This window comes from Halichoerus grypus, chromosome 8 (genome assembly GCF_964656455.1).
Source record: "Halichoerus grypus chromosome 8, mHalGry1.hap1.1, whole genome shotgun sequence".
In the NCBI taxonomy this organism is placed as follows: Eukaryota; Metazoa; Chordata; class Mammalia; order Carnivora; family Phocidae; genus Halichoerus; species Halichoerus grypus.
In genome coordinates, this window is record NC_135719.1 from 63,321,718 (window position 1) to 63,433,628 (window position 111,911).

Below are 111,911 nucleotides of genomic sequence, written 5' to 3' on the forward strand. Positions count from 1 at the left end.
CCTATATTCAGTTCACTAATTTGTTCTTCAGGTATATTTATTCTATTATGTAACCCATTCACTAAATGCTTTGGACTTATTACTTCTCCTTAGTGTATTGTTTTCCTTTTATCTCTTTGGAAGTTATATACGCTTTTAACATTCTTTTAGTTGTTATTCTAGATTCTTGATTTATCAAATTTTAATGTCTCTATACATTGCAAAGAACTTTGTTGTCTTTTATATAGTCACTATTTTTATTTTCCTGCATATTTACTAATAGTCTTGCTCTTTATTCATTCTTGCATTTCTGACTTTCCATCTGGGATCATTTTTCCTTCAGTCTGCACAGCACTCATTGGTATTTTCTTACTAAAGAAGTAGGTCTAATACTAACTAGAACTGCTGATGATGAATTCTCTTGGTTTTTGTTTATCTGAAAATGTCTTTATTTCATCTTCATTTTTGAAGGATATTTTCACTGGGTATAGAAATCTAAGTTTGCTGTTATTTTCTAATTTTCCTTTCATTGCATTGATCATACTTCACTGTTTTGTGCTTTTTGTTATTTCTTCTCTTCCCAGTTTTATCAGATAAAATTGACATATAACATTACATTAATTTAAGGTGTACAACATAATTATTTGATACATATATATATTGCAAAATGATTACCACAATAACTTTAGTTAACATCTGTCACCTTGCTTAGTTACAATTTTTTTTGTGATGAGAATTTTAAGATCCACTCTCTTAGCAACTTTCAAATATACAATACAGTATTATTAACTATAGTCACTATGTACGTTAATCCCCAGAATTTAATCATCATATAACTGGAAATTTGTAAATTTTGACCACCTTCCTCCACGTTTAGTGTTTCTACAGAAGAGCCAACTGTCAATTTAATTGTTTTGCCTTTGAAGATTATCAGTCATTTTTCCTTTGGCTGCTTTTATACTGTTCTCTTTGTCTTTGATTTTCTACAGTTTCACTATGATGTTTCTAGATGTAGACTTCTAAAAAAATTATTGCAATTAGCTTTTTTCAGGTCTCTTGTATCTGTGCATTGACATCTTTCACCAGTTTTAGCAGAATATTAACCATTGTCTTTTCAAGTATTTCTTGTACTCTGTTTTCCCTCTCCTTTCCTTCCGAGACTCAAAAAAACCCACAAAAAACAAAACAAAAAACTATGTTAGACCTTCTCCTCTATATCTCTTACCCTAATTTTAATTTGCTCCCCCCCCCTTTTTTTTTGCCTTCCTACACTTTATTTTGGATATTCTTTTGCCCATTCTCCAAGGTTTTTATTCTCTCTTCAACTGTATGTAATCTATTATTAAAACTAATGTAGTGAGTTGAACAGTATCCTCCTAAAACTCAGGTACACATAGACTGCAGAATGTGACCTATTTGGAAGCAGAATGTAATTAATTAAAGATCTCAACATGAAAATATCCTGGATTTAGGATGGGCCCTAAATCTAATAACTGGGGTCTTTATAAGAGAATGGGGAAGGACATCTGGACACAGACACACAAATAAGAAGGCAATATGAAGACAGAGGCAGACATTGGAATTATGCTGCCACATGCCAAAGAATGCCAAGAGCCACCAAAGGCTAGGAGAAAGACAAAGAAGAATTTTCCCCTAAAGCCTATAGAAAAAGTGTGGCCTTGCTAATACTTTGATTTTGGACTTCTGGCTCCAGAACTATGAGAGAATAAATTTCTGTTGTAAGCTGCCAACTTTATGATAATTTGTTATAGCTGTTCTAGGAAAATAATACACCCATCCATTAAGTTATTCTCTAAGAAGAACTAGGAAGAAATATAGGGCTAGGTTCCTGTGAGCCAATTAAGTAACTGATCAATACATTATCTTGTTTTATGTGTATTTTGTTTAAAGACACCTTATTTATTCATATTAGTTCATTAGCATTGAACTCATGGCCAATAGCACTAATTCATGCCTGAACAATCCTTACCTAACATACATATTTCCTTGCAAGGCATATTACAGCCTTCTTGCACTTAGGAACACAAGAGAGTACTTCAGCACTGTGCTTCGGGATCATTTTAAATAGGGAAGTCACCATCCAAAAGCACCAAAAGACAAAAAACATGGGACTAAATACATCTCAAAAAGGACACGTTGTCAGGATGAGAGTTAAAACAAGAATGCAGAATATCACTTCATTTAAGCTCAGTTGGAAATGTGCATCTCATGACTCAAATTTTTCACCTCTCTATGCATGTGCGTGTCTAAGAATGACCGTGAAAGCTACAGATAAATTTTAGCAAGCAGGTGAATTCACAAATATGGATGGACTCTGCAAACAATGAGAATCAACTTTAGAACTAAATCCATGTATTCTTTAACCTTCCATTAGGGAACTCAAGGTAAGGAGGGATTTCATATAACTTCAAACGTGAAGCTACAGTACTATACAGGGTTTGAATATTAGTCATTGCAGATAACGGTCTAACATTCTCATCAAATTGACTAAACTTTCTGTGGTTCCTCATAGCCAACTGGTACCAGCAGCCTAAAGCTCCCACTGTAATGTGTCTTCCACATTATGCTGTTTAGACCCAAGTAAAAGGACATCTCTCATTCTTCCTCTGTTTGTTTTTCTCCCTTCCCTGGTAGGTTACTCCCTTACCTCTCCCTTCCCCCCTTTTTTATGCAGGGTCACCAGCTCTTCCTAGCATTCTGACTCTCCAGTGGTACAGACATGGGGCCTGCCATCCCCACCACCATTCTTGCTTGTCTGCTTATAATATGGGGAAAAAAGAAAAAAGCTGAGCAGAAAACCTGGCTTAAATTAAAGTGGAACACCTAATATCAGAATAGTCAAAAATGGAAACTAATCCAAACAGTTCAATCACTTTACTGTGAGTCTTCTACTTGTTTTTTTCTCCAGGTACTTATTGATAATGTATACTTCGTACTTGTGCTACGAGCAAAATCCCGCTAGTTTCATCTGTGTTGTTGACTCTGAATTAATATATTTAAGGGTTTGATATTTATAGTGCCACTATTCTGGGAAATCAGGCATAGAGGAATAGATTGCAAGATGGTTCTGTAAAATACAGAGAGGGTCAGATGAGACTTACAGGTTCACAATGACAGAAAGAAGAGAGATTTTTTTTGCTATTTTCTTTTGAATCTCTTTTACAGGAAGTCTTGTCCTCATTCATCCCAAACCATCCTTATAGGAGAGGGTTTAACAGACTCTGTCCTGTGAAGTGAAAGCAGGGAGTTCATGTTGGCCATGTGGTCTCTTTCTGTTAATCTGAACAAAGCAAGGCTTTTTCCTCATAAACTCTTCTCACACTACCCATATATAGGCTCACTATCCATAGAGCAGTTAAAAATGATCACTGTGTGGGTAGAGGAGCTACAAGTTTCTGCTTCATTTTATTTTGTATACTTACTGAAGACATTTGCAGAGAAGATCATAGCTATCTGCTTACCTGAGAAGGATTCTACCAAAAACTGGCATTTTGTCATGTCTTAGCTAAGACTCCTGCTTTTTGGAAGGTTTTTCCCTAAGCTTTAAGAAAGCTTATTCTTACCTGAATTTGGATTTTGTTTGCCATTCAGTTTGGGGACATTTAGGAGGGAGCTTGTGACTTCATTCTCTGGTTTACCCCCCATATACTCTCCCATATCAATTTCTTACCAAGAAATGTAAATTTTTCATTAGTTCAATGTCCATCTTTATATAAAAATGCAGACAAATTAGGTTATAGAAGTCATTTGGCTTTTCTGTCATGATAGTTAAGAGATTGGGTGTGGGTGCAGGATAAAAAGCAAAATACCCAGGCAATGTAGGGACAGGGAATCCATTCCCCTTATGATACAGCTACAGCCCTTAGAATCATTATTCTGACTCAATGAAGGAAAAGTGTTGAGCAAGGCAACCAGGATATATCCAGATGGACAACCAGGTTGAGACAACCAGATGGTGATCCCTATCACCAAGAAGTATGGCTGGAATCTGTGTCAGAAGAGCTTCTTCTGGACTGAACTACATTGGGTTGCCTCATTTTACTGAAAAAGCTGCAGGTCAGCCTCCCACGTTTAAAGGGTAATCATGGGAGTGCTTGGAGGTAATTCCTAATGGGAACTCCTCGTTCTCAACATGAATTAGGCTGTAAGCAATTGCTGTAATAGCATGGTTACGTGTACACATGCACACATGTACATTTATTTATCTTCATGTTTGTCTTTTATTTTGAAAGACAAATAATTTCAGATGACAATATTTTATCCCTTCTCCCTAAATTATACCTAGAGCATTGAAGCCTACTCTTAGTCTGGCAGCGTAAAGTTTTTTCAGTATGCATTTTCATATGGCTCAGGAAATTATTCAGCAAATACTGTATGTTCATTTAAAAATTAAACTCAGGGGTACATAGGGGTATGTGATGAAAAGCAAGAAGATCCTGACCTTAGATATAATTGCTATCAACAGATTATGTTCTGTCCTTCCAGAAATTATCTGTGCATATAAAGGCATATAATTTTTACATAAGTGGGGTCCCAATAATGTTCCACTTGCTTTGTTCCTAATATGTAATTTTAAGCTGATATATAAAAGGCACAGCAAGACAGTGTCCACCACGCTACAGTATGACATTTCGCAGCATTATATTATTTTCTTTTGTTCTTGACTGTGACATAAAGTGCCTGTAAAGTGACCTTTTGTTTTGGTATGTATGGCAGGAACACAGGAGTTTTACAATAAACAATATCTCACAATAATGACTCATTATTTGGAGAAAAAAAAATCGAGCAAATAAATATCTTGGGAAAATGTCATCATGCATCTGGTGGTCAGCAAACTCGGAGTGGGATTCCTGTCTAGTTCTACTGCATTCCATATTCAGTTTCACAAAGAACAGGATTGTGAGAAAACTCATTCTACCAGTGGGATGTTTGATGAAAATTTTTTTGACAGAGATACTCCCACCATTCTAAAGACCTATAAGCTGGTTAGATTTTTTTAAAAAAAGCTCCACAGAAAGCTTAATGTTTATTATTTTTAGCACTGTGAAGGTTTTCTCTTTTGGATATTAAGGGAAAACTTCCACCACTTAATTATTTTAATGCCTACTGTATGCCACACTATGCTGAATGCTTTGTATACATTATTACATTTAATCTGCACAGCAACCTATGAACCTCCAGGCTCCTTTCACTTGGCGAAACATAGGCACATGAAGGCTAAATAATGTGTTCAAAGTCACACCGCCTAGTGGGGAAGCTGAGATTTAGACCTAGGTCAGTCTGACTCCAGAGGCCAGAAGCTAACCTTTATACTACCTGACTTCTCCTCCTCTGCAACACCTCTCACTTCTCTTTCCACACATTGCCCTTGAACTATGAGTACACCCCAGTCAGCATATCCACAGTATTAGCTTAAACAGCATATTGCCTGTTTTACTTTTTATTTATTTCCTTTGAGTCTCCCTTCTGGAAAGTCCTATCCACATTCAACCCAGGCCACTCTAATAGAACGGGGTCAGCAGACATTGTCCATCAAAGTAAAGGCCAGGAGTTCCCCTTGGCCAGATGACCTCTTCATGTAAACCTGAACAAAGATGATAACCTCTACTTTGTATGCCACATATGCCCGTTTATGCACCACTGGTTTTTAGTGTGATATATATCCATGGAGTAGTGGAAAATGTATGTAACTTGGTACCCACAATAGGATGAAGAGAAATTCATCGCATATAGTCATGGATCCTCCCCTGGGCTTCAGCAATCTTGACATTACCCTCTCTCTTAACTGTCACACTCTGGACTCTCCCTCCTACCTACCAGTCTTTTCTCTCACAAACTCATATTTTGCACTCATTCTTTTTCTTCTTCATTTGCATCCTTGAATTACTGTTTCATAGATGAATACAGGTATGTACAAGTGGGTGTGGGTGAGTGAGAATACATATAGTTGAATGTCTGGGTGTATGTGTGTGGATGGGTAAACGGAGTATCTGTATGCCTAGTATACTCTTTGGTATGTGCGCTGGTATATGTTCAATAATAAAATAAATGGGAATAAAGATGCAAAATTCCTTTTCTATAAAAAAATGTGGTAGTAGAACTAGGGAATTCCACTCAGACTCTCTCCTACTGGCCAGCTAACCTCTCTACCTCTTAGTCAAGGCTTGCAATATCCCTTGTCTTGATTCTCACAGTATAGCTTCTAAATTAGTCCCCTAGACTTTTCTCTTTCTGTTCATCCTGGTAGCCAATATCAGATTTGTCTCCCTAAAACTCTCTACTCAAGAACCACATTGCTATGGACTGGATGGTGTCCCTTGCAAATTCACAAGGTGAAGTCCTAATCCCTAATGTTACTGTATTTGGAGATAGGACCTTTAAGGAGGTAATTAAAGTAAAATGAGATTATAAAGGTGGGGCCCTAATCCGATAGTACTGGTGTCCTAATAAGAAGAGGAAGAGAGACCTGACCTTTTTCTCTCCAGCCAGCACAGAGGAAAGGTTATGTGAGGCCATAGTAAGAAAATGGCTGCCTACAAGCCAGAAAGAGATTTCTCACCAAGAACCCAATTGGCCAGCACCTTGATATGGCACTTCTATCCTCCAGAAATATGAGAAAATAAATTTCTGTTGTTTAAGTCACCTAGTCTATGGTATTTAGTTATGGCAGCCCAAGCTGACTAATACACTAGGGTAAATCCCTATTTTTCTGACTCCAGTCTCCTTTACATACCCTACCAAATTCAATCCTACCATAATTACTCAGCCTCATCTCCAACCTCTCCCCATTTAGCATTCTCTGTACTAGTCAAATATGGTTCTTCAGTGTTCCCTGAACACCTCGGTCTTCCTCTCTTGCTCTCTCTCTGTCAAATAAATAAATAAAATCTTTAAAAAAAAAATACAGTCATGTCAGGGGCACCTGGCTGGCTCAGTTGGTAGAACACACAGCTCTTGGTCTCAGGGTCATGAGGTCAAGCCCCACACTGGGCATAGAGCTTACTTAAAAAAAATTTTTTTTAAAATAAGATAAAACCAGAGAATATCCATTTACAGTCCAATAAAATATATTTTTTAAAAAAATACAACCATGCCAACCAACCACAGCTCACCACCTCCACTGCGACCATCCTGGTTCAAATCCCCATTGTCTCCTGAGAGATTATTCCAGCAGCCTCCTAACTGATCTCCATGCTTTCAGTTTATCCCCAGTCTACTCCTAGCACACTGCCACAGTGATTCTGTTAAAGCACGTCCATTATCTTACTCCTCTGCTCAAAGCCATTCATTGGATTCCCATCTCACTCAGGGCAGAAGACACATTCTTAAAATGGTCTGCCAGGCCCTGCCCAGACTGTGCCCCCATTGCCTTTCTGACCTGATCACCTGTGTTCACTTCCTTGCTCACTTCACCCTAGCTGCACTGGTCTCTTTGCAGTTTCTCCAACTTGCCAGGCACATTCCTCCTCAGGCCACTGTGCTTGCTGTTTCCTGTGCCTGAAACACTCTTCCCTCTGGAAAGCCACACGACTGATGCCTTCCTCTCCTCAGCTCTTTTCTCATAGATACAGGTTCCTCCTGCCATCTGAGAATAGAGTGTTCCCGTGAAACTTCTCATAAGCTGAAATGGCATAATGTGAAGAGTATCCCCACTTCCCGAAACTTCGTTTTATGCCACTTTGTTTTCAAGAAAGACCATTAGTAAGGTAATGGCTCTTCTTTGTAAAAGCAAAAATTCTCTTTGGGGGGCACCTGGGTGCCTCAGTCGGTTGAGCATCTGCCTTCGGCTCAGGTCATGGTCCCAGGGTCCTGGGATCGAGCCCCACGTCAGGCTCCCTGCTCAGCGGGAAGCCTGCTTCTCCCTCTCCCCCGGCTCATGCTCTCTCTCTCTCTCAAGTGAATAAATAAAATCTTTTTTAAAAAATTCTCTTTGGATTTCTTTTGGTTAGTGAAAACAGGCACTAATGTAGGTTTTTTGTAAAAGCAAAGTGGTAGGATGCAAACTTTTGGAAAGTGGGGATACCTGTGTATACTCCCTTCTAAGATGTATGGTCCCTGACCACCCCATTTTATTTTATTTTTTTAAAGATTTTATTTATTTATATATAAAGAGAGAGAGAGCAGAGCATGAGCAAGGGTGGGGAGCAGAGGGAGAGAGAAGCAGACTCCCCACTGAGCATGGAGCCTGATGCAGGGCTCAATCCCAGGACCCCAGGATCATGACCTGAGCTGAAGTCAGACACTTAACCCACTGAACCACCCAGGCACCACCCTGACCACCCTATTTTAATTTGTACATATATACCCAACTCCCTATCCCACTTATTGTCATGTCCTCCCAGAATGTAAGTGCTCTAGAGTGTAGGAATTTTGTCTACTTTCTTCATTGCTATATATCCAGGAACTAGAAGAATGCCTGACACATAGTAAGTCCTCAACAGGAAAATAAATCCCAGAGCCTCTGCCTTCCTTTTCTTGTATGATTTGCTTTTTCTAGTTCATTATCCCAACTCAATTTGTTGAGTCCTCAATTATTCTCTAATATATATTTAGTGTTTTTTAAAGTTTTTATTTAAATTCCAGTTAGTTAACATACAGTATAATATTAGCTTCAGGCATACAATATAGGGATTCAACACTTTCATACAACACTGTGTGCTCATCACAAGTGCACTCCTTAATCCCCATCACCTATTTAACCCATCCTCCCACCCTCCTTCCCTCTAGTAACCATCAGTGTGTTCTCTATAGGTAAGAGTCTGTTTCTTGGTTTGTCTCTCTCTCTCTTTGTTTTCCCTTTGCCCATTTGTTTAAATTCCACATATGAGTGAGATCATATGGTATTTGTCTTTCTCTGACTTATTTCACTTAGCATTATACCCTCTAGATTCATCCATGTCATTGAAAATGGCAAGATTTCATTCTTTTTACTCATTCTTTATATATATATATATATATATCGTAGCTCTATTTTTCACTTTTTGAGGAAACTCCATATTATTTTCCAGCAAGGCTGCACCAGTTTGCATTCCCACCAACAGTGTAAGAGGATTCCCCTTTCTCCAATATCTGTTTAGTTTCATCTTCACAGCCAAGTTGTTTTTTGAGGGGAAAGACAACCTAGTATTTCTTTTTTATAATCCACAGAACCTAGCAGAGTGTTGGGCATGTACTCAGCATTTGCACATTATTGATGATTAGATTCTATCTAGAGTGAACCAGAGTCTTTCAAGGTGAGGCTGCCTATTGGACAACCATAAAAAAATTTGCAAAGTGGCCATGCAACTGGGAAAAAGGTATACTTCCTTCTTGAATACACAAATTCTTTATGCTAGAAATTTCCACAGTTCAGAAAAGCCAAGTAGAAAGTTCATTGTTTATTGAGAGCTTAAGGAAATATGGAGGCTACATGAGAATCTTCAGTAATTTCTAAAGTGTATCATGGGAGGGGGGCACCTGGGTGGCTCAGATGGTTAAGTGTCTGCCTTCGGCTCAGGTCATGATCCCAGGGTCCTGGGTTCGAGCCCCAAATCTGGCTCCTGGCTCAGCAGAGAGCCTGCTTCTCCCTCTCCCTCTGCCTCTCTCCCTGCTCATGCTCCCTCTCTCTCTCTCTCTCTCCATATCTCTGTGTCTCAAATGAATAAATAAAATATTTTAAAAAATAAAATAAAATAAAATGTATCATGCGGCAATACAAGTATGGTTATAACTTTTATAATACTACCCCCTCAAGTCACCAGCTAGATCTGCTGAGGAGAATATGGAAGAGCCAAATCTAGGGGCACATCTAAATGCTGAGAGATGGACTTTAAATCCTGGGGTGGAGTTTATAAGAGTCAATGCAGCCACTTTGGAAAACACTTTAGCAGTTTCTCAAAAAGTTAAACATAAAGCTACCATGTGACCCAACATTTCACTCCTAGGTATCTGGAGAAATGAAAACATATGCCCACATAAAGACTTGCACATGAATGCTCATAGCAGCATTATTCATAATAACCTCAAACTGGAAACAACCTAAATGTCCATTAGTTGATGAATAAATAAACATAATATGACATATTTACATAATAAAATACTGAATAATAAAAGGGAACAAACTGATGCATGCTACATGGATGAGCCTCCAAAACATTCTGCTTAATGAAAGAAGCTAGACATGAGAAACAACATCTTGTATAATCCTATTTACATGAAAAGTCCAGGAAAGGCAAATTTATAGAGACAAAAAGATTAGTGGATGCTTGGGGCAGAGGGTGGAAATGAGTATTAACTGTCATGGCATGAAGGATCTTATTGGATCTAAAACTGATTTTTGGTGATGACTGCGCCACTTGGTAAAGTTACTAAAAATCATTGAATCGTACACTTGCAATGAATAAATTTATATGTAAAATACACTTCAGTAAAGTTATTTTTAAAAAAGTTTATGTACCCTTTTTCTGATTATAAAAGGAATACAGGGGCGCCTGGATGGCTCAGTCTGTTAAGCATCTGACTTCAGTTCAGGTCATGATCTCAGGGTCCTGGGATGGAGCCTACATCGAGCCCCACATCAGTCTCCACACTCAGCAGGGAGTCTGCTTCTCCCTCTCCTTCTGCTCCTCCCCCCTCAAATAAATAAATAAAATCTTTTAAAAAGTAACAATAAAAGGATTACATTCTCATTTTACAAAGTACAAAAAAAGTATAGAAAAGAATCAGTAACATTTTGCTTATTTCCCTATGTGTGTTTTACATAATTGAGATTCTTTATATGTAATTTTAAATCCTGATTTTCAACCAGACATTATATTATAAGCATTAACCTCATCATTAAAGGCTTTTAATAAATATCAATATCAATAGCTGAGTAATATTTCTTTTTTTTTTTTTAAAGATTTTTTATTTATTTATTTGAGAGAGAGAGAATGAGAGAGAGCAAGCACATGAGAGGGGGGAGGGTCAGAGGGAGAAGCAGACTCCCTGCCGAGCAAGGAGCCCGATGCGGGACTCGATCTAGGGACTCCAGGATCATGACCTGAGCCGAAGGCAGTCGCTTAACCAACTGAGCCACCCAGGCGCCCAAGAGCTGAGTAATATTTCATCTCGGAGATATATCTTAATTCATTCAACTACCCTCCATTGCTGGATATTTCAGTTTTATAATAATATATGTGAAACATCTTTGTACCAGAAAAGAATCACTAAGGCTTATTTTTTAATCTACTTTATCTCTGGTTCTTAGTAGATCTTACAATTCTTGAATTTGGAAGCAATGACCTTTGAAACACAGGCTTCTTTACCTTTAGTTGATGAGAGAGCCCAGCTTAAGTGCAGATAATCAATCACTCATGATTTCAAAATAGGGTGTGGGTGGCAACAGCTGAAACTTATCAGCTGGGGAGCGGGCCAAGCAGTGCCAGGGGCTGGGACCGGCACCGGGAGGGTGAGGACTCCAGTGGAGCTAGAGATCAGGAGAAAGTCCAAGAACCCCGGCCAGGAGGCCAAGGCACTAAGCAGACACCTAGGTGTCAATGGGTTACCTGGAGTCAGGAGTAAGCTGGGGTCTGGAAGCCAACAGAGACCCAAAGAGAAAGAAGTCATCTTGGGGTGCCTGGCTGGCTCCATTGGCAGAACATGCGGTTCTTGATCTTGGGGTCGTGAGTTTGAGCCACATGTCAAGCATGGACCCTATTTAAAAAAGAAGAAGGAGAAGGAGGAGGAGGAGGAGAAGGAGAAGAAGAAGAAGAAGAAGAAGAAGAAGAAGAAGAAGAAAAGAAGAAGAAGAAGAAGAAGAAGAAAGAAGTCATCAGCTCTCCTGATTCCTGACAGAATTTAAGGTAGATTAAAACACACCACCAGCAATGGAAACCCAGAAGTAAGCCTGGCTCTAGGGCAAAGACTATTTGCTATCTGCTCTCTCACACTGGCCAAAAGTGTGTATGCCTCCGCACTGGAGCCTGTTAACCCTCTCACCTGTCCATCATACTGGCCAAAAGGGTGTATGCCTCCACACTGAAACCTGTTAACCCTCCCACCTGTCCAGGGGTAGAAGCAATAGAGTTTCAGGGTATTACTAATGCACCATCTTCGTTTGAAAAACATTATTTTAAATAAATAATTGTAAAACTAATAAAACATGGGAACTCATTTCAAATGCCATGTGGAATAAAGGTATTTACTTTCTCGTCCCTCATAGAAATTGACCATCAATGTTCTAAAATTCACTATGGTGATGGTTACACAAACTCTGTGAATATACCAAAAATCTACTGTACACTTAAATAGGTAAATTCTATGGCATGTTAATTATATCACAGTAAAGTCTGAAATTAAACAAAAAAAGAAAAGGAAGTTGATTATAGTGGGCTCCCTTTAACATCTAGAAGATGGAGCCCATGAACTTTTACCCATTTCGAAATCTCTACCTCGTGTGCTTCCCAATGCACGTAAGGTCTTGCCACTGAGCAGTAATCCCTCTGTGTCATTCCATTGCTTTATCCAGCCCTCAAAGGACCTGGGAGCCCCAACTTGGAGGAATGGTTGTTAAGAAAACTGTCATTTGCTCCTGGGGGGGTTAGCACAGAGCCACCAAAGGCTATGTGAAAACAGAAAAACAAGATATGGAATCCGAATACTATATCATTATAACGACATAGGAAAAACCTATGCAAAGAGAGAAGGTTGAGAAGAAATTAAAATGCTAACAGCAGTGTGAAAGGAAGGTGAGAGTAAAAGTGATCTTTCTCTGATGATCTGCTTTCTGTTTTCTTGCCTATCAGGAGATAATATTCTGTGTTTTTTAATGATGAATTACTCTGGGAAAGACAACACCACCTCTAGTTCTGTTTAAAGAACTTACTCTATGAGACCTGCTTTTTTTTTCTGTGACAAAAGGAGTCCAGGGAAATATGGAAACTCAGAGTTTTGAGTGAGGGCTAAAAGAGGAGAAAAGATGTAAAGAGGGAAGGGGGAGGAAAGAGCACACAAAGTCATCCTTTTTTGTTCTTATTTGGAGTTTTTTTTGTTTTAACCATATGCAAAAATAAAATCAACTTGAGATTATAAACTACATAGGACAACCTGGTTTCTCTTTTCTCATCTTGGCTTCTTCTACTTCAAAATATTTTCTTTGTGAAGATCCCAAATACTGGCTGCTAGTCTCTTCTTAAAGAGATATTCTGTACCAGGTCAGCTGGTATGAATTCAACTGTGTCTTATCTGTCAGGAGAACAGCAAAATAATACAAATGCAAATAATATAAACACAAATAAAAGCCTTTACCTGGACACCATAACTAACTTGATGTGAAGACTGGTGTCACCTTATGCTCCATCTTGTTGGCCATTTGATCCACACTGGGAAAGGTATGGTATGGTGCAAGGTTGTTTATTTGGTTCTCAGGCTGACAGGTAGTTTCAGGTCTACTTAAAAAGAACAGGTGATGGAATGGAAGGGGTCTAGAAAATTACCTAGTTGACCTGTTATTTCTCAAACGAGAAAACTAATGCTCAGAGAAACAATAACCTATCCAAGGGCAGGTCAGTAGCAGATCTGGGATCAGATGTCATATCTCCTACCTTGTGACCCAGTGCCAAGCCTCTCTAAAGAAGGCTTTACAGTACCCTGTCTTCATCTCCCCTTCATGATTCCTTTGAAACAAACCTGATCCGAATCTGGATTTCTCTTCCTAGGGCTGCCTGGATTCAGAGAAGAGCCAGTTTCAGGCCAGATCTGAGCACTTGGGGTTGGATGCTAAGTGCTGGGGGAGTCAGTGCTCAGGTGGATCTGGCTAGTTAAGTAGTCACTGGTTCACTCTTCATTTTAGTCTTCAGGGGACACCACCACCAATTCTCCGCAAAAGTAGCAAATACGAAATGCTAGGTGGTAAGCATAACACTAGATGTTCCAAGGATCCTTGTCAGGTTTATTAATATACACAGACTGTTTATTTCAAAGTCAGGGATGGGGAAGACCCTGGCAAACTCTCTGACAGCTTTGTGTCAGGGTGTGATCCAAAGAAGGAAGCATTAGTCCAGGGAAGACAAAGAGGGCCCGTGTGGTAGCTCGAAGTAGGGTGGCGATGTGCCTGAGGAAGACCAGAAAGGCTCCTGAGAGCCAGGCTGGAAGGTGTGGCCAGGAGTACACTAGCGGAAGAGCCTTCGAAAGAGAAGGTGGCTGGTGCATTAGGAGTCTCCTCGTTCTACTTCCTGTATTCATCAAGCTCAGAGCTGCTAAGTGTTCTACAGCCTCAGCGGTATGTTTTCCAGCACATTTGAAGCGTGTCTTACAGAACATAATCAAAATCAAATTCCAACAACAGCCACAACACAAAAACAAATGTTTTCGTTCTGAGAATCAGAAAGGTTGTATTATTCCACTGAAGAGTTTTGCAGATTCTTCCAATCTTTTGCTAAGGTGTAACTAAATATTCATAGATAACTGCTAAATTATGCATGTCTAAACAGAAATTGAAAATTGAAGAGTAATCGTTGAAAAGTATTTTTTTAAAGGGGGTACATGAAATCTCTACTGAAGGTAGAGTTCAAGGGATAAGAGAATATTTCTCTACTGGATTAAAAAAAAAAAAACAACGAAGAAACCTTAGAAATTACTTAAGCTAACCCCCTTATTTTATCTTATTTATTTTTTAGTAATCTCTACACTCAACATGGAGTTTGAACTCACAACTCGAGTCACACGTTCTTCCGACTGAGTCAGCCAGGCATGCTAGCCCACTTATTTAAAAAATGCTTTTTTAAAATAAGAAGATTTAGCCTAATCTATTCCTGCAAAAAGTATATTAGTATTGTTTGGTAAAACCCTAAAACATATTCTTCTCAACTTAAAGAAAGATGAAGGTCTAATATTAAAGCCATGATACAGCCTATTTAGAATTAAATGTGTGTCACTGGAAAATTGAATTTCTTTCATTATTCTGACTAACCAAAGTAGTGTTTATAAAGTTTCAAGAAATCATTTCTAATTCATGAGCTTAATCTGATTATTCAAAAATATTTCTGTACAGTATAACATCTGTCACTGTGTAAATTATATTATTAGAATGAAAAAATATGTTTCAGGTATTTTGAAACATGTATATGCAAATATATTTGACTATTTTATGTAATATTAAAAATAAAAGTTAAACACTTCTAATGGGTCCACATGAGAAATTTTAAAGACAGATTCAGTAATTTTATCTTTACCATCCTCTTTTGATTATTCATAAACTGGAAAGTAAAGACGACTTCTGCTTTTATAATTCTTAAATGTTTTCCAGTGTATTTGAAAGGCAGGAAGACATAAACTTGGGAGAGGCATCTAATGTCCTGGATCCCAGAATAAATATCTGGATATCCTCACAGAGTGAACTAATTGATGAGAGTAATCCAGTGAAATTTAACAGGGATTGATATAAAATCTTACATTTGAGTTAAAAAAAAAAAAGTTGTATCACTTGGAATTCTTAGCTTAGACAAGATAAGACTTAGGGAGGAGGAAATAGCTGTTTTCAAATAATTTAACACCTATTCAGAGAAAGAGGGATTGGCCTTGTTCCAAAAGTTAGAACTAGACCAGTGGGAGGTGACATGGGGGCTATGATGAAAAATAATTTATTTCAATTATAACTGAAGGCCAAGTAATGGCTGCCTCAAAATATTTTTGAGTAAGCAAACTCCTGAAAATGGTCTAAGGCTTATTGCTAACATATCACTAAAGTATAACAAACTAAAATCAAAGTATATAGTTAATCTGATAAAAGTCTTAGCCAAAAACCTGGCCAAGCATTTATAATCCTTTTTAAGGTTTTAAGCATTTCTTTTAATATTGAAAAAAATCTGATTTCTATTTATCCACAGTGCTTTGAACTTCAGGCTGTGTGTGGATTATTAAGTAAAAGCCTATATACAGGGAATGCCTGCTGGACTGCAAAAGAATATTTGTTTCACAGCAAAGCCATATTCAGTTTTCTGAATCTAAGAAACCCATGTAAGAAACCAATCAACCCAGAACAGCACATGACACGGTTTAAAATACTTTATACTAGGGATGGTATTTTTACTGCTGGAAAAACATAACCATGTACATTATCTGTTTGAATTCTTTAAAAACAATGCTTTCCCTCCTGAACATACAGGAAGGAAAAAGTACTACAGTTTTCCTAATACATCCATCCATCTATACATGTGTACATACCTACCTACCTACACACATACATAAATGAAAGAAAAGTAAATTAAAATAAAAGATATAAAGAAGTGAAGTTCTGGAGTCCTTCCATCTAGAGCAATCAGAGGTCATCACCACGTATTTGTATACTCAAAACAAGCAAACAGGATAGAAATTCTGTTGTATATTCAATTATTCTCTTTTTACTTAATGTGATATATATATAATGATTATATATCATTTTTTATACATACATAATGTTATATTCTGGTTAGGCCTTTGACATTTTGTAAAAAGAAAAATTCTTTCCAGTTGCTTTTGGTCTTTACCCTATGGTATTAGGGCATTCCTGACTTAATTCCCATGAGCCACCACTTCAAACAACAAAACCTTAAAGGCATGTGTCCATCCTACTTGAATGCATTGTTTAAAATCACAGACTGAGGATTTTGCAAATTCCTTAAAGTGGAATTTAAGAAAATCTTCAACATTTCATAAGTCATATCCTATTCAATGTCCTATTTTCAGCCTTTTTTTTTTCCCAGAGCAGACAAATTCCCGAGAGTTATGCGGCGTTCCAGAGCATCCTCCTTTTTATTTAATTATTTTGGAGGAAGAAAAGCTTTTTCACAGCACCCCCACAAAATCTGTTACACCAAGCACCACACAGTCACAGAGCATTGAGCCCAACACAATGCCTGTGATTGTAATTCTCCTCAGTTTCTTGTCTCCCCATTCTTCAGGCCTGCAGTTTGTACACGTTCTCTCTTCTGAGTGCGGGTTTAACACTAACATACCCAGGAACCACATATTTCGAAGTATGGGAGCATTGTTCCTTCAGCACCCAACTATGGAAGCAGAAGATTAAGTCTTCTCTAATCCCATACGAACTGGTTCTGTTGTGTGAGAAGAAATGAAAGGGCCATGGAGCCAGTAACTGCCAACTACTCTTTAGCCAAAGCCATCCATGTTGGTAACAAACTCTTCAGACACAACTGGCTTAAACCTAGCTACATTCATCCAATGACTTCATTTAGATACCCACCCAGGCACACCTGTGGTAAAAAACTTAATCCAGAAGGGACTGCTCCAAGTTAGACTTCGTGTGGGGGTTTACAGAAAATTGTTTTTTGTGTTTGTTTTTGTGGTTTTGGTGAAACACGCTTGAAATACGTTCCCCAGTTGTGCTACCATGGGCTCACGTTCCACCTCATTTCCAACTGCACCGCCATGACACAGAATGTTAGGCCTTGGACCGTCAGTTTGTCCCAGCGCTGACTGAGTGTGATCCCGTTGGTCAACCCGTCACATGTGTCTTGAAGTGAGGTGTCAGCCTCTCACGCAGGTCTGAGTGGCTGTGCTTCACCTGAATGAAAGGCCAGTTTCTCACAGATTCAGTGAATCGTGTTACTGACCATATCTCTTCACTGCCAGAAAGATCAGAAGCATGTTTGGGGCCCACCGCTAGCAAGTATGTAGAACTTGAAAGCATGTGCATTAACCTCATGGGTAGCTTGGTGGTTCTTTTTTTTTTTACTATATGTCTTTGTTACAACTCTATCATGGGTATTTTTTTTTTTTTTTTTTTTAATTATTTGACAGAGAGAGAGAGAAGGCACAAGCAGGGGGAGCAGCAAGCAGAGGGAGAGGGAGAAGCAGACTCCCTGCTGAGCAGGGAGCCTGACACGTGACTCTGTCCCAGGACCCCAGGATCATGACCCAAGCTGAAGGCAGACCCCCAACCGACTGAGCCACCCAGGCACCCCTATCATGGGTATTTTATGTTTTTGTCAGTTGCCTAAAATTCTTTCTGGAAGTATAAGTCAATAGATAATTTTAAATCGATTTGTCATTACATACAAAATAGTAAGAGTTCTGATTGATCTCAAAGAAGCATTCTTATTCATGGGCATTTATTTTAAAAATATATAGGCTGCTGCTTTCTGGGAGCTGACAATCTTTGAAAATCCATCATGAATGATCTCCCCCTGCTACCCCTTCTGTGTTTTTTTTGTAGAAGTAGGATTGTCGATAGAAAAGGCAATTGAGGGGCGCCTGGGTGGCTCAGTCGTTAAGCGTCTGCCTTCGGCTCAGGTCATGATCCCGGTGTCCTGGGATCGAGCCCCGCATCGGGCTCCCTGCTCCACGGGAAGCCTGCTTCTCCCTCTCCCGCTCCCCCTGCTTGTGTTCCCTCTCTCGCTGTGTCTCTCTCTGTCAAATAAATAAATAAAATCTTTAAAAAAAAAAAAAAAAGAAAAGGCAATTGAGAGAGTCTGCATTAAAAGAAAAAAGAACAGTAGACATACAAACTCAAATTCATTTAATTTATTTATAAATATAAACTGTGTATATTTAAAAGAATATACATGTTATTTTATTAAACTAGGATTCTATTATTCTGGGTGAATTGCTAGAATTCTTACTCAAGTTGATAGGAACTAGATGCTAAATAGACTTGACCCGCTATCTAGTAAATAAATTAAAAGTATTAAAATATCTTAAATGCACAGGGGAAAGTAGGCTATGTCCTATATACAAAGTAATCTCAAGTAATTTTCTCTTTTAATTGTCTGGACCTCCATTAATTGTCTGGACTTTTAGAATGTTATTTTGTTTGGTGAGTGGTTTAAGAGTTTAGATTTCCTTTTCGTTAGGAGGTGACTGAGATAATTTAGTGGACAAAGGGGAAGAGAAACCAGGCATTGCTATTTTGATGGTGAAGAGTTCATCAAAATCAGACATTTTTATAACAGAAAAGGAATGTTTTTGAAAGATAATTTACTACAAAAAATATCATTGAAGAGAATGTTTTGTAACCAGATGAATAGAATAGCATTATTGAATATCATCTATAATATTATTTAGAATCTATAAATACTGCCTTGCACGCAAATGTATCCTTAGCCCGTCCTTACTTACATTGATAAGTGGGCTGCAAATTAAATAAATAGGATGACAGTTAGGTGGAGAATAAAATCTCAAGGCGAATCTCAATCTCTCTCCACCTCAGACCCTAGCTCTCTGCTCCTACCTTCAACCTTCTTACTGGCCACCTAGGATGATGAGGCCTGACGGGTTTGAATTTAGAATGAATTAAATGTTGATTCTCACCAGCTGCTTTGGGACTTACTAAAATCTTCTAACTCTTTGGCATCTGGGCTTTATTGGGCAGATGTAGCAGAGCCCAGACTAGAATTTTACTAATCTCAGTGTTTGTTTTCTGTTATTATAACCGATTATTCTTCCGAAGGAAGCAAATCTTGATTTCCCACATTACTGTTCGTTGACAGATCTTGACTCTGGTTTTCTATGATTTCTCTGATCCAATTACTTTTGCTCTTTCCTTCACTTCTTGCTTAAAATCAAAAGCTTTAAATCATTGTGTAAATTGACGTTGTGCAATTTTTTTCCATTTCACAAAATAAATTCTGTTATCTTGTTATCTATTACAAAATTTGCTAAAGGTAAAACAAACATCTCAACAAAGTGCTTGAAAAGCAAAGCTCAGTCTCTTTCATGAATTTTAGTACAATCTAATTTTATTACCAACTATATTTCACTTAAAATCTCAACTGCTATTCCTTTCTCAAGAACCTCCAGCTGTTCTTTCATCTACAGACCCAGCGTTTACTTTTGATAAAAAGGCCACATTCTGTTGGCTCTAATTGCTTTGGCTCAACCCATTAGCTGCACTAACAATAGCCTGATTGTCAGTGAAATTAGCCTTTTATCTGTCACCCTCTCCCCTCCTCCACTTTCTAGCTAAGTATGATGGCAAAGACAGGTTCTGCTGACTTGAAACAAATTATTTCACCTCTTTGAGCCTCAGTTTTCTCCTTAGCAAAAAGAGCATGGTGACACACACATTTTGGGTTGTTGGGCAAAATGGGTCCAATTCCTCCTACAGAGTCAATGCTCAATAAATGTGAATTTCCTTGCTCTCCAGAAAGGAGCGCGTAGGAAACTACAAACACGTATTGGCACACAATGCATGTTTTAGAAGGTCACTCTTCCAAACAACTCCCAAAATTTTGAAGCAAAGAACTTAAGTCCAAATTGAAGCTTGGAAAAAAGTTTTAAATTTGTCCCCTCCTTTAAGGTTAACCTCAACTTAACATTCAAAGGATGATAAATTTATTCTTTTTTTTTTTTAAAGATTTTATTTACTTATTCATGAGAGACAGAGAGAGAGAGGCAGAGGGAGAAGCAGGCTTCCCGCGGAGCAGGAAGCCTGATGCGGGACTGGATCCCAGGACCCTGGGATCATGACCTGAGCCGAAGACAGATGCTTAACCATCTGAGCCACCCAGGCGCCCCGATAAATTTATTCTTAAAGCATTTTGCATTTCTCCTTTATAGTATTCATTGCGATTGTAATTAAATGCCTTGGGCCCTGGTTGCTTTGGAGCTCAGTCTTGAAGAGAGGAATTGTGCCTGTCTTGGCTACCTCTTTACCCCAGCGGTCACGTTGTAGGTGATCTCAATAAATATTTTAGGAGTCAATGAGTGAGCATCATAGTTTGTGTTCCTTGTTTTTTTTAAATTTTTTAAAGATTTTATTTATTTAGTTGCGAGAGAGAGAGCGCGCACGCGCGTGCATGAGTGGGAGGGAGAGGGAGAAGCAGACTCCCTGTCCACTAGGGGCTCCATCCCAGGACGCAGAGACCACGACCTGACCTGAGCTGAAGGCAGAGGCTTAACCGACGGAGCCACCCAGGAGCCCCAACAGCTTGTTACTTTTAAAGCAGTGCTTCTGAAAGGCTTTGGTGAATCCACTTTGAATCCACTTTTTTCTTTTTCTGAAGACCTATGATGAAATTATCACTAATGCTTTCTCCCCATTTCAGATTGTTCATCACTTGGCACTATCTCATTAAAAGAATCCGTTTTTTGGGCGCCTGGGTGGTTCCGTTGGTTAAGCGACTGCCCTTCGGCTCAGGTCATGATCCCGGGGTCCTGGAATCGAGCCCCACATCGGGCTCCCTGCTCAGCGGGGAGTCTGCTTCTCCCTCTGACCCTCCCCCATCTTGTGCTCTCTCTCTCTCACTCGCTCGCTCTCAAATAAATAAATAAAATCTTTTTTTAAAAAAAGAATACTTTAAAAAATAAAAAATATTAAAAGAATCCGTTTTTCACTGATATTCTGCTCTCTAAATAAACGCTTTAAGGGTTGGAGGAAATAGACTAAAAGGCAAAGGCTTCTATTTGAAGAAAGGCTATTGTAAAATCATTGTATTAGAGTAAGAATTTTTTGACATGTGAAAAATTGGCCCTTATATTTTTGTAGAGTAATGTTAGATTTTCACTGGTTACAATTTCATAAAAAATGCGCATGGATGGGGGAGGGAGGGAAAAAATGTGCACTAATATTTCCTCAGGACACTCAGTAAGTGTTCTTAAAATATTTTCCTAACAGAGCAAAAAACATATTTTAGATAAATTCCATTTAGCTTCTCTCTTATTCTAAGCATAAAATCTACGCTTGCTACACTATACTTGACACTTTCCATTCATTATTTAACTAAAAATTCATTAGAAAATCTATCTTAAAATCTACCGGTAGAAAAAAGGGAAGAATTTAATGAAGCTGGGGACAGAGAATAGAAAGAATGTATCATGGGTTGAATTCTTCAACTGCTTTTTTCCTGGAGGTGGGGGGGCCGAGGGGTGGGAGGCCTTTCTCTAAGAGTTACTGTGATAGGATCTTTTGACAAAAGCAGCTCTTTTTTATTGTTTTTCAGGCCCTTATGGCTTGGGAGGAGGACCTTAGGGATGGAACATACACAGACTAAGCACATGAGCTGGGACTTTTTATATTTCGAAGAAATTTCTGAAGATTCGTGAAACAGTTTGAAAAACACTCCTAAATCTGAATATGAGCAGTTCCCATCTTACCCCAGCCCTTAAAACAAGATTCTCTGGGGACACCTGGGTGGTTCAGTCGTTAAGCCTCTGCCTTCGGCTCAGATCACTCCCCCGGCTTGTGCTCCCTCTCTCACCTTGTCTCTCTGTGTCAAATAAATAAAATCTTAAAAACAAAACAAAACAAAACAAGGTTCTCTGTGTACTTAAGAATTACCTTGGAGTTTGTGAAGGATATACACTCAGCAGGTGTAGGGCTGAGCTTGAGGACAGCATATTCACCACAGGTTATGGGATTCTTATGAGGATGTTCAATAAAGTATGCTTCAAGAAACAGTATTTTAGGAGAGAAGTGGGGAACTGGGTTTCAAATGAGCTCTCCACTCTTCCCGTTTTTCCTTCCCCGTTTTCAATCAGTATCTCAGATTACCTTCCCAGACATTCTCCATCTGCTTTTCACCAGGATCAGCCTATCCAAGGAAGGACCATGAAAGGATGTTGTCCCCAAATCCCATGCGTGTCCTCACCTCTCAGTCCCATCCTGCACTTTCTTTTGTTGCCGACCCACTTGCTTATGACGGTCTCTGAATGGTTCTCTATCCCATTCATTCCTTTGTGTCCACAGGCTCACCATTAATATTTGTCCAGGTATTTTGTCCTGGATGTCTATGGACCCCAATAACTATCTAAGAGTGAGGTCACCACCGAAACCATATCCGTGGAGAACAATGATAGGAAATGAGGTATTGAGCTCAGAGAGGATTTAGATGTGATTTGATAGTTATCACTGAGGGGATGGATGTCTTGGGGAAGTTAGCTTAGACTCATTGTGTGGAGTTCTGCAAGTCTAAACTAGAAATACTGAGTAAAAGTCATACAAAAGTAGATGTGGGCTGCAGATAAAGAAAAACTTCCTAATAAAGTTGTAGCCGTGCAAAGCTATAAAAATCCAGCCGCTAAGAGTGTTCAAAGGGGGAATGGATAGGTAGTTTCCTACCAGGATTTGGTAAAGGAAAATATTCCATTAGTGAGGATCAGAATTCATTCATTTGTTCCTTTTCCATTTTTTAAAAAAGATTTTAAAAATTTACTTATTTTTGCAAGAGAGAGCGCGTGAGCGTGAGGAGGGGCAGAGGTTAGAAGCAGACTCCCTTCTGAGCAGGGAGCCCGATGCAGGACTCCATGCGGGACTCCATCCCAGGATCCCGGGATCATGACCTGAGCCAACGGCAGATGCTTAACCGACTGAGCCACCCCAGCACCCCGTTTGTTCCTTTTTCGATAAACTTTTATGGAGCACGCACCGTGGGAATGGCACCCCAAAAAGAGGTGATACAAAGAAAAATAAGACATGTTTTATGTTTGGAAGGAGCTCCGAGTCAGAGAATCGGACGTGTGAGCAGATGCACTGCAATATAGCAGACTGAGTGCGACAACACAAGAGTAGACATAGAGTTGCTGCACACAGGCGGGAGCCACTGCAGGCGCGGGAGGGAGCAGGCTTCAGAGATTCTGGCTCTCGCACTCTGAGGGCCCCAGTGGAGGAGTCACAGGCTTTCCCCAACCTGCAAGCCCTGCCCAATCCGCAGGTTTGGGAGCAAAATGTATATTGTAGTTGTTTTAAGCACTAAGTTTTAAGCTGATTTGTTACTAAGCAACAGATAACTAGAAAGAAGATGAAATGAATTAATATGTGTGTAAAGCGCCAGTTGCCTGGCACATACTAATTACTCAATAAATACCAGGTATAGGTCATTATGCTCTTATTACTTATCATTGGTATGGAAGCGATATTATTTAAAAGCATTCTATTTTATGTGTTCAGCTTTGTCATTCTGTTAACTCCCTGCTTACATTTCCTTCCTTTCCACATGCTTTTCCTCTTCTCCACTGCCTTCCCCCAATATCCATGCCCCTCATGGCCACACGGAGCATGACTGCAAGGAACTAAGTAGGTCACATTTGCTATAGGCTCATCCTCACTTGGACCACGACAGTACTCTCCTTTCTGGTCCAGTCACTTTTAGATTATCTCTTCTGATCCATTCTCCTATGCAGAAGCCAGAGAGATTTTTTTTTTCTCTTAAATTCCAATCTAATCATATCACTCTCCTATTTAAAATCTTTTGATGGCTTCCCACTGCTCTCAGGACACAGCTCCTAACCCTAGTCATGGCTTTAAGCCCTATATGGTCTGCCCCCCTCTCACCTCCTCAGTCTCATCTTCTTAGCTCACCATGCTCCAGCTAGTCTGACCTGCCTGTACCCACTCTCCTCTCTGCCTTGTGGTCCTGGAACATGCTATTCATTTTGGTCCTTAGGCCCTTTGAATAGCCTTTTGGTTGCATTAACTCCTCCCCGTCTTCAGGTATCACCTTAAGTTGTACTTTCTCAGGGAAGACTCTGTGCTCCATAGCATTTCTTAAACAGTAAATAAATGAAAGTTTGCATAATCATGTTTGTTTAATGTCTGCTTCCACAAAAGCAGGGATGATTTAATTTCTTCACAGCGGCATCTCCAACACCAAGCATATAGGAGGCATGAGTGTCAAACTGACTCACTTCATGGGATATGCTCAGGCACCTCATGTGTGTGGGGGGGGTGTACTTTTTTTAAAGAGCAGTTTTAGATTCAGCAAAATTGAGCTGGAAAGTACAGAGTGTTCCCATGTATCTTCTTTCCACACACATGATAGCCTCCCCAGCTATCAACATCCTGTACCACAGCGTACATTCGTTTACAATTGATGCGTCTACATGGATACATCATTATCACCCAAAGTCCATAGTTTTCATTAAGGTCATTCTTGGTGTTGTATACTCTATGGGTTTCCAGAAATATATAATGACATGCATCCATCATACACTACGCACTAGAGTAGTTTCACTGCCCTAAAAATCCTCTGTGCTCTGTCTACTCATCCCTTCATCCTCTCAAATCAGTGGCAACTGCTGATCATTTTCCTGTTTCCATAGCTTTGTCTTTTCCGGAATGTCATTATTCGTTGGAATCCTACAGTATGTCAATCTCCTAGTTTTAACTAACACTTATCTCCTCCTGGGACTTCATGGCAGCAAACTTTTTTCAATGCTAAAGATATCATCTTTGCCTTCAAAAAGTTCATCATTAACTAGTGTGGATTCAGAAGCATAGTAATAATAATAATAATAGCCACAAAGTGTGATAAGCATCATGATAGAGTACTTCAGCAAGGTAAAGTAGCTGTTCTTTGGCAAGGAATATAAAAGAGTAGGTTAATCAAGAAACCTTTCCTGAGGGATGCCTGGATGGCTCAGTCGGGCGACTGTCTGCGGCTCAGGTCATGATCCCGGAGTCCCAGGATTGAGTCCCGCATCCGGCTCCTTGCTTTTGGCGTGGAGTCTGCTTCTCCCTCTGACCCTCCCCCATCTCATGCTCTCTCTCTCTCTCTCTCTCCCAAATAAATAAATAAAATCTTTAAAAAAAAAGAAAGAAACCTTTCCTGAAGGAGCTGTCACCTCAACTGAAATTGAAACACAAGTAGGATTTAACTAGATATAGACATGTTCAGAAAAGATTTTCCAGTCTGCGGCCATACCACCCTGAACGCGCCCGATCTCGTCTGATCTCGGAAGCTAAGCAGGGTCGGGCCTGGTTAGTACTTGGATGGGAGAGGAAAGGTTTTCCAAACAAACCAACCAACACGAGCAAATTACATGGATATTAAAAAATATATAATAAATATTTTTTGTAAAACCAGGAACTGTGCTAAATGCTCCACATTTTTTTAATTGCATTTAACCCTCATAACAATCTTGGCAGGAAAGTACTTTTAACTGAAGCACAGAGGAGTCACTAAGCTGGTAAGGAGCAAGCTGGGATTTGAACTTAGTGACTCCAGGAAAGATGTATTTAGCTGTTGTACTATGAGCAGAATGTTCAGAATCTGCACTAATCAGATACCAGTGTCCTGCTATAGCAGCAGAGTGGCAGACAGGTCAAGAGAAGTGGACAGATTTGAGCACTACTGAGGACATGGGAGTAAAAGGACTTCGTGACTGACTGAAAGAAGTGAGAAAGAAGAGGAGGCTTTGAGCCGCAAGAAACAGAGGACTCAACCAAAAGTGACATAAACCAGAGGCCAGGCAGCTTGGGAAGGTTTGGAGCTCCAAGGTGTCATTAAGGATCATTCTCAACATGCTGGTGCTGTAGCCCTCATGGTCCCAGAATGTCTGCTGAACTTTCTAGTGTCACAGGCAGACCTGAGTATCCTACCTCTAACCTTTTCTGGGCAAGAGTTCAAGGGGAGCCTTCCCAAATCTCCCCACTACATACTGCATCTCTCACCATTAGAGACTTTACACATGTGGATGTGGACACCTCAGAGCATCTCCTTCTGCAAATGGCCACCCCTGTTGGGGTCTAGGGATGAGCACTGTCTTATCAGGGGGCAGACAGAAAAGAGGCCCTCTAAAGCTGTGGAGGTGCTTGGGCTGATGAGGATAGGGAATTCAGGGTCCTGGGTACCCAGAGACTCATGCGGAAGGGGGCTGCAGGCTCGAGGGGGTGTGGCCCCTTGGTTCCCCGAACACTACCCCCTGTAGGAAGGGGTGTCGACACACAAGTGCCTAAGGATCTTTCTGTTACATCCTTATCCCACACCTCCAGTCGACTTCTGTTCAGGTCCCTGCACCCAGGTGGAGCCATGTGCTCAAATGTAGCTGCAAAGGGTACTGGGAAAGAAACTGTTACCTTTCAGCCTCTGCCAATGAGAAGGCAATGAAGAGTAGGAAGCAGAGGGTGAGATGTTAGGAAGGTAGCCAACCATGTCTGCTACAGAAAGTCAGAAGTTTCTTTAAAAATTAAAATTAAAAAGTCCTCTCCCAGGAAAAAAAATAATAATAATAATAAAATAAAATTAAATTAAATTAAAACAGACCTACCAGGGGTGCCTGGGTGGCTCAGTTGGTTGAGCGTCTGCCTTAGGCTCAGGTTGTGATCCAACGGTCCTGGGATCGAGCCCCGCATTGGGCTCCCTGCTCAGTGGGGAGCCTGCTTCTCCTTCTCTCCCTGCCCCTCTCCCCTGCTCATGCTCTCTCTCTCTTGCTTGCTCTCTCGATATCTCTCTCTCTCAGATAAATAAATGAAATCCTTAAAAAAATAAAAAAATAAAACCCAGACATGCCCCTCATAGAAACTGAACCAAGAAAAATGAAACCATATGTCCATATGTACATGAATGTTTATACCAGTTTTATTTATAATAGCCCCAAACTGAAAACAACCAAATGGCCATCAACAGGGGAATGAATAAACAAATTATGATCTATCCATAACATGGCATGTTACTCCCTAATGAAAAGGAATGAACTCTTAATACACATAACACATGGATGAATTTCAAAATAGTTATGCTGAGTGCAAGAAGCCAGATAAAAGGGTCATGCTATATGACCCCATTTCCATAAGATCCTAAAAACCTCAAACTAACCCATAGTGACAGAAAAGCAGATCAGGTAAGTATGTGCATTTTTTGAGGTATGTCTCTTACACCTCAATGAAGCTGTTTTAAAAATAAAGAGACAAGGCTTACGTGTTTTTTTGTTTGGGTAATTATCGGTGGTTCTCACCAAAATGGAGGACCATAAGTTTGGAGGAAGACCGCAAGTTCTATTTGGAACATACTGAGTTTGGGGCAACCACAGAATATCTAAAGGGAGCTGTCACCAAAGTTTTGGAGATGGTCTCTCAGAAGAAGAAGAAGACTGTCTGGGCTGAAGCTGTTACTTTAATAGCTGAAACACGCACCTTGAATTTTATGATATCAGCCACTCATGCTGAATGATGAAAGAGCCAGCCTAGAGTAGATTGAGAGGGAAGCAAGGAAATATAAAGAGAAAAATAGGCAACTCTTGATAAGTTTGGGTGTTCTGGAAAAGAGAAAAATAAGGCAATTACTAGAGGAGGTGTCTGAACTGAGGGGTATGTGTTTGTTTGATTTTTAATATGGGAGATATTTGAGTTGTGTTTAAAGGCAGAGGGCAAAAATCCAGAAAAGAGGTGCAGTTTGAAGATACAGGAGAGAGAAGAAATGTTTGATGGCATTAAGTGCATTAAAATGTAAGAAGGACTGGGACTCAGAGTGTGCTCTGCTGTACCAAAGGGAACAAGAGACATATATCCAGGAGTCGGTGTGTAGATGGGACAGCCAGCATGTGGCTACTGGGAGGACACCTGCTTATGACTTGAAGAACTTTTTTAAAAAGAGAGAATGATATAATCATCACACTATTCTTTATAAACATATATTCAATATATTCATTATGAGTCCCTATGTACTTACCACCCAGCTTCCATAATTATAAGCTGATGACCCATCTTGTTTTGTTTGTACCCCCACTCTTCAGCTTTCCCATCCTGATGATTTTGAAATACATTTATTTGATATATATAAATATCATATATGTTTTTTAATGTACACACACACACACACACATATATATATACAGTTGACCCTTGAACAACATGGGTTTGAATTGCATGGGTCCACTTATACATGGGTTCTTTTCCTGATAAATATGGTACAACACTATAAATGTTTTTTCTTTTCCTTAGGATTTTCTTAATAACGTTTTCATTTTTCTAGCTTACTTTATTGTAAGTACACAGTATATAATACATAGCACATACAAAATATGTGTCAATCAACTGTTTATGTTATTGGTAAGGCTTCCGGTCAACAGTAACCTATTTAGAGGTAAGTTTTTAGGGACTCAAAAGTTATACACAGAATTTTGACTGTGCTGGGGGTTGGCACCCCTAACCTCCCACATTGTTCAAGGGTCAACCGTCATTACTATGCTATTATTCTTTCTTTGGCTCTTTTCAGTTTATTGAATGAAACTATACCATTATTAAAACTAAATAAGAAGTGACAATAATTCCTTAGTATCTTCCATGATTCAGTTGGTGTAAAACCGGACTGCTGAACCTGCCCACTGATGGGTCAAAGGTAAGGTCTTTCAGAAGAAAGGAACAAAGGAAGACTTGTGCTGACATGCACTCTTGGCTGCTCACTGCGGTATTATCTTGGGCATCTCCCCAAAGCAGACAAGCCCTGGGGCACAAAGTCGGGCCTCAGTTACAGTCCTGGATGGTCCAAAAGTTCAAGGCCCAGAGTTTGACCTATGACAAATCCAGACTCAGCAGCACTTGCTTAATCCTTTCATTCATTAGATACTTACTAAGCACCTACTCTGTGTCAGGCGCTGTTCAAGGCACTGGGCATATGAAAGTAAACAAATCAGACCTAGTCCCCAGCTTCACGGAGTTTCTCACCTACCATAGTGTGCTCCCTGTGCCCTTGGTGGACAATGCATAACTCCCTCCCTTTGTTAGCTTACCTAACATTGTTCTCTTCCGATTTGTATTTCTTGTTAAACAATATTCTAACACTGAAGGAATTACAAAATTTTTTCATCTAAAATAGCTAGATCTTCTATAAGTATTTTAATTTTTTCATGTATTCTTCTAGTGTATTTTCATATATTAAAATTGGAAGCGACCTAAATGTCCAGGAATATGGAATCATGAAATCCATACAACCATTAAATATGATGAAGTATATTTGTATATGTGTACTTATTGTATATAGTCAAAGTTTGCTTCAGTCAAGGCTTCTCAAAGTTTAGCATGCATCAGAATGACCTAGGGGGATCTGCATAATAATAAAATGGGAGAAAATCTGAATTCTGAGGGAAATTAGGGGAGAGAAAAAAGAGGTGGGGAAAAAATAGTGAGAGAAATGGCCGAAGGGACTTTGGAACCAACTAAAATATGCAATTTTAAGTTATTTGCTCTCCTGTCCTGCATTAGAACCTTTTCAATTGTCTCTAAGCATTTGGATATTGCTTTGATCAGTAGTATTTTGGGGAGTGGAGAGATCAGATGTGTCCAATATGGGATGATGTGGTGCAGAAAAGATTCAGTAAGTACGAAGTGTGAGACCCAGGGCAAGGATTGAGAATTCAGCAGAAGCAGGACATCAGAATCAGAAATGACTAGGAGAAACGGAAGCCTAAAATTTCCGAGGACAAGGAGAGATGAGGATGGTAGTCAAGCACTATTTTTATTTAAATATTATGAAAATGGGTGTGTTCATAATGCTACAGACAATGGTGATACCATCAGCTGCTATCCAGCTTGAGACTGATCTTGAGCAAAGACAACAAGGTCATGTGTGATAATGCATACATGTTGCAAATAATGGGGGCAGACTTATGATTGTAGCAGAGGGCTGAGACAGAACGTAATTAAGAGAACACACTCTTAGAATAGAGTCCCCTCAAAGCTATGAAGAGTTTAAATTGTTAAAGAGTTTAAGAAGAAAATAACTCTTTAATACCAGCAAGGATTTCTGAGTTAATCAATAAATGTCTACTTCCGTACAATAAGGAATGTTATCCTAAGTTGCAATCTGTACCTTAATGCCTCTTGGCATCAATGGCTAAACAGAACACAAGTAATCTAAGGAGAAGTACCCGTGGTAGCAGCACTCTTTATGACAATAAGTTAAGACAGTCTCCAAAGTCAACAACCATTTAACATCCTGAAAAGTATTACCTCGTGTTGTATAAAATCTGCTTTTCCTCTAGCAATACAATGACTCGGCCTTTTGTGGAAGAAAGATGGAGTATAAGGAGTAGCCCTCCAACATCTCCTATGGGGAGAGATACTTTCACATGTGATCCCATGGTACCTTGTGCTTAATTGAGTCACAGCACTTACTACATTGTATTTTAATGTCTGATCATTTGTCTCCTTTTTTTTCTCCCGTGGATTATGGGAAGCTTGAAGTCAGAAAATATGTCTTTCATTAGGCTCTAGCATATTATACACTCTCCTCAGAGGAACTGTTTTTGTAATAAGTGCATCAAGGATTGTATGTACTGCATCATTGCCAAAATCTCCGGATGTTGAGGGCGTCATTTGTCTCAGATACTTGATATGTTAAAATGATTTAGAACTTCCTGAGGTTTTCCCAAGAATCCATTCACTGCTAATTCAAGCATTTCTTTAACAGAGGACAGAATTTGAAATCCTAGAGACCCAGGGTCTCCATCAAGCATTGGAAAATTCCCAAGCTATCAGAGATGATGGGATGATGGGATGGTGATTCTTCGGGGATCTGCAGTTTCATCTTCAATAATAAGTCACTCGAAGTGAAAGAAGCCAGACACAAAAGGCCACATATTATATGATCCCATTTATATGGACTATCCAGAATAGGTAAATCCACAGAGATAGAAAGCAGTTTAGTGGTCACCAGGGGCTGGGGCGGGAGGGAAGGGGAATGACTGCTTAATGGATAGTGGTATCCTTTGGAGGTGTTGAAAATGGTTTGGAACTAGATAGGGGTGATTGTTGCACCATATTGTGAATATACTAAGTGCCACTGAATTGTACTCTTTAATATGGTTAATTTTATGTTATGTAAATTGTACCTCAATTTAAAAAATGTAAGTCACTGGGAGCCTTGAGCGAGGTCAAGCCTTGTATCAAACTTCATTCTCTGAATTTGCAAATAACATGGTGTTAACTAACTGCAGAAACTTAATGAAGGTCTACTTCAATGTTTTCTTTGTATTGGATCTATAGTTCTGAAAAAAACCTCTTTGTCAACAGGTTTTAAAGCTAACGAGGTTACTAGTAATAGTAGCTAACATATATTGTGTGCTTGCTAAGTTCTAGGTACACTTCTAATCTCTTTAAGGGCTTTAACTCATCCAATCCTCACAGTAACACTATGACGTGAATACTGACATTATCCTGATCTGACACTTGTGCAAGTTCACCCACCAGAGCAATGAGTGGCAAATCTTCATTTAAAACTCTGACCTTGGGGCACCTGGGTGGCTCAGTCGGTTAAGCATCTGCCTTCGGCTCAGGTCATGGTCCCAGGGCCCTGGGATTGAGTCCCACGTCAGGCTCCCTGCTCAGCTGCTCCCCCTGCTTGTGCTCGCTCTTTCTCTCTCTCTGTCAAATAAGTAAATAAAATCTTTTTAAAAATTATTTATTATAGCCTTAACAGGCTCTGCGTACCTCTGTGACTATGCTGCTCTCCTAAGTCTATTCTAATTTGACTGGCCTTCAAATTAGAACTAGTTATTCTTTAAGCTCATCGAGCTCGTTTCTATCTCAGGCCCTTTGCACGTGCTGTTCTTTCTCTCTGAAATATTCTTTCCCCAATGTTTGCATGGTTCACTCCCCTCCTTTCAGTGCTCTGCTTAAAGGTCACTTTTTCAGTGAGGTCTTCCCTGACCAACCTATCTAACATAGCCCTCCTACATATATTATCCTTTTACCAAACTTTAATTTTTTTTAGAGCAGGCATCACTGCTGACATATTTAACTATGTGTTGAGTGAATGAACGGTCTAGCCCTCTTACTGACAGCACTAGAGAGTGAATTTTACCACCTAATATCTAACTTTCTATATAGTAGCATTCCATCTTTTCCCTCTGAATATAGTAGATTTCCCTCAGAACAGACTTTCCTCTGGTGGTAAAACAAATATTTTAATGCTTTGAAACTAAGTCCAAACTTAATCACACCAACATACAATTTCAAGAACACAAAGGTACAAAAACACCAAACTAAGATCTCGGAAGGAGTAAGACTTAATTGCACTGAGTCACTGACTCCCATAGAAAGCAAACATCCTTCCCCTGCAGCAGTGGAAGATGTTACACAAGACATACTTCAAAAGTGTCACAGGGTCCTGGGTGGAGTAGGCAGACTCAGAACCGAGTTACACCTTTGAAAGTGCTACGATGCTATCAGCTGCTAATCCTCAGGACCTGACCTCGGTGAGCACAGGAACACTGCATGCTTCGGGCTTAAATGTCCCCCTCACCTCATTTCCCAGGATAACAGCACAGTCATGCGTCACGCTCCAGAGCCAGGGCTAGCAGCTGTTTTAGCATTTTAGCACGGCATGCTTCTGAGCGGAGCATTTACAGAATGAGAAAATGGGCAGAGGAAAAGAAAGTAAAGCATGGAGAGGTGGAGAAGGGAAGGGATGGGGGAGAACGGGGGAGGAAGAGCAGGAGAGAAAACAAGGGAGACTTGATGAGCTGCAGTGGAGATGGGGGCAGGGCAGGTGTGTGTGGGATGCCCCCACCCGCCTCTGGTCCTGTCAACAGCCTTGGGCTCGGCTGGTGCTGCACTCGGGTTTGGTGATGGGCATGCTGAGAAACAGGAAGACTTCATACCATGCCCATCCGTGCGGCCTGAAGCCTCTTTCTGTCCCTGCTTTAGTTATTGCTCTGCTTTCTCCTGTCCTTTCTCTTTCCCTCGCTGCACATTTCCTGTCCCCCTCCTTTCCTCCTCATAAACACACTGGTTTCCCATCTTTTGGAACGGATACATTTACTGCCTGTGAAGGAGACAATAGCTTTTCGTGTGCCCTTGGCAAAATATGTTAACAGACATAAGGACGTCTGAGTCTCTGGAGCAGCCTTGCTGCACCAGCTGCTGTTCTTCTTTGATCCCAGCTGATTGGGTCATCCAAAACCACTTCCTTGTGCCTGATGCGTGAACCTGCCAGAAGGACCTTTCCCCTGAAGCTTCAGTTCCTCTTTCTGTCCCAGTCTGATTGCTCACTAGGTTCAAGGTTATTTTCTACCCCAGGGCATTTGCAGGCTGCAATGAGGACTCAACAGGATGACTCCAGTCACGGCCAGAGTCCAAGCACACATGATGAGATGCAGCATTTAGGAGGCCTTGCCCAGCTCTGCGCCTAAAAGGCCTGAGTTTCAAAGCAAGCTGTTAAGCATCCCCTGCATGCGTCTGTCTCATCAGCAGGAAAAAGTGGTCTCCTTATGTGCAAGCTCCTTTGCTTGCTGTGTTTAAATTCCAGGCCCGCCACGTTCTAATTGTACTGGCTCTTATGGAAGCTAACTAAGATATTATAAATCTCAGTTTCCCCTTCTGGGGAAAAAAAAAAAAAAAGACAATAATTCCTACCTCATGTATTGTTGTGAAGATTAAATGAGATACTTTCTGGAAAGGACTCAGTATTGTTTCTGGCACAATCGATGTAGGCATATAGTTACTATTACTCCTCCATAAGGGGCCATTGTGGACAGCCTTAACAGATCATTATTTTTGACTGCCAGGGGTTATAGTTCCTATTATTTCTCCTTCAGAGACCTTGACAGGTTCAAAGCCTGTGAAATGTAACCTGTCAGGGCTCAGCACAGCTGGGAATCCAGAGACCTCAAGGCCGGCTGGCAGGTGAATGGCTGGCCTATTACAAGTCCATGTGAAGAAACAGAGAGGGTCAGCCAGAGGCAACAAGACGAGGATTGCTACAATTGTCTTCCTTAAGAGTTGTGCCGGCTCAGATTGTGGAAGGACTAAGGAAGAGGCTAGGGTTTTATAAGCAAGTAAGAGAATAAAAACACTTTGTGTAGTTTCTTGTTGACTTTGGTGTTAATGGGTCTGGCGATGAAATCACTACAGGGACATATTGATGCTTTTAGGATTTTTATACCTCTTTTTTTTTTTTTTTTAAATATTATCACCTTTTTTTCTATCACTAATACTACCTTCCATCCACATGCTGAGATAACGCAGGACCACTATAGTTTGGCAAGGAGATATGGATTTGATATAATTGCCAACATGAAGATTCCAGCTATTTTTTAAAGGGATAGAAATGGTATTTGAGGTCTTATGGAGAAACCCTGTTGTGTTCTAGGGTCAGTGATGGGTCTCTGGACTTCCTAGGTGCATCAGGCTGAGTAAGGCCCCAGAGTGGGGGGTGGGAGGTGGGCAGTGATTTCTTCCTACCTCATTTCTAGAGAGTGGGCTGACACTTGAATGTGCAATAGGCCCGAGAGTCTCCAGGTTACATAAATAAAAACTGTCGTGTAGGTGTTTATGCATATAGATAAGCAGCAACTAGAAAAAAATCCTTCATTTGTTAGAAAGATGAGTTTGTGGGTGATTTTCTTTCTTTTCTATTCTGCTCTTATTGCTATGATGTAATTTATGTAAAATATTTAGAACTCAAGAAAAGGAAAAAAATCAAATTCTCTCCTCTACAACGTATGCTTTTTTTGATGGTTTTCTTTGGCGCAGGAATTTTTTCATAGGCTTTACCTCTGCCAGCTTTAGTTATTTAATTCCAGCTTCTTATTTTCCCTTCTGAGACTCATGAGACATGTCTCGCTCAGTCACGCTGGTTGGAAGCCCTAAGGAGAACTGGTAACATATCCAAGGTAAGGAAGAGTTATACATTCATGGGTTGAGCTTCATAAATTCCTGGCTTCAAAAAATCAGGCCCTGCTGATGAAGTAAGCTTTTGCTGGTTCAGAAAGAACATTCCAGAAAGAACCTAGGTTTGGGGAGCTGAGGATATGAGTCACTGACCTGAGAAATCTAGATAGCTTGTTAACAAAAGTTTTTAAAAGCAGGGTGAACAAAACCATTGAGTTGAAGGAGATTTTTCAATTTCAGATTATATAGTACATCCAAATGAAGGGGAAGTGTCAGAGATTTATTGCTTTCACTATCATAAATGAGTATCCTCCGATAAAGATTGAGATTTGGAATAGTTCATGAAAATAATCTGAAGGACATCATAATAAATCTGGGAAGTTATTTCCTGTTTTTAGCCGGCTGAGGCTGAAGACCTGACTGCCATAAACATGAATGTCATGTCTAACTTTTTGTCTGGCTCTCAGAGTCCATTTGTGCAATAAAATCATTCCTCTTCAAGTCACTCTTACCTAAACTAGATTATCCACAAGGCAGTTCATAGTTGTTGATCTTTGGTATGATGGGTCTCCTCATTTGCGAATTAACTTTGGATGTTCTCATCTGTTTTTATTTTACTCATGTGCAACCTGTGTTCTTGTTGGAGCTAGGGGATTTGCCATTTAAATCTACCATTTAATTACCTCTCTTCTTCTGATAAATGTCTGAGTCAGCTACAAAAGCAAGCTCATTCGTTCATTCAACAAACACTGTTGAGTAACATGGTTCTCAAGGAGTGTACGTTCCAAGAAAGGAAATAATTATATAAATAATTACACATAGTACACAAATAATTTAAGGCAGGATGTGGCACAATAAGCTGGAGGAATTTTGAGGAGGATCCTTTTCATCCAGGAAATGGAGGAAATGAGTTTCAAGATGAGAAGGGCATGCTAAACAGGGAGAACTATGTGAGCAAAGTCAGAGAGGTAGGAAAGCACAGAATGTATTGTGGAGTGGGCAGTGAGTTTTCACGGAAGTTTTTAGGCTGAGTAAGGCACCTGCTCAGAGCGTCCATTTGGAATAGCAACCATAATTATTTATCGTGGCTTTGCTATGGGCTAGGCAGTGTTCTTAGCACTGGGACTACCCAGCAGTGGACAAAGCAATCAAACCAAATCCCTACCCTCATGGAGCTTACATTCTAGTGGAAAACAATGGTCAATAAACAAACAAAACAAATAAAATATATAGCGCTTCAGATGGTGATGATAAATACTATGGAGAAAAAGGTGGAAGGAGGAAGGATTGTGTGCATACACGCTGTGTTACAGACAGTGGGTGCTCAGGGAAGGCTTCACTCGAAGGTCACATTCCAGCAAAAGCCTGAAGAGAGGGCTTGAGCAGTATGGGGTAACCAGGAGAAGAGGCCCAGGCAGTAGCAGTAGCAAAGACAAAGGCTCCCGGATGGGAATGTGTTTGTAATGTCAGCGGAACAGAAAGGAGGCCAGTTTGTGGCTAGAGCCGAATGAGTAAGGGTGAAGAGTAGAAAATGAGGCCAGAGGTGGGGGCCTGAACACGAGGCTACTCTAAGGATTTTGGCTTTACTCTGAGATGGAAAGCTCCACTGGAGAGTTTGAAGAGAGAAGGGTACAATCTGACTTAAATTTTTATGGCTACTCTGGCTGGGATTATTTGCTTCAGAGACCCTGACTTAATCAGTCTAAGGAAAGGCCTGAGCATCTTAGTTTTAAAGGTGCCCTAGAGAGGCTCCTGGGTGGCTCTGTCAGTGGAGTGTCCGACTCTTGATCTCAGGTCTTGATCTCAGGACTGTGAGTTCAAGCCTTGTGCTGGGTGTGGAGTCTACTTAAAATAAAATAAAATAAAATAAAATAAAATAAAATAAATACAGTGCTCTAGAATGAGAACCTCTTTTAGAGCATGTGTGTTCACACATGCATTACCTTAACTTGAATCTCTCAACAGTCCTGTGCAATGTGTAGATGAGGAAACTGAGGCTCAGAGAGACTTGAAGTGACTTTCAAGGACACACAGCTTCTCAGGTGTACAGTTAAGATTTAAACCCAAGTTGATGATTCTTAGTCTTGTAGTCATCTGTCTGTCATACCACTGATATTATCAATGGGACCCTTTTTTCCTATCAGCTGGCCACTAATATGTAAGAATTTGGATGGGTTTACCTTCTATGCTGAAAACATGCAGATGTTACCTGTGGTGATTTTTTGTTAATACTATCTTTTTTTTTTTTTTTAAGATTTTATTTATTTATTTGACAGAGAGAGAGATAGCGAGAGCAGGAACACAAGCAGGGGGAGTGGGAGAGGGAGAAGCAGGCTTCCCGCGGAGCAGGGAGCCCGATGTGGGGCTCGATCCCAGGACCCTGGGATCATGACCTGAGCCGAAGGCAGACGCTTAACGACTGAGCCACCCAGGTGCCCTTGTTAATACTATCTTTATGCAACTTTGATCCTATGGTCTGTCACCTTAACCACCTTCTTGCCATTAGAGCATGTTACTCTCTTGCAAAAAAGTGAGATATATACTCAACTTCAGCTGTGTTCTGACCTTGCTATTTGGCCAAAATCTGCTTTTCAGCTTCACCATCATTGCCATTGCTGTAGCCACCATGAAACACAGTATGGAGGCTCCTCAGAAACTTAAAAACAGGACTACATATGATCCAGCAATCCCATTTCTGGATATTCATCCAAAAGAAGTGAAATCATTATCTTGAAAAAAATAGCTACAACCTCATGTTCATTGCAGCATTATTTACAATAGCCAAGACATGGAAACAACCTAAGTGTCCACTGACAGGTGAATGGATTCAAAGGATGTGAGATATCTAGATCTAGATATAGAATGCAATATTATTCAGTCATTGAAAAGAAGGAACTTCTGCTATTTGCAGTAACATTGATGGACTTTTAATGCATTATGCCAAATGAAATAAGTCAGACAGAGAAAGACAAATACCATATGATTTCAATTATATGTGGAATCTAATAAAAACCCAAACTCCTAGATACAGAGAACAGATTGGTGGTTGCCAAAGGTAGAGGGAGGAAGGTGGGCAAAATGGGTAAAGGGGGCAAAAGGTACAAACTTCCAGTTATATGATAAATAAGTCCTGGGGAACGTCAGGGACAGCATGATGACTATAGTTAATAATACTATATTGTATATTTGAAAATTGCTAAGAGGCTAGATCTTAAAAGTGCTCATCGTAAGAAAAAAGTCTGTAACTGTGTGGTGATAAATCTTAACTTACTGTGGTAATCATTTCGCAATATATTTTACACATATCACAATATATCAAATCATTATGCTGTACAACTTAAACTATTACAATGTTATATGTCAATTATATCTTAATTTAAAAAATATTTGTCAAATCCCTATTTCACTTTCTGGCAACCCTAAACTTGATATGGCCACCCATCAAGTGATCTCAAGGGTAAGTATCATATCTAATCAGCATAACAGATAAGTTATAAGAACAAGGTATGCCAGTCAGAGTTATTGTTAACATATGAATATGCACTTTCAAATATAGGTAAGCATTTTGGATGAAATTTGAAATTCTATTAATAGTTTAAATATAGAGTTTAAATTGTAGTATAATAATGGTGGTTGTGAAAGTTAATTTCATATAAAAAGATTATTGAGAGCTTTCAAGGAGTTAAATAAGTAGGGAGATAATTGAAAGTTAATACAATATTTAGAAAGGTTGCTAGATAAGTTAAGGAAGAAAATTGTCCTTTTGAGCCAAAAATATACATATAACTTAATAATGAAAGGCATGCAGAAATAAACATATGAGAAATTAAAACTCTAAATGAGAGTAACAGTCTTATGGCTACATCTGAAAATATTCACAAAGCATTTTCTTCAATCAGAGCACAAGCTTCAGTTTCTAGAGGGCTTCCATGAAATTGAATAATCTTCATTGGCCAATTCTAGTCCAGGAGTTAAAGCAGATAAAACTTTACCTTAGTTCCTATCAAAAAGGAAGAAAAGCTTAATAACATGTGGCAAAATCACTATTGGAAGTACCCTATACTAGCAGAGCTAGCCAAAAAATATCTTGCTCCTCATCTAAATTTAGTTGAAGTGAGTTTTTATTTAAAATCACAGTGTGCAATATTGCGACTGCAGGAACATGTAGGAAATACAATGCTGGAAAGTTGTGGCTGGATTAGTTCAAACTTCTAAAGTTTGACTGTAACATTTTTAGTAATAAAATTATAATAATTTAATTCTTTTTTTAAAAGATTTTATTTATTTATTTGTCAGAGAGAGAGAGAGAGAAAGAGTGAGAGCACAAGCAGGAGGAGCTGCAGGCAGAGGGAGAAGCAGTCTCCCCGCTGAGCAGGGAGCCCGATGGGGGACTCGATCCCAGGACCCTGGGACCATGACCTGAGCCGAAGGCAGACATTTAACCAACTGAGCCACCCAGCCATCCCTCAATTCTTTTTTTTTTTTTTTAGATTTTATTTATTTATTTGACAGAGAGAAAGAGAGTGCACAGACAGGGGGGAGCGGGAGAGGGAGAAGCAGGCTCTCTGCTGAGCCGGGATTCCCATGTGGGGCTCCATCCCAGGACACTGAGATCGTGACCTGAGCCGAAGGCAGCCGCTTAACAGACTGAGCCACCCAGGCACCCCCTGTCCCTCAATTCTTAAATAAACATTCAAATTTGTCTTTATATCCCAGAAAGTATTAATTTTGACATTTGACTCTAGCATTTAGCCAAAATGTGAATTTGCGTGCACCTCTTCAAAATCCTCCAAATTGCTTTTGAATTTAAAATTACCTTAGCCTATAAATTCCTACATGATCTGGCTTGGTTCTACTCTCATGTTCAGTCCATTGTTCATACCATTCTTCCCCTTCTACCATTCTCTACTCACACCTGTCTTCTCCATTCTGTTACTCTGATGACAAGATTTTTCCCTCCAGGGCCTTGTTTTCCTTGGTATTTCCTTTTAGTACTCATCAAGTCTCAGGTAAGATATCCACATCTTAGAGGTCAACCTATGAAAGTAGTCTGCAATAATCACATTAGCATGTTTTACTTCCTTCACAGCATTCATCTCTACATGAAATTATCTTTTTTATATGCTTATTGTCTATCACCCAGACTAAATTGTAAATTCCACAAGAGCAGTGACTTTGTTCATTGTTGCATTCTCGCTACCTAGACTAGTGCCTTGCATAGAACAGGTGCTCAAAAAATATTTGTTAAATCAATGAACATGTAACATGACATTCAATAAGGGCGCTGTTTTGACAGGTGCTCAAAGGACAATGGGTTAGGTGCCAAGTACCCCTACATCCTAAAGTCAGGTGTTAGACTACCATGCAAAATATGCTAAGAAATTGTGGCTTAGCATTATTCATCACTCGTGCCCAGCCCCGAGAGCATGGAGGTGGGGTAGGGGGCTGATGACTCAGGAAGAGTGTTGCTTTGGAGACACTTGACACTTCCCCACTCCGCCCACAGGGAAAAAAGAGATGCTCCCCCTAATCTCAAGCTATGTGAGAGGAGCTTTCAGGGAAACACTTGGAGAACTTGATACATGTTGCCTGGAGTCTGGGGGAATACAGGGACCTGGGATCTGATACTTTCCTAAGAAAACCAGAGGCTGACTAGAGAGAGAGAGAGAGAGAGAGAACACTGGAAACGAGCCACACTTTCACCAACTGTGGAAACATGAGTTTTCCCAGGGGAAAGTATACTGATGTAAGCAATTTACTTTGTTACACACCAAAAATAAGATGAATTAATGAGTTTATGGAGGGATGGATGTGTAGGGAGATTAAGTGATAAAAGAGTATAGCAAAAATGTTCCCAGGGATGGTGGGAGAGTATTATACTTGAAGCCAGTTTAAAAGGGAGTCCAGCTAAGAAGAGTACTTTGCTGAGCACCCAAGGGATCAAGAAGAGGGCTAAACCCCAAAAAGTCCCAAGAGCTAAGGCTAGGGTTGTAAGTGGTTGCCCGGAAGTGCCTTTGTGCATGTCATATATCTGAGACACCCGAGAAGCTCTGCTACCCTCCCTTGCACAATATAAACCTGGAGGAATTGGAAAGCTTAATCAGTGAGTAGTTAAGGTGGAGGAAGTGGAGATGCAAAAGGTAGAAAACAAAATAAAAGTGGCCCATACCACATAACCCACTGCAGTCCTGAAGCAGGACTGGGCTTGGGAAAAGGCAAAGCTTTAACTTGGAATGAAGTTTGTGTGACCTTCATGAGATATCATCCAGGGCAGAATAAAGAGCAGCCCTCAGAGAATTTGAAGACTTAGCGGAGCAAAAATGAAAGAATTTTGTTCTCCTACCCCACTGAATCCTGCTCATTCAGTGAAATGTATATGCCTAACAAAACCCACCCCTGAATTAAAAAATCCTGATTTAATATCATAGCACATGTTCATTTATTCAACAGATATTTAGCGAGCACCTGCTATGTGGCAGACATTGGTATAGGTAGTAAGATGCAGCAGTGAGTAAGACAAACATCTGATATAAGCAGAGAAGCTTTAAAAACCACTGGGCTTCATGGTAACATTCCATATCTTGATAGAGATTTGGGTTATGTAAGAACATGAGTTTCTTAAAACTAGAGTTCAATATTTATAGTTTTTTCTTTTTGATGTAAAATTTATATGACATGCGTAGCTCTTAAATTATGTTTGCTGAGTTTTGACAAGTGCATGATCATCACAACTCTGCCTCCCTCCATGGTCAGCAGATAATCTTGGCCCCCTACCTCCCCAAGAAAATAGAAGCCATAGACAGGAATTCCTTCAACTTATAAATGTATCTGCAGTCATATCTACCCTTTTTCCCTTTCCTTCCGTTATCATGGACAACACGTACCTACTCCCATCTACGGCCAATTTCTTCTCCTGGTTTTACTTTGTCAGAGGCCTTGCTCTATTGGATTATCCCTCTCATCCTCAACTCTCAAGGAATGAGCTTGTTTAAGTACTGATGCTGGATACTTTTACCCCAGGGTCCTCACATCAGCCATTTTCTTGGAACCACTCTCTTACCTCTTTTCCTTAACTCCTACTCACCCTTCAGCCTTTGCTTAGATGCCATTTACTTACATATGACTTCCCTGACCTTCCATCCCACACTATGGCGGAACCTATTAAACTTCCTTTTTCACGACGTGCAGCTTACCTGTAATTTCTTGTTCTATGTATGTCTTGCCCACAAGACAAACATGGTTTCTGCTTTCACAGCGTCGTGTTAACTGCTGTGCCTCCAGTACTTAGCATAGCACCTGGCACATTAAATATTTGTTGCTCAATGAAATGATTAATTAAAATTCAATCATCTCATCCATACAAAGTAGTATTTTCAAATGTCTTTTTTTCTTCATATATTTTAATTTTTTACTCTAATTTCTATGTAATCTTTTCTAGGATTGTGTTAAATAAGAATGGCATTGTGACATTGTTGTTCATATAATTTCTTATAATTCTGATCTTAAAATTTAAATGAATATCTTCTACAATGAAGATTCTCAATGAGAACGATTTCGTAGTCATAAAAATCCTGTGATTTGGAAAGATCCTTAGAGAGCCTCTATTTCAATTTTCTCAGATTACTCCTTAGAAGCAGGAAGGAGACCAAGAACTGTGATATTTTTATGACTACATTAGTACTGCATTATTATTATCTTTTTACTTAGATCTGGGTGTCTTATAGTTAGAGACCACCAGTGGGGAGACATTCTGAAAATTCAGAATTCTTTTTATCTTTCAATTGTGAAGGAGGATGATCATCTGTTAGTTTACATAACTACTTCATATAAATAGCTTAGCTTTTCTATGCAAACCTAAATTTATTCTGCATTCATTGATAGGGGCTACATTGCATGAATTCTTCATGTATGTAACATTCAGACATACATGTACAATTTAAACAAACACATACATACACACGCACACACATATGCACATAAACACATAAAATTCGAGAATAAAAATATTTTATTTAGTTAAAGCTAAATAAATGAAAGATCTCTGTGTACAAATATAAATGCTTCTCCTTATAAACAGTTTCTACTGCCAGCTTTGATGTAAGTCTTGTTAACCCAATATAGCTCCTTTTACCAGGTCAAAGTACAGTATCAATATAAGTACAGTTAGAGGTTTCACAGACCGGCCTCTTCTTGGAATCCAATTCAAACAAAACCAGAATAACAACCTAGACTAAAAGGCAATTCAAGTCTTTACTGATGTCTTCTGAAGCATGACAAAGCAAACTTCTTAAAATTCTCTTTCCCAGCTGTAAATCTCCATTCCAGTCCCTCAAACAGGAGCCACCTCCATTCCCTTCCTTCACTTAAGTATAATTTAGCTTATATAGCTTTTTATTTTTCTTCTTCACCCTGGAGCTGACCAGCAAGCAAGAACTATTCTGGGAAGAGGTACCTGTTGGAAGGTTTGTCTGAGGAGATGCCCAGAGGGAATCAGCCATGCTTACCAAGCGCCCAGTCTCTTTCCTAGAGGAGCTAATGAACTGGATAATATATATAATATAATATATATAATATAATATAATAAAAGGAACAATCAATAAGCACAGGGAGGAAAGCCACATAGCAGAGTACGTAGTTACCTGTTGGTTGGTGTGATACAGACTGAGTTAAATCAGGGATTCTGAGATAGGCGAGATCAGCCTGGAGGTGGGGGTGGAGGTGAGCCTGCGCCTGGACAATGAATTACCTAATCCATAAGCCTTTGTGGAACCTCCTGACTCAGTTTCTCTCCAGTGGCCCTTCTGTGGTATTTTCCTTTATAGACATGACTTCCTTTAGCTAGATAACATAAGGAAGGATCGCTATGTACAGCGGGCAGCTAAAAGCTCTTCCAACATTACTAAGGGATGATTTGGAATAATGAAGTAGTCTCTGAGGTCCCTGAAGACTGGAACCCGGGTGTTCTGTGTCCCAAGTGGCCCGACACTCCCTAGTTTAACAGTCCAAAGGGACAGTTAAGTCCGGCTCAAAGCGCAGAGTGGCTTGGGGCACCTGCTTACAGGAATCTCCACTTGGCCTCAGCCTCCCGGTCAGCCAGCCGAGGCTCCCGCTACCACCTGCTCAGGACTTCTGCTGTCACTCCGCCCACGCCCCTTCTCGGCCCCTCCCCCCTTTCCCTTCCGCGAGCCGCCATTTTCCACTACTCCTGCCGCCTGTTTGGGCCCTCCTCGGCTTCCGTCCCAGATGATCCCTCCCCGAGGCTGCCACCGCCTCCTCCTTCTCCCAGGGCTGGAGCCACCCCCTCGGCCAGTGGCGTAGCCGGACTCTGTGTCGGGGCCAGCCAGATAGGGGCGGAGGTCCTGAGCCCTGTCTCGACTCGAGCGGGGGGCCATGGAGAAAGCGGCCCGAGGCGCTTTCCACACCGACTAACGCAGGCCCGTTGCGGCTGCAGGCGCCATGGACCGAGCCCCCACTGACCAGGTACGCGGGCTCGGGCTGGGCCGGCTGGGCCGGCTGCTGGGGGTCGCCGCTTCCTCCGGAGCGGGCCCTGGTCTCTGAGTGTGGGCCTGAACTGCCGGAGCCCTTGGGTTCCTGCGGGAGCTGACTCCCCTCGCCTGAGAGCCTGGCGGCGCCCCACTCCTGCATTGTTCCAGTTGCTGCCTCGGGGGACGGGGGCTTTTCCATCCCTGGTTACCCCCCTCCCCCGGGCTGGGGACTCGTTTTTGCCCCTCCTCTGTGGTTTGGTGTTAGGGGCCAGAGGACTCCCAAGTTGTCAGTGCTTGCCTGAGAGGAGGGTTTATAACTTCCAGCGAGTAACCTCCCGCCCCCTCCCCCCTTTAGTTCTGGAATGTGTTTTCAAGGTGGCAAGGCTTTCGAAGGCTTCTCACCCAGAAAGACTGTCAGAGAATGTGTGATAACTACAGAGCAGGGGGGTTATGGGCTTTTTTGGATCAACGTTCCGTTGAGCAGAGCATTGTTTTTTGCAGTGGTTTTAGGGAGGTGTTTCCTTTAAGGTATGAAATACTATGGGTTTCCCCTGCCTTTCTGTCCAATTATTTTGCAAAAAATAATGTTTTTGAAAAATTGAGTTTATATTTTAAGAATGTGGATCCGAAGTATGAACGCATTTCCGAGACTGTTTTCATATTCAGAGTAGTTCCATTAGTATTCTATTTTGGTTTTAATTGTATTAAATTCTTTATTATCCACGCGAGTAGTTACTGGGAGGCAGGGATGATGAAAATGTAAATAATAATCCAAAATAATTGTTCCACCCCCCCCCCCGCAAAGTGTTAGTATTTTCCATCCTTGAGCCCTCTATGAAACGACTTAAAATTTGATGAAATCGAAGTTTATTCACTATGCGTTCTCTTCAGTTGAAGGCTTTGCTCGGTGTTGAGCTAGGCAAATAGATGAAGGAGAAAAAGACTAGTGATTTGCCTATTTTACAAATAGATAATTAGTATCTGAGGAAATGAGACAAGATTTCAAAATTCCTGTATATATGTATATATGTAGCTAGTCAGAGGCAATTTTGATTTTGAAATCTGGCTCTTTTAGCAGGCAGATTCCTAGTTGTGTATATTTATTTTTTTACAAAAGCTTTAATTAAAAAAAATTATGAGAATATGAATTTGAAAACACAAATGAGTTTTATGAGATAATACGTGGATTTACCAAAGCAAAATTGATCAGAGCCTCTTGGCTTTCTAGTGACCCAGAGTATTCTATATACAGCCTATATCCAATTTAATGAAAAAAAAAATTTTTAAGGCATCTATCAGAAATGCCTTTAATTTCAAAGTCTGACAATTGAATAGGAGATTTTCTTGAACAATTTTCTTGTATGTGTGTCACTAATAAAAAGGTTAAACTCAGGTCCTTCATGATGCCAGAACTATAACCAGTAATGCTACCATATGTATACTTATGGTTCCTTTCATCTTAGAGGAAATATAATTAACTATTTAGCATAGCTATTTGTGTGTGGTTATCTTAACAGCAAGTGCTGTGAGCAGATTATTTAAACTAGAGAACCTATTCCTCTTTCATCCTACATCTTTCCGAAGTCCACAACCTATTAAAACCTTGTAGAAATGTAAGGATTGGAAAGAAATCATGAATGTAGGTTTTCCGTTGAAGAATTACTTCCTTTTTTCATTCTGGTACCTCCTGCCTCTTCCTCAGCCTAACCTTAAGTAAGAGAATAATTCTGACCACCCTCTCTTCCCACCTGCTACATACTCACAGGAAACCGAGATACAGAAAAGTGGTGCTGCTTTGCCTTGTTCAGGCTGAAGGCAGTTAATTCAGGGGTCCATGGATGACCTGGAAGGAGTGTGCTTCGTTTTATATTAGCATTTTTCTGGGGCAAGACTCCATTATTTTCATCATATTCTCAAAGGAATCTATCACTGAAAAAAGGCTAAGAACCATTAATTTAATGGTAGATTAGGGGCCAGAACTGAGCTTTCTCCACTTTGTGAAGTTCTTCATTGTTTCCACTATACCACAGAGTAATGTAATGGCTTTTCCAGATTATTTGGAATACACTTTTATATATTTACTAATGAAGTGAATTTAGATAGGTAAAAGTCACTAAAAATATATGTGATATGTGGATTTCCATTTTCCCTCACAAAATGTTTGTTTTTTCATTTTAAATCAGTGTTGTCTTATATTCAGAATTTTGGGGAATGCCTACAGCATTAAAACTTACTCATAATATTGTAGTGATTAGCAATTTATAGAAATTTGATTTTTTTAGAAAACAGTACTTCATACAAACTGTGCATTTCATGTTAACCTAATTGAAATCCTTGGAGTATTGCACAAGTGTAACTTAAAAAAAAAAAATCTAAGCATGTTTTGCCTGAAGGTATTCATATTGCTCTTTTAAAAAATAAAATCTTTGATAAAAGGATAAATTGTATATATGTTGAATTGTATATATGTTGATCAAGATTATAAAAAGTAAGTTACTGGAATACATGCTAGATAATAGTCTTAATTGCAGTAGTGACTATTTGAAAGAATGTTATAACCAAAAGAGGATCTCAGGGGTATTCTCTTTTAGCAAGACTGTATTAAATCAAAACAAGTAATTTAATTTTAATTGCCAGAGTTAGATGTTCTAAGAACAGTTATTACTTGGTATAATGCCTTTTTTTTTGTCCTTGGGGGGGGGGAAAGTTGGTGTAAAGGGATGTGAAAAATAAGTCATGGAGTTTATTTGTTCACAAAGGCTTAATGTTTCTATTTTTAGGAAATTTAAGACAGTGTTTTGAGACATTTTTTAAAAATGAACAATAGCCTTAGAAGTGACAAAACACTTGAAGTTTACAGTATCTTTTGTATTATCAACTAATTTAAACATTGGCTTAATTTTTAGAACGTTAACATTAGATAAGTTCATTTAAAGATTTTATTTGTCAGAGAGAGAGAGAGAGCACAGGCAGGGGGAGAAGCAGGCTCCCTGCTGAGCAAGAAGTGGGATGTGGTACTCAATCCCAGGACCCTGGGATCATGGCCTGAGCCGAAGGCAGACGCTTAACCGACTGAGCCACCCAGGCGTCCCTAGATAAGTTCTTTACTTGGCATCAGGGAAATACAAATCAAAACCACAATGTGATACCACCTCACACCAGTCAGAATCGCTAAAATTAACAAGTCAGGAAACAACAGATATTGGTGAGGATGTGGAGAAAGGGGAACCCTACTACAGTGTTGGTGGGAATGCAAGCTGGTGCAGCCTCTCTGGAAAACAGTATGGAGGTTCCTCAAAAAGTTGAAAGTAGAGCTACCCTATGACCCAGCAATTGCACTACTGGGTATTTAGCCCAAAGGTATAACTGTAGTGATCTGAAGAGGCACTTGCACCCCAGTGTTTATAGCAGCAATGTCCACAATAGCCAAACTATGGAAAGAGCCTACATGTCCACTGATAGATGAATGGATAAAGAAGATGTGTAATATGTATATTACACAGCAAAAAATGAAATCTTGGAGCACCTGGGTGGCTCAGTTGGTTAAGCGGCCGCCTTCGACTCAGGTCATGAGGTCATGATCCCGGGGTCCTGGGATCGAGCCCTGCATCGGGCTCCCTGCTCTGCAGGGAGCCTGCTTCTCCCTGTCCCTCTGCCTGCTCCCCCTTCTTGTGCTCTCACTCTCTCTCTCTGTCAAATAAATAAATTAAATAAATAAAATTTTTAAAAAATGAAATCTTGCCATTTGCAATGACGTGGATGGAACTAGAGGGTTATTATGCTAAGCGAAATAAGTCAATCAGAGAAAGACAATTATCATACGATCTCATGATATATGGAATTTTAGAAACAAAACAGAAGATCATAGGGGAAGAGAGGAAAAAATAAAACAAGACGAAACCAGAGAAGGAGACAAACTGTAAGAGACTCTTAATCATAGGAAACAAACTGAGGTTTGCTGGAGGGGAGGGGAGTGGAGGAATGGGGTAACTGGGTAGTGGACATTAAGGAGGGGCATGTGATCTAATGAGCACTGGGTATTGTAATAAGACTGATGAATCATAGGCCTGTACCTCTGAAACCAATAATATTATATGTTAATTGAATTTAAATAAAAAATATTTATAAAAATAAAAAATGTAAAAAAAAAATAAAATAAAAAATAAAATAAAACAATTTACAAAACTATTGATCCATCAGTGTCTTTAACTCTTAGAAAATCAAACATGGAACAAATACATATGACTTCATGCAAAGTGCTGTTCACCGATAAAGATACAAAATCATCTGGCTTATAATTCTTTTCTTTAAATAATTGATAAACTTCAAATAGTATTGCAAGCTAAATATATTCTGAATAAGTTACTATAAAACATTTATTATTCAATAATACTTGTAGTTGGCCTTAATGAATATAAGTAAATGGTTTATCTTAACAGGTTTTAAAAATAATACTTTTGTAATCAAAAAGAAAGTAAAATAACCTTTGGAATTTTGACTTTTTTTTTTTTTTTTAGATCATTTGGTGGCGAGAGTGTGGGGGGCGGGGCAGAGGGAGAGAGAGGGGAAGCAGACTCCCTGCTGAGCGGGGAGCCCAATGTGGTGCTGGATCCCAGGACCCCAAGACCATGACCTGAGCCAAAACCAAGAGTTGGACGCTCAAGCAACTGAGCCACCCAGCCACCCCGACCTTTGGAAATTTAAAAAGACATTTTTCCTAAGCCCTTGATCAAGAGGAAATAAAAAAGTAGAATTATGGGTTATTGAAAAAGTAATACATATGAAAACCTATGGGATGTGGCTGAAGCTATACTCTGAGGCAAATGCATAGTCATAAATACTTTCATTATTAAACATTTTAAAAGGTAAATAAAAATCAAGTGTCCAGGGCTAGAAGTTAGCAGGAAAACCCTATCAAAGCAAGAGAGGAAAAGAAATAGAAAACCCAAAATTAATAAATAAGATAATCCAAAAACCAGTATTAAGTTTTAGAAAAGTACCATCAGGTTTTAATAGGATTAGGTGTAATCTATTTTAAGAAAAGAGGAAGAGATTTGAATAGTAAATCAAGTGGGCAGTTTCAGTTAATTATTTTGATTTTTTTTCTCAGTATTTTCTGAAGTCTTGCAAAACTTATATATATAACTACTGCAATTGATTTGTCAAGTGTTTACTTTCAGTATAAGTCATTCCAATCAAAAACAATACAGCCAGCAAGTATCTTTTAAGCATTAGTCATTTTTTCCTTCGGAAGACATTTATTTTTCTTTGGCCATGAGATGTAAAATATCTTAATGTTTGATATATTGTATTATTACCTTAATATACAAAGGATGTAGAGGGTTTCCATGGTCATATTTTTTCTGTAGGTGTGTGGTACATACTGAAATTTCACTGTGGGAGAGTGCCTTATTATGTTCTACTTCAGTTTTGATTTTAAGTGGGTGTTTTTTTCTATTGCTTAATCTGGGAAAATTATTTGCACTCTTCTGGAGATTCTATCCCAGAAGAGTTTAGTGTGCATTTCCTGCTGTTGGGTGCTTGGTAGTAATGTTTGCCCATTTTCCCTAAACCAGTTTAGTACAGCACTCTTTCCAGAACATGTACTCAGTGCATATTTGTTGAATTTATATAGGCTCTCAGTGATCTGAGTGCATTTGTTCAATACGCTCTTTTAAAGAAGGCTTTTATATTTTCATATTCTGATAAATTCTTGGGTTTTCTAGATTATTCACATCAAAGAAGTTTTATTATTGACATTTGTTTTAATATATGCTAAATTTAAAAGAATGTGAAACTGCTTATGTTTTCTCCCCCCTAGTACAGGTTTCTGGGATTATTATGATTTTTCATTATTTGGAAAATTCTGAAATAATTTCTGAAAGATAAAGATAATTTTACTATGTAGATAGTTTTTTTTAAGCAAATAGTAGTACAGGAATAGTTAGACTTTGTGTAGTTTAGACTTATTTTATATAAAATTTCTGATTCCAAAAAAGTAGATATTGTCAAAAGTAGACTAAAAAATTCAAACTAAGGAATATCATTGTATGAAGTAAGTAGTGTAATTTTTTTTATTACGTTTTGTTGTCCACTATGTAGGACATTTTTCTTTGATTTCTATACTAATATAATTGAAATATTGCCAGAATTTGTTACTTAACATATTGTCTATATGGGATTTATTATGTGGAATTTTAAAAATAGTTTGGGATTTATCTTTAGTTTTTAGGCCTGAGAATAGCAGATGCTTCATTTTAATGTATGATACTGAAGGCCCCAAAGTCACAACAAACAACTTTTAAGACCATAGAGAGTTGTAACTGTAGGAGAAAGTTTGCCAGTCTGTTCCTACTAGTGACATCTTCTGTTTGTGCAGCTGTTGACTACAGCAGCTTCTCTTTTTTGCTAAAAACAAAGGATCACTTCAGTGTTTGTTTTATTGTTGAACTCTGATATCTAGAATTGCACTTAGAATAGAAGTCATTACAAACTTTTATATTTAAGGGCATATACTGTGTATATGTACAGATATCAATTATAAATTATGTATGACACTTTTTTGACAGTGGGCTGCCTAAGTTCATAAAACTCTTACAAAGTAAAATGAAACTAAGTATAAAAACTTGTTGCAACTTTTGACTTGAGCAAGAATTTGAATTTCTTACCAGAGTAATTTATGAGTTGGTACTATTTGGTGGGGAGATATTAGGAAACTTACTATCTTTAAATTATCTTATTTCTTTATAATTATATTAGTATTGTTTCCTTTTCATATGGAAATTTGATATAATCATATTTCTTGCTAATGCCTTCTAATACAGATCTATAAAACTGTTCAGAGAGTTCTCATATGTTCAGAAGGACTTTTTAGATTTTTCAAAGATATCCTAAAAATTACATTTTCAGTGTAGTTAAAATGTGACTTAAATTTTTCCTCTTTTTATGCCTATGCATGAACTATATAAAGCAAGTTTCCATTATCTGTGCATTATTGTTGAAAATCAGCCTTTTCCCCTCATTTCCTCCTGAGGGAACATTTATTAGATTGATAATTTATATCTTACACAAATAATTTTTGAGTTCTGTTGACTATCGCAGTGAAAATTACTGACTTAGACTATTAGCATTTGAAGGAGGTTTTGCCTTCAGGGTTCAAATTCAAGAAACCAGTTTGAGTTCACAGATACTGTGTTCATAAGTGCAAGTACTGTCTCTATTTCATATTCGGTTAATAGTATAAAAGTAGATTTCAAAGTTTAATCAGGTAGGAAGGATATTGAATTAATACTACTATAAATAGTTCAGATTTCTTCTCTCTCCCCACTTTTTTACAAGCATTCTGAATATTTCCAGTGGACTCTTTTTAGAGAATAATTTATCTGAATAAAGGCTATCCTATTGAGCATATCAAGTCTTTATAGATTTTGTCTTTAGATTTTCTTGCATTTGTTACTGATTACCCTTGTGAGAAACATGCCTGACATTTATTCTGGGAACTCTGCCTTGCTCAGAGCTTCCGATAAATGCCATCCTACTGGGTTTGTTGGGCAGAAGTTCTAGTTAGGACTATTGCTTTGAGGTAATTGATTTGAATGATTGAAACATTGGATTGCACTTCACTTACTGGTTTCTTAAAGAAGTGTTTAATATCTTTTTAGATTGTGGTATTTATGTGGTTTTTAACATTCTACCTTTGAAGAATGTGTCTATAGGTTTTTTCTTTTTATAATTAAATTTAAGAAATTTGTTGTTAAATACAGAAGGAAAACTGCATAAAAGCAATGTATAGCTAAATGAATTATGAGGTGAATGCCTTGTAATTATCGCCCAAGTTAGGATATAGAACGTTGTCAGGCACTCAGAAGCTCTCCAGGTACCTCCTCGTGATCACAACTCTCTTTCACATGAGTAATTTCATATGAGTAATTCCTGTCCTGACTTTTATCCCAGATCTTATTTACTTTTCTTTATAGTTTTGTCACCCACATGTGCATCCTAAAATACTTTAGTTTTTTAAATACATCTTTTAAATTTCTGTAGATATTTTGTAAGAAAAAATACAAAATAAACTAAAATGAGAGTACATACTCTGGATTACTTTAGTTTACTCAAGTTGTCTACTGGGAAACTGAAGTACTCCTTTTTTTCTCCTAGTTTAACTGTGAGGCAAAAGTTTCTTGCCCTTATGTTAAGTTTTTTTTTTTTCATTAATCTTGGACATTTTCCTTCCTTTTAACTAAACCATACTAATCTAATTTCCTGAAATGGATAGAAATAGACTATTTTTTAGACTAGTCAAACAAATATAAAGTGAGTATCCTTCAGAACTCTGTTTAATGATTTTCCCTCCTAACAAAATTAGTTAAAAGCATTGTTTTGTCTGAAGAGCTAGATTTCTTACTACCAGCTTTATTTTTGGTCTCAAGTCTGACTTCCTTGTACTCTTGATTGTTTTAACAGCTTTGGTTACGTAAGAAATGATTTCATTAAAATGCAATAACTTCTGATAAGCGTTTCCCTGTTTTATTTGATGGCTTTGCCTAAATAATCATATTTAGTTATTTTAATTTGACATTACTGCTCCTTTGGATGTTTTCTAATACTGAGGAGATCTAATTACTATTTGTAAACACCGACTCTTCCATTGTTAAATTGTGAATTTGTATTAAGTTTTTTGCTCCTTTATTAATAGTGTGTTTTACTATCTCTTTTAAGAATGTCAAGCTCTCAGCTGAGGTAGAGCCATTTATTCCCCAGAAGAAGAATCCTGATACATTTATGATCCCGATGGCACTCCCAAATGATAATGGAAATGTTTCTGGTGTAGAACCAACTCCAATTCCCAGCTACCTGATTACTTGTTATCCATTTGTGCAGGAAAACCAGTCCAATAGGTAATTTGTTTATTATTACCTTCTTTTTTGTGGGGGGTGAGTAGGAAAATACAGAAATTGGCAAGGCATACTTCTTCATTTTTTCCTTTTGTAACTTTTCCTTTTTTTAGGTTTATTTATTATTATTTTTTTGTAATCTCTACAGCCAACATGGGGTTTCAATTTACAAGCTTGAGATTAAGAGTCCCATGCTCCACCAACTGAGCCAGCCAGGCGCCCCTTCATTTGTAACTTTTAAACATTAGCCATTTCCCTTTTTTAAGAGAAATAAATAAAACCAAATGAGGTAGAAATTTGAAAATTGTTAACGTGGGTTATTTTCTCATTCTTTCTAAGAGGAAATGGAGTTTTTTGGATGTATCTCCTACAATAAGTCATTAAACTTACTTTGAAATAAATTGATACAAGGGAGGAATGAATATTCAGAAAGTGGTGAACGGAAACCCTTTTAACTTCCAGGACAGTCGGGCATAAGAAGAAAATACCAAGGGATAGTTCTTAACATTGAAGTGTTTATGGTAAACATATATTTCGGGACTCTGATTCTAGTTTAAATTTAGCTTCTGTGCTGTAGTCACAGGGTGATTTAGCAAAATGCTTGCAGTTCAGATAATGTGTGACCTGGTGGTTAGGGTGTAACTTGTGATAATCATGATAGCCTTTTTAACCCTGCTTAGACTATCTGAGTGATTAGTACTTTGTTGGTGTAGTTCATGTTACTGCTTTATTAAAAGTACTTTCAGCCTTTTACAAGTAATATCACACATAGAAAATTATATTTCTCTAGCACTCTGGGACAAATGGATGAGGTAGCTGGACTCTAGCCTCTGCTCAACCACCCCGAAGGCAAAGGCAATCAATATTTCTGCACACCTATAAGCCATCATGTGGCACACTAGTGTGCCAAGGCACATTCTTTCAGATATTCTTGATGTAAGAGATATGAGGCCACTAAACTACTGTATGAAATATTAAATATTCAGGTTAATAATCTCTAAAACTCTATAGTTTTGGGGATTGGACAAAGAATAAGGGATCCTTCTCAATTGAGGTTAGCATTATGTCAAACAATTTTGACCTGTATAGGGCTACATTTGAAGCGACTTAAAAACCAAATTTAATACTATTTTTTTGTATTTGACAAAATGGCCAAGTGTAAAGTACAGTCAATTTTTCTTACCATACTAAATAATCTTTGAGAATTCGCGAGTAAACCAGCCAGCGGATTAAAAGTATTTTTTTTAATTATGGCAGTGAACATTTTTCCATGGTGCTTTGTTATGGGAGTAGTGAGGAAAAGCTCGATGCTCCGGCTCCCCATGGCCACTCATTCTTCTGCAGCAGCCTTCTGTAAGGACTGCTGAGACAGGAAGAATCTCGCTGATGCTTTATAGGAAATGCACTAGAAAAGGCTCTAATGCCGTATTAGATAGCATGGCAATGGACAGGCTTACCTCTTTCTCTTCTTTCCCTTGGACCAGGAACCTGCTTCCATTGCCAAGGAGGGGAGCCAGGAAAAGAGCTTGACTTGGCCAAATGGTTCGGGGAGTATGGGAGAGGAGTAGGAGGCCCTGGGACTGAGCTGAAGAACGAGAGGTGGAGGAATCAAATCACCCATTGTAATGATCACCTTACACAGGGATCACCTTACGCTGCTTTTTGCAGAAGGCCGTCACAGTTGTTAGCATTGGATGGGAACTTTGGACTGCCTTTGTGTGCAGATCCAGCAGCTAGGTGTTTAACTTCTAGGCAGAAGTACCCTGAGGAGGTTGAGGAGAGAGTTGTAAATAAGAATGGTATGTACTTTTAAAATTTTGGAATGCAGTAGAACTATCAGGTTGAATTCCTTTATACTGTCATTTAAGTTGTTATTACATGTATATAATAATCTCTGATTACAGCAAAGAAATTTATAAGGTGATAATTTTATCTCCTTTTTATTATGAAGGCACGGTTCTGTACTTCTTTAAATTAAAATGAATTAAGAGGTTTTGCTTCAGCATTACTTTCAGACTTGTCAATAGATTTGTTCTTTTTTTATTTGATTTTAACAGACAATTTCCGTTATATAACAATGATATACGATGGCAACAGCCCAGTCCAAACCCCGCTGGACCATACCTTGCCTACCCCATTATATCTGCTCAGCCGCCTGTTTCTACAGAGTATACATATTATCAGCTGATGCCAGCACCATGTGCCCAAGTTATGGGATTCTATCATCCTTTTCCTACACCTTACTCCAACACCTTTCAGGCTGCGAATACTGTAAATACTATAACCACAGAGTGCACTGAGCGTCCAAATCAGCTTGGACAGGTCTTCCCATTGTCCAGTCATCGAAGCAGAAACAGTAACAGAGGACCAGTTGTACCAAAAGTAAGTGACTTATTTTGATTGGCTTTTATGTTTGATATTTCTGTTGTTAATAATAGTGTAAGTAGTTTGTTACTTGTATTGATTAGCCTTGATGCTGAATTTACTGTAAAACATTTCATTCACTATTATAAAATAATCAAGGGTAGAGCATTTATAAAATAATTTTTCCTGTTTTTTATTGTGCCTTATTCTTAATCGATGATATGATTTACAGTCATATTCAGGTTCCTTCAGAGAGTTTTATTTAATTCTAATACACAAATATTTCCAGATTATTTTAATTTAGTGAAAAAAATCACATGGTGACACCAGTGTTTATAAGTGGTAGTTTGGATCCATGCCAGTGGTGTTGAATGACTAATGCACTTCATATATTTCAGTCTTCAGAAATCAGTAGGAGATATTATGGGGAACAACATCTGTGATTCATTCAATCCCTTCAACCTCATTGTTGCTATTCTGTGAATTTTTAGTAGCAATAGCACTTTGTTACTCATGTATTGCTTTACTATATTATATGAACACAGGGTCTCCTAGGGCTGAAGAAAATGAAAGATAAATGTGTGAAACCACTCTTAAGACCAGTCTGTTGACTAAGTAAAAAAAAAAATGAGACATGAAGGCCTTGAAAACACAAGAGATTTAAGGTTTATTCTACGTAACTATATCTTAACTAAAAGGTTACTTTTATATTGAGGCCTTAATATCAAAGCAAGTAAGAAGAAAAGCCATGTTTCTTCTCAGCACTTTTGAGCTAATGGAAGGTAGAGTGATTTCTTAAATGCATCTATGGCTCTATCATCAAGGAGTTGATGCTTTCCTAGATTCCATTAGCCCAGCTTCTTCAGTGAAAAGTCTTTGCTGTCTTTTGGCATACTTTTTACAAATTAAAATACAAACATGCAGCACAGTTTGCTTTAAAAAGCTATTAGTATTTGTTCATGAAAACACTGGGTCGAGGGAAATTGTTTTGGGACCGCTGGAGAACGTAAAGAAACAAGTATTGGAAGTAAGGTAGTAGTATATAACTTTCAGGTGGTGAAGAAACATGATTTCTCAGAGTGCATTTCCAGCACTTCAGTTTAGGAAGTTAAATTCAGAGTTCTGTTGTATAAATCGCTATTTAAGTGATGAATACTTCTGTTTTAAAAAATGAAGGAAAGGATCAGCTTTTTTATATTTTCTTTCCAAGCTCTAAAGCAGAATTGTTTTTGTACTTTCTTGCTATCATGAAAGGAAAATTTATCCCTTGGATAAGCTACTACCCTTTTTGTTACCCTTCTAAATAAAAATTTACAGCCCCTTATATGACATGATTATACTTCTGTCATTTATTAATTATTGATTGAGAAAATATGAAATACAAGTAATAATTTAAAATGAATTAATATTTTATTAGTCATAGTAGTGTTAATAGTTATTTGAAAAATAGTATCAAAATGTGGGTGTATAATACATCATTTAACGTATAATTAAATGCAGATAATGTCATGAATTCCTAACACAGTAGCCCTCTTTCCCCATGGGTTGGAAGCCACTAATTTAGAGCATACATTTAGGTGTGTTTTATAGTAGATATGTATTTAGTACATTGAGTAGGATTTTAAATTATTATTATTATTATTATTTTTTGTGCTTAAATCAGCAACAGCTTTTACAACAGCACATAAAAAGCAAAAGGCCACTGGTGAAAAATGTAGCTACTCAGAAAGAGACAAATGCAGCAGGTCCTGATAATCGATCAAAGATTGTGCTTCTGGTAGATGCTTCACAGCAAACTGGTAAGCAAGAGTGTTTATGTATACATCACTGATTTTTATCTGTTTTCATGTATTGACTTTGTAATTGTAGACTATACCACTTTTCAGGATTCTAGACCTTCATTCTTTAATTTATCCTGCCACTTTGTGAAGTTCTCTAGGAAGGATAAAAGCAGTCCATGTCCATAATGTTCTTCCAACTTGTTTGCTGGCTAATGTGCAGTTTTGAGGAGGGTTTGAGGTGTCCTTATCCCCGTATAGTAGTGGAGCAGTTCAGAAATCAGAGATGGAATATTGCAGACATTGTAAGAATTTGAGGACTCATTTTGGCAGAAATTAAAATTGTATGTTTTTTATAACTAGTTTAAAACCCTTTATAAAATACTCTAATATTGTATAATATCTTTATAGAAAGAACTTGGCAAGTTTTCTGTGCCATATTTTAGCAAAGATCTGAACCAAACCTGTCAGTGGCACCTATATCCTGTCAAGCAAGAAAAATTTTGGACTAGTTGGATATCATTTTGTCCAGAATTTTTTAGAGGACTGTATAAACTTTAAATAAGTAAGCTTTATCCTAATAATAGATAAAAATTAATATTTTCCAGTTTATATCATTAAATTCCAGTTTGTATCTCTGATCTCAGCTTAATAGCTATAGAGTAAGTAACTGTCTCCTCACCCATTGTCATTGGTGCTAGTAAAAAAAATTTTTGTTAATGATCGAAGGCCAAGAATTACATCTGCTCAAACAAAGGCACATTTACTTTTTACCTAACCTCTGTAGTCTCCACTCTGGCTTAAAATAAATTTGATGGTGCAAACTTTCATTTGGGCTGTACCTTTTCTTTTGTGACATCAGTTCAGTTGTTTTTTTACAATTGCTTAGATCCATTAGGAGTAAGAAAGGATCTGGGAATCCGTTAAAAAACAATCTTCTTGCTAGTACAGTCATTGTGTGTAGTTTGTAGCCATAAAGCAGTGAGATTAATGGACTAACAAATGCTTGGAGAGGCTATAGAAAGAATCACAATGTAATATATTACAAAGTTTTCTGTTTTGGTTATTCCTAGTCCTAGTGACTTCTACATGCTTTTAAACCCTGGGACTGCTTTTAAAAATCCTTACTTCTTTAGTTTGCTCATTTAGTGACCACGAAGACAATCTTCTGAAGCATAAGAATTAGAAAATGAATAGATGATCCATTAGCAAAACAAAAAGGCAGCCTACTGAATGGGAGAAGATATTCGCAAATGATATATCCAATAGGGGTTAATATCTAAAATATTTACTCAATATCAAAAAACCCAGATAATCCAATTTAAATTGGCCAGAGGACCTGAAGAGACATTTTTCCAAAGAAGACCTACAAATGGCCAGCAGACACATGAAAAGATGCTCAACATCACTAATCATCAGGGAAATACAAATCAAAACCACAACAAAATAATCATCTTACACCTGTTAGTGTGGCTAGAATCAAAAAGACAAGAAATAACAAGTGTTGTGAGGATGGAGGAGAAAAAAGAACCCTCAGAGAGTGGGAATGTAAATTGATGCAGCCACTATGGAAAACAGTGTGGGCATTCCTCAAAAAACTAAAAATAGAAATACCAAATGATCCAATAATTCTACTACTGGGTGTTTTACCCCTCCCCCCCAAAAATGAAAACACTCATTCGAAAAGATATATTCACTCCTATGTTCATTGCGGCATTATTTACAGTAGCCCAGATAAGGAAGCAGTCCCAAGTGTCCATAGGTAAATGAATGGAGAATGGATAAGGAAGATATGGTATGTATATACAATGGAATATTACTCAACCATAAAAAGGATAAAAATCTTGCCATTGGCAACAACATGGATGGATCCAGAAGCTATAATGCTTAGTGAAATAAGTCAGATGGAGAAAGACAAAAAATGTATGATTTCACTTATATGTGGAATCTAAAAAAAAACAAACCCTGCAGAAATAGACCCATAAACACAGAGAACAAAAACTGATGGTTGTCAGAGGGTTGGGGGTAGCTGATGGTAGCTACACTTGTAAGCAAAGCATAATGTATAGGCTCTTTTAGCATCAGTGTGTCGTACACTTGAAACTAATGTAACGTTGTGTGTCAACTATGCTTTAATAGAAGTAAAAAGAAAATGAAAAGTGAAGGTAAAATTTGATTAGAAGATAATATCTTTTATCAGTATCCTTATTCTTTAGTTTGTTTTCAGATACTGAGGATTGTACATTCTATCAATATTTTTGTTTAATTTGTTTTTAATTTCTGAGGATTAATTGGTATCAGTCGCAGGTAGGATGAAATATTAGAACTTAAAGGAATTTGTAACACATTTTTATTCTTGAACACAAGCTTGTATTTAATGAGTTTAACAAGATGATTAGATATAATATACAAAAATTAAGTGCATTTCAGTGTGTTACGAACAAAATTTGAGAAAAGATGCCATTTATAATAGCAACAAAAATATAAGTTTCTGGGAATGAACTTTACAAAAGATGTACAAGACATTTATGCAGAAAATCTTAACTTTATGGTAGGATATTAAAAAAAAAAACAAAACCTAAATATCCTGTTCATATAGGATGATTTGATACTGCAAATGTCATTTTCCCCAAAGTCAGTCTGTAGATTCAGTGCAGTTCTAATCAAAATTTTAACAGGAATTTTATGGGAACTTGATAAACTAATTCTAAAAGGACCATTTGAGAAGAAAAGAGCTTTTTTCCTAAATATCAAGACCTATTAAACTATCTTACTTCCTATAGGCTTTTACAAAAAATGCAGTATATGAAAATTAGAATAGGGGACCCAGAAACAGATTCATATGTATGTGGAAACACATGTGGAAAATAACACAGATAGCATTACAGTTCCCTAATTTACAACCCATGCATTAAGGACAAATGGGAAAACCTGTTTGTAGAAGAAAATATAGGCAGATATCTTTATGACGGCAGGGAGGAAACTATTTCTGAAGTAAATTCTGTCTGTCAAAAGTGAGTGGAAGAATGAGCCAGAAACTTGGAAAAGATTTTTACTATGCCTATCACTGAAAAAGTTTTAGTATGAAGACATAAAAAATTCATATGAATGAATAAAAAAAATGATCCTACCTTGTTCTCAGGCTCTGGGACACACCAGGGGGCTGAAACAGTTTGGCAGGACTATAGGAATCCTTTGACCCTGTTGTCCTTCCCCTGTGAATGTATCTAAAATGGATATATTTCCCTAGAAAGAAAAAGGACTAATTGATGAAAGATCCGAATTGCAGTATCACACTGAAGCTTCCTAATGTTTAGTAACAGGTGACAAGTCAAGAGAAGTGTAGAACATCCACTCAGTGGAATAATATGGAGCCTTCTCACATTATAATTATGGAGAACATATACATAATATTAAATAGCCCGGGGTGCCTGGGTGGCTCAGTCATTAAACGTCTGCCTTCAGCTCAGGTCATGATCCCGGGGTCCTGGGATCGAGCCCCGCGTCGGGTTCCCTGCTCAGCGGGGAGCCTGCTTCTCCCTCTCCAGCTCCCCCTGCTTGTGTTCCCTCTCTCGCTGTCTCTCTCTGTCAAATAAATAAATAAAATCTTAAAAAAAAAAATAGCCCAACTCAAAATTGTATTAATGCTGTGTAAAAATTATGGGTGGAAATACAGAAAAAGGAAAATTGTTATTTGTTAGGGTAGGAGGACATTATAAGAGTTTTTTTTAATGTCTTTTGATTATAATTTGTGAACTACAAAAATAAGAGACAACTCAGTAGAAAAACATTAGTGGCTAAAACCATCAGAAAAGATACCAAACCTCATTATTAGGCAAGAAAATACAAATTAAAACCCACAATGAGCTATCTTTTTATATCTAACAATTGGCAAAAATTATAGCCTAGCAGACAGTATCAAGTATTTGGTGAATATGTGGATCACTGTGGATATTTATATCTTGCTGTTGGGTTATAAACTGTTTTAAACAGTTTGACTGAAAATGATTTGACATTACCGAGTAAAGTCGACTATGTGTATGCCATAAGGCCAGCAGTATTTATCTTAAAGAAACTTCCACATGCACACATATATGTTCAAATGTCTGTGTAAGAGTGGTTACAGCAGTATTATTTAATAATGCAAAACCCTAGAACAGTCCAAGCTGGTGGTACAAAGGATAAATACTGTGTGGTATGTTCATCATACACAGGCATTCTAGATTCCAGTGACATTAATGAATTACAGCTACATGCATCAGAATCTCAAAACTAATGTTGGGGGAATGGGGCAGACTAGGAAGCAAGTCACAAAAGAAAATGGACAGTATAAATTCATTTTTATAAAGCAAAAACTGCAAAATTACATGATTTATGTTTTAGGAATACAAAAATCCATGAAAAAGCTATTTTAAAAAGTGAGGAAATGATAAACACAGAATTTCGTATGGAGGTAACTTCTGGGGGAGGAAGAGGATGCAGTGGTGGACGGGGTATGCAGTGGACTTCAAAAGGATTAGTGATGTTATTTTTCTTAAATGGGTAATGGTGGTTTGTTTTAATATTTATACAAATATTTTATTCTCTTGTCATAATAAATACATGTCATAAACCAACTTGTCAGGAACATCTTACTTTTTGATGATCTCCAAAAAATTTTTACTTGTTTTCTCCATTTACGAAGTTAGATACCTTCATTTTCTTACGACCTTAATGATAATTTAACAAGAATTTATCAGTTTGGTCCTCACAAAGAGATGTCACACCTTCCTTGCTTTACAGATTTCCCATCAGATATTGCTAACAAATCTCTCTCGGAGAGCTCTGCCACAATGCTCTGGAAGTCCAAAGGCAGGAGGAGAAGAGCGTCCCACCCTACTGCTGAATCCTCTAGTGAGCAGGGGGCTAGTGAAGCCGACATTGACAGTGATAGTGGCTACTGCAGTCCCAAACACAGCAACAACCAGCCTGCAGCAGGGGCTTTGAGAAATCCCGATTCTAGCACCATGAATGTATGTAACGCTGCTTTGATTTCTTTATCGGTCATCTGTGTCAGTATTATTTTGTATCTTCTCTAAAGCTCAAGTATCTATTTTCATTAACAATTCCTATAGTAATAGAATGGATCAAAATGTATTTTGTATATTAATATGAAAAATATATATGGAAAAGTATTTTTCTAGGATTGTAAATAAGTATGCTTCACACTAGACTAAGTTATGAAACATTTTGCAAGGCATATGGTGTTGACTCTTAAGCAGAAAATAATTGTCTTTTTTGTTTTTATTTTTAGCATGTGGAATCATCTATATGTACAGGTACTTATTTTCTGCATAGTGTTTTTGCTATACTTTCTTCTTTGTCCATGTCAGAGTTTTGCTTTTAAGCATGAAGCTTGCTGATACTGCAAAAAAAATCAGAAATCTTCCAAGAGATTCACATTACATTGAAAGTACAGTTGGGCTGATAAAACTTAGAAAATTTCTCAAATGAGAAATTGGGGTATTCTGCAAGATGGCACTTCTATTACTAAGAACTGGAATACCACTTAAAGTCTGTAGAGAAATTTCCAGTTTTACATGTATAGTGACTGACTTTCAATACACAAAGTTAAGGGATAATTTAGGTTTTGGCATCTTTCATAAATAAATCATATTTTTAAATCTCACTGGTTACAGGTAGTGTAAATTGGTCCAATGTAACTTGCCAGGCAACTCAGAAAAAACCTTGGATGGAAAAAAATCAGACGTTTTCTAGAGGTGGAAGACAGACTGAACAAAGAAATAATTCACAGGTAATTTGAATTAGGTTGGAGAAACTTGAATTATTGTAAATGGTATAGTGGTCTTGAAGGGCAGTGTCCTTAATTTTTAGAGATGCATATTGAATTATATCATCATAAAATATCATGATATCTGTAACCTTAAAATGGCTTAGCCAGTAAAATTATTATTTAATGAAAAAAATGGCAAAATCTTGACTATAGGTGATGTGTATATTGTGCTATTATAGGTGTGTGTATGTTGTGCTATTTTCTACTTTATTTAAGAAATAGATTTGGATATTTCATACTTTTAAAAAAGAATATCCTCCAATCCTGTTTCATCTGCTGTGACTTTTTCTTATCCATAAAAAAAATTTAAAAGCATTTTAATGCCATAAATATTGATTCTTTGAACTTTAGGACTGCGGCCTTGTTCGTGTGTCTTTACTAGACCATAAACACCACAAGCTACGCACTCTGTGCTTGTTGCAGGGCCATAGCGATTGCTGCCTCATGCTGTAACGTAGCCAGACTAGACGGCTTCCTGGTCTTGGGGAACAATATCTAGCTGCCGTACAGCAGAGCAGGTTAACATACTGCCACGGATTCTGAGTAACTCTCTTCCTGCATTGGTCATCTGTGAAATCAGGGAGTCGTTTGTTGATGAGCATTTTTCCTTTTTAGTTTTTAGATGGACTTCCTGGATTCCTTAAATCTAGTTAAGGTACTAAAAGTATCATATGGGGGCGCATGGGTGGCTCAGTTGTTAAGCGGCTGCCTTCGGCTCAGGTCATGATCCCGGGGTCCTGGGATCGAGCCCCGCGTCAGGCTCCCTGCTCAGTGGGGAGCCTGCTTCTCCCTCTCCCACTCCCCCTGCTTGTGTTCCCTCTCTCGCTGTGTCTCTCTCTGTCAAATAAATAATAATAAATAAATAAATAAATAAATAAATAAATAAATAAATAATAAATTTATTTTACCCCCCCAAAAAAGTATCATATGAATAGATCTGTGGATGAACTGAAATAAGAGTAAGTTACTAATGGATTAAATAGACCAAATACTCGCCTGCTCATTTGCTTCCCTGAAATGAAGTATGTTAGATGCACCCTAACATTACTTAGACTGTCAGGAGAACAAGCAGAATAATGTCCTTTCCCCTATGGTTATTGCAAAAATGAGTCGTTGTTTGTGGCAGGCATGTGAGGCAGTCTAGCTTTATTTGATTAGAAACAAAAGAGCTAAAACAAGAATTGTTTATATAGATGAGATAAACAAAATCTACAAAATGTTTAGTTAAGTGCTGAAATTTTATGTTGAAATCATAACTTGTTAGACTTTTGGTATCCGTAGTCCACTGGAGAGGAAGTAATACATCTAGCTATTGAGCCTCCAAACTGGTGAGGAATAGTAAAATAACAACCAAAAATTATGCAAATACATGTAGTATATTAGGTTTTGTTTATTTTGTATCTCTCTTCATTCCAAAAGAACTGGAGCCAGATGTTGAACAATGTCTTTTCAACTTTTGGTGTGTTGTTATTCTTAAGTATGTGTTTGATTTGTGATGTGCAGAATCTTCTTTTTTCCTGTTAAGTCAAAATATTTTACCCTTTGCAATTTCTGATTGTTTTTAGGCTTAAAAAGTATTTTAGAAATGAAATATTCACTTGTATTTTCCACTACCTTCTTTTTTTTTTTTTTTTTTAAGATTTTATGTATTTATTTGAGAGAGAGATGGGGAGAGAGAGAATGAGTGGGGTGAGGGGCAGAGGGAGAGGGAGAAGCAGGTTATCCGCTAAGCAGGGAGCCCGATGTGGGGCTCGATCCCAGGACCTGAGATCATGACCTGAGCCGAAGGCAGACGCCTAACCAGCTTAAGCCACCCAGGCACCCCTCCGCTACCTTTTTATAGCATAATGTTGCAAGAACTTTTTATCTGAGATTTATTTTGATGCATGATATAATAATGATGTAGATTTTCAGAGTAGTTAACCAGCTGTTCTAAAATTGTAATCCATTCCTTTCTCTCATTTGCTAATTTCTTATGTCTTAGGTGCTGTTTCTGGCCTATTTTGTTCCATTTATCAGAATTTGGTATCTGTACCATGCTGTTTTACCTGTGATTTTTAATATTTTTACCAGTGTTTTAACACTTGGACAGGTTCTTTCTGTACTCTGTCATAACCTTAATTTTAAACAGTGGACAGAATCTAAAAATTTAAATTTTAAAAAATGGTTTTATTTTGTGAATTGGTTGAAAAATAGAAGGGACGAAAAAGATTATACGATGAAAAAAATCTCATTTTCACCCTGTCTCCCCTTGTCTTCTTTTCCCTATATCTGTCCCACTTTGAGTAGTTTCTTGTATATTTTCCCAGAGTTTCTTCATGTCGTTCTAAGTAAATACAATTATGCATCTTATGTTTTATCCACTCTGTTCTGTGCTCTGCTTTCATCACTTAACAATGTATCTTGGAAGCATTTTCATATTATTACAAGAGGGCTTCCACACTTTTTAAAAATAACTCTTAATGTTTGGAGTATGGATATACTTGTTGATTTCTGTAGTCTTCCTATTAATGGACATTTGAGTTGTTTGTAATTTGTTGCTGTTATAGACATGCTGCAATATCTTTTAGAAATGTGTGTGTATAGCAATAAAGTAAATTCCTAGATAAGGGACCACTGAGTGAAAAGGTAAAGCCACTTCTGTTATTTGATAATATTGGCAGACTATACCATTTAAGTCTCAACAATAATGTGGAGAGTGCCTTTTTCCATATAGCTTCAGAAATCATGTGTTTTCAGAATTTTGGATTTGTGCCAATTAGGTGAAAATGGTTGTTGATATTGTTGAGCATCTTTCCATATACTGTTGAGCATCTTTCCATGTATTTATGGGCTGTTTGTGGTTTTTTGTTAACTTGTCTGATCATATCTTTTGCCCTTTTTTTTTTTTTTGGTATCTTGATATATTTTTTTTCTTTTTTTGGTGTATTTTTAAAATCAATTTCTCCATCAAGCGCTTACCAGATTTAAAAAAAAATTTAGGGGCCTTTAGTTTATAATATGAATTACAAATATTTTGTTAGACTTTCATTTTTATTTTTGTCTTTGCTCATTATTATTGCCATATACTAGTGCATGTTTTAAATAGCGTTAAGTTTATAAGTTGAATTTATTGTTTTTTGTTTTTGTTTTTTAAAGTGGCTTCTGGGTTTTATTTTTTTTTATTTTTTTTATTTTTTTAAAGATTTTATTTATTTATTTGAGAGAGAGAGAGAGAATGAGAGAGAGAGAGCATGAGGAGAGGAGGGTCAGAGGGAGAAGCAGACTCCCCGCCGAGCAGGGAGCCTGATGTGGGACCCGATCCCGGGACTCCAGGATCATGACCTGAGCCGAAGGCAGTCGCTTAACCAACTGAGCCACCCAGGCGCCCGGCTTCTGGGTTTTAAATCATAGGAAAGCCCTGTCCTTACTCTAGAGTTACAAAGGATTTGCCTGTTTTCCACTAGGCTGTTTATGTTCTTGTTTTTTTACATTTAATCTTTATTCCATTTGGGTTTGTCTTATGCATGGTGTGAGATATAGTTCCACTTCGTATTTTCCAAGTGGGTACCCAAATCTCCAGCACCATTTATTGAAAAGTCTATCTTTTCACTGATTTGATATTAACCACCTTCATCATCTATTAAATTCCCAGGTATATTGAAATCTATTTTTGGAATTTCTCTTTTGTTCTGTATTAGTCATTAAATTAATCTATCAGTTTAGGGAGGATGGATTACCTTTGTGATGTGGCATCTTTCTATGTAAAAAAGTGTATGTCTTCCTATTTTTGAGTCATCTTTTTAGGAGATAATTGAAATACATGCAAATTTGGTTCTCATGAACTTCGTTGGGACCATTAGTTTGGGGGTTTTAATTTAATCCTGGAGCTTTATGTCTCCCAAGTATAAGAAATCAAGTTCCATTTGTTCTTTTTAATTGTATTAGTGTTTGTAGCAACATTAATGTATGTATAGGAAATGATTTACAACAGGGGTTTTTTTAGATATAATTTTAATGCCTTTGGAGAGCGGGTTTGCATTTACTTTTTTGTCATAGTGACTGTCCACAGAAATGAAGATGTATGCTCAGGAATTATTCTCTTGCTTTTTGGTCATCCCTGTCTTGGGGCTTGTACTCATTTTAGTATTAATAATTTATGTGAATTAAGTTGTTTTTTTTTAATTTACCTAGACATTATAAATTGCATTTGGTTTACCAGTCTTGTATGAGCTTCTTTTCATGAGCCAGTTTTTAAAATATTTTACAAAAATTGCTAAATAGTGAAGTTGAAGTAATTTTACAGAGAGCATTCATATAGCTACCAGTTAGATGCTAGCTAACATTTTACTGAGATTTGTTTCATCATGTGTGTATTCCTCTGTCCATATCACTATCCATGTTTTTGAGCCTATTTTAAAATGAAGTAAATATTTAAAATTAAGAAACTGTTGGGTATCTAGAAAGTTATCTAGTTATAGGAAGTAGCCCCGTTGTCACAGTGCATATTCTAAGGAAGAATTAAATTTGGTGTATGACCATCTTCTCTGGCTTATTGTTCTGCCATGCAGCCTACCTCCCAAAAGAGTATAAAAATTCTATTTCTTAAAAAAAAAAAATCCTATTTCTTATCAGCAAGTCATTTTAGATCAGTTATTTAGTACGGGAATTGCTAGGTGGTTCCATGTCTTTGTGTGCATAATTTTGATTTCATCATCCAAAGCCTGTGTATCAGCACCTTCCGTTGTAGATCTACTTCAGGTTCTGTTTACTGTTAGAATTTGGTGGTAACTGGTAATGAAGATCATACTTTTCACATCTTCTGGGTGTCCTGGTTAAGAGAGGTGTTTCATGTTAGCTTCATTGGGTATTTAAGAAGAGGATCTTGAAATGTCTCAAGAATCTTGCCCTTATGACAGTCGAACATTTTACAGGTTTGTTAATGGGATAATAATTTACAGATTGGATGAAAATTTTGTTCTAAATCTATTTTCTTGGAAATAAGAGTTTTAATTTTTTACCTTTCTTAGGAATTTTTTTTTTTTTAATAAAACCACAGATGTTAGAAGACTTATAATAGTTTAATAAAAAGGTAGGGTGCAGTTTCTCCCAGTGATAACATCTTGCAAAACTGCAGTCCAGTGTCACAGCCTAGATATTGACATTGATACAATCAAGATAAGAACAGATCCATCACTGCAGGGATCCCTCATGTTTCCTTTTTATAGCCACATTCTTTTCCTTTCCTGCCCAGCCTCTTGTTAACCCTAGAATCCACTGATCTGTTCCCCCCTTTATATAATTTGTCATTTCAAGAATGTTTTATAAGTGAACTCATACAGTCCTTTTAGGATTGGCTTTCTCACTTTCACGGTTCTCTGGGGATTCGTCCAGATTATTGAATACATCAGTAGTTTGTTCCATTGGGTGGCTGACTATTGTTCTGTAGTAGGGATGTACCGCAGTAAGTTTAACTGTTCTCCCAATCAAGGACATCTGGGTTGTTTCCAGTTTTTGGCTATTACGAGTAAAGCTGGTTAAACGTTCATGTATGAGGTGGGGGAAGGAGGGAAGTAACTTGCATTATCACATTTTTAATTTTCCTTAAAATGATCTTACTTGTCAACTGCTCTTTAACCTTTTATAATAAATTATGCACTTTATGAAAATTCATTGAGTTTTATACTTTTGTGTACTTTTCTGTAAGTATATTATATGTCAGTAAAATGTTCACTTAAATAATGTATTTTTTTCTTTTGGTGCTTACTTAGGTTGGATTCAGATGCCGAGGACATAGTACTTCCTCAGAAAGAAGACAGAATTTGCAAAAGAGACAAGATAATAAGCAATTAAATGCCAGTCAGTCTCATAGAGGCGACTCAAATTCTGAGTCTTTATATTTTGAGGTATTTTTTCAGATTCTATTTGTAAACTATTAGAGTAAATGTTCCCATTAAGAAATTAATTTTCTTACATTCTGATAAGTACTTTTTATGTCTTAACCTGTGACTCTGCTATTAGATTATAAATTATTTAGAAGTATTGATTCATTTTTCTCCTGGATATGTATAGTTAGTCTAATATTAACTTCATTAATGTCTATTTTTATAACTTCCGTCATGAGTATTCATTTTGAGGTAACATGTAGAGGTAGAACTTGATTTTATGTGGGTTTCTCCTAGTATGAAACTTTCTCCCTAATTTTTGTTATTATTGTTTAGTCTCTTTGTCAAGTTTTTTAGGTTTGAATGGTTCAGTCTAGGTAATTTGTGCTGCTAGCCAGGAGAATCTTGGAGAAGAAAAAAGCTATTTTATTTTCTCTAATAGGCAGAAAGTTTGTATACTGCTTGGAATATTTTTATTTATTCATCTAACTGGCTCTTTTTTTTTTTTGGAGGCCTGTTATATGTGTAAGATAAGGTGCTGTGAATGATACATTAAGTGAGTAAACACAGTAGCCTTAGGGAAGTTGCGGTATAGTAATGTAGATGCATACACACCTAGTACTTGCTTGGGTGTGGTTGGAGTTGAAAGGAGGGACAAGTCCCTTTGGGTTTGGAGTAGGGTAGAGGCAATCTTTGGAAAAGACTTTAAAGAATGAGTAGAATTTGGTTGTGTCAGGATAGTGAACATCCCAGGTAACTCATTTGAATAACTCTTTTTTGTTGGAGCATAGTTTCTATAAAATGGGTCAATAGATGGCAATTAAACTGGAAAATGTGCTTGAGGCCAGAGACTAGAGATGAATAATATGTTTGATAAGTTTAGTAATTGACCTAAAGGACTTATGAGTGCATCTCTAAATTATTGAGAACATGTGGCAGATTTATTATTTGCACTTAACCATATAATTGGTTCCCTCTGTATACTTAAAGATATTAGATATAATTTTCACTATAAAGGAGGATATTGGTTAATAAATTGAATAGGATTTTCTTTTAAATTTTTAAACTTTTAACCTTATTTACAGGTATGTGTAGTATTACAGGACAGGGAATATATTTATGAAATTCATATTAAACCATCTGTTGAAAATATTTTCCAGATTATCTGAAATACGATAAAAACCCTGTTATATTTCTTTTCAATTACCTATCCATTTTTAAAATAGAATTAATTAATTAAAATGGACACAAATCCAAAAAATGGACATGTATAGATATGCCACCATTGTTGAATAATGAAATTAACTATGTTGTAGCATGTGAGAAATGAGATTTCCTTTTTAAGGCTGACTTTAGTTTAATATTAGAATTTTAAAAATTATTTCCCCATTTTTCATTACTCTTAAGCATTATAAAACATTTTTCTGAAGAGTTTATTGCTTTGAACTGTTTTTACTTAAAATGTGAAATTATTTCAGGATGAAGATGGATTTCAAGAACTAAATGAGAATGGAAATGCTAAAGATGAGACTATTCAACAGAAACTTTCTTCAAAAGTAGTAAGTGACTCTTTTTAAAAAGATAAGCAAAATATTTGAACATCCTTTGAACTGTGGCTATGTTGAAAAGAAGTATTACAGGTTAGCATAAAGACATGTGGGGCACCATGGTAGAGAAGAAAACCATGTATTTGGTACTTAATATTTATTTGCAACATAGCCAGAGCAAAGACACTTTCCTATAAAATCCATGGTTCTGTTACAGACAGGAAAACACCATTAATTAAAGGATATCATATAGCATACAGTCCATTTCCCCTGTTGTTACAAAACTTTACTTGGGAGTTATTTTGTTTTGAGGCCAAGATCCAGACAAGCGTCACCAATTGCATTAAGCTGTTTGTCTCTCTATTTCCCAGGCTCGAAGGATCCCATCTCACTCTGTTCTTTATGACATTGAATCCTCAAAGATTCCAGTCCAGATACACTGTAAAACATCCCACATTCTTGATTGTCTTTCCTTATGGTTAGACCTTTATGGAATCACTAACAAATGTTTTTGTCTGGTTATCCTAGTTGGATGATTTACCTGAAAACTCACCAATCAATATAGTTCAGACTCCAATTCCCATTACCACCTCAGTTCCTAAACGTGCAAAAAGTCAGAAGAAGAAAGCTCTAGCAGCGGCCCTTGCCACAGCTCAAGAATATTCAGAAATAAGTATGGAGCAAAAAAAACTACAGGTATTTATTCATTTTTATGAACAGATGTAATTGGTAGGTTTGGGGGGGGATGGACAGAAGGAGTGACAAATAAAATCATCATAAATTGCTACATTTTAATGCTATCACAAAAAATAAACGTTCCATTTACCTTGCAGGAAGCTTTATCAAAGGCAGCTGGAAAAAAAAATAAAACCCCTGTGCAGCTAGATTTGGGGGATATGTTAGCAGCTCTGGAAAAACAACAACAAGCGATGAAAGCACGGCAGATTACTAATACCAGACCGCTGGCATATACAGGTGATCTCACTATCTGAGCAATTCGCTGTTTGGTTTTGGTAATAGTTTTTGAATATTGTTAATCTTAATTGCATCTATCGAGAAAATCCAGAGTCTACTCACCAGCTCCTCTCCTGTTACCCTTGTAGCTCGCATCCTTGTACTACACTGTGGTAGCCCACTGTTACCTACTGCAGGCTATCTTAAAAGGAGTATCTTTTAAAAATACAAACAGGATTATATCACTCCACTGCTCCGAACCCTCCAGTAGCTCTTGATCTCACTTGGAGTAAAGCCAGATTCCTAAGGCCAGATCTTAGCTGATCCTATGACCTTTTTGCCCCCATCACCATTCTCTCTGACACACACTGCTGTAGTCAGTCAGCCCCCTCACTGTTCCACAGACACAGCAAGCATGCTCCTAGCTCAGTATCTTTGTGCTTGCTATGTCTTTTCCCTGAAACTCTCTTTCCTCATATACCGGTGTGGATTGTTCTCGTACATCCTTTAGGTCTCTGTTCACATGTCAGTTGGTGTACATTGTGAAGCAGCTAATGTTTTTCTTCTTCAGAGGTTGAAATAAGAATCACAAGTAATTTGGCTTTATAACTTTTAAATTGGATAATAGGAAACAAAGGAGTTTTGATCAAGAGGTGTGCGCACGTGTGTGTGTGTGTGTGTGTGTGTGAGAGAGAGAGAGAGAGAGAGAGAGAGAGAATGATTCGGCTTTCTACTGAAATGTTAATGTATATTTTAGTAAACCTTGTCAAATTTAGAGTTCAGCAGCTCTTATGTGCTCCCTCATTTCTTTCCATAGCCTTTGTTGTAGAGGGAGAGGAATAATATAAAGGAAAGGGAAAGGCACCAACAAAAAGCCCGATGTTAAAAGGCAGAATTGGATATTCTATTTCTTCTGTTTCTATGTAAAGGGTCTGTTGTTTTTAGACAAAAAGATAATTAGCAGTGTATAACTTTAATTCTGTCTGCAAAATGTTTAAATCTATAGCTAGTTACTTGTCCAGTATAAACCTTAGCTTTACTATTAGTAAAAATAATATTGAATGCATAATAAGCTTTTGAGTTGAATGTTGTTGAGTTGGGTTAGAGTGGCAGTTGCATCTCCGTGGAACTGAGAGTTAGCAGTGTTTTGGAGGCAGTATGGCTTCATGGCGACAAGCAGGAGCTTTGGAGTTGAGCTGCCTTGGTTTGAATCCTGTTCTTCCATGTAGTTCCTTGGCAACTTACTTAACTTTGCTGTGCTTCAATTTCCTGACATTAAGATGGAGGTAATGATAGTACCTGCTACAGGGTTATTTTGAGGAGTCAATGAGATGATGCATGTAACCTGGTTAGAAGATTAGAGTCACTCAATAAATGTTAACTGATTACTATGGAGAAGAGATTGTTAACCTGTGATACTTCAGATGGCTTCACTGTTATAACTTTGATTCATTGACTACATGTTGATATATACAATTATAGATATTTATATGGAAAGCATGGTGTGGAATTATAGATTAAGATATTCCTGTGGTCAAAGGTTTATAATCTAGTTGAGGGGAAAGACATACACAAATAACTAATAAAGACCTGTGCCTTAGGAAAGATACCAGCCGAAGTTTTATGAACTTGCAGAAGAAAAGAGTGATTAATGTCAACAGGGAGATTATGGGGAAGACGTTACAAATGCCTTCATGTATGATAACATTTGGACTGGGCTTTGAAAGGAGAGTAGGATTCTTATCAGATGGAAATGAGATTAACCTCTAAACTGCCACCAATGTTTAAGTTGGAAAGCATTGATTACAAAGAAATTGAATTTCTTGGGAAGTCCAAGAAAAGAATGAGACTATTGTAGATATGTGAAAGGATTGTGAGGAATTGATGGGGTTGTTGTTGTTGTTGTTTTTATTTAACTGATGGAATGTGGAAACAGGTCAAAGGTGACTCCATGACTCCAAACTCTCCTAGTTAGAGGATTGTGGTGATTTTGATGATATCAAACAAGGATTATGGAAGAAGAGTTTTGTTGGGAAGAACAGACTCCAGCCCTGTTGTATTTGAAATGCTAGTTAGGGAGATTCTGGTGGTTCCTACTTAACATGTAGTTATGTATGTACATTTTAGGTTAGAAGTCAGTGAGTTTTGTTTTTTAAGATTTTTTTTTTAATTTATTCATTTGAGAGAGAGAGTGCATGAGCAGGGGAGAGAGGCAGAGGGAGAGGGAGAAGCAGACTCCCCACTGAGCAAGGAGCCCGACGTGGGGCTCGATCCCAGGACCCTGGGATCATGACCTGAGCCAAAGGCAGATGCTCAACCGACTGAGCCACCCAGGCGCCCCGAAGTCAGTGAGTTTTAAATAGAGTTGGATGTATAGCTGTGGAAGTACATAAGGTTGTCAGGGGAAAGAAAAGTTAGGAAAAATATATTCAGGGATAAAGCCTTGTCGAATGTTCAGACTTAAAGGACAGCAAGAGGAAGAACTAAAAAAATAGGTTTGAGAAAGAGTAAGAAAAATAGGAGAGTGTAATGTCATACAAGGTAAGGACAGAATTTTGAGGAAGAGGATGTGGTCTTTCTTATCAAATGCTGAAAAAAACTAGAATAGAGAATTAGATTTAGCGATTACAAGTTCACGTGTGATCTTGACAATAGTGGTTGTGAGTGCGTGGGTAGGGCAGAGGCCAGATTGTAATGATCTGGGACGTGATAATGAGAAAACAGATTATTTCAGGACCTCTGGGGAAGATGGCGGGGTAGGAGGATCCTAGGCTTACCTCGTTGCTTGGATACAGCTAGATAGCATCCACATCAGTATAAGTAACCAATAAAGCAGACTATTGAGAAGGAAAGGGGAGTGATAGTACCTTAGCTTGAGGGGAAGCCAGTCAGGGAAGGGTTTTGTTGGGTTGTCTGTTTTGGGGGTTTTTTGTTTTTCTTTCTTCTATATACAGGAGATTTTTAGCTTCTTATTGGGAGTTAGGGAAAAGAATCAGGGGTCAAGGAGGACCTTGAAAGATGCAAGGGGAAAGGGACAGAGCAAGATGCTTGAGGAATTAATCCGGAGATGGGATTAAGAGGAGAGGGGGTGATAAACCTTGGACAGGAATTAGGATGCCTACTGCCTCCTTTCAGGTGGCTTATATGTTTATATTGGATAGCGGCTCTCAGGGAAGTAGCAGGAAAGCTTTTTTGCTGCTAGAGTGAGAGGATTGAGATTAGTCTTTGGACCTGTTAAAGGATTGGGGTAGCCACTAGAGGGTGAGGGTATCAATCAGGTATAAAAGAACTACTAAGGTATAAAAGAACTACTAAGAGTGCAGCCAAAGAGGAAAATCATTCTTCACTGGCAGGCTGGAATGAGGGGAGGAGTGACAGACTATGCGTTTTATATAAGGGTGATTCTTACGTAAGATTCAGTAGGAATTAAGGACAGGTGCAAAATTTTGAAATTTCAGAGGTTGAGTGGTTCTGCTTGGAGACCAGTTGCAAGGAATTGCATGCTTGAGGGTTGCTGTGGTGGAGTAGAACTAATAATTTATTTGTCCCTGCTTTGGATTGCTAAATTAGTTAATTGCATTTGGCTTTGTCGTCTTTATCTTATGGAGGCTAAATGGATGCATAAAAGCTGTATCTGATAAACACTGCATGGCCCTGTACTACTCCTACTATTACGATGTCTGTTTTTCCCCACAAGAAGAGGATGTTCTTGTAGGTTTATCATTGGAAATTTTCATAATATGTGGTGTTGGTAATAATAGTAAAACTAATGTTCTTGTTTGTTTTTAGTGGTTACTGCAGCTTCTTTTCACACTAAAGACTCTACTAACAGAAAACCTTTAACCAAAAGTCAGCCCTGTTTGACATCCTTTAGTTCTTTGGACATTACTTCCTCTAAAGCAAAGAAAGGAAAAGAGAAGGAAATTGCAAAACTAAAACGGCCCACAGCACTTAAAAAGGTAAACCAACATCTGGGGATGTTTATCTTACAAGGTAAATAAGGATTTAAATCTGTTTTGCAAAAGTAGTTGTGTTTGAGCCAACAGATTATTATGAGATAGTCATAGGCGTATATCTTTATGATGACTAGTTAATTGGAGGTTGGGGATATCATCAGCATCATGATTCTCTTTCTGTATTGAACAAGGCCCTGGACGATGAATTTCTGTAAGGTTAAAAAAAAAAAAAGTTAAACATTTAGCATCCAAAAAATTGGACCGTAGGAATCAGAAGCCCTGGATTCTGGTACTAAATTATATAGTTTTAGGCAAACCTTTCTTACCCTTATCTTCTTCATCTGTAAGTCGGGATAATATCTGCTCTATTTAATTTAGTATTGTTAGGAGCAGAGTGAGATAATCCGTGTCCAAATAATTAAAAACTATAAAATGTAAATTTATTGTAACTGTATGACCTGTTTTTCACACTTTTTATTTTATCCATTTTTGTGGAAACTCTGTAGTTTGTCAATCAGGATTTAAAGAGGGAAACAGATGTGGTTTGATATCTGTAGCATTATTAGCATAATTGCCTTCCTTTATTTTGGATATAGTACTTCTTTCAACTACAGTGTCTAAAATTACATTTACTTTTTTGCCAGTCAGTTTCATTGTAGCCAGCTAAACATGTAGCCAACCAAACTCCTCATGTCCATTTGTAAGTGAACTATATCTGTGTAATAGTGAACATTTTCATTATTCAGTACATCAAAGAGTGATCAGTAATTAAAGACCGGTAATGACTTTTAGGTTATTTTGAAAGAAAGAGAGGAAAAGAAGGGCCGTTTAACTGTGGACCACAGCCTTTTGGGATCTGAGGAACCAGTAGAAATGCACTTAGATTTTATTGATGATTTGCCACAGGAGACTGTTTCCCAGGAAGGTAAGATCACCCCTTTCTCCCTTATCATGGAATGGTCCAGAGTATTTTAATTGATAAGCCATCACTAGTTATTATCCTAATTGCAGGATATGCTCCATATTTTATCTACATTTCTTTATTTTTGAGAGTGGTTTCTTTTGAAGATGCTTTTGTAGGGAGATATTTAAAAGGGGGAAGGAGCAGGTGTTATATAGCAGGTTTGTGACATTTTTGAGGCTTAAGGCCTGGATTTGTGGTAAATACTAATAATTATGGTCTCATCATGCATCCTCTATAACTCATAGTTCTTTTCATTTTGTCTTCCTTTGTATTTAGAATACTACTGGCTATTTTCTTCACAGGACTATTTTTCAATGGATTGCTTTTGTTGATTTTCTTTCTTGCTTTCATGAATTAATACACATACCACAGTGAGTGAGTAGAGAATTACAAAGCCTCTTGTAGTGCAGAATTCATTTGGTCAATAAGCTTCAGTCCCATACAATTTTAGGTAGGACCTCAAGCAAACCTGCACATTCCTTCTGATATTTTTACTACTGTGGAAGAGAGATTTTAAGAGATACCTGCTAGGTCCCTTTTTCTGCTGATATATGTGTATTCCGTTCTGCAACACATTTAGGTCTGTTTTACACATATTAACTGGCACTGTTCCATTGTGTTTAGAAAAGAGTTTGTTTCTAAAGATTGTTCAGTTAGGACATACTTAGTTGGGATTCCCCTTTACTCTCAATTAAATATCCTTTCGTTTGTATTTAGGTTTATCCATTCATTCAGAAATGGATAAATTTCAGCATTCATTCAGGTGTTTATTGAACACCTATCATGTGTACTTTAGTAACTGGGTTGGGGGTGGGAAAGTCAGGAAATGTAACTGGGTTGGGGGTGGGAAGGTCAGGAAATGTAATAAATGTAATAAAGATAAAGAGTGGATTCGTCCTGCTACAAAAAGCTTATCCCGGTAGGGAGACAAGAAGATACATGTGTAACTTTGCTAATTAGTGGACTGGAATACAAATAATAACTCATTTCCTGAGTTTAGCCATTTAGGAAAGAAGCAGCAAATGAAGGAAGTAGTCTGGTCAAGAGATGGTATCTAAAAAATGAGGCTGCCTGAGCACAGAAGCAAAGACCAAATAAGAGAGAAACTGGGGTGGTGTCTGAAGAAATCAGGAGGGGTGTGGAGAGAATGAGTGAGGTAGAATTCATCATTGCCAGCAGCAATGGGAATTTGTAGACAGTTAAAAGTGAAAAAATAGAGATAAAGGAGATGGATGATATGATCTGGAAAGAGGTTCAGAAGTTATTACCTTTGTTCTTCAATTTAAATCCTCTAGAATACGTGTTTTATATCGTCTCTTGTGTAGAGATTTATAGACTGTGCTTGTTTTTTAAGAGTATGTTTTAAGAGATAATAGGAAGACTTCATTTTTATACAATGTGAGAGATGTTTGTGATATAAACAATGCCCAACTTGTTAGCTTCTGGAGAATTTGAAAGTTATACAAAAGACAACTGCCATTCTAAGTAGTGTTATTCAATATATAGTCTTTCAGCATTTGAAGTTTGTAAATTTTTTCCCCTCACCCCACATCTCTACAGATGCTGGACTGAGCATGCCCAGTGATACTTCACTTTCTCCAGCAAGTCAGAACTCTCCATACTGTATGACACCTGTGTCACAAGGCTCTCCGGCTAGTTCTGGGATAGGCAGTCCGATGGCATCTTCAACAATAACCAAAATCCACAGCAAAAGATTTAGAGAGTAAGTTTTAGTCTCATTATCCGAGGTTGAATAGTTTAAGTATCTTGATTGTAGCTCTGAATGCAGTATTGTCATTACATGGTGGGTTGAGCATACGAAACTTCAAAGATACTTAAGTTCTTTCCAATTTTTTTAATACCTAGTTTTATTTAAAGCATTTGGCTTCTGTCAGCTATCAGTGTTCATGTGAAAGTGCTTTATTTTTAAATGAAATCTCTATTTTATTTTTTTTGTTCTGTTTTTTTGGGTTTTGTTTATTATTAACATATAATGTATTATTTATTTCAGGGGTACCGGTCTGTGATTCATCAGTCTTACACAGTTCACAGCACTCACCGTAGTACTTTCCCTCCCCAATGTCCATCACCCAGCCACCCCATCCCTCCCACCCCCCTCCACTCCAGCAACCCTCAGTTTGTTTCCTGAGATTAATAAGAGTCTATTATGGTTTGTCACCCTCTCTGGTTTTGTCTTGTTTCATTTTTCCCTCCCTTCCCCTATGATCCTGTCTTGGTTCTCAAATTCCTCATATCAGTGAGATCATATGAAACTTGTCTTTCTCTGATTGACTTACTTTGCTTAGCATAATACCCTCTAGTTCTGTCCACGTCGTTGCAAATGGCAAGATTTCATTCCTTTTGATGGCTGCATAATATTCCATTGTGTATATATATACCACATCTTCTTTATCCATTCATCTGTCAGTGGACATCTAGGCTCTTTCCATAGTTTGGCTATTGTGGACATTGCTGCTATAAACATTGGGTTGCATGTGCCCCTTTGGATCACTACATTTGTATCTTTGGAGTAAATACCCAGTAGTGCATTTGCTGGGTCGTAGAGTAGCTCTATTTTCAACTTTTTGAGGAACCTCCATACTGTTTTCCAGAGTGGCTGCACCAGCTTGCATTCCCACCAACAGTGTAGGAGGGCTCCCCTTTCTCCGCATCCTCGCCAACATCTATTGTTTCCTGAGTTGTTAATTTTAGCCATTCTGACTGGTGTGAGGTGATATCTCATTGAGGTTTTTGATTTGTATTTCCCTGATGCCGAATGATGTTGAGCACCTTTTCATGTGTCTGTTGGCCATTTGGATGTCTTCTTTGCAGAAATGTCTGTTCATGTCTTCTGCCCATTTCTTGAATGAATTATTTGTTCTTTGGGTGTTGAGTTTGGTAAGTTCTTCATAGATTTTGGATCTATAGGGATTTTGGATCCCTTTATCTGATATGACATTTGCAAATATCTTCTCCCATTCTGTCGGTTATCTTTTGGTTTTGTTGACTGTTCCTTTGCTGTGCAAAAGCTTTTTATCTTGATGAAGTCCCAATAGTTCATTTTTGCCCTTGCTTCCCTTGCCTTTGGCGATGTTTCTAGGAAGAAGTTGCTGTGGCTGAGGTCAAAGAGGTTGCTGCTTGTGTTCTCCTTTAGGATTTTGATGGATTCCTGTCTCACATTTAGGTCTTTCATCTGTTTTGGGTCTATTTTTGTGTGTGGTATAAGGAAATGGTCCAGCTTCATTCTTCTGCATGCGGCTGTCCAATTTTCCCAAAACCATTTGTTGAAGAGACTGTCTTTTTTCCATTGGATATTCTTTTCTGCTTTGTTGAAGATTAGTTGACCGTAGAGTTGAGGGTCCATTTCTGGGCTCTCTATTCTGTTCCATTGATCTATGTGTCTGTTTTTGTGCCAGTACCATACTGTCTTGATGATGACAGCTTTGTAATAGAGCTTGAAGTCTGGAATTGTGATGCCGCCGGCTTTGCTTTTCTTTTTCAACATTCCTCTGGCTATTCGGGGTCTTTTCTGGTTCCATACAAATTTTTCTTTGAAAAAAGTTGATGGTATTTTGATAGGGATTGCATTAAATGTGTAGATTGTTCTAGGTAGCATAGACATTTTCACAATATTTGTTCTTCCAATCCACGAGCATGGAGCGTTTTTCCATTTCTTTGTGTCTTCCTCAATTTCTTTCATGAGTATTCTATAGTTTCCTGAGTACAGATCCTTTGCCTCTTTGGTTAAATTTATTCCTAGGTATCTTACGGTTTTGGGTGCAATTGTAAATGGGATCGACTCCTTAATTTCTCTTTCTTCTGTCTTGTTGGTGTATAGAAATGCAACTGATTTCTGTGCATTGACTTTATATCCTGCCACTTTACTGAATTCCTTATGAGTTCTAGCAGTTTTGGGGTGGAGTCTTTTGGGTTTTCCACATAAAGTATCATATCATCTGCAAGAAGTGAGAGTTTGACTTCTTCTTTGCTGATTCGGATGCCTTTTATTTCTTTTTGTTGTCTGATTGCTGAGGCTAGGACTTCTAGTACTATGTTGAACAGCAGTGGTGATAGTGGACATCCCTGCCATGTTCCTGACCTTAGGGAAAAGCTCTCAGTTTTTCCCCCTTGAGTATGATATTCGCTGTGGGTTTTTCATAGATGGCTTTTATGATATTGAGGTATGTACCCTCTATCCCTACACTGTGAAGAGTTTTAATCAAGAAAGGATGTCGTACTTTGTCAAATGCTTTTTCTGCGTCTATTGAGAGGATTATATGGCTCTTGTTCTTTCTTTTATTAACGTATTGTATCACATTGATTGATTTGTGGATGTTGAACCAGCCTTGCAGCCCAGGAATAAATCCCATTTGGTTGTGGTGAATAATCCTTTTAATGTATTGTTGGATCCTGTTGGCTAGTATTTTGGTGAGAATTTTTGCATCCATGTTCATCAGGGATATTGGTCTGTAAATCTCCTTTTTGATGGGGTCTTTGTCTGGTTTTGGGATCAAGGTAATGCTGGCCTCATAAAATGAGTTTGGAAGTTTTCCTTCCATTTCTATTTTTTGGAATAGCTTCAGAAGAATAGGTATTAATTCTTCCTTAAATGTTTGGTAGAATTCCCCTGGAAAGCCATCTGGCCCTGGGCTCTTGTTTGTTGGGAGATTTTTGATTACTGCTTCAATTTCCTTAGTGGTTATGGATCTGCTCAGGTTTTCTGTTTCTTCTTGGCTCAGTTTTGGTAGTTTATAGGTCTCTAGGAATGCATCCATTTCTTCCAGATTATCTAATTTGCTGGCATATAGTTGCTCATAATATGTTCTTATAATTGTTTGTATTTCTTTGGTGTTGGTTGTGATCATTCATGTTTTATTTATTTTGGTCCTTTTTTCTTTTTGATAAGTCTGGCCAGGGGTTTATCAATCTTATTAATTCTTTCAAAGAACCATCTCCTAGTTTCATTGATCTGTTCTACTGTTCTTTTAGTTTCTATTTCATTGATTTCTGCTCTGATCTTTATTATTTCTCTTCTCCTGCTGGGTTTAGGCTTTATTTGCTGTTCTTTCTCCAGCTCCTTTAGGTGTAGGGTTAGGTTGTATATTTGAGACGAAAGTGCTTTGACTGTAAATACATTCTTTTTATATCAGATGATGTTTATAACTAAATTTGGGATTTGGCCTTACATCCTACATGCACAGTGCCTTAATAAGGGGTTTTTCCTCCTCAAAAGCTTTTGCTTTTTTGTTTATATTACTGGCCTTTCAGAAAAAAAAACCCTCTCTAACCAATCTAAAACCCTGTTACATGAAGTGAACCTATTACATAAACCTGCTTGTTTTTCAGCAAGTATTTCTAAGTTTTAAAATGCCTGTCAGTGAATAATACTGAACTAACAGTTATTGCTATGAAGGATTTTAGGATTTTAACATTTGTGCAGATGTTACATTTAAAAATGACACATGAAAGAATCCCGGGGTGAAAGTAAAATTGGTAGGAATCCAAACCATATTGGTTTGTTCTGTTCCTTTTTTTAATTGAAGTGTAGTGATACACAATATTATATTAGTTTTAGGTGTACTGTGTAGTGATTTGACATTCATATACGTTATGAAATGATAATCACGGTAAGTTTTAGTTACCATCTGTCACCATACAAAGTTATTAAAATATTTTTGACTTACTTATTTTATAACTGGAAGTTTATACCTCTTAATCCCCTTCACCTATTTCACCTGTAACCCCACTCCTTCCCATCTGGCAACCACCATTTTTTTCTCTCCATTTATGAGTCTGTTTCTGTTTTGTTCACTTACTTTGTTTTTTAGATTCCACATGTAAGTGAAATCATACGATACTTGTTTTTCTCAGATATATTTCACTTAGCATAATACCCTCTGCGCCCACCCATGTTGTTGCAAATGGCAAGATTTCATTCTTCTTTGTGGCTGAGTAATATGCCACACGCAGTATATAATATTCCACACATAGCCACACCCCCATCTTCTTTATTTATTCATTTATCTGTGGACATTTAGGTTGCTTCCATATCTTGATTTATTATAAACAGTGCTGCAGCGAACATAGTGGTGCATATATCTTTCTGAATTCATGTTTTTGTTTTCTTCAGGTAAATACCAGGAAATGGAATTGCTAGATTGTATGGTAGTTCTATTTTCAGTTTTTTGAGGAACCTCTGTAGTGTTTTCCGTAGTGGCTACACCAGTTTACATTCTCATCAGTAGTACATGAGGGTTCCCTTTTCTCCATGTCCTTGTCAACACTATGTTGAATAAAAGTGGCAAGACTGAACATCTTTGTCTTGTTTCTCTAGTTGAGTATGGTATTAACTGTGGGTTTGTCATATATGGCCATTATTATGTTGAGTTACGTTCCCTGTGTACCTACTTTGTTGAGAATTTTTACGATAAATGGATGTTGAATTTTGTCAAATGTTTTTTCTGCATCTGTTGAGAAGATCATATGATTTTTATCCTTCATTTTGTTAATGTGTATGACGATTAATTTGTGGATATTGAATTATCTCTGCATCCCTGGAATAAATGCCATTTTGATAATGGTGTGTGATCTTTTAACGTATTATTGAATTTAGTTTGCTAATATTTTGTTGAGGATTTTTGCATCTATGTTCATCAGGAATATTGGCCTATAACTTTCTTTTTTTGTAGTGTCTTTGTCTGGTTTTGGTATGAGGGTCTCATAGAATGAATTTGGTAGTGTTCCTTACTTTTATTTTTTGGAATAGTTTGAGAAGAATAGGTATTAACTCTTCTTTAAATGTGTGATAGAGGGGCACCTGGGTGGCTCAGTTGGTTAGGCGTCTGCTTTCAGCTCAGGTCATGATCCCAGGGTCCTGGGATCGATCCCTGCATCGGGCTCCCTGCTCAGCGGGGAGTCTGCTTCTGCCTCTCCCTCTCCGCCCAGCTTGTATGCTGTCTCTCTCGTTCACTCTCTCTCTCTCTCAAAGAAATAAAATCTTTAAAAAGAAATTAAAAAAAAATAAATGTGTGATAGATTCATTTGTGAAGCTGTCTGGTCCTGGACTTTTGTTGGGATTTTTTGGATTATTGATTCTATTTTATTACTAGTAAACAGTGTTCAGACTTTCTATTTCTTAATGATTCAGTTTTGGAAGATTGTGTATTTCTAAGAATTTAGCCATTTCTTCTCAGTTATCCAGTTTATGGATGTACAATTTTTCGTAGTAGTCTTTTATGGTTCTTTGTATTTCTGTGGTGTCAGTTGTAACTTCTCCTTTATTTCTGATTTTGTTTATTTGGGTCCTCCTTTTTTTTCTTGAATCTGGCTTAAAGACTCATTATTGTCCTTTTTTTTTTTTTTTTAATTGAAGTATAGTTGACACACAACATTACATTAGTTTCGGGTGTATAACATAATGATTTGACAAATCTGTATGTTACGTTTACCACAAGTATAGCTACCATCTGTCACCATACAATGCTATTACAATATCATTGATTATATTTCCTATTATATTTCCTTTTATCCCCATGACTTATTCATTCCATTACTGAAAGCTTATATTTCCTCTCCTCTTCACCCATTGTGCCCATCTTCCCACCCTTTACCCCTTGGTACCCATCAGTTCATTCTCATGGTTGTTTCTTTCTTTTTTTTTTTAATTTGTTCACTTGTTTTGTTTTATAGATTATACATGTAAGTGAATTTGTATGGTAGTTTTTCTCTGTCTGACTTACTTAGCAAAATACCATCTAGGTCCATATAAATATTATTTATCAGAGTCCGGTTCTTGGTTTCATTGATCTTTTCTGTTGTTTCTTTTTCAGTCTCTATTTTATTTAGTTCCTCTCTGACCTTTATTATTTACTTCCTTCTGCTCCCTTTGGGCCTTCTTCTTCTTTTTTTAGTTCCTTTATGTGTAAGGTTAGATTGTTTATTGGAGATTTTTCTTGTTTCTTAGAGTAGGCCAGTATCACTTTAAACTTCTCTCTTAGACTGTTTTTGCTGTGTCCCACGGATTTTGGAGGTTGTGTTTCCATTTTCATTTGTCTCAAGATATTTTTTAATTCCTTCTTTGATTTCTTTGACCCATTGGTTGCTTATTTGCATGTTGTTTGGCCTCCTCATGTTTGTGTTTTTTCCAGTTTTTTTTCCCCTTGTAATTGATTTCTGGTTTCATCCCATTGTAGTTGAAAAGATGCTTGATATGATTTCAGTCTTCTTAAATGTATTGAGACTTGTTTGGTGGCCTAACATGTGATCAACCCTGGAGAAGGTTCCATGTGCACTTGAAAGGAATGTGTTTTCTGCTGTTTTGGATGGAGTGTTCTTTTTATTTGTATTATGTCTGTCTGGTCTAGTCTGTTGTTTAAGGCCACTGTTTCCTTACTGATTTTCTCTTTGGATGATCTCTCTATTGATGTAGGTGGGGTGTTATTATGTTACTATCAGTTTCTACCTTTGTGTCTATAAATATTGCTTTGTATATTTAGGTGCTCCTATGTTGGGTATATAGATATTTATAATTGTTATATCCTCTTGTTAGATTGATCCCTTTATCATTATTTAATGTCCTTCTTTGTCTCTTGTACAGTCTTTGTTTTAAAGTCCATTTTGTCTGATGTAACTATTCCTACCCCAGCTTTCTTTTCGTTTCTGTGTGCATGGAATCTTCTTCCACTCTGTATGTGTCTTAGGTCTGAATTTAGTTTTGTTTTTTTTTTTTTTTCTTAGAGAGCATAAGCAGTGGGTGTGTGGTTGGGGGGATGGGGGGAAGCAGAGGGAGAGACGCAGAGATCATGACCTCAGCTGAATCAAGAGGTGGATGCCTAACTGACTGAGCCACCTAGGCACCCCTGAATTGAGTCTCTGATAAGCAGCATTTTGATAGGTCTTGCTTTTTTATCCATTCAACCACCCTGAGTCTTTGATTATAATATTCCTTCCATTTACACTTAAAGTAATTATTGGTAGGTAGTACTTATTGCCATTTGTTTGTTTTCTATTTTTGTAGTTCTCTTTTTTGGGGTTTTTTTCCTTGATCTCTTCCCTTGGGATTTGATGACTTTGTTTAGTGTTATGTTTGGATTCCTTTCTCTTTATTTCCTTTGTATCTATTTAGGTTTTTGGTTTCCTTATCACGAAGTTCATGTATAATATCCTATGTATGTAAGTTAATTTAAGTTGATGATTTCTTAAGTTCACATTCTAAAAGCACTACATTTTTCCCTGCCCTGCAGTGTTTTATGTTTTGACATCCTGCTTTATATCTTTATCTTTGTATCCCTTAACAAAATATTGTAGACATGATTGATTTTACTGTTTTTGTTTTTAACCTTCATACTAACTTTATAAGTGGTTGATCTACACTACCTTTGCAGTATGTTTGCTTTTACCAGTGAGATTTTTTTCCTTTATAATTTTCGTCTAGTTGTGGCTTTTTCTCTTCCACTTAAAGAAGTCCCTTTAACATTTCTTATAAGGCCAGTTTAGTGTTGATGAGCTCCTTTAACTTTTGTCTTTAAACTCTTCATCTCTTCTTCAATTCTGAATGATGATCTTGCCAGGTAAATTTCTTGGTTGTCGGTTTTTTCCTTTCAGTACTTATATGGTGACATTCTCTTCTGCCTGCAAAGTTTCTGTTGAAAGATCAGCTGATAATTTTATGTATGTTCTCTTGTATGTAACTAGTTGCTTTTCTCTTGCTGCTTCTAAGATTATCTCCTTATCTTTAATTTTTGACATCTTAGTTATTACATGTCTTAGTGTAAATCTCTTTGCATTAATCTTGTTTTTGGCTCCCTGTGCTTCCTGGAACTGGATGTCTGTTTTCTTCCCCAGCTTAGGGAAGTTTTCTGCCATTATTTCCTCAAATAAGCTTTCTACTTGTTTCTCTCTTTTTTTCCCCTTATGGGACCCCTATAATGTAAATGTTAGTCTGCTTGATGTTGTCTAAGAGGTCTCTTAAACTATCCTCATTTTTTAAAGTTTTGTCCCCTTGCTATTCAACTTGGGTGACACTCACTACCCTGTCTTCCAGATCACTGATCATTCTTCTGCATCATCTAATGTGCTTTTGATTCCCTCTAGTGTATTATTTTATCTTCTGCTCTGATGAGTTCTTTTTTATAGTTTGTATCTGTTTGTTGCAGTTCTCACTGTGTTCATCCATTCTGCTTGAGTTTGGTCAACATCTTTATGACCATTACTTTGAACTCTTTATTAGGTAGTTTACTTATCTCCATTTCATTTCATTCTTTTCTCAGGTTTTGTCTTGTTCTTTCCTTCAAAACCTATTTCTCTGTCTTCTCATTTTCCCCGACTCTCTTTGTTTTTATGTGTTAGATAGATTAGCTATGTCTCAGAGTCTTGATGGAGTGACCTAATGTAGAAGGCATCCTGTGGGGCCTTGAAGCACAGTCTCCCCTGGTCCCCAGACCCAGGCACTTTGGGGGTGTCCCCCATGTGGACTACATGTGTCCTTCTGTTATGGCTGGGCTGTGACTGCTGGGTTTGCACTGGTGGGTGGGTTTGGCCTCAGATGCAGCTGGCTGAAAGACCCTGCTGTAATGGTTGGGGGCATTTTGGTGGTCGGGGCTGTAGCTGCTTTGGGAGGTATCAGTCTGAGGCTCCCTGCTGCATGGCAGGGCAGGAGCTGCTTTGCAGGGATGCCGATCCCACTCAGGGTCACTTGCTGAGTGTGGTGGGATGGGACTTGTTTTAGAGGGGGCCCTTAAACCTGGCCTGGGCTGCCCACCAAGTCTGGTGGACTGGGAGCTGCTTTGGGGGACTATGGGATCTGGCTGAGACTACCTGCCAGGTGCAGTGGGGTGGGAGCCACTTTGAGGGGGATGCGTACGGGGGCCAGCATTGTTAAGTAGAGTGGGTCTGCGGGGGCATGCTGAGGCAGGGCAAGTGGTATTAGCAAGGTAGAAGAAGAGTGTCAGAAATGGCTCCCACCAGTGCTTCTGTTCCAGGAAAATGTTCCCATAGATCCCTGCCCCTTCTGCACATGCCCTAAAGTTAGCAAATCTTCATGTGTGGCCCAGGCGCTTTTCAAAATGCTGCCTCTATGCTGGGTCTCAGAGCCAGTGAGTTTGTGCCTGTGCCCTTTAAGAGTAGAGTCTCAGTTTCTTTTAGCCCTCTAGCTCTCCTGGAGTTAAGCCCCATAGATTTTCAAAGCCAGCGTTTATGGGGCCTCATCTTCCTGATGCAGGTCCCCAGGGTGGGCATGCTTGATACAGGGTTTGAACCCTTTGCTCCTTAGGAAGGATGGCCTCTGCGTTTGTAATATCCCTCCTGTTTGGGAGTCACTGAGCAGGGGATGTGGGTCCTGACTAGAGCCCTTTTCTGCCTTTCCTACTTGTCTGGTATGGCTTTTTCTATCTTGCGTTGTGGAAGAGCTGTTTTTGCTATTTGTCACATCATTCTCAGAGAGTTGTTCTGTATGATGTTGTAATTTTGGTGTGTCTCTGGGAGATGAGCTTGGGATCTTCCTGTTCTGCCATCTTGATCCTTCTGTCCTGTTCCTTTTCTTTAATACTATTGTTTTTGAGCTAATTCTTTTTGTCTGGATTTGGGAAGTTAATTAAATGTCAGATAATAGATGTGGAGCAAAGGAAACACTTGGGGAGTAACATGTTACATATGTATGAAATAAACAGCTTGAAAGAAAAACAGAATGAAGAAAACTGCATTTTTTATTTTCTATTTTCTAAGTGCAGTCTTTAATTTTGCATACTTTGATAATTTTTCCTCAGTCTTTATCTTCTCTTCTGAAGTAGTGTCACACTTATTTACTTATTTAAACACTACTTATTTAAATATTTTTCACATAAAGAAAAAAATTTTCCAAAACAGTTTTTTTCCACTAAAGAAGGGCAGGCCTAGTATTTTTCTACTATATAATATAATTCAGAAGTGGAAATTTACTTGCCTGGTTAGTCTTAGATTAGAAATTATACCAATTCTCCCTGTTAAGTACCTGTTTATAGTAGAGGTTAAGGATGAGAACTTGAAAAAGAGTATATAGGGAGAAAGTAAACTTGGATGACTTCCTTATCCCTGCAATTAAGTACTTTAGTGGCCTCACTCACTGCCTGTCTGTTGCTCACATTATAGCCATACATGATCTCACAAAGAGCCTCATTCATTTGCTTTGCTTGCTATAAGGGCATGTGACTTTTACCTCAAGGCTTCTTTGATTTTGGCTTTAATTTGATTACTGAGTTCATCCTTCACAGCCATAGATTTTCATTGTTAGAGGAGCCGTTGAGGCCATCTTACCTAACTCCCTTATTTTTGTGGTCGAGGAAGCCAATTTCCCAGAGATTGTGACTTGAGTGTGGAGGATGACTTGGTTGGTATGAGGGCATTCAGTTAGCTTCTGGGAAATTATATTTCTTTCCTACGAGAAGGATCATTGGTATTTACTGGAATGAAATAACTTTATATCTTTTTACCAGAAACATTATATCTCTTTTTATCAAATAACAGGCTCACATTTGATTTATATCCTTAATAATTTAATAATTGGGAGTTTGGGTAGTACTTATCTGAGGATAATCCAACCTTTCTATAAAAGCCAATCTGTTGTAATTCAGCAAAACTTCTCTTTTTCTAATTCTCAGTAGGATTTAAGAGATTTTAAAGAGTTGATTTTTCAATGAAAACCTCTTATTGGATATTTTTTTTCCCTAACATAATCTTATAATTACAGGAAAGTAAATTAGGTTGGACTTACCTGTTTTGGGTTTCCTTTACAGGTATTGTAATCAGGTTCTTTGTAAAGAGATTGATGAATGTGTGACTCTTCTTCTTCAAGAGCTTGTCAGTTTTCAGGAACGCATCTACCAAAAAGATCCTGTGAGAGCAAAAGCAAGGAGACGGCTGGTTATGGGCCTAAGGGAGGTTACTAAACATATGAAGTTAAATAAGATCAAGTGTGTTATAATTTCTCCAAACTGTGAAAAAATCCAGTCAAAAGGTATGAACATTTTACTTTTGAAGTGTTTTGATAGTTATTTAGTATAATTGTGAGATACACAATGAATTTTAAAGTGAAAGCCATATGTCTTTCTTTGCAGAGTTTAGGTATAAAACATAATATTGAACATGAGGAAAGAAAGTGAAATCTTTCATTACCTCAAATTAAGTAATAAAATTGAGATTGGACTGTAAAGAAGTCCTAATCTGTGAACACTAGGGAAGGATTTAAGTTGGGCCAACCAAGTGAGCCACTTTGGGTAATTGGAGTAGGCAGATGCAGAGGTATTAGTAGTAGGCATATTCTCCACAGGGGAGAAATACCAATAAAAATAGTAGTATATATCTGTGTTATTGCCACTTGGGCTGAGAGAATAAATATATCAGCCACTATTAGCAATTTTAATTTCTTTTTTAGTGAATGTATTGAAATTTGACCCCCACTATACCAATCCCTATGGAGAGACAAAAACTGGTGTTGAAAAATTTTAAAATTTATTGGGAAGAAAGAAAATACATACATGTGTGTGTGTATATATATATATATCCATACATCATATAAATTCCAATAGGAAAATAAGTAGAATAGCAAAAGTGCCACAAGCATTCATAGAATCCTTTGCTGCTGTGTTTTACGCTTTAGCTATTGGATGCTAAAATACCTCCATTTATATAAATAAATTAAGGCCTCAGCATGTGTTGACTTTCTCAGGTGGCCTGGATGAGGCTCTCTATAATGTTATAGCCATGGCACGGGAACAAGAAATTCCTTTTGTGTTTGCCCTTGGAAGAAAAGCTCTAGGACGCTGTGTGAACAAGCTGGTTCCTGTTAGCGTAGTGGGAATCTTCAACTACTTTGGTGCTGAGGTAAGACCTAAGAGGATACACTCCTTCACTCCCTCTTGTCCTCACCCCCCCGCCAGTACGTTTTCTGTTAACATGTGCCAGTGTTCTTTTAAAGCATTTGAAGAAATGAGATGACTCTCCCAAGAATGAGTGGAAAATTTTTGAGTATTACATTTCCTTTTTTTAGTGCTAAAAACATTTACACAAGTTAATCCTACAGTATTTTGGCTGTAAAGATTTCAGCTCCTGTTTTTCCCACAGTGCTTTTTTCTTCTGGGTTCAATTTTGTAATATATGATAATTATTTAACTGCTAGGTAAAGATACTCGATATTATATGATATAAAATAATTTTCTTCAGTGTATATATTGGCTATATTTTATGCTACTTGGAGTCAAGAGAGAAAAAGATCCTTTAATTAGAGAGGATTTTCTTTTTGAAAATGGAATTCCTAACCAATTATCAAAATAATTCTGCACTCATGATACCTTTATCTTCCTCTCCTGGTCTGCTAATACAAAGCTTTGCCCATAGGAGCTGATGATAATAAGTAATAATAATAACAATAGGCTGGTAATTAATAATTAGAATAAAAGTTATTTATCTCCAGTAATGCTTAGTAACTGATAACATTTTAAGACTCTTTTATGAAGTTGACTCTGAAGTATTTTGTGACACCATTCATGGACCATTTTACCTCTTCCTAGCCATACTATTTTTATTTATTTAAGTGTGTGTCCTTTCTTATCCAGTTACCATGTTTGCATACCCCCATTTCCATTCAGGTTCTCTCCCAGTACCCATGAAGTTATCTACCCACCTACTTTATGAGTATATACTCAATATTTCTGCTCCCACAGTAGCCTGTGCTTTTCTTGGTTATAGGTATCATACTGCCTTGCTGTAGATTATGTGTTTCTTTCCCTTTAACTATGAATTCCTTGAGGGCAGACCTCTTGTCTTTGTGTCCCTGACACCTTTCACATTACTTGAGCATGAGCAGGTGATAAATGTTTGTTCAGTAAACTGTGTGGTATATGTATACCTGCTTGCTATGTTAAACTATATGTGCGAATTTGGGTGATAAGTACCTCTGTGGGAAAAAAGGGTCATATATAAAGACACCTAATAAAAATTACTCCTTTTTTGTTCACTGTTAGTTTATGGAATAGGAGTGAGATTGAGGTCAGGAAAAGTGGACATGTTTGTTTTTCATTGTATTGACTTCTTACTGAATTATATATACTGGATTATTTGTATGGCTTTATAAAATGCTTGCCAGTTTTGTTTGTACATTGTTTCACTTGTCCTCTACTACTTTGAGATAGGTAAGTTATTGTTTAAACCAAAATATACTCTTAAAATGGGGGTAAAGGAAATAGTGGTATATTATCAAGTGTACCCATTTGCAGTAATGTGGTAGTACACCTAAGTTATTTTTACCATCTGCTAAAAGTAACCTTTGAATTAAACTTTCTCTCCTTACCCTGACATTCAAGGTTTTTATTCCCTGATAGCTTTTCTCTTAAATTTTCTTTTTTTTTCTTCTTACTTATTTTTTTATTCCCAACTATTTCTGTGTTTTATTTATATTGTAAAATGATTGTTAATCTCAATATCACACATCCATATGCCTATTTTCTTTTTGTTGGCTTCACTTAAGTGCATAGTTCGTTAAACGTTGCAAACAAATATTTAGGAAGTCTGTTACATGTAACACATAGAAGCTGTTTTTACCAGAATCCATTATTCCTTCTTTTTAAAAATAAGTAAATCCTGAGTATATTTTGATACTACTAGTAGTGTTAGCATGCTTAAAATCATTGCAGTTGGCAACAGATTTATTGTACCTACTACCTTAATCAGTTTAAACTGAAGCTGGCTAAAGCATGCTACTTATGTTTTTCCTTCTTAAGGACGTATTTTCAGGGACATATTCCATAGCAATATGACACTTTTTGCCATGCTTTCATCCAGTTATGGTTTAAAGTTAAATGAAAGTGCCTTGGTAGGAGGAAAAAAGTTGTACTGTACTTTTCTTCCCATTGTCTGAAAGCATAATTTAATATATAATATTAAACATATTCTTAGGAATGTTCAGGTCTGACATCTGACATTTTTTATTTAATGTGTGGGTGTGTTGCATTGTGATACTAAATTAAGACATTAAACGGAAGTAGAAGGTTGTTCAATTATGATGTAAGAATCACAACAAGTTATTATTTGATTGTCTTTTCTAGTGGCTATGGAAACTTCAGTTTTCTTCGGAGTTTTTTAGAGGTCATAATTGTTGAAGTTCAACTTCAATGCTATATGAATTTTGCCATTTTATTAGCATGTGTATAGTCCACCCACCATTTTGCTGGAATTATTAATTGCCATTCGTGTTCATTTTGTTTCACTGATGGAGGAACTTCTGATTATTTAGCTCTACATTCTTCGTCAGGCTCTTTATTCTGTTTTTGTAATTTGCATTTGTCCCAATATCTTTGGTTTGTCCTTCTTATAAGTGTCATATTTTCAGCTAGCCATCCCATCACTGACTTCTTTTGATCTTCTTCAAGCTCTTCCAATAAGCACACATCCAGGGAACTTTTAATTCTTGTGGAGGCTGCCATCTTCTTCTATAAACTTCGATATCACACTGCATACGCTCATTCCCTTATATTCTAATCCATATAAGGATTCTTCACTGCTCCCCAGACAAGCCTTGTACTTTCTTAAGTCTATATCTGTATTTATTGTTTTGCATGTTTGGCTAAGAATGCAGGATCTCCACCCTTCAAAATTGTATCTATTTTTCAAGGCCTATGTCAGAGGTAATAGTACTTTGGAAATTCTTCAGCGATGCTCAGCAGTTAGATTTGATGTTTCTTCCAAAAGCCAAAACATTTTGTACATCTCAAGGCATTTAAAATAAGGTACCTTGAATCATTGGTGTCTCCTATCTTTCAGCCACATGGAAGTCTCCTTAAGAGCAGAGTGGTGTTCCAGTGGTCTCTGTACTCGCTGTAGTGCCAGAGACTGAAGGGGGCAGTTGTTGAATTGATAAACTTGGCAGGAACTTTCAGTATATCACAGTTAATGACTAGTATTGAATCAGGAAATTTCCTCAGACTTGTGAGAATTACATAAACAATATCTGTAAGTTACAGAGTATTTTATAATGTTCTGCAGTGTGCATACCATTTGGATTTTGTGCTGATTGAAAGTGTGTCTGATCCTGAAACAGTAGAGAGACTTATTGTCAGTTATAGGAATAAAAAGTATAGCCCCAAAATGGACTAATCAAAATCTCTTTTTAGAGCCTGTTTAATCAGTTGGTAGAGCTCACTGAGGAAGCCAGGAAAGCATATAAAGAGATGGTTGCAGCAATGGAACAAGAGCAGGCGGAGGAAGCCTTGAAGAACGTGAAAAAGGCGCCACACCACATGGGGCACTCTCGGAACCCCTCTGCGGCAAGCGCCATTTCTTTCTGCAGTGTCATTTCTGAACCCATTTCTGAAGTAAATGAAAAGGAATATGGTAAGTTGGTGTATATGGTATATGGTATATATCAGATGTTTTAAACGTTGAAACCATTTAAGTGATTAAAATCATTTTGAAAAGGTACAATACTTGTGACCTATAACTAAGTAAATTCTAGGAAGTTTCATTTTAATACTTTATACTGAATTGTTGAAGTTTTGATTTACTAAGTAAACAAAAGACCTGAATATTATGGAATATAAGCTTATAAAATCTAGACATATGACATTTAAGTTAAATTTGATAGTAGTCAAAAAGAAACAGACTAAAACCCAGCATTTGTGTGTGTTAAAGAACAAAAATTCACCTGAGTAAATGTAAAGATCTAATTGGCTTTCTTAGGTATTTATGCACCGGCGCAACATCCCTTCTAGCAAGTAGTGGGGAGCTCTGAGGAATTGCACAAAATGGAAGGCTTATATAGGAGAGAGGGTGGGGCAAGGAAATTATTAGCAAAAGAAAAGAAAGGATGGTTCCTGGCCAGGTCACCTTCCTTTAGGGAGACAGGCAAGGGGTCTTATTAGTGGATTGTCTCATCTTCCTTTTGGGGGTGGAAAGGGCCCTTGTGACAGATTACCTCATTAGTGCTGACCAGATAGATTTCTGAGGGAGGTTGAAACTGTGATTAGGTTAGATCTTAAGCTCTGGTTTGGTGATTTGGCCTCAGTGATGCCGTTTTGGGCCTGTGGTTTTCTTTTTAACATGTGTAATGTTTAAAATAACATTATTTACTGCACTCTATGTCTTAGGAGTGTCCTTGCCTTTTTTCTACAATACTTTGAACTCTTAAGTTCTCCAGTTTTCATGATGTTTCTGGTTCGCTTCCCCTATTTTTTCTTTTTAAAAATAGGATAGCCACCTCCTTCAGCTTAGCTCCAGTTTCTTCCTTCTTCTTCTTTTTTTTAAAGCTATCTGGGAGTTTATTGAATAGCTTGTTGCCAACTAAAATTTAACATGTAGAAAAATGAGTCCTCATGTTTTCCCTTTTTTTCCTCACACTCCCTTTCCTAGTCTCCCTATCTGTGATTGTAGTTAAATGTTTGGAATGCTTCGACAAAGCTCTAGGACAGAGACAATGAACAAGTTACTCTGGGACTTTAGGAAACTGTAGATCAAGGATAAGTGGTTTTTCTTATTACGATTTTATTTATTTATTTGACAGAGACATAGCGAGAGAGGGAACACAAGCAAGAGGAGTGGGAGAGGGAGAAACAGGCTTCCCGCTGAGCAGGGAGCCTCATGTGGGGCTCGATCCCAGGACCCTGGGGCCACGACCTGAGCCGAAGGCTGACGCTTAACGACTGAGCCACCCAGGCGCCCCAAGGATAAGTGTTACTGGCTTAGAGGCAGACGTTTTTTTGGCTGAAGTGCCACTAGTTGAAAATAAGATAAAGTGCCAACTTTGTAAATGAGATCAGTTCTCTCTATATAATGATAATGCAGATCTCAAAAGCAAACTTCAAGGTAAATTCATAAAGCTGTGGGTTTGAGCACATGAAAAGAAAAGTTATGAAAAGAACCTCTCAAAGACTTAGGAGATGTTTTCAAAAGGCACCAAATATAGTGTTCAAAGATTGAAGCTTTAGCTTTCTCACACACTCTGCGTGGGGGACTGAGAAATAATTGATTAAGTTCTGGGCCTCAGATTTCTCTTTAGTGAAATGAGGAGGGTTCATCTAGGTCATCTATAAGGTTCCACTCAAAGCTAAAATTCTATGAGCTGTTAAATAACAAAATTCAACCAAGTGTATTTGATGATCTAGTTAGCTTTATTGAATGGTTCATGAATTGGGCAGCCACCATCTAGCAAGTAGAGAGGCAGTCTGAAGACTTTTACAAAGTGGAAAGTTTTTATGGGGGGGGTGGCAAGGCAGGCAAGAAAGTTACTAGGAAAAGAAAAAGATTGTTCCAGAGGAGACTGTTGCTAAGGGAAAAACCAAGGGGTCTTATGCAGATTACCTCACCTATCTTTGGAGGATGGAGAGGACCCAGGTGACAGACTCATTGGTGCTGATGGAAAGAAAAATTTCCTGACTGACCAATTAAGGCAGCATTTCTAGGGGAGTTTGAAACTGCAATTGGATTGGGAATTAAGCTCCAGTTTGGGAACTCAGTCTAAGTGACACCATTTTGGACCTGTGGTTGTCTTTTTTTTTTTTTTTTTTTTTTAATCTGGTAGAACTAATGGTTGAATCCTAAGGAAGGATTTAGATGGAATCTTTTAAGATTCTGACATGATGAGCTGATTTATGAGGACACCAACAAAATGAGTGGAAGGAATCACAAATAACACTGAGAAGAAAGCATGAAGTCATTCTTTGTGTATCGGATGCATTCAGCAACAAACATAAAACCACTAATGTGGCCTAAGAAATCAGGATATTTAATTATTTCACAATATCCTCAAAGTCCCTAGCTCTTTCCTTCTTTCCGTTCTTCCATTTGCAGTCTGTGGCTTTCTGTTCTTGTGCCATCATCTCATGTTCATAAGTAGCTGCTGTGGCTCTGGCATTAGTAGTCAAAAGCAGGAGGTTCAGGCAGTGAGTTCCTTTTATCAGTGAAAGAAACAATTTTCAGAAGACTTCTCCTTTTGTTTCATTTAGCCAGAACTGATCTTGTGACGCCTTTTAGCTGCAAGGGAGACGGGCAAGGGACTATTTGGCAAAGGAGGAATGGGATAACCATTATAGTCTAAGAACTATTTTAATTCATCCTCCAGGACTGGACTCAAGTTCATTCCAAGTTTGGGGGTTCTGTGATCCAGGAAGAAAATGGGGAATGACTGTTGGATAGATAACAAACAGCATCTTCCATGTCATCCTGATGCAGGATTCCTAAAATGTTTTTCTCCCCATAGTTTAAAGGAAAAGCAAAGCTGGGAAAAGAATGCTAATCATTGGCAGAATAGAAAACCTCCTATGATAGTCCAGTCTTACTGTCTTTTATATACCCCTTGTTTTCTTTGCTTATGTTTTCCTTCCACCTGTGCTGAGTCTCAGTTCTATTATACTTATTACATGAAACAAATAGTTTTGAACATAAATTCCAACTAAGTTGTAAGTTCTTTGAGGTAGGAACTTGGCACATAATGGGCACTTGATACATAATAATAGTATCTCACTGAATTCATACTATGTGCTAGGCACTTCTCTAAGCATTTCATATTTATTAATACATTCGATTATGTGAGCAACCCTATGAGATAAGAAATATTGTACTGCAGGGGCACCTGGGTGGCTCAGTTGGTTAAGCATCCTATTCGATTTCAGCTCAGGTCATGATCTCAGGGTCCTGAGATCGAGCCACAGGGCAGGCTCCGTGCTGAATGGGGAGTCTGCTTGAGATTCTCTGTCTCCCTCTCCCCCTCCCACGCCCGCTCTCTCTCTCAAATAAATAAATCTTTTTTAAAAATTAAAAAAAATACTGGGCGCCTGGGTGGCTCAGTCGTTAAGCGTCTGCCTTCGGCTCAGGTCATGATCCCAGGGTCCTGGGATCGAGCCCCGCATCAGGCTCTCTGCTCGGCGGGAAGCCTGCTTCTCCCTCTCCCACTCCCCCTGCTTGTGTTCCCTCTTTCACTGTGTTTCTCTCTGTCAAATAAATAAAATCTTTAAAAAAAAAAAAAAAAATTAAAAAAAATACTGTACTGCATTTCATAGATGAGGAGCCTAAGATGAAGAGAGGTAATTAACTTGTCAGTGCACACACCTGGTAAATCTGACTCCAGAATCTGCATTCTTAGCCAGTGTGATTGTGTTCCCTGTCTGTTGATTGAGTTCTTAATAGGACAGTATAGTAGCTTTTCAGTAATCACTTACGAGGGGAGGACAACCTCATTATGTAGTCCATCCATCCTGAATTTCCTGCTCATTTTCTGCCACTAGTTTGTTCTGTAGTTTCTTGAACTCATTTGCTTGTTCTAAGTATAACTAAAGATAGACAGCTTCTCTGTTTGTACTGACTGAAAGGAGAAATACACATACCTCATCCTCTAAGAAATCTTCTAGTGATTTGAAAGTTTAAAAGACAATTTCACAAAGACCCAATAAACAAGAGAGGAAAGCATAGAAGGGATTAACAAGCAAAGAAGAGCTCTATTGAATAAATTACGCTACAATAAAAATTCAGAAGCAGGGTAGGTTTGAATCAGTACCATTTCTAGGTTTGTTGAGATCTTTGATTCTTCCTTTAACTTGCTTCCTGGTTCCTTCATCAGAAGTGGACTTCTAGAGGTTCTGTTTGGGATTTAGACTGTCCTCCTCCCCATCCCAATCAGATTTCTCCTGTCCCCTAGAGAAAGATGGCACTTTCGTACTCTTCTGTTTCTCCATGTTGTATGCATGTGTTTGTGTGCTCATCAGCTGTTGATCAAGCTTCATCTATTACTTTAAAGTGGGAGCCTAGACCCTCCCTCCCCAGTAGATACGTGACCTTGGTGACTTTTTGATTGTTGTGACAAGTCTCTTGATGGCTAATAGCAGAGTCCTTTGCTTCTGCTTTTGAAGTCATATCTCCCTTTACTTTCCCAAGGACCCATGTGGGCTTTTCAGCTCACCTACCCAAGTAGATGAAGGCCTAAGGTTGATTCTGGAGAGAGATCAGCCTGACCTAGTATCCTGACCTCCTTCCTCTTTCCTGTTCGTTGACTCATTGACAAGGGGGAGGTGGAACTCCAAGTGAATTCTTATACTTTTGAAGGAGGATAAAAACTGTTGGAAGGAAATATAAATGTGCGCATAAAATTTAAAAAAAATATATGCCCTTTTAAAGTTTTTTTAGGGGGGGCATAATTAAATATACGTGTGGTATTTTTCATTTAATAGGCTTTTTTGCCTCCAGCACTTACTCTATGCCAACCATAGGGACACAGATGAGCAGGAATGAGGATAAGGAGGGAAGAAGGGGCAGCACAGCAAACACAAAACAAGTGCTTTTGAACTATATATGCCAGAAGTGCTATGGGAATTCACGTGAGTGGAAAGTCAGGAAAGACTTCATAAGGAATTGACATTTAAGGATGGTCATCCAGGATGGGTGGGAGTCTGAAGGGTGAAGGAGGAAAACACATCTCATATGGAAAGAACAGCTTATGCAAAGCAAGGAATTGTAAATAGAAAGGTTATGACTTCTGGGAGCAATGAGAATTCAGACTGACCCCAAGCATAGAGTGCATGGCTGGGGGTTGTAATGAATGGGATGGGAAAGATAGGTGAGGGTCAGATCACAGAGGGCTTTGGCTATGCCAAGCTGAGGTGTTTGGATCTTGTCATAGGGTAATAGAAAGCCCGTTAGACAGTGATGTGACCAATTCACAAAACCAATTAGGAATATATATAGATGTATAGCAAGATAAAGAAGGCTTGAGCTAAGACAGTAGTGACCAAATTTAATAGTTTTTGAGCTAGAAGTGACATATAAGTTCAGTTGAATAAAGTAAGGGAGAAATATAAGGTCAATGAGTACTATAAGTTTTCTTTTGCTTTGAGACTACAAAAATGATAATGTTATTAACTAAGAATGAAAATATAGGAGGAGGAGTAGATTTTTTTTTTCATGAGTAGGAGACTGGAAACAACTTACTTCAAACTTGAAGTAACTGCAGGAAAGAAAGGTTTTTTCCAAACCATGTGCCCTGACTTCAAGTGCCCAAAATATGGTTTTTATCAGTGAATAGTTGATAGGTGACATTCAAGTTGATATATTAGTATGAGTAGACTTGCTTTATCACTACAGCTTGATCATGGTACTTACAAACTGTAGGTAGCAGCTATAATGCAAATAGAAGGGGGTGTTATTTTTTTTAAAAGGCAAAAATAAATAAATGGGACTACATCAAACTAAGAAGTTTCTGCACAGCAGAGGGAATCAACAAAATGAAAAGGCAACCTACTGAATGGGAGAAAATACTTGCAAATCATCTGTCTGATAAGGGGTTAATATCCAAAATTAGATAAAGAACTCATACAACTGAAAAAAACCAACAATCCAATTAAAAGAGCAGAGGATCCGAATATACATTTTTTCCAAAGAAGACATATAGATGGCCAATATAAAAAGATGTTCAACATCACTAATCATCAGGGAAATGCAAATTGAAACTACAAGATACACCACCTGACACCTGTTAAAATGGCTATTATCAAAAAGACAAAAAATAACAAATGTTAGCAAGGATGTAGAGAAAGTGAAATCCTTGTACACTGTGACAGTGTAAATTTGGGCAGGCACTACAGAAAACAGTATGGAGGTTCCTCAAAAAATTAAAAATAGAAATACCATATGATCCAGCAATCCATCTTCTGGGTATATACCCAAAGGACATGAAATTATTACCTCAAAGAAATATCTCTACTCCCATGTTCATTTCATCATCATTCACAGTAGCCAAATTATGGAAACAACCTAAGTGTCCATCAAATGGATGAATGGATAAAGAAGACATAGTGTGTGTGCACACACACGTGTGTGTTGCCAGAGTCTTGGGGAGTGGGTGAAATGAGTGAAGGGTGTCAAAAAGTAGAGACTTGGCTGTTATAAAATAAATAAGTCATGGGGATATAACGTACAACATGGCAATTATAATTAATAATACTGTATTGCATATTTGAAAGTTGCTATGGAGTAGATCTTAAAATCCTCATCAGAAGAAAAAAATTTTTTGGTAACTGTATGCTGACAGATTATTAACTTGATTTATTAAGGCAATCATTTTGCAATATTTACAAATACCAAATCATTATGTTGTACGCCTGAAACTAGTATAATGTCATATGTCCATTATACCTCAATAATAAAAAAATGAAAAATGAAAGAAAAACACATGAAAAATGAAAGAAAAACACATGAAAAATGAGGGGTAAGAGAGCTGTCCTTTGTCTCCTCATTCTCAGTTTTTTTGTTTTAAACTGACTTTCTGTCATTAAAAATAATTTAGATTATCACCACTGTATTATATAATAACACTTCTTTTTTTGGCTACCAAATTCATTTGGTGAGCCCAGCTACATGTATTATTAAACAGATTTTCACAAATGTTAGAAATGCATGGATGGCTTCTTTGCTTATTATAAGTGGAAACAAGTCCCATTATAGGCTAAGACAGTTCTCAGATAACTTGCTGTGGGAGCATGAAACAAACACGTCAAATTAGAAGTATTTCTGCTGGACATCTTGGCTCTGCCATCTGTGACTCGTGGATCCTTGGGCCCAGTACACCTCTAGGCCAAAAAAAAAAAAAAAAAGGCAATTCATTGATTCTCATGAATATGGATTTTATGTAAAAGCATTAATGAGCTCCTGTTGTTACAAGATCTTGTGCATTCTGAGGCATAAATACGCTTACTTTTGCCTCCTTGTTTCTTTATCTTAAATGCACATTTTTGAGAATTGTTTTCCTTTTGTAACATTTAAACCAGTACTAGAATAAGTTTTTAGTTTCTCCAACCAGTTGGTGAGCCAACAAATTTCTGTAGTTTGTTCTTCCCTCTTTTAAGAGTTGTATGATTCTGGAACTGTTCTGGTTTTTAAAAAATCTGTTTGATATTTGCAGAAACAAATTGGAGAAACATGGTGGAAACCTCAGATGGGCTGGAAACATCAGAAAATGAGAGAGAGGTTTCCAGTAAGCATAGCACATCTGAAAAGCCCAGGAAACTTCCGTCTGATGCAGCCCCTGTTGGTAAGCAGCCATCATTACTGGCTGCAAGCAGTACTACCTCAGCTGCAAACCCTGGGAGATCAACAGTGAGCGATAAAGAGGAAGTGAAGCCCGATGACCTGGAATGGGCCTCCCAGCAGAGTACAGAGACTGGTTCTTTGGATGGCAGTTGCCGAGATCTGTTAAATTCCTCCATCACCAGCACCACCAGCACTCTTGTCCCTGGCATGCTCGAAGAAGAGGATGATGAAGATGAGGAAGAGGAGGAAGATTATACTCATGAACCCATATCTGTAGAAGTACAGCTCAATAGTAGAATTGAGTCGTGGGTCTCTGAGACCCAGAGAACAATGGAGACTCTTCAGCTTGGAAAAACCCTTAATGGTTCTGAGGAAGACCATGCAGAGCAGAGTGGAGAAGAGGAGGCAGAAGCGCCTGAAGTGCTAGAACCAGGGATAGATGGGGAGGCCTGGACTACTGACCACCAAGGAAGTCAGGAGCAGCAGAAGCCTAGCAGCTGCAGCTCGCTGAACAACGAGCCCTCTGATCTTAGTTATCCGCCCCCAGGTCTGTAACTCAGGAAATGTCCACTGTCTGTCTCCAACTGTGTAAGGGTTGCAGCCATTCTCTTTTATGCTTCATCTCAATGTTTTGCATTGTCCAGTATTTAATATATATATTTAATTTCTGACAAATATTTTTTGTAGCTGTCTTTTACTTGTTTTACTATAATCTGTAGCTTAGCTTTTAATTAGCATCTAAGTGTCTTTCTAAGAGCTGTGTGGAAATTCAGTTGTTTGAGCTTATTTTGTTATGGAAAATAATGATTAAAATAGAAGAAGACTAGGTTTAAAAAAGAAAATAAATTTAAAATGCCTATTTAGAGTCATTTTGAAAGTTAAAGATCGATAGGAGCACTTACCAATGTTTCAAGACTATGCCTCCTTCACTCTAATTTGATCAAAAGTTGTTTGGACTTCTTTAAAAAAGAACTGGAGGTAGATTTGGAAAACTGAAAAAAAGGCTGAGGGTAGCTAAGCCCACAATTGTTTTGTGTTAAAAATTGATGCGACTTTTCTTTGGTCCAAAAATGTTTATTTTAGAAGCCATTGATCATTGTAATCGATTAAAGTTGGGATAGGCTAAAACAGAGCCTCCAAAACTTAGGCTAGCAAAGGAGTCACCACGATGCAGTAGAGCTGGCCTTACTTGTGTAAAGTGATAGATGTTGTCTTTAATAGTGAAAAGTCACCCATGATAGGACCTAACAGGTTCTGTCTCATATTTACTTCTTACTTACCTCAGGAATGCTCTTGTACATATTCGTATTTACATAAAGTTAGGCAAATTGTGGCAGGTGATTAACTGTAACCAATTATATGACTGCAGCACTTAACGTGTAAACTATTCCGAAACAGAGTCTTCTACTGGTGTGTTCTCTTGCATGCTTTTGATTTGGGACCCTCTGGATTTGCTATCTGAACTTGATTAGGTATCCGAACTTGTCCTGAGTGAAAAACCATTTCACCTTTTTAAAAAAATACCTATTTTGTCCCTAGCCTTGAGCACCTGCCACATAACACCAACCGTAGTTACTGATAGGAGGTCAGGGAGAAGAACTTTACACAGCTTATAATGTGTATCCTGATAATCAAAAGGCTGGAAAAGGAAGTTTTGAAGAAGCGAGAAAGTTGTTCTAATTGTGCTGAAACTATTAGATGATTTAGAGTACACAGATCTAGGCAGGTATTACTTCTTGATCACTATTTATCCCTGCCCTTCTCTAAGATAATGTATGTACCTGCTTGGGAGAATTTAAACTTACTCAGCTAGAAGTTTTATTTGCTGGTCAATCACCTGGTAGTGATGTCTACAAGTTTATGTAATGTTGGGAGACTTACAGATGACCTGTTTTTCTCTCATCCCTCCAACTCCCCGCCGCCCCCCCCCCCATCCCCAGCCTCCAGTGGACCACACACATGCACCCGCGGCTCCAGCCTTAAGCTCTCAAGCTCCCACAAGCAGGCACAGAACTGAGGAGGGAGGGGTACTTTCCCTGCTCTGGTTTCATGGGGCAGGGCTTTGCCTCACAGAGGCAGGAGAGAAGAATTGGGCAGGTTTTTTACCGAACTCATTGGGACTACTGTGCTAGTTTTGATGTTTTATAATGCTGGCATTTAATACTGGAGAATGAGATTTCTTGGGTGATGATTTAGTTATTTGTGCATAATGGAAGTTTAGGAGCATTGCTGTATAGAAAATGTCAGTCTATCAACTTTATTAGTGTGCTAAAGGGGGACATTATTATCCTGTCCTGTCTAAACTGTTCTCCAGTATAGACTTCTTAGGCACAACGTATTTAGTCTAGTACTTAAAGGAACACAGCATGTAAGGAATGAAGCCTCTGAAATAGTAATCATGGATGTATATGTGGCAGACCTTACTGTGTCTACACATTTGGAAGTGTTAATTGGTTTAAGGAAATGATAGAGATTTTGAACTACTGACAATCTTAAAAGTGAGTTTAAAAACTTTTCATACTTTTTATGGTGTAAATTTCCTTTGCTTGGTGTCAGTGATTCAGATAACTCTTGATCTTGAGGTATTGGCTTTTCAAAGGTTTCTTATATTTTATATCTCTTCTGAATGAGAATTGTCATTTTACATTTTTGACATTTGTATCAAAAGAGAAGTTGAGGAAATCTTCAGAACACCAGTAACTTTTAAATTTATTACTATAGACTTCAGAAGTGTTCGATTATGTGTTCGATAAATGCTCTTGCACGTGCAGGATCTTCTGCCAGCAAACCCAAGGGACCACAGCCTTTTTTATATGAGACAGGTCACTCTAGAGGACTATCCAAAATTTATTAAAGGAAATGCTACTGTGTCGAAAGTATGCTTAAATAAGTATTAATAATGTCCTTATAATTTGTTTCCTTTAGATAAATTCTGGAATTTGTATATTCTATACAGGAGGAGGTGTGAAAATTGGGAAAGTGGTTTTTTTTTTTGGTTTTTGTTTTTTGTTTTTTGTTTGGAACTGGGAGTGGGTGGCTCTTCGGAGACCTAATGGTAAGAGTAGGGGTTCATTATCACAAGAAATAAAAACCATAGATATTTTTTTCTTAGTGTGTAGAGGTTGTTTTATGGCAATAATTAATATTAGATTTCTATTTCAGTACATAAGTATATGAATTATATAATATGAATTGCACTCCCAGAACTAGATTTCTGCTTTAGTAGGTTTGTTTGCTGTGAAGATCACTTCTCAAAAGACAAATGTTCATACTAGCTTAATTTTTGGTTTAAATATGTTTGTAAATGATGTAATATATTTCTTTTGACTAAACATGGGAAAAATAATGTGTGTTATACATTGAAAAGTTTTTAAAGGCTTTGATTGGAGGTCATTTTTGCAGAGAGGGTATTTTATATGCTTCCAGTATTTGGAAAAGAATTAGTCAAAAGGAATTCACATAGTTTAAATATTGAAAAATTAATATCCAAATAATGTACTTGTCTGATTTCTTAATAAGCTGGGGGAGGGGGGCTGGGGTGGGGATTGTAATGTGCAAATGAGTAGTGAACTCTACATTCATTTTTCAACTCTTTAACATAAAACTGTTAAATCTTAACACATTGTTACTTTAATATATGTATAAAGAAGTATTACTGTTTGTAAAGCTGCTGTTTGCTTTAAAAAAAAAAAACCTCTGTCATTTAAGTATTTTCTGTACGTTGTGCCAGCAGGTTAAAATATTAACTTATACCATTTAAAAACGTAATCATTTTTTGCTTTTAAAATTTTTCTGTGACATAATTTATTTAAAGACATCTTCCTCCTCCCTTGCCCTTTCCAGCCTTTATACACATCACAGAATAAGCCAAACTGTCTACCTAATCTGAAATCTGAATCCCAATTAATGATAAAAATTTAAACTTTGTTGGCACAACACACCTTAAAAGTATTTGTGTTATTTTGTAATTTAATTTCTAAGTATACCACATGAATTTATAATTTAATGTCTTAATTGTAATGCTCTAATAAAAAACTAGCAAAATTAGTGAATTATATAACATGAAAAGATTTTCATCTTGTTCTTTTGTTGTATGAAGGATAATTGTTATTTCACACTTTAGGAGTAGTAACAGCTTTTTTTGCACTTTGTAAATACTAGTGGAGATTCTTCTGTAACTAATAAAATGATTATTGAAATGTAGTCTATCATTTCAGAATAGGTACTTAAGGGATTCATGACCTGCCCAACATGTAGGATAGGGAAAAAAAGAGAAGTCTAGCTCATCTCATTGCTTAGTGCCCTGATGGGTTTGCCAGAGAAGGTTGTAAAATCTGCAGGAGGAAATTACTAGTAAAAATTTCCATTTGGAAGGGTTGGTGTAATCTGTGGCACAGGCCAAGGCATCTACAGAGACCATCCTGGTGTTAGGAGAAAGCCCCTACAGATTTCTTCTCCTTTTTATGCTAGTTATTCTGTGCCAGGCACTGTTCTAAGCCCTTTCCCAATATTAACTCTAATCCTCACTACAGACCTCTGAGGAAATGCTATTTTTCACTTTTAAGGGATGAAACGGTCATGGAGATGTTCAGTAACTTGCCCAAGATCTGCTGGTAAATGGCAGAACTGGGATTCAGACTTAGTCCCACATCAAAGGTCATGCCTGTACTCACTATGCTTTGTTGTGTCTTAGCACAAAATTCTCAGAGTTGCAAACAAAACTGTGTTTCCCTCACCTTCCTCAGGTGTCTTCTGGAATGTGAAGTGTGCCAGGACTGAACTGATTTTCGCAGGGACTGGATTTTATTGAGTCTCACTTAGAGTGGTCCCTTGTCACTATGTCACAGGGGAATGCAGGGAATCTGAAGAGTAGGCTCATCTGTTAGAAAATAGGATCACTAATTTTCATAATGAAATGGATTTTTGCTGATCACAAAAAGAAAGAAGGAAAAAAAAAAAGGGAAGCCTCATCAGTTGTATCAGAATATTCCCCTTTTTTGACCACCATTTGTATCATTCCCAATAGTTCTTTTCCTAACAGCGATCAGTTTTTCTTTAACTGACCAGAAGAGGGTGTGCATGACACCTGAAAAGTCAAAGGCTACCCGGTAAAATTAATAAGTATTTAAAATGGGGGGAGAAGGGAGAGAAGTATCCTAAGCAGTGGGCCTTGCCATAAAAGGTGCTTAGTTCTAAGGCTAAGCTCAGAACTCCAGAACCATACATTTCATTTTAGAAAGAGAAGAGAACACAGTCAAGACATTTAGCTCATGTGTTAAGCTGTTAGGTCTTTTGACATTTCTAAATTATCTTGGCAATTCAATATTTTAGCTTGGCTTGGGTTCTTATGTTGCATATGTGAAATAAGGCACGTGGCTAATTGTGTAATAGGTATCAAGGGCAGCCTTGTGGATTGCAGGGCCAAAGCATGCTCAACTAGAGCTTCCGCAGTGCAAGGTTTGGAAAAATCAGACGATGCTTCCATTTTGGACCCAGGCTTGATCCCTGTATTTCTCCTTACCCTACTCCTCCCATTACACTGAGTAATTAGTTGGCAACTCTGTGGCAAGGAGACATTCACTCTTGCAGAAATGGGCTGGATAACTGGCTACAACTCAACTGCTGGTATCCAAGGTTTGGGTCTGGAAGCAGGGTTGGAGCAAGTAAGATACTGAGTTGCATGAAATTTGGAGCTTCTACCTGAGCATCATGTTCTTTGTCCGGTTACTGAGGGACCAAAGATGGTGGAATTGTGAGTTGGTGAGCTGTGGGTTGGAGCCTGGAGTGGTATAGGTTTGAGGAATGAGTGCTTTGTCTCCTTGGCGGTGTCAAGGCTTGGTCGTGGCTTTGGAGGGAAGAGGTTAATAATCACAGCCTTCCTATGGTGGGACTCCGATTTAGGGCAGTGTTGGTTGCAGTCTTACTTACTTGGGTAACAGAGATATGAGTAAAAGTGGTACCTGCTTAGGCGTGCACAGATTCCCTAGGTTGTCTTTGCTTCTCCGTCTCCTCTGTTTACCTGAGTTGGAGCACTTGCATTGTTTTACAAACCCTCAGCTTGAGAATAGGATAATGAATTGATATTTAAGCAGTTATTTTGTTACCTCTGGTTAAAGATGAGAGAAAAGTGTGAAAATTACTGGTTTCTCAATTATAGGAGAAATGTTAGAGGTCATCCTCCCTGTCATTGTTCATCCGTGCTTTCCCCTTCCTAAAACCAGTGTTGTAAGGCATAGGGTGAATTTCTGACAAATGCACGTTCATCGTGAAGCCTCGGGGGAATCAGGGACAACCCTATCTGAAATTATAACCTCTTCATCATTTTCTTCCTCAAACCTGCTCTTTTTTTTTTTTCCATTTACATTTCAACTTCTATAGATTTTATTCATCTTGTCTCTGTCCCCTACTAAGCTCTGTGTGGGCTGAGTCTTTGCATTATTTTCCTGCTTTATCTTCAGTGCCTAGCACAATGCCTGGCACAAAATAGGCACTCGATATATCTTTGTTGAATGAATGAATGAGGAAAGGAAATCAGCATTGGCAATTCAGTCATGCTCAGCAGCATTTACACTCCTACATACTGACTCCTGACTACACCTGTTTTTTTCACATTTGTTCAGAGTTGGGGTTGGAGGAAAAACTAACCTGAATCCCAAATAGAAAAGCCTCACCCTAGACTAGGGGGCTGCTCGAGTTACTCTGTATTTAATGTTCTTTATTGCTTATAGTTGAAAACATGGTAAGTTTAGTAACTACAATTTCCATATAGAGAGAAGTGACACATACACGAGACATTTCTATGAGATTAACCAGGAAGGGGGCAAAAATGCACAAGCAACTGAGTGTATCTATAATGTTTTATTTTTAAGCTGTGTAATCAGTACATGACAGTATGGCATATTATTCTTTATACTCTTATATGCTTATAATTTTATAAGAATAACCAAAAGGGGCGGGTGCCTGGGTGGCTCAGTTGGCTGAACGTCCAACTCGTGATTTCAGCTCAGGTCATGATATCAGGGTCCTGAGATTGAGCCCCATGTCAGGCTCCGCGCTGGCCGTGGAGATTCTCTCCCTCTCTCCCTCCCCGCCTGCTCTCTCTCCCTCTCTCTCTCAAAAATAAAAATAAAAAATTTAAAAAATTAAAAAAAAAAATAACCAAAAGGAATAGGCCAACTAAAACACATCTGTAACTGACTTCCAAACTTGGCACCAAATCTCACTTCAATTCTTGACAAAGAAAATTTAGTGGTAGAAATGGAACTAGAAGTCAGGCTTAAACCCCTATCTTGATTGATGTAGCAAAGAGTTAAGATTTGTTAAGTAGCCAGTAACTACAAATTTTATCTTCTTCCCATGAACTAGAAACTGTCTCCTTTCATCCTTCACCTGGCCTAACCCTCCCCCAGTAATAAGAAATACGTCTCGCACCTGTGCCTCTTCCATCTGCTCTCTAGTTGGAGCAAGGTGCTTTAATCTTCATAGGAAGATTGAAGATTGTGTTGGCAACCCACTTATCTGGTTTCCTTAGCAACCAGAACACAGTGTTTAAAGTGATAGCATCCCTTGCTCAGAATAGAAATTGAGTAAGCCTGATCATGATGCCCTGGTCTGCTCAGGGCTGCTTTACCTCTTCAAAGGCTCTTCTTCATCTGGCTATTCATGGTAGCCAACTTTTAAAAGGATAACTACCTGGAATGTAATCAGTAAGAGCTCTAGATCTATATACATACCTGACTTCACCCTTGCCAGTCACAGTGACCCTTATCTCCAATCCCTGGAAATATTGAGCAACCTGTCTCTTTTAATTCAAGAATTTAAGAAAATTTTTTCATGTCCTTGTAACTTTTGCCGCAATTTAGATATGCTGCCACCAATTTCCATGAAATCTGAGCAGGAATCAAGACGATGAAGTTGCTTAGGCATTTAGGGAAAGCACAAAGCAAAAAAAAAAAAAAAACTTTTAAAGGAAATCGTTGTTAAAGAACTATGCTCGGCATCTATTATTTTGTCTGCTTAGTATATCCCTTCTTTGGGGAATGGCTCCACACCCACCCTATTCCACCCTCACCAGGGATATAATCTCTAATTGCAACAGAAGCAGACAGTTAACTGATCCTGAGACCATTGACTGGTCTGGGAATCTTGAGACAGTGAGTCTACCGCTAGGCCAATGGGTCTCTTGGGATTTTTGGATTTGGGACTGAGAGTGGCTCAGTGGTTTTGTGTGCTCGGATGTTAAGATTGGAATCTCCGACCCGCTTGGTGGCCATGAAAAAACAGTGTTGAACAGGTTTCCTGACTGTCAGATGTTTTAGAACCTCTAATATCCCAATACATTTTGACTCTCCGTAAGGGGAAAGATTTTTTCTATATCAGGCAGCATTTCCCCAATATTTTGTACCATGGAACATGGAGTTCTCCAAATTTACCTGGCCCCAGAGTACTATCTCTATGCAAAAACTATGAACATCCTGGGGAACTAGTTTTTCATGTAACATGCATTAAACTCTGTTGCTTAGACTGAAGCTTCCATGAGGTTGCAACACACAAGGGATGTGTGGTCTGCTCTGATTTCGACGTTTTCAACCGGGGGTGATTTTCTCCCCAGGGGATATTTGGCAATGCCTGGAAACATTTTTTTTTTTTTTTTTTGTCATAACTGGAGAGAGTGCTACTCTAGTAAGTCAAGACCAGAGATGCTGCTAAGCATCCTACAATGCCCAGGACGGCACCCCCTCCCACCCCACAGCAAAGGAATTATCTGGCCAAAAATGTCAATAATGCAGAGGTGGAGAAACTGTACGCACTCGATGACAGGATGCTGGATTAGGCCCGTATGGGTTCAGGGCCCCAAGTCGGTGGGCATGTACTCACACAGTGCATTCAAATGCTCTTGACCTCTGTTTCTGGCACCTGTTTAGCTATTCTCTAATGTTCCAGAGTAGACTTAGCCAGACTTATCCAGATCTTTGGGATAAAACAGGCCTTTCCCACCCCCCTCACTTCCTGGGGAAGAGGCTAAGGAGAATTCACCCACAGCTTCTGATCACATGCCAGTGCTTCCTCCCACGTAGCCCACTTACTTTCTCCCATCACATGAGGAGGCGTGCGAGGAGCAAAAGGGCAGGGAGGCACCTCTGCGAGAGCTGCTGAGTAAATGGTCCAAGAAAAGCCGGAGTCACGTGCTAGCAGAAGGCCTGGAGAATGAGCTGGGCTGGCCCGCACCGCGCAGTTGGCTCAAGCAAGATGGGTGAAGACTGTGTGTTCTACGACACTGGGAAGTGGACTCCAGCTGCCTGCCCTCGTGAGCAGTATCCGTGAGGCTGACGCACTGAAGCCTCTGCATGTTCCTCCGGTCACGTCTCAGGGAACAGTCGCCCACAACCAGGATCACTGGACAGGGGCTTAGAAATATTTGCCTGAGTAGCCTCTGTGTTCCTGGGAAGGAGAATGGAGCACAAAGCCCCTGCCTACAATGGATTCACTCTCTTCCTAAAGACATCATGACATCCTGGTTTGCCTGAGGAGTGAGGGGTTCCCCAGATGTGGTACTTCATTTTAAAAACCCAGACAGTCCCAGGTAATCCGGGGAGAGTTGGTCACCCTACTGTTCAAACACATAAGTAAGTCATGAAATGAGGACCCTTGTTATATTTTATTTGAATTAATTGATTGTTGCTGATTATGTGCCCATGGTTGAGTTAGATACCGTGGCAGAGTTGTGAGAAGTACGTGCAGTCCCCATTCACACATGTTGTGTGCTGAGAATGTATAAACTGCTTGGGACTCAGAACATTTTCCCAAAGAAACCATGTTAAGTGCTGATAATACTTCCAAACTAAACCCCAGGAGCCCTCAAAGATAACTCATGCGGGAGGTGAAATGATAGAAACTGCCCTATACCCATAGGAAACAGTGCTGTTGCAAATGTAGTGTTTCAGCCACACGGTGAT

At 38.0% G+C, this 111,911-nt stretch overlaps 1 protein-coding gene across 1 annotated transcript; it reads left to right on the top strand.

Annotated features, from left to right (window-relative positions):
- The first annotated feature begins 44,478 nt into the window (after window positions 1-44,478).
- On the top strand, window positions 44,479-106,154 carry SECISBP2L (SECIS binding protein 2 like). Its single transcript, XM_036075977.2, has 18 exons — window positions 44,479-44,761; window positions 53,485-53,663; window positions 55,718-56,042; window positions 57,688-57,823; window positions 62,585-62,814; window positions 63,096-63,120; window positions 63,481-63,596; window positions 69,386-69,520; window positions 70,978-71,058; window positions 71,575-71,742; window positions 71,880-72,021; window positions 75,790-75,959; window positions 76,749-76,881; window positions 78,481-78,643; window positions 89,688-89,908; window positions 90,620-90,774; window positions 94,059-94,278; window positions 101,828-106,154. The coding sequence occupies exons 1-18, from the start codon at window positions 44,738-44,740 to the stop codon at window positions 102,508-102,510; spliced, it is 3,306 nt and encodes a 1,101-aa protein (XP_035931870.1). The 5' UTR covers window positions 44,479-44,737; the 3' UTR covers window positions 102,511-106,154.
- Window positions 106,155-111,911: the final 5,757 nt, after the last annotated feature.

What these genes read in the sequence shown, in the direction of transcription:
- SECISBP2L (XM_036075977.2), top strand. Translation starts at nt 44,738, where the DNA reads ATGGACCGAGCCCCCACTGACCAG. An exon ending in TGGAGCAAAAAAAACTACAG is followed by an intron (nt 71,743 to 71,879) that starts GTATTTATTCAT and finishes TTTACCTTGCAG; the next exon opens with GAAGCTTTATCAAAGGCAGC. An exon ending in CACAGCAAAAGATTTAGAGA is followed by an intron (nt 78,644 to 89,687) that starts GTAAGTTTTAGT and finishes TTTCCTTTACAG; the next exon opens with GTATTGTAATCAGGTTCTTT.